Source organism: Daucus carota, chromosome 9 (assembly GCF_001625215.2).
Source record: "Daucus carota subsp. sativus chromosome 9, DH1 v3.0, whole genome shotgun sequence".
Taxonomy (NCBI): Eukaryota; Viridiplantae; Streptophyta; class Magnoliopsida; order Apiales; family Apiaceae; genus Daucus; species Daucus carota.
Genome location: NC_030389.2, coordinates 26,898,504 through 27,023,159, shown reverse-complemented (window position 1 = coordinate 27,023,159; position 124,656 = coordinate 26,898,504). Strand labels below are relative to the sequence as shown.

Below are 124,656 nucleotides of genomic sequence, written 5' to 3'. Positions count from 1 at the left end.
GTTCCTCCTTTTTGGGCAGGTAACACTTTAAATTCATTTAAAAATATTTACTTGAACAAACTTCTGATATTCTTACAAATAAATTATTCGCGCAATGGTTTATACAATTATAGAAACTGAGGAAGGAATCGCTCTTTCAATCATCAAGGGTCGAATAGATTTTAACAGGGAACCCTGGCCAAAGGTTTCCGAAGACGCCAAAGAACTTGTTAAAGGCATGCTTGATCCAAATCCCTCTAGTCGGATGACAGTCGAAGAAGTTCTAGGTATGTAGTATTTACTTTCAACATAATATCTCAAAAGTATACTCTAATATTTTTTAGCAGTCGGTTTTTCAATAATCTTATAACAATGTAGGTTCTTGTCAATTATACTCAAATAAAAGTTAAATTTTGAAAGTGGACCCTATTTATGGTGTGTATATAAGGAGTACAACCACTTATTGATATAACATGAGAAAGTAATGGATTTGTTCTTGTAAAATCCAGGACATAGATGGATCCAAAATGCCCATAAAGTTCCGGATATACCTTTGGGGGACAATGTCAAAACAAGAATCCAACAGTTCTCATTAATGAACAAATTCAAGAAAAAAGTTCTTGGAGTAAGCTTATCCTCATATAAGAAAGCTCTTGATAATAGGTTCGACTATTTTGTCACAACATTCATGAATTTAAAATTCATATAGATGGTAGCTGCAAGCTTGCCTGATGAAGAAATACATGGGATCAAAGAGATGTTCAATATGTGGGACATTGATAAGAATGGAAACCTAACACCTGAAGAACTAAAGCTTGGGTTAATCAATTACGGCAGTAAAGTTTCTGATCCTGATGTTCAGTTGTTCATGGAAGCAGTAAGTTAAAATATTGATAATTTTGTTTTATTTTTCTACTTTATTATGTCAGTTGTAGTGGATGACAAAGAATTGATTTTTTTTTTTTTGCATTTTACATGTAATGATATTATAAGGCTGATCTTGATGGAAATGGAACACTAAGTTGTGAGGAGTTTGTAACAATAGCGTTGCACTTAAAAAGAATCAGCAGTGACGAACAACTTAAACAAGCATTCAACTCTTTTGATAAGAACAAGAATGGATATATAGAGTTTGAGGAGTTGAGAGAAGCTTTGTTTGAGGAACATGAAGAACCCAACAATGAACAAGCTGTTCATGACATTATATTAGACAGTGACTTGGATAAGGTAATTTTCTTCACTTTGGTAATACTTAAACAAAAATGTAACTAAGGAATGTGGGGAAACTTAAATGAGTTGCGATTAATTTATAAAGTATGTTTAATTGTTGGCATGCCATAACTGTACAGGATGGTCGGATCAGCTATAAAGAATTTGCTGCAATGATGAAAGTGGGAATGGATTGGAAGATGGCATCTCGACAGTACTCGAGAGTAATGCTTAATGCACTTAGCATGAAAATATTCAAAGACAAAAGTATGCATATGAAAGCATGTAAAACAATGAAAAGGTGATCATAGTTATGCCCTAGAATCAAGAAAAAAAGAGAAACAAATCTTTACATCTTTGGCTCCTACTTGAAGAAGGAAATTAAAGTTAGAGATATTGAGTATGAACTATTATTTAATACATATCAATACTATAGCTTAGGATATCAATTGTGCGAATTGCCCTGCCACTTTTTTCCTCTCTTCCAAAGTACACAAGTCGGCAAAATTTTTGACAAGAATTTAATTATCTGCATGTCAATATTTTTAAGTAAAGTTTTGATATATATACAAGATTTGATGCATTTTTGAAACAATATAACAAAAGGGTTAATTATCTAGTTGGTCACTGAAGTGGGCTTAATGTATCAAATTGGTCAATGAACTCAAAACGGTATCAAGATGGTCACCGAAGTGGCCATAAATATCAAACAAGTACCTTGAAATATAAGTTCAAGCAGTAAAAATATTATTTATAAAATTTTACGCATTATTTTTTAATGTTACCAAAACCAAGTAAAAGATTATTACTTCTAATATTTATGATAATATATTTCGATTTTATCAAGTTTATTTATTATTTATTTTTAATTAAAACAAAGAAAATAACTATATAATAAAATATAAATAATAAATAAACTTGATTAAATATAAATATATTATTTTAAATACTAAAAGTCATAACCTTTTAGTTGGTTGTGGTAACATTTAAAAATAATGTATAAAACTTTATAAATAATATTTTTACTACTTGAACTCATATTTCAAGGTACTTGTTTGATATTTATGATGACTTTAGTGACCATCTTGATATCGTTTTGAGTTCAGTAACCAACTTGATACATTAAGCCCACTTCAGTGACCAACTTGATAATTAACCATATAACAAAACAGTTGTTAATGACATCAAAATTATAGGGCCTTGTACAAATGTCAATACATGGAAGACTATTCAAGCCTTTAAAATGTAAACACTACTCCGAAAGTTTGAGCAAAATTGTTTGTTGTAGATTCTTTTAATCATAATTGACTGAAACCTAATGAAAGAACCAAAAGAGACTAATAAAAAATGTAGTGGATGAGCTCAATGTTCGCATTGGAACAACAAAATTTAAATGCTTTTTGTGGAGTAATATGAAAACTTGGCGAGTTAAATTTTAGATTGAGCACCACCAAAGTGGTCAAAAAATTCCTTGCTACTCATAGATATAATCAATAATAAATTGGCTTTTGTTCAGGTTTGTAGTGATCTTCATATTTTCATTTGTTATGCTTTAGCAATGAGACGATCGATTTCGGGACATCTTCATCATCAGATTCATTTCCATCCAATCTGTGGTGTTGATGTTTACAAGAATGTGTGGCCTTTCCTAGTATTGTTACTGTAACTTGTTTCAAGGGACATGAGATGCATTTTCATTTTTACTTTCCGGTGAAAGTGTAACACCCCCATATTAAATTAAGACGAGAGGTTACCTACTGATCCAAAACTTGCGAACAGAGCACTAAATATATTCCAAACGATAATAACAATAATTCCTAAAATGATTTAAATCCTCAAAAATAATTAGATCCAAATAATTCGAATAAATAGAATCTCTAAACAATAAAATCTTAATAACACTAATGGTCCACAAATCTTAATCACTATAACTGAGGGTAGCTCTCCATCACACAGCCCCGAATCCTCCTAAGTACCTGCCAGAAGAAGAATACGGCATGAGCCAAATGCCCAGTACGGATTGGAAGCATTTACAAAACAAGAAACATTTAAAAATATTTTGACGATAATATAAAACAGTTATTTAAAATAATAGGCTGAAGCAACAAGGGGTTAGGATATTTCATACCGAGATCAAATCAGAACAGATACACACATCATAGGGTACCTAATGTGTGCAACAAATCGGATAACTTGTACGGCATATACAACGTCACCGCCAAATCACAAATCAATCAAAACTGAACTGGGTGCATCCACGTATCCTGAACAAATAATCAAAATGGCCAAAGCTCCTTCCAAGAGCTAACAGAAGGATACGCCGTGACCAATCACACTGCCACGGAAGTGTCATGTCAATGGTGCCGCAAAGACCTGGTTGTAGGACCCCTACAGCTGGGTAACTCGGTATACCCTATATCCTATATCTCTCTAAGGGTTCAAAACAAAATATTTTTCACAACTTAAATCACATGGTATAAATATTTCAAATAAACTGAACAAATCACAATTTTGTAAAATTTCTGAAAACCGCATAATAAATATTTGAATATCTCAAAACAGATTTTTAAAATATTTTTTTCGGAAATCAAAACAGTCAAATGAATAGCACAAAACAAACTTAGCAAATCGGACGAATTAAAATAGGACAGATCAAAATCATTTAATATCGAAAGGAGTAGCGCTGAATAAAAGGAATAGAATCCGTACCAAAACACCGGACATAAAGGATGAAAACAGATCAACAAATACACCTAACACTAATAGAAGCAGTGCTGAATAAAAGAGAAAAAAATCCGTACCTCGAAAATAGCAAACCCAAAGACTAACGAACCTCACAAAGGACCAACTAAACTCCCGAACCCCGCTTAATCTTAAACTCCAAATATCTCCATGGTTCCAATCTGCCCAGACCAATAACCAACTATTTTGACCCTCTAAACGATGTTTTATGGAAAAACTCAAACACGAAAGTCGTAGAGAACGAAAAGAGCTTTCTGAAAAGTTACGGCTCATCAAAAACGGACTTATAACGAATCGGGAATTAAATAAAACATCCGCTGATTCAGAACTCAAAGAGAAAACAGTATCTGATTAAGTTTTGTAATTTTGAGAATAGTTCGAAACATAATCTGAGAAAACATTGTGAACGAAAGTTGTAGGAGATTGAAGGAGCTTTCCGAAATATCAAGAATCATCAAATTCCGATAAGAATTGAATTTACTACGAATTTTACAAGACCGCTGATTTGTGAGAATAAAGCCCTGCGAATTTTTGTATAAAAACGAAGAAAAGGTTGGGTGGATGTAGAAGGATGAGGGAACACAATCAATATATAGAGTCTTAAAACCCTAATTTTAAATCTATCCATTATCCGAATACAAGTCTGATCCATATTCTAAGTCCACTATCCTAATTCAATTTTAAATTCTAATTATAATCCAATTTTAATCCCTTTTTTTTATTAATACTAATCTATTAATATTATTCTAAAATATACGTGATATTACCGAAAGTAATGTTCTTTCTCTGGTATTTGAATCTTCACACCTTCATCTTTTATTCTCATAATTGATTGTTTGATATTGTCACGTATGTTAAAAACATGTCTCTACCAATTGATATTTAACAATACAACCGTTGAAAATGATTGTAGAATAGGGGTTGAATACAATCTTTCACTTTTTAAAATTTTTCTTGATTGTATTCAAAATAAAAGACAAAAATAATTAAAATAAAAAGATTGAAACAAGAGTTTTTTTATAAAAAAGGTGGGTCTATTTTTCACCCGAGAGATTTTTATATTGAAGAACTCCTTTATGTTGAAGAACATAACTATTTGCAAAAAAAATAAGTAGCTAGTATTAATTTATAGAATATTTCCTCACACTACTAGGCACGGCTCTTTCTTCTTATTAGAATTGATACTTCAAAACAAGTTACAATACATGATTTTATATCCCAAGTTTACAAAAATTTTTTGATAAAAAATAAATCAACTTTCTATTTTTTAAAAATCCTGCAACACTGCTCATATTTACTTGCACGTTTTTGAAAATATTTGTCTTGTTGACAATTTTGTTTTGTTGAATACTCCCACGTCGTGTAATTAAAAATGGCAGACTTCAAATTTTTCAATATGAAACTAAGTCTATATTCATTAATACATGGTTGGAGATGCTCTACGATGTTCAGGTAGCATCTTTAATCATGTACAACTTTTTTTCAAAAATGATTATTACATATAAAAAATAGAAATTGTGAAATTATTTAGATAGAAATTAACTCTAATAATATATTATTATTGTCTATAGTTTTAGTTAACCTCGTAATATTGTATCTATGCTATCAACCTCTAAAAATCTGTAGCAAAAAATTCCATATCATCTATTACAATATGACATGAGAACATAATAACTTAAAAGTTAAAATTTATTTTTGATTTTTAAAATATAATCAGTACAATCAAAAAAAATGTCTTGGTTCAACAAATTTTACTCAAAATCTTATGTTACGGGTCCAATTTACCAACAATTTTCGACCATCAAATATCCCTCGGCCCTATTTCTTTAAATTCGAAATTTTTAGATAATATATTCTATGCCAGCAACTCGTTTGAGTACTCATTGGTAGATAGAGAATATGCACAATATTTTTTAGAAAAGCGTTCAACACCAATAAAAACTTTTTAATGTTATATTATAACAATAGCAATTAGCAACAGACATGCAGGACTTGCTCCTGCACTGAATTCTTTGATATAGTGTACTAGTTGACTATATTTTGAGGCTGTATACCACAAGTGAATGCTTGATACAGAAAAACAGACTTTCAGCAAACAATAATATTGAACTAAAGAGGTTATGTAAAGTCTAGCAAATAAATTATTGAATGCATATAATCATCCAATAACCGTGTAAATACCACTTCCACCAGATACTATGCAAAATCCCCAAACCCTTTAAACAGAACACAAACAAAACAAATAAAGCCAGTACATAGAACTGCATTCATTATATATAATTATCCTCAACGGCACAACATAAGGCGCATAGAAAGTCACAACAGTTCACATGACCCTTAAATTACAAATGAAAAGATAGATGTTATACACAAAAAGGACAAATACATCATATACAAAAGCCTTGCACCTGTTTCTTGTTTTTCTTTATTGACCCTTTCCCAAAACAAGCAGCGACCACAGATCAGATTACTATGATTCTTCTTCGCACAAGCTAATCTGACCATCAGACAAACTTTCTTGTACCCTTCCCTTTTACTCCATTGAAATTTTTGTTGAAGAGATATCTTTAAACCTGAAGTATCATATTGAACCAATCATCTGCGTTGGCTGCACATCTGACACACCGTTGCAGACCTGGAAACATTTAAATAAGTGCAATGATCACAAGCCCAGCTGCCTGAATCCTCAGTGCCTTTGCTTGATCCTCCCGTCCGAGAAGAACCTTTTCCTCTCCCACTTTTCGCTTTGCTACTCCCTGCAACAAATTTTGAGCTTGTTGTCTTGCTAGAGGCTCCTATGGAACTAACATCTGATAAGCCATTCTCCAGTGCTCTAACCAAGTTTTCAAAGTAATTTCGTGTGACACTGTTGCAGTTGTATTTACTACAGCATATTAGGTGATGTATCAAAAGAAATTTTTAAGAATATTATTTGCACATAAAACTAAATGAAACACATAAGAAACTAAACTTTTAATTTGAAACGAGAATAAAGACAAGTTACTGCAATATATTAATGGCGACTACACTGCAAAATCTAGCTCAAATTGGTGCATATTCATAAACAACTGAGTACTATGCTCTCGCAATGTAACTAGGTACCCATGTAGTATTTCTTGTATATTAGCTTGCAAATACAATGCTTAGTCACACATTCAGACAAATAAATAAAGTCAAGTACAATATAATGCAAAAGGCAACCGAAGCTATAATATCTGGGACAACTGCAAATACTTTTGATACACAAACTTGAAAAGAGAACTCCAGATTCGTCTAGTTTAAGGCTGTTCGGAGAATTATGCTTCATTGAGTTCAAAAGTTCACCTAAGAAATTAGTGCCTTGGGGCTTTCGCAGTTTAAAATTGTTCATAGCAGCCCAAAGTTATCCTGCTTATATCTACTACAAACTACAAAGACAACTATCATGTTCCAATTCTACCTCCACCCTCTTCTTTGTTTAAGTTTTGGCAAGACTGGCCATATAACTTTGATGTGCCATGGGTGCCTAAAGTAATACTCAAGCTCTTATATATAAACCCAAAAAAGGCATTAACAAAGTACCTAAACTTAATGCTTTCAGGTAATGACTGTACATGTGTTCCAGCATCTACTAATTTGAAAACAAACACTCGTCTCTGACCTAAATCAAATAGATCTACCCATTTCACTAGCCCACAAACCCTTTGCAGGATGGGCTCCGAATTTAAAGCTCGCCATGAAGAAACACAACTACTGTCCCATTTTACGCATTGCCAGTTTTACACATTGCCAAATTTCCACATATTTATTGGCATAAACTACTTGCAGACTGAGTTTGGTTTATATTGCTAAATAATTAACTTCTACAATTTACCAAGTCAATCCATAGAGTTCTGCACTCTTGTTGATAAACTCCTCTGTCGTCACATCACCTAGCAATTTTCGTACCGAAACTTCTAATACAGAAGCTCACTGTAGGGGGGCTAGATACCTACTAATTTTGAGCTTTTATGTTGATCATTACCATATTCATTGACCACTTATTCCAACAGTGAGCTTGCTGAACAGTTTGGGACTACTCAGCGATCTCCAGTTGACCATGTTATATAGCCTCAAAGCCCCTCTGCTCCTCGGTAACATGCATACAACAATCTCTTTTGCATTTTGCTTTGGTTTCAACATAAACAGCTTAACACATATTTAGACAAAATATACCTAGTCAATCCAGCCAGTTTTGTGCGAAAACCACTAAAATCTTCACATGCACCATCACCGAGATAATTCTGTAATTCCTTCTCTGCACACTGATGGAGCCTTTCTAAATTAGCCTCAGCTTCACCTGTTATACATTCGGAAACAGGAATCAGTAACCAAGCCAGACTTCCTGCTAAAATTACATGGCTAAATTTAAGGAATACCTTGCAAATACTCAAAAAACTGCCTTTTGGCAAGCTCGTGCTCTGGCAAGTAGAAACCATATGCATACGTCCATTTCAAAACTCGCCTACATTCGACAATCTGGAAGATCAAAAATATCAAGGTAAGTTCTAATCAGATTTATTCACAATGTAAAATGGTTCAAGGGACATCATATCTGCTGCTATGAAGTGTAGCTGTGTAGGAGAGATGTTCTTTATAGTTCAGTTCATACTCTAAGACTGACGTGTAAGTGGGAAACTCGCCCTGTTCAAATTAAGTTGAACCACGACTTTCAGACAGACATGTAAGCGGGAAACACGGCCTGTTCAAATTAAGTTGAACCACCCCACTTTCTGATCAGTATGTCTTTCGGCTTATGGCATTAACTAATGAAGTGAAACATTGTCAGTGACCGATTAAAAGTTAACTGGGATTAGTTCTAAACTTCCTGTAGGAAAAATATGATGATCAAAATAAAAAATTCATAAAATATTTCAAAAAAAATTACATAGGTGATCAAGAATTCCAAGACAATAAAGATTGAATATTTGGTAGTGTTTAGATGAATTAGTTCACCATAATTGCACGAGTGTTTAAGTTCACTAGCGATGCAAAGGTGACTAACTCCAGTTAATGTAACCAAAGCTTTATTTAAGAGGGCTTACGTAGCATCGTCAATTTCCCAACTATGTCTTCATTGTTTTCCTTTGTTACTCATCCATGGGCATATATTCTAATGACTATAATCTGAATCTTGTCATTTCAAAGTATATCATCAAGACTGAAAATTTATGTGGTCTAATAACCACAGTAACTTTTTAGTACCAAGTTGTGGACACTGAAAAGAGATGGGAATCAGACAAACACAGACAAGTTAACATCTTCCTAAAAGAGCTTCCCATCTGGAATAGTAAAAGTTATAAAATTAGCTTAACTTTAATAAGAAGCTTAAGACATACCTGTGACCATGCTTCCAACACAAACTTCAATTGGGACTCTGGTATCTTCTGTTTCTCGCTAAGTTTTTCAAGCTGGAGGAAAACAGAAAAACCACATGTGCATGAAGCAGGGGGGATATAAGTACTTGTAGATCAATAGAAGTTATTAATAGAGATACAACAGCCAAAAAACCAAGATAACTAGATTGACGCTTGGTTACTTATTGTTAAACAAAGGAAACAAGATCACTACACACACCAATTCAGTATAAAAAGATGCTTAACTTAACAAGAAAGCTTAGCCCAGCATACAATCCAATTCATATTATCATCATGTTGTAAGGAACCAATTTGACTGGATAAAAACTGAAGTTTTACAGTTGTATACTCACATTAATTTTCTTATTTATTTCCATTCTTCATTTTAAAAAATTAGAAGCATCATATTGCCTCAAATATAAATGTGAACTACATGCCAAATGGTAATACTGAGTAAACAGTTCTACAATTTTGCATAACAAGAATCAGATTAAATTTATACACCATAGCTTCAAATTCTATTTTATATTATACTCACAGAAACTCGATAACAAGTTACACCTGGGATACAAAAAATAAAAACTGAAACATTTTGTACTTACATGCACAGTTTGCATTTGATGTAAATCTGCAAGTGCTTTCTGCCTCGACTGCCATTGAAAAAGATGATTACTTGTAAGCAAATCATTGAAACAGATTGGCAAAAGAGCAGTACCCAAGAATAAACTAAGACATTGACAAGACTAGTCACAGTCCATTTTCTGTTTCTGAGGTACAAAAACACAAGGGAATTGAAAACTAATAAGCAACTTTATCCTGAACACACTTAGTTAAATAAGCACTAATTGACTCTTTAAATTATGAATATGAAGAATAAAAACAGCAGGTGCAGTTTAAAAGTTCTGATAAATTCGAAGTTCCATTATAAGTTTAACTGCTGTCATAGGAAAAGAACATTCTTCTCAATTAAAAAGCGACTCTCGACATAATGTTCACTCCACTAATCAACCTCCACCTCCACAAATTAACATCAAAACAGCATCTGAAAGGGTCCTCATTATTCTGGGCTAGTGGATACACCTCTTCTCTCGTTTGCAAGAGACTTGAGGGGTCAACCCTCAGTGGAGGGAGGGTAATTGACCACTATTGGAAAAATGTTTATCAAGACGGCATAACAGGAGAACTGAAGATTGAAGTGACAAACTTGACCATACCGACTGGTTGGTTGCCCACCGCTCATAATAATGAGTATATCTTTCTAAGGAGTTCTTAGCCATCTCCCTTCTCTTCTCAGATTCATCATACTGCACAAAAAGAAAATATAGGATGTTACTTATCATCCACATTTTCAGCACAAGTCCATGACAATAAAGCAATGAGCACTAGGGCACTACCACTCCCTCTTGTTTGGCTGATTCGTAACGATTACATGCATAAAAGCCACCAGTTCTCTCACCATGATCAGACCAGACACCAAGACACAGCCTGCTCGTCAAATGGTTAAGACTGTGAGATTGGCAGACTGCTAGATGCAAAATCAGTTATTTGCAGTGGAGGTTAAGAACAAGAAAAATATTAGTGGCGCAGATGCCAATTTTATGAACACTTTAAAGACCATAAGATAGCAGTGGTCGCTTGAACTGGCCATAAAAGAAAAGTATGCAATACATCTAACAAAATTTGATGCTTACCAGCAAAACTCAAATTTGCACGGTGGCGTGCAGGTCATGTGCATGCAACCTTGGTTTTTTTCGATTGGTCTCTTACATTTGGGACAGGGCTTCGAATTAGCAAGTATCCTGTGTGAAAATAATATAACAATTATCAAAGAATCATTTAAGGAATCCAAGTTCATAATCACTCCACCACAACAAAAGAAAATACTCTCAGTACAAAAAAAGAGAACTTAGTTAAGACAATTTTCATATAAGCATAGATCTTATGTGGCACAATGACTTCTCTTTATGAATGCACATATATTACCCGAGGAACCCAATATAAACTAGCTCTGCTTGAGTGCAAGAGTATGTATAAGTGAGTGAGTGAGCAAGTGTGTGTATGTGTGTGTGTGTGTGTTTGTGAGAGAGAGAGAGGGGGGGGGGGGGGGGGGTCCATAATAGTTAGTTTGTGTCCTTTTATCTGTGATATAAAACTATTGATATTCAAGATTAATTGCTTTCACAAGTTCACTTGTAAAATACAAACCAGTTATGAATCTTATAGTAAGAACTTCAGTAGATGAAGTAGAGGCCTATACACTCGAGAGAAGTATTAAGTCTAATCAGAAGAATTCCACAGAGAACAGAATCTTACACCTAAAATAGAACTGAGGATGACCATGATCGTCAATGCAGGGAAAAGGAATTGAAGAAAGACTTTAAAAAAAAAAGGAAAAAGAAACTATGCAAAAGTAGACTACCAATTCATATTTTCAGATTCTGCTGTATTTTTTAATATCCATTTGGCCACAGTCCCACAGTCCACTGGACGATGAGCTTCCTCTGTACACTGTAACATTAATTTGGAATTAAGCCTTGTGACTTGTTTCTAGTGGATGAATTAAAAAAAATAGTGAAGATACTAACATTCCAACAAAAGCTATATGAACAAAGACATGATACATCATGGCTTCCACTTCCAACATCAAATTCAACAGCACAATCACATCCTGGAGCAGGACACCACTTGAACTACACAAGAAACGATGGACCATCAGAATGCTACAATGTAATCTGAAACACCTGTGCTCATACTTACAAGGTTCAAACGTATGGCAAGTAAAAATCAATATTTTCACATAAGAGCTACAACAAATAAAACCTCTCGATTTGCAAAGGAATCATTAGTTACCTTTAGCAGCAAGCCAAAAGCCCTAACAAATAACCTTACTGGAGAAAATAGGTCAAAGCTGTTGTACTAGCATAAATTTGCTATTTGAGCAGGCATACAAGCACAAGTATATAGTCACACAGATGATGCCCAATGATGAAACAAATTTATGCTAGCAAACAAAGTAGAGTGAAGAGCAGCTCTTACTCGATCTTAGAAATCATGGATATAACTTATAAGTATATAACTGGTGAAAACAGTGATCCTAAACACCAAAGAACTTTGCTAAGCTTATTTCTCCAAGAGAATAGGTATATTCTTAAAAATAAGCACCTATTTTAAAGCAAATAGCTATGGAAAAGACCATCTAAATAATATATTAAACGATAAACAAGAAAAATGAAACACATTTCAACTGCAACTTTGTAAATTGAGTAATTAACATGAATTAAAAAGAAAAGAGGATGTAACAAAAACATAGGCTCTAAGGCGAAGAGAATCTTACCTTTCTGTTATCCTCAACATAAGAACGAAGTAGGTAACGATAATACCTCTCCTTAACTTCACCGGACACTAATGTATTGATCATATCCTGACTCACAGCAGTATCACAAGATGGGTCTGGACACCTTAGTGTTAAACAACCCGGGCCATCATTGATAGATGTGCTAATATATGCTAAAAAGATCAACACAAACATATTCAAATGCAATCAGATCCCATAGATGTACAAATGAGGCCACTTCAAGGAAACTACGTCAGTTAACAAATAATAGACTAGAAGTAGGAAAGATGAATAAATTCCACCAAGTATGTGACAAATCTAGTCGAACTAAAAGAAATATGCAGGCCAGTAATAAGGTGCTAACTTCAGAGACAAACTGAACTGTCATCAATCATCCCAACTTGGTCTTGCACTAGCATAACTTTCTAACTCCAAAATACACACACAAAAAAAAAAAAAAAATCACCAAAATCACCCAATAGTGGAGCAGGAGAGTAAATAAGATCTCCAAGATAAATTTCAGTTAAGCATGGCGTAGAAACTACCTGCCCAACATGTACGACAATAAGGATGGCCACAAGCAGCACCATTCATCTTACGAGTCGGATAGGATTCAAAACAGATTCCACATGTCAGCTGTCAAGGAAGGAAAGGCAACAAGAAAAATAAAAAACATATATATTTACAAAATAAGTACTCTTTTATATCTGAATGATGTACTTCTCTGTAATTTTGACATTTAACAGCTCGTTCGTCCACTAGACCAACAGCCTTGCGAACTCTATCTTCATCCGCAAACCATGCCTCATGTACATTATTAACATTCCTACATTGTCAACTTTTCTTATCAAATATTTGGACAATTTTTCTTTAAACAGACATTATAATCTTAGCATTTAGTCATATGTTCAAAATAAATGCATAAAAACACAAGGATATGTGTCACATTTCTGGAAGGTACATATCTGATATAAAAAACAAAAAATAAAAAAGCGTCAATAAATGGAAGGCAGTATTCTCTCGATCTAGTGAACTAATATTTTTAAAAAGATTCGCATAAAAGTTTAATATTTTATTTGTTGCAAGTTGCTGCTACCAAAAGTAAAATCACATGAAGTAAATGAAAAACAGAAGGGATTGACCATTTATAGTGGCGAAGTAGCATGCATGCAGAAACTCTTGGTATTGAAAGAACTGTGGATATTTTGGCAATATCATCTTCCTGACGTTGGCGTATGTCTTCTTCCTTCATAACAGTATAGTTTTTCTGCAACATAAATACAGTGCACTAGCTGAAAAAGGCAACAAATTACAATACTACCAAGGTGACGCCACACTGTAATCCTGACCAATGACAACAAAAGCTCATTGAAAAATCAGAATTACATAAAACCAACGAATGCAAGTCCGAATCCAAAAAATTTGTTTTTAGAAGAAACAGGACCAATCTAATATTAGAATATAATGATCCCGGCAAAAAATCTTCCCTAACACCTCGAATGGGCAACGTAATGTCTAAATGAGTAGTAACTTGACAGAGAGCTTAAAATTTAGTGAGCATTTATTCTTGTAAATATAATAATAATACATAATTAAACAAATGATAGAAGCGGTGACCGAGTTAGAAATAAAATTAAGATGAGCAATCAAAGAGAATAAGACAGGTGAAGAAATGAAAAAAAAATAAAAAGTATTAAATTAATAACAGAGTAGAAATAGAATATAAACCCTAACCAACAAAACGCAGTAGAAATGGAGCAAAAAGAACCTGGTGACGATTAGCAGAGAAGCTACGAGAATCATTGTCTTCATCGGCATCATCGGAATCGTTATCGAACACATAATCAGCAGCGTAGTCGTCGTCGTCGTCATCTTCACTGGTGTTACTGTACAAGGACTTGGCAGCATCGTGCATATCTTCTTCATCCCAGTCCATTCCTTTCAGTCCAAAGCTAAATTAGGGTTAGGTGTGGAGGCTTTTTGTTTGGGGGTTTTGATTAAGCCTAATACCACTGTACTGTGGAAATCAAATCAAATAATACTGGGTTTCAACACAAACAATTAGTCCAAATTTCTGCATATAAAAGGGCTAGTATGTCACAAACCCCGGAAGTAATGTCTAAAATAAACCTGAGTATTAGGGTATGATAATTCAGTATTTTGATTTTCACAAGAAAATATTAGATTGCGTTGAGTTTAGATCTGAAAAACCGTCTAAAACGCAATATGAGCCGATATTTTAAGAGCAAAATATTACATGACAAATACCAGTGTCGGAGAAGATGACCCCGATCTATGTTACTTTGCAATCTAAAAAGTTCGATCGTGCCGCGTTTGTCCACTTTTCCTTCTCAACGCTATATGATTTAGCGTTTTAAAATCCGAAACACTATTTTATGTTGCGTTTTACTGCAAAAACGTAAGATTGTGTTATGTTTTATAGGATTTTTCTGACCAAAACATTAATCGAATCAAAATCTTTAAAATTCAGCAAATCTAATATCCTTGACATTAAAATAGATAAAACATAAAGAAAAATACCAAACTCTAGCAAAAAGATGATAGACAAAACCTAAATACATTGAAAATTAAGAACATAACAAAATAATTTAACCGTTTTAGGGTTTTCAGGTAGGAAAAGAAGAAAGAAGCATAAAGATCTTTGGGTTTTATATCAAACATGCCACTCGTTACATCAAAATGTCTCACTTGACCCACCAATCTCACCAGGGACTCATTTAAGCCACTATAAATCAAATATATATCATTTTACCCACATTATTATTCATACTTCTTTGCTTAATCATTTATCAAAAAACAACTGTTTGTCTTTTTACTGTAAAACCACTTCGACTACTTTCACAATTGTCCTTAGTATTTATTAAAATAATTTGAGAATTTTTAAAGCAACATAGCTAGAGTGATCAAATAAATATATATTTATAGCTCAATTGTTTTTTAATATATAGCTATGTTGTTTTAGAAATTTCTAGATTATTTTGATAAATACTAGAAACAATAAAGTACTCGAAGTGGTTTTGTAGTAAAAAAATAAACGGTTGATTTTTGATAAATGATTAAGTAAAGAGATATAAATAGTGATGTGGGTAAAATGATATATATTTGATTTATAGTGGCTTAAATGAGTCGCCGATAAGATGGGTTGCGAACACTGGTAGTAATTTTTCTTAATGAAAATCAGATAAAAATTATTTGATAAATTTTTTAAAAAATTGAATAATAGTTTTGACTAAATAATACTCCCTCCGTCCCAAAATGAATGAGCTGCTTTGACTTTCACGGAGATTAAAAAAAACAGTAAGTTTAGTTGAAAAGTGTGTAAAGTGGTGGGACCTATCAATATTTAATAATAGATTTGAGATAGGGGAGGAAAGTAGTGGGTATAATAGTGTTTATATTATTATATAATGGAGATAGTGGAAGAAAGTAGTGGGTGTAATAGTGTAAAGTAGTGTTCAAAAATTGTAAATATGATAGGTTCATTCTTTTTGGGACGTCCCGAAAAAGAATAAGAGTCATATAAAATAGGACAGAGGGAGTACTTTTCAGGTCCATATTGTGGAAAATAAATAAAAAATTTCATAGATTTTCACATCAAATTTTACAAAAATATAAATATTTATATTATAACCAATGATCTGAATATCAGTTAACTCGACCGAGCACATATTTTTACTCCCGAACCACTCCTAATTCAGAATATTAAGATCCATAAACGATTTTGTAATAAATAATAGGCTTTATTATTGTTAAGTTTCAAGTTTAAATATGTGTATACCAAAATTTTATTGAAAGGATTATAAAATATGAACTAGAAAAAAATTAATATCTTAGTAGTTTTCCGAGTACATGTCCCGAGTATTCTCCGATTTCTGTGTACTCATTAATTTTTCGAAATTAAGTCGAATCGATTTTCTTTTTTTATAATCTTGATTATATCAAAAGAAATAGGAGAAAAGGGCCTAAATATGTTAATTTGTGATTAAAATGGTCTAAATATGTTAATTTGTGATTAAAATGGTCTAAATATGTTTATTTGTGATTAAAATGTCCTAAATATGTTAATTTGTGATTAAAATGTTCTAAATATGTTACTGTTTTTATAAAATTCCTAAATTTTAAATAATATACCATCTTTCTGATGTGTTTCGGGATACATAATAAACATCAACTCTCATGACCTTAGAGCATCTCCAACCATGAGAAGCCATTAGCTAAAAGTTTAGGTGGTTTTTCAAAATTAAAAATATTTAGCCAATGACCACAAAAAACACTACTCCAACTATAGCAAGCCATTGTCTATAATTGTAGCCATCCCCCTATGGATGGCTATATTTGTCGAACCACTACAGATCTGTAGTGAATTCTACGTCATCTTCCGCAATTTATTTTCTTCCTTCCCGCTGATTACATATAAATTATTACCATATTAAACAGATATATTATATTTATAACAATCTAAATATTAATAACATACTATTTTTAAATTATAGCCAGCCAATATAGCCAATACCATTGAAGCAGTCTTAGAGCATCTCCAACTCTCCCAAGCCCTTAGCTAAAAGTATAGGTGGCTTTCCAAAATTAAATTTTATAGCCAACTGTTATATGCAAAATTATACAGTCACTAAATGCGCTAGGCCCACCAAAGGAGGTCTGCTTAATCCAGAAAAAGATGAAGATCGACATAATTTTGAGGAAGCCCAGTTAAACGATAGGGCGCGCCCTATCTTTGGGCGCGCCAACTTGCTGAGGACAGTTCACTTAATCGTGGTTCAGAAGGACAGCAGGAGATGCTTCTTGTTTGAGGGGACGCCCTTAAGCATAAGTAGATCCTACTGTTAAAATAATGAAGGCCCTACCTTGTAGTCTGAGGGGTTATCCTCCTTGGGAGGTAGAGGATGAAAGAGAAGATACATTCTGGGAGGTCCTATCTCTGTAGTCTGGCGGGTTGTCCCTGTCGGGGAGTAGGGTAGTGCCCATGCATTTGGGGTAAGCTCTAGGGCTAGGCCTCATCGCATTGGGCCCCTTTCAGGAGGAAGATTCTAGAAGGAGAGGCCCAGCCCACATGGGTCTCTTGGGAGAAAGAACTGTGTACCGGCTTGATCCCCTATAAAAAGGGGTACGTAGGCAGATTGTAGGCATCGATCATTCTTGAGAGCTATTCCAGTTAGCAATCTTGAACCATTTGCTTACAATTGCAGCCGCCTCCATAACAAACGACCAACCACTTCCTGTTTTCTCGCCAACAAGAATCTTGATCCACGCCGCGAACCTCATCTTTGTTAACCTACCAGTTTTCTCCGTTAACAAATTGGCGCTAAAAGGAGGGGTAGTTCAAGATTTTCCATCAAGGAGAAGATGTCGAATCACGGCGAGACGACGCCCGGCGGGAACCAACCACCCGACCCTCGATCGGGAGGAGGCGATAACAACCCCATCGACAGTACACCGATGGGGAACACACCTCAAGACAGAGCGATCATCATAACAGATGGGGAACCCGTCGATATGCGACGCCCTTGCTTCGAGTGGGAACCGACTTTTGGAAGCACTTACAAGGCAATGATCCCAAGTCCTTGGCAGATCTTTATGCAAGGGCTGAAGCATACAAGAATGTTGAACAATCGTTGGCCGAAAGCAGGAAGAATGAGAGGAGCCCCAATAAGGCCCGACCAAAGAGAAGAGATTGATCCCCAAGCCCAGAACAAAGGGGGAGGCGACGCAGTCCCAATCGGGTCAACACCACTTACAGAAGGAACTACACGCCTCCCCGGGATTATGAAGAAAGAGGAGATCGCTGGACACCACTAGCCGCGCCAATTGAACACATCTTCGAGGTCAATCGTGACAAAGGACTTTTCCGTAGGCCGGCACCTTTGAATTCTTGGCAAGCCAAGAACAGGGACAAGTACTGTGAGTACCATGAATCAACTGGGCATGACACCCATGAATGTAGGCAGTTGAAAGAGGAAATTGAGTCATTAATCAAAGAGGGTCATCTTAACGAATGGATAGTTCGTGAAGCCCGATCCCGACGAGATAATCGAGCCAAGGACAAGAGAGGACTTGGATACACTGGTGAACAGGAAAGGGGGAAGCAAGAAGATATCCAGTTCGTTAAAGAGGGAAGCATCCATGTTATCTTTGGAGGACCACATTTGGCTGGCAATGGGGCAAAAGCTATGGAAAGATATGCAAAAGAGGCTAAAGGTAGGCCCCTTACTAATGTCCACAATTTGTCATCTAGACCTCCTAAAGTTTTTAAAGGAGAAGCTGTTGACATAACTTTTTCAGAAGAAGATGCAAGATGGGTCCATCACCCGCACAATGACGCACTAGTAATTGCTATTCGCATTGGTCCAATGAATGTTCACCGTGTACTTGTTGATAACGGAAGCTCTGTCAACATTCTCTATTATAGCACCTACCAGAAGCTTGGCCTCCCTGATAAGGATATGAAAGTTGAGGATGTGTATATCTATGGATTTGGAGGAGAGGCTGTGAAGGTAAAGGGAACAATCCGGCTCCCAGTAACTCTAGGAGAAGGAACATGCTCAGCCACTCAAGTTATGGACTTTATGATTGTGGATCACGACTCATCACACAATGCCATTGTTGGGCGACCACTACTGAAAGAGATGAGAGTGGTCACATCAATATATCACTTGTCTATGAAATTCCCAACACCTGGAGGAATTGGAGTTGTGAGAGGGTGCCAGTATGACTCCAGAGAGTGCTATCTTCAATCTCTTACAGGTTTCAAGAAGAATAGATCATTGAAGGAGCCTGTTGGAGTAAACAACAATGGGGTCGTCAACATGACTTACATTGTTCAGTTCCCTGATGAAGAAGATAATGTTAAGCGAATAAAAGGGAAGGAAATAATGGAGGAAGATTCAGATGCGGAACTTAAGCCTTGCTCTATATGGGAAAAAGGGGAGACATCCGGAACCAAGGAGGGATCTGATCTAGACCCGCGGCTACCCCTGGAGTTGGCCAAAACTGGCCCAGCTGAGGATACAATCGAGATCCAGGTTGGAAAAGCTGATGAAGCTAAGGTACTAAGGATAGGTTCCAAGCTGAAAGGAGAGTTAAAGATGAATCTTATACAGTTCTTAAGGAACAACTTGGATGTTTTTGCTTGGTGTCATGCAGACATGATAGGAATTGATCCAGAAGTAATGAGTCATCACTTAAATATTGATCCCACAAAGAAAGGGGTCAGGCTGAAGAGAAGGGCTATTAGTGGAGAGAGGGCCCAGGCATTAAAAGAAGAAGTCGATCGTTTGCTAGGCGCTAAGCTGATTAAAGAATCCTTCTACCCGACATGGCTGGCCAATCCGGTCCTTGTTAAGAAGCCTAATGGGAAATGGAGGACTTGTGTTGATTTCACTGATCTAAACAAAGCATGCCCGAAGGATAGCTTCCCCCTTCCAAGGATAGATCAGTTGGTAAATGCCACTGCCGGACACGCCTTGCTGAGTTTCATAGATGCCTATTCAGGATACAATCAGATACCCATGCATGAGCTAGATCAGGAACATACTTCATTTATAACAGACAGAGGGTTATATTGCTATATAGGAACTAGCATTAGTGCCCGTGCAAGGCACAGGCCTCGTATAAAAACTCAGATTATATTATTAAATTGTGATTATACTATTGTTTTAAAAATAATATAAATATGATTTTTTATAAAATTAATTAATTATAAAAATAATAGTTTTTTTATCAGTTCCTTACACAAATAGAAGTACAGTTCTAACTCCTTAAAAAAAAGTATAGTTCTTACTTGATAAATGATAATTTTGTTGTAATAGAAGAAGACATTTAAGGTGAGTTTTTCTTATCATCTCCACCTCTCTCAAACGACTCTGCCACTACAACTTCCATCTCTAATAGTACAAGCTTTCTTTAAAGTCGATAATGAACCAATGGTCCGTCTCGAATGGTTCTAGGGTGGCTGGTTTGAATGGATCCGCTCGCAGTTTAATGAGAATATTGTCCCAGCTTGTGATGATTTTTAAAAGAGAAAGTGGTGATGTAAACATAGACAGAAGCCTTATATCAATACAAATTGCAGCTAATTCTTTTCTTAAATGGAGGTATGTCCGTATAAGTGATGAACAAAACAAAATATTACAACGGCAGTCAGTAATCAATAATTCCTTCTTCAGATGTTATTAATCATTAATTACCCCAATTCAGACAATAATTTCCCCTCATCCGACACTTTAAAAAGACCAAAACCAGCAAGGTTTTCATATAACAAAAGCATTTTCTACGAACCCAATAAAAAAAATATTCAATATGCCTTAAAGTCAAAATTTTAATAAAACCCACGAACAATAAAGCTCTAAGACAGAACCCAAGACTCGGCAATAATAAAAAGAGCTTGAAATCAAATCAAAGAATCAACGTATAGTAGCAAATACACTTCCAATGATTTTGTTTTACTTGTTTTGCCTAACAGTTCAATTGGTTTTTATTATATTGATAAATCTGATAGACAGTCTCATTCACCCGAATATTCTTCCATTCCTCTACGGTGTATTCTAGGTAGTCGACTGCCCTTGTTGCGGAATCCAAATAATGTGTCCGTGGCAGTCCCGCCATTATTCCCCCATCTCATTTTGTGTACATCACGCCTTCCGGGACCAGCAAGGAACACCACTTCCTATAAATGCACAATCAATGTTTCAATATATAGATAAGCATGTGTAAATAAGTAAACATTAATTACAAACATATAATGATATATATATATATATATATATCATTGATATCTTAAAATATATCATAACATAAAAAATTAAGAACGAGGGATTATGTAGAGGATGACATCATTATAGTATCCACAAATTTTGAAAATGGATCAGGCAACACAATATCTTAATAGGCCGATGATTGTAACGCCAGGCCTGATACAAGGATAGGAAGGATACAAAGAAGTAGGTTTGGCGAGTAATATAATTTTCAATTTATTTGATTTGCTTACTTCAAAACCTATGTTCGGCGGAAAAAAAATATAGCCAAACACTTAAAAGAATGAATCATAGGTAAAGTTAAGGGGTGATAAATGGCGGGCAGACAATATGCTAAAGAATGCTAAAAAAGGGGCAAAACAATTATTGAAAAGAACGGATTTGCAAATAATACTTCACAAATTTCATTATTTAAATATACTTTCACTAACTAAATAAATTATGAAAATATATACCATTAATTAAATAACAGAAAGAGGGACGACATACATTACATTCATAATAGGTTGGATATTGATGATTATATATAAATGCAATTGCAAGGCACTCACCCAAACTTTCTGGTTAGCTAAAGATATTTGTATGACCAAGATCCACAAAATTTGTTCCACATATTATAGAGAATTCTTATGGACAAGAGACATTAAACTACATGGTAAACACTAATTTATTGTCACCTAACTCCACAACAAGCTCTGCTAGCATTGGATGCAGAGACGAGCCAAGAAAGCAAGAATTTTTTTTGAATCCCTGTATATGTACACTAACATAAAATTAATAAGCAACATTAAAAAATACAAAATTTGAACAAACCTTATGAAAAAAGATAAACTCAACTATAGCGCTACAGCAGCCTATAAGTAACATAAAGCAGCAATATCATATAACTATTAGAGTACCAGGTTATCATCCCCTGAATTTCCTTCACATCTTTCCTGTTAAAATTACCCAATTAGATGATATCAAATTAGCTATAATACAAGAAAATTTATGACAAAACCATTAGGGAAAAATGCTCTGACAATAGTGATGCTTATATAGATGTCAGACATAATCCTTTTCATGAAATCGCCGACTAAGATTGTGCATGAATGCACACACGGAGTAAAAGGAAAAAAAATGAAAGACATAAATGATAGAGCATATTTAACAAAAAAATTAGTATTTATTCTCCACAACCAATCAATCAATAAATTGCCAGACTTGCACAATATAATAAAATATATATAGATATTATCTGTAATAAAAAGGTGCACCTCTGAGATAACCAGAAAACCTGTTGGGTGAATTATGAAAAAAGGTGCTTGCAAGATCAACAGGTTGCTGCACGCTCAAAGTAGAATAACCATTGGCAGCACCACTGTGATAATAGTTTCCATTGTCCTTAAAACCTTTGTGAAAGAATGATTCCTAACAGTTTGCAAGAAGCAGAAGATGGCCCAAAATTGGATGCTTGATGTTCCTCTCTTGCAAATGAGAACCTAGACTGATTGCTGTTTTGTACTTTCTTCATATTCATTGCACCAAGCGGACCAAACTGTTTATCAGTTTCTCCTGGTAACTTAACCAAATTCTGCGGTGAAGGTAAAGCTTCATCCCACAAATCGAAGTCCATTGACAAAATATTTGATATGATGCTGCTCTCTCCCATTTCGTCTGCTAAAATACTGTCATGGCTTACTAACGCACCACCATGTCTTCCATCATGCAATTTCAGCTCATTTTGCAGTTGAAAATGCACTTTGTCAGACAAGCTCCGTAACCACCAACAAAATTGTCTGAAAGAAATTAGCATAACACTGATGTCTCCTCTTAATTTTTACTTGCAAAATTTCTTAACAAAATATGTCTTTTGTGCATTTGGTTTTTTTACAAATGTAATGCTTTGTAGAGGCTAGGTGCACGTTAATGTTCTCTTTCCATGTAAATTTGAATGTATCACAGTATCACTACAACAACCGTCTGCTGCTAATTTGTATGTGGCTTAGGTGCATCTGTGGGTGTTTCTCTAGAAGGAAACATTATAGCAAAAAGGCTGGACACTGATATACATTTCTATGGTGACCCTTACCTCACCACGGCCGACATTCTTTTTGGGTCAGTCGACAGACCAAAAGCTGCTGAACTCTTATATGCAGCTCCTGAAGACCTTAATTCTAAAATTGGGTGATAGGGTTGGCATAGGATAAGAATTGTTTTTACCCATTATCTTGAAGCATTTCGCAGGATCTGGAATATGATATGCCATGACAATGAAGTGCACCCTCAATTTAAAGGTTATAATTTCGTACTATATGGTAAATTGGGTTATGTGAATATTTTCCTACTGTGTATACAAGATATTTCCTAGGATATCATGTACAGATTCTTGCTGTTTACACATTATCACTGTCATAATGTGGTTATAGTAGAATTCAAGTAGACTTTAGTGCTTAAACTCTGTTAAAGCAAAAAGCCGTAATGTTATTAAAAGACAATGCTAAAATTAATCAATTTTTTAGAAAGAGGGAAAAAATGTAAAACTAAATACTGCCAATCTAGAGAGGCAAAAACAGATAAGAATTCATTAGGTTCTAATTCTCTTAAAGGTCGTGATGCCTTACCTGAATTCCTTTTGCATGTCTGAAGCTGTCAGATTCCAACAATTGCTGTAGAAATGGATGCAATATTACTTTCCTGGGAGCTTTATAATGGACAAAGGCTTTCCACATAAGCCTGGAGTACCTTCAAAGCTTCTAGTAAATGGTAAGTGTTTTAACTCAGTGAAGCAGGCCGAGTTTTGTAGGGAGCAAATCTGAGAGCTAATTTGTGGTTAGCTTAAACCTATTCAAGTACGAACAATTTTTACGAATCGTTAAGAGTTCTTACGGATAAGTTGTTATAATGGGGATCAAAGATATGTAAAAAGGGAGAAGTTAGAGATTTTTTTAGAACAGGGTCATTAAGTTCCTTATTTAAAGATATAGTTTAGTCACCGATTTATAATTTACAACACCACGCACAGACTCACCTCTAAACCCCATAATTGGAAGTATAATATTGAAGGCTGCGTTCTCAATTTCAGGCCTGAGCCCAATTCCATTAGATTTACATATGGAGTTGGGAGTTATTTCTCCTAAAATTTCAAGTATATATGCTGTTCAAAATATACGCTTAGACTACTTTACACATTCAAGCGCATAGAATAGTGGTATCTCATCAGAAAAAATTACAATGAATAGTTTCATAATCAGGCAACTTTCTGGAGCTGAACTCGTTGATGGACACAAAGCTGAGTTTGAATCTCATTAACAATCTATAAACTGCGCAATATATAAACAGGATGCACAACCCATATAGAATCACTAATTAATCAATGAAATATCTGCAGAAAGGCACACCTAGACAGGCGTCCACATTCAAGGAAAGAGAGATTGTCAGAAAAAATTAAAACAAGGAAATTCATAATTAGGTAGCTGACTAACATAAAGCAGACTTTCATTGTCATCCATTTACTTTAAGACTTTCAGGTATAAGCTGCTGATACATAAATAGCACACACAGACGCACAAAGAGGGCACAGAACTGTCCAGATATAACATTCATATATAGTAAATTTAAGTGATTCTACATGCGCAATGTTTGCAGTATAATATGACAATATTATTGTTTTTATTTGCTTAAGGTGTGTGTAATAAATATCATTTTCCATAGTAATGCATTTCAAGCTGGTAAATCGATTTGACACTTGTTTCCTAGCACATAGACATAGAATATACATAGACAGTAGATAGTTATAACACCAGGCTCATTGTCTCCTTTCCCGTTAAACTCAGCAGAAGGCTCATTATTTGCTAGTAAGATGGTTTCTACAAACGGCCTCATTGTCTGCTGGCACGGACTCTAACAACATCACAATAGTGTATTCTTCATCACCAATCCATGGAAAGATAGCTTAAGTTGCACCATAGGTTTTTGACTCTTTGTCCTAGTGCGATCGGCTCCTCTAAAAACTGCAGATATTAAGTGCACAAATTCCAAACAAAAAATTTATGATTTTCAACTAAAATTAGAAGGGGGTGCCTCATGATTCCAACATTTAGGTATATTAATTTACAGGACTTCATTCATATATGCAATCTATAACATGTGTAAATTGTGCAAATAAGTAATGATATTTACCAAAGAAGATTGTTCATTAGCAGAGATCCCTAATCAAATACATAAGTAGAAATAAGATTATTATAGTGCAAGGTAAGTACCAGTTTAAAAGGGTGATGTAAATGCTATCTAGTTAACTTTGAACTTTTATATATTATTATTAAAAGCAAACACCTGAATCCTCCCTTATGAGGAATTTGGTCCAAAAATAGGCCATATCAGATGTAATTAGACAATAGAAAAGTGATCATGTAGGATCAATGTGAACATGCAGCTATCACGCAAGACATTAGTCTTATTTGTTGGTGAAGGTGAGAGCCAAACAACAGAACATATAAAGCAAAAAATCACAGAAAATGAAGAATTAACAGATTCAAAATAATGAGATAGATACATATAGATATAGACATGGAAATGAGCGAGAAAAGGAAATTAGAATGTCGCATACTTGTATATCCTACAATAGGTCCCAACAATGCAAAAATTCTATTAGAACTAAAACCAAACAGTTTGAGTTGTCGAAAATACACTCACACTCACGCCCAAAGACAGAAGGCTGAAGTGGGTGGGAAGCACCAAACGCCCTTCCAACCAACACGATGAAGCTGGCGTGGATTCAGAACGAAGTGATGGAGCGAAAATGAAGTGGGGCACGGAGCAGGCAGTATTTATGATTGCCCCTCTGCATTCTCAACTTGGGACGGGGACGCGGCTGAAGTGGATGGGATGGGATTGCTCGTTGAAGAAAAATCCCCGATTTGAAGCTGTATTTTCAAATCTTGTATTTTGAAATCAAATAAATTCACTCCTCCTAATCATTCTGGAACCAGTGCTTCAGTGTGGGCGGAAGATGGAAGGAGCCGAGCATGAACTAACAGAGTTACAGAAATGATCGCTGATTGTGAAAGCTAAAGTCTGGAATCAGGCTGGAATCAGGTTGAGAAGGGTAAGATCGTAAAAGATATTGATTCGGTATTATATCAAGCAGTGTTTAAAAGGGTGAAATAGTCTTTTTGCACTGAATAAACTTGCTCAGGAAACGAACCTGTTCTCATATAATAGATATTGTAGATGCCATTTGGACTAATCAATGCTGGCGCAACTTACCAACGCCTTGTGAACATGATGTTTAAAGAACAGATTGGTAAGACTATGGAGGTTTATGTAGATGACATGCTGGTCAAGTCCAAGGAGGCGCAAGATCATATTCAACATTTAGCCGAAATGTTTGACATACTAAGGAAATATCGAATGAAGCTAAACCCTCAGAAGTGCGTGTTTGGAGTGGAGTCTGGTAAATTCTTGGGATTCATGGTAAACCATCGAGGGATCGAGGCCAACCCTACAAAATTCAAGGCGCTGCTTGATATGAAAGCTCCTCAGAATGTTAGGTAGGTTCAGAGCTTGACAGGAAGGATAGCGGCATTGAATAGATTTGTGTCCAAGTCCTCAGATAGATGCAATGAGTTCTTTAAGGTTATCAAGGATGCAGGGAAAACGTTCGTATGGACAGATGAATGTGAAGAGGCCTTCCAAAAGATAAAGGAGCAGTTGGGGAAGCCACCTCTCTTGGCCAAGCCGGTAGAAGGAGAAACATTGATCTTATATCTGGTTGTGTCAAGATACTCCATCAGTATTGTCCTTGTAAAGGAGGAAAAGGATGTTCAACTCCCGGTATACTATGTTAGCAAGAGGTTACAGGATGCTGAGACAAGGTACACCAGCATGGAAAAGTTGGTATATTCTTTGATCTTAGCAGCAAGGAAACTTCGTCCATACTTTCAGGCACACAAGATAGAGGTAAGAACCTCATATCCTCTACGTCAGATTATGCGTAAGCCTGAAGCCACGGGGAGACTCATGAAGTGGGCTGTTGAGCTAGGACAGTTTGACTTGGATTATAAGCCTAGAACTACTATCAAAGGCCAAGCCCTGGCTGATTTCTTGTTGGAATTTGAAGATGATGCTCAGGAGTGGGCAATAGTACCGTATAATCCAGTTGTTGAACCCATTAATGGTCTTGTGGTGGAAGATGACACATGGTGGAACTTGCATGTCGATGGGGCTATCAATTCTAACGCAGCTGGAGTTGGGATAGTTTTGGTTAGTCCTAGGGGGTGTCGGTTGTTAAGTGCCATCCACCTAGGGTTCCCCGCAACCAACAATGATGCAGAATATGAAGCTTTGATCAATGGTTTATCCTTAGCCATAGAGATGAAGGCCAAGAACCTTATTGTATACAGTGATTCTATGTTGGTGGTTCACCACGTAAACGGGGGGTTCTTGGCCCGGGGTTGGAGAACGAACTTATACATTACCCATACGCAAGAATTGATGAAGAATTTCAGAGAGGTACATTTGGAAAAGGTCCCGCGGGAGAAAAATGAGGGTGCTGATGCATTGGCCAAAGCCAGTTCCAGAAGGGACACCAAACTCTTGGGAACTATCCAATTCTGTGTTCAGGAGAGACCAAGTGTGTCAGAAGCACAGAAGGTAACCCTGTTTAAAGAGGACCTGATGGAAGTCGAGGATGAAGTGGCGGTTACGTGGATGACACTGATACTTAAGTTCATTCAGGATGGACAACTCCCAGAGAGTGTAAAGGAAGCCAGAAGCCTTAGATACAGAGCAGAAAGGTTTGTTATTTACGATGGAGTCTTATACAAGAGAGGGTTCAATCAACCGTTGCTGAAGTGCATTGCAGGGGATGATTGCAACTACATCTTAAGGGAGGTACATGAAGGAATATGTGGCAATCACTCGGGGGGTAGTTCACTTGCTTTAAAGATCCTTAGGCAAGGATACTACTGGCCGACTATGAGGAGTGAAGCAAGCAAGTTCGTGCAAGCGTGTGACAAGTGCCAGTGATTTGCCACATATTCATCTCGTCCTGCAGCAAGTCTGACTCCGTTACTTAGTCCATGGCCATTCGCCTTATGGGGGATAGATCTCATTGGAGAGCTTCCAAAAGCCAAAGGAGGAGTCGGGTATGCAGTAGTAGCAGTTGATTATTTTACAAAGTGGGCCGAGGCCATGCCACTAGCAACTATTACTGCTAAGAAGATAACAAGTTTTGTATTCAATTCAATTGTGTGTAGATTTGGTATCCCGTTCAAACTAATATCTGATAATGGGAAACAATTTGATAGCAGAGAATTGAAGAAGTTATGTGATGACTTGAATATAAGGAGGAATTTTGCAGCTGTATATCATCCACAAAGCAATGGACAGACTGAGGCAATCAACAAGATCATCAAGCACACGCTAAAGGCCAAGTTAGAAGAGAAGAAAGGTGATTGGCCGGAGGAACTTCCAATGGTATTGTGGTCATACAACACTACGCCAAGGACAACTACTGGGGAGTCGCCATTCATGTTGACCTATGGTTGTGAGGCAATGGTTCCGGTAGAGGTCGGAGCAGGTTCCTTTAGGAGAGACCACTTCCAGGAAGAGGACAATGCTGTCAACCAGAGGCTACATCTAGATATGTTGGAAGAGGTCAGAAGGGAGTCGCAAGTTAGGTTGGCAGCATATCAACAAAGGACAGCCCGGTTCTATAACAGTCGAGTCAAGCCTAGACCATTCAAAGTAGGGGACTTGGTGTTGCGCAAGATGATGCCAGGGATGAGGGTGCCAGGTCATGGAGTATTTGGCGCCAATTGGGAAGGTCCCTACCGCATTCGGGCTGAGATCTTTAGAGGAGCATACTACTTGGAAGATATGCAAGGTGAGCCTATTTCCAAAGCATGGAATGCTGAGCATTTGAAGAAGTATTATCAATAAGAGCCACATGACATCTGCCAAAAGGAACAACATGTAGTCAATAGATAATGACAAGGCTCTTTAGTTCATTTTACTGACTGCAAACACACGGCGCGCCCAAACATGGGGCGCGCCTACTCGCTAACGACTTGGCAGGTTATTAAGTTAAAAGATAATAGCTCCTCTTAAGAATTCTAATTGAGGATAAGTTCGCAGGAGGGGTAATCCAGCAAAACAATCAGCATCTAGCAAACCAACTGCTCTCTCTGGCTTAAAAAGCATCGAAACTGGGCGCGCCACATTTCCACTTATTAATATTTTATAACACAGCACATTAAGGAAGAGAAGATATACCAAATGAAGTACAAGGGAGAAAAGGAAACAAGCAAATCATAGAAGAAAGCACTTAGCAAAAGCAGAGAATAACTAAAGCATCAGTAGGAGAAGAGACGCGCCCTAATATCAAACGGACAAGTCGTCACATAAGTTATACAAGTTAAACCTAGAATTAAGTAGCGGTCAACACACAAACAAACAATAATAGGGCGCGCCCTCATATCAGAATCCAGGCTAATGTATCGAAATAATTCGTACAACTTGCAGGGTTGCAGGGACCCGCACCCTAAAATGTTCAAGGAAAACAAGCATAATGATCAAGGATCCTGAGAAGAGTCCAGGTTGCCTTGTTGAGAAAGAACGGCCTCAGAAACTGGGTTGGTCTGGAGAGGAGTTTCGTCTACAGCCTGTTCAAGTTGGAGAATTTCATCTTCATCGTCAGGGCGCGCCCTTTGTGGAGAAGGCTGTTGAAGAAACTTGCTAGCAGATGAACCTGCAGCCTCCAGCTCGATCTCAAGCCTCTTTTCTTCAATAGCTTTGGCCTCTTCAACCTTGAACTCTTCAATCCAAGCTCTGGTAGCAGGAAGAAACTTGCTCCAATCATACTCTGGGTCAACAGCCAGGAATCCAGTAACATAACTTCTAAAGCCTGAAGCAAAAGAAGAAGTCTCCACTGTCGCCAGTTGGCTCTGCAAATCAGCAACTTGACCCTCCAAGGAGACCACCTTCTCGCCAGACGAAGACAGTTCCTGAGCAGTTTGGTTAAGCTCTATCCTGAGATTGTCTGTATCTGTCTTCAGCCTGGAGATATCCTTCTCAGCCCTACTCTTAAACTTCTCCAGTTCAGTTTTTTCTTTCTCTGCTTCAGATAGTTGTTTTCTCAACTTGGTAGTCTCTTCATTAGCGGCGTCAAGGCGCGCCCTGAGCATCTCTGTATTAGGGGGATTACATGTTAAGTGGAAAAAGAGCTCAGCAGCGGCGCGCCTACATGCATCGGCCGCCTGGTCACCATTCCTTTGTTGCCAGCTGCTAAACTTGGACGGTTCAATGTAGCCATCAGCCACCTTGGCAAACCAATCGCCTGCTGCTGTTACTGGAGCCTCGTAGGGGAACCCAGATGATGATTCCTGCACCTTCAACTTCTTAGGGGTGTGCACATCAACCTCTTGGCTCTTCCTTTTTTCATGTCCCTTCTTCCTGGGAGAAGGGGGCTTAGGAACTTGTTGGCTAACAGAAACTTTATGTGCCTGCCTGGAACTGGACGCGCCGACATTTGTGGCGCGCCCACTCTTCACACCAAACCCGGCAGGAAGTGACATGTTTGAAAATACACAAAAGCAAAAAAAAAAAAGGGAGAAGTTATCAGTAACAGTATAATGTCAAGGAAATCAAATGTTATAAGCATGTTTGACAAGTAAGATAATTCTGGGAATCTATATGACAGAGAATGGGTAAGCATGTAAAGAAAAGAAGGGTCACCATAGTCAGGCGCGCCCTGATCCTCGGCATTGTCAGAATCTTCCTCCTCCTCATCTTCGATTACTATCTCTTCGACCTCTTTAGCCTTTCTTCTTATGGGGCGACCCCCATAGAAATCTTGATACGGGCATATGTCTCCCACTGCGTCACTTAAAAATCCATATTCCTTCAGACGCTCAGTAGTGACCAAATGGTTGATGATCTTAGCCTCGTAGGGAAGATTTATAATGTTTTCTGCACGCTTCTTGGCGCGCCCAGAAAGGGAAGATTGTTTTCTTTCACCTAAAGAAGCAAGAAGGAAGAATAACTAAGTACGTGAAAAAAAAACAAATGTAACAGGAGGCGCGCCTAGAAAAGATGAGATACACTTACTAGGTGTTGTGTTAAATTGGGTCCTGACTCTTTCATCTGGCCAAGTGTAGAAGAATGGTTCTTTCCATTTCTTCTCATTGCTTGTCTTGCCTTCAGACCATCCAGTAGAATTGTGAGTCTTCCACACCACCAGGTAGTAGTACCCGAGACTAGACGCGCCCAATCTAAAAAAGTAGCTAAGATCCTCCATTGTTGGCGCACGGTTATTATGGTCTCGATAGAGCATGTATAGGGCAATTGCTAGCTTCCAGCCATTAGGAGACAGTTGAATTGGGGCGATATCAAACCATTCAATTATCGATCTAAAATACGGATGAAGGGGAGGACCGATGCCAAGTTTCACTAGCTTTGGTGTAAGGACCATTCTAGGAATACGGAGTCTAGGATTATAATCAAAGATATGAGGCCGCATCCAAGGATGAGGGCGCGCCCAGATACATCCTTTGTCATAATATCTGAGGCACCATTCGATCTCTGCCTTAGAAGCAGTGGAGGACAGCCCAACGCAAGCTAATTTGCCTGCTTTCTTACGTCTTTTGGCTTTAAGTGCTTCACGGATCTCACCTTCCTCATCCCAATCAAAGTCCAACTCACTGTCCGTTATCTGAGGATGGGCATAGGGGTTAGGTGAAGGAGCTGGTGAAGGAGGGCGCGCCTCATCTAATGATTCATCTTCGTTCATGGCATGGTAGAAATCTCTGGCTTCCTCCTCAGCTGCAGCCTCCTCAGAATCTTCATCGGTATCGCTGGCATCATCTCCCAACTCTTCTTCACCAGAAGTACTAGGTTGGTTGTCGTCAGATTCAACCAAAGGATTCTTAGAGGAATTACGAAGATCTTGCTCGTCTTGATCCAAAAGTTCGTCTATATCAACCCGGTCGACCTCTTGTGGTTCAGGAGAAGAAGGCTCCCGTTCAGCCATTATTACAGACGGTCTAGAAGAAAATGATCGCAAGGGAGTAGGTGAAAGAATATCTGGCGCGCCCAGATTAGCCAGCTGCAAAAGCGAAACAGATAAAACTCAAACATTGGGCGCGCCAAGTATGTAAAGAAAAGAAGACAAAATAGAAAAGAAAATTAAATAGGAAGAAGACAAATTGAAGAAGAAAGGCGGATGGAGAAGACAATAGGACGGGGACGGATTCAGAAAATATAAGAATCACATTAACAGGTTCTAGATAACATGAAGAAGGAAAGGACATGGTATTCAGCCAGTGCGATAACGCCTTAGCAAAAAGTCAAATTCGTGAAGGCATTTAACAGAAAACCAAGGCCCCTTATCCTACGTTAGGAAAGAGGGCGCGCCACAAGATAGGGCGCGCCCAGGCGACAAGAGGGAGACGGCCCCCCAAAATGCAAGACAAAACGCAGATACCTAAATTACAATGATCGTATGAAGAAGGCAGGTCCAGAAAAGAGAAAAGAGGGCGGGCCTAGATATTTATGCTATCGAGTATCACAAACACAGATTCAAAATTAACTACCAAACTCAAAAGGATCAAACTCAGATATATACATATATACACACAGGCAAAATTCAAGAATAGCAAGGAAAGTGAAAAGTCACATGCATAGATCTAACAATATACTCGGTGAAACAGTGAGGAAATGTTAGGCCGAATAAACTCACTGTATAAGATAATATAGTGAACACAATCAATAACAAAACACAAGTATAAGAGAATAATCCACTAAACTCTTATTCACAAATCACAGTAGCTTACAAATAATCTCTTAGTGATTTATATTTTATCACTAAGAGCTGCTAGGTTACACGAATGATATTCAATTGATAACTCCTCTAGAGTAAACCCTAAGCTGTGTTTATATACACAGTTTCATGATATCTACTGATTGATTTACAATTATCTGCTTCCTAAAATAATCTAATCAGTAGCTATCCTTCTGCTATCCTGATCTGCACAATCTCTCTTGATCTTTATCTTCCTTATTTAGTCAGATATGCCCCTGAAAATCAGCCGCCTGCAAACTTTGATCATCGTTAAACTCTGATCCACCTGGCAGTCTTTAAACTCTGATTTCCAGTTAAACTCTGATATTTTCTTCTGCACACTAAACAAGTTAGATACCTGTGACATCATCAAATATGTAACAATCTCCCCCAACTTGTACATTAGACAGGATGAACAAGTTCCATATATTTACTGATGATGTCAAAAATAATCAAGGACAAATGCATGAAATAATTAATTCACAGAACTAATTACAACTTACAGAACCAGTAAAAGCTAACTATCCAATCAGTCTATATCCATAGCTTTCCTTGACAAACTGAGTGATCAGATCTTCTTCAATTTGTCTCAGAGTCTGTATCATCTGAGCTTTGACAGTCTTCAATTCTTCATTGTCTTCTCCTGTCTGGTATATAGCTGATCTCAAGGCCCTTGCCTTGCATCTTTTCATGGCTTCTCCCAGTTGAATGGCTCCTGGTCTGTCAGCTTCATTATTGTAACCCAAAATTCTGGTTCCAGCTATAGTTTCCATGACAGAACTATTTTTCTCCATATTAATCTCTGAACCATCTTCCTGAGTTATCTTAGGAACATACTCTGCATCAGAACTTATCCCATAAAATCTTCTTTTCTCTTGGATAGTTCTTTTCAACAGCTCATACCATCTCTTGGTTGCTTCATTCTTTATCTCAAGCATATAGTGAATATGCTCAAGCTCCCTCAGAGATTTTATCAATAGATCAGCTTCAGAAATTCTGTAAACTCTGCCAGATTCCAAAAATAAAGCAATTTTCTCTTTATCTTCAGGCCCATCATGAGTATCCATCAGAATTTGTACTGACTCTATTTTGTCAAGGTCTTTTTGTGTTACAACTTCTCCAGTCTTCTCAGTGAGAGGATATGGGTCTTTGAAGATAGTTGCAGCACTGGTCTGAATCTTCTCTTTCTTGTGACCTAGACCAGTTGTGTCCCTTGCTTCTTTTCCTCTTGTTCCTTTATCTCTGATTTGTGTGAACAAGGAGCTTTCCTTGTACTGTCCTGTACCAAGGCTTCCAAACAAGCTCTTCTTCTTTGATTCAGCTGTGTCAGCTTGAGCCTTGTCAGAGGTTGTCTTTATCCAGGTGGTTTTTACTTCAGCTGGATTCAGCTGAATTTCCTTCAAGTTTTCAGCTTGAGCAGTGTCAGAGGCTAAATTCTGATCAGTAAACTCAGAAATTGTTGCAAGAGTTTGTGTTGCTTCTGACTCATCCTTCTTTTTAGATGGAACACCATCTATAACATTCTTCCCTTTTCCACTGGAATCGGAATCAGACTTTTTCTGGTAAACTCTGGGCTTGTTGATGTCAGCATAATTTACTTCACTTATCACTATTCCTTTTCTTCTTGAAGATGGTAATTTCTTTGAGGAATCAGTGATTTGTTTCTTTTCATCAGATTTTGCTTTGCTGATTTTCTTCTTTTCTGCAGCCAACCTCTCTTCTTCTTTTCTAATATCTTCAATTGATACTCCAGGATTCTCTTCTTCAAATAAGTTCTTTGCAACTGCTTCATCAAAATCCAGTTGTGTAGGAGCTTTGTAGAATAATGTAGTTTCCTTTCCCTGAATCTTCACAGTATGGCTCAAGATCTTGGATTCAGGATCACCAATCTCAATCAATTGCTCAGAAAGAGCTCTTGATTCATTGTCAGCTAGAATCAGAGGTTGAGACTCAGACTGAGTAGTCTGAGTCTGTTTTGAGCTGCTTCCAACCTTTTCTCTTCTATTTTCTTCAGCTTGAGTATGCAACACTATTTCAGAGTTTGACTTTACAGAGTTTGACTTTGTGTTGCCATCTCTCTTCTTTTCTTCATCCTTTTCCTCATCATCTGACTTCTGTTGCTGATCCATTTTGCATTTGTCTTGTGGTACTTTCTCCCCCTTTTTGACATCAGCAGAGGTAAGAAATTTAACCAGCTGAGCTACTGAGGAGCTCAGATCAGCCAGAGTATGCTGCATTAAGCTCTGAGTAGCTTCAATGGATGATAATCTGTCTTCCACTGATGAAGATGGAGCTCTGTCCATTTTTCTTGAGTATGTCAGTGTGCAGACTTTGTTCTGTGCAGATATTGACTGAGGAATGGAAGAGGAAGGAGCTGGTGAGGGAATCTTGATAGGTGAAGATATTCTGACTGGAGAGATTTCTCTATCAGATGTAGTTTCTCTGAGTTGAGCAGAGATATCAGCTATCAGAGAAGCTAAGTCAGCATTTGGAACAGAGTTTATCTCTGTATCATCATCATCATCAGCTGCTATAATGCTGACTGTGTGAGAACACAAAGGAGCTGTAGCTGCTTCAGAGATTGTCTTGTCTGAGATCTCCTGAACAGGAGCTGCAACATGAGTCTCATCTGGAATCAGAGGTTCTTGATCAAACTCTGGAATTTCAGGTGCAGGTTGTTCTGGAGCTTCTTCTGATAATGGCATAGCAGTTGGTGGTGTTGTAGGAGGCAAGGTACCCTCTGACTGAACCAGAGTTTCAGGAATAGGTTCTGACATATGAATATCAGCTTCTGGAGAAGAAGTGGTCAGAGGAACTGTAGAGAGTGGTTCCACCATCACAGGATCAGAGACTGTGATCATTTCAAGAGGATTAACTGCTGACTGCAGAGGTGGATCTACAGTTAGATCAGTGATTGATGTAGGCTTAACCTTCTTTCTTGGTCTGGAGACAAGAGGTGTTGGTATAGTTTCATGATCAGAGTCAGAGTTTGAGATTTTCTGTAAGAATCTTCTCTTCCTGGGTGGAGGAGAAGACTTAGAAGGGGATTTAGAAGATCTCAACACTCTGGTTGGTGAAGAGGAAGGACCAGAGGATGGTTGGTGGTCAGTTTTTACAACTGGCCCTTTTTGGGAAGGACCAGAGGATGATACATCTTGTGGCTGGTGGGAAGAAGAAGGTATATTCTCATCAGAGAATATGGGATCATATTTATCTGGCATTACCAGCTTCAAGTTGTCCTGTACAGTTACAGGAATAGCAAAAACAGGGACTTGTGGTTTCTTACTGTCCTTTTTAATCAAATCAGTAAATGCACGCTTGGTAATTTTAAAAGGCAACTCATTACCAGCTTCAGGAATAGGAACAGTAGGGAAGCAATAAGAGAATATTAGCTGACAAAATCTAGCATAATAAACTATGTTCATATTCTCTGTTCTCCTATCACCTATAAATCTCAGAATAGAAGTAGCTAAATCAAACTTGAGATTGTGAATCAGAGAATACCCAATTTGTTGACTGAAGAGTGGTATAGCATCAAAATTGCTGCATTTGTTGGCAAATGCTCTGGTGATGCAGTCATAGAAGAAACTCCACTCCTTGCAGAGGTGTGGACGCTTGAGCTCTCCCATTTTGTCAGTGTTCCCGGAGTACCCAAAGAAAATCATCATATCTCTTAAAGTCTGAGTGGATACAGAGGAGTGAAACTTGTTGTGATTAGGAAGATGAAGAGCCTTCCTTACTGTTGCTGGGGACACAAAATATTCTTGACCTTCATATTCACAGGTCAGAGATGGTAAACCATGATCCCCTCCATCATCATATCTGGAAGTCCTCCAGAAAGTGAGCACTTGAGAAGGGCTGAAAGACTCAGGCTGAGTCAGAGCATACATGAGCTCACTATGAGCGAGGAAGTCCTGAATCAAGTGAAACTCTGATGGGGCTTCAGAGTTATCAAGAATTGCTGCATAATTGTTGGTCATGAACTTGGAACCATCGAATTCAAATGCAGTGGTCGACATTTTCTGAAAAAGGAGAGTGCGGGTAAGGTGTTTGACAAATGTCTGATGAGAAAATGAGATGAGAGTTTGAGAGAGAGAGAGAGAGTAGAAATCGTGTATAAAAAGTGAAAATAATTTTCAAGATCAATATATATGTGTGTATACACGACGTACTGACTCTCAGTGTTAGTGGGACACGTGGCAAACTCTGAACGGTAACAAAAACGGTAGTGGAGCAGTAATTATGAGCAAGCGTGTGAATCTGTATAACTGTGTAACATTTACCGAGAAAACACAATTATTCACCGTGTTTTTCTCCACTCAGGAATTCAAAAGGATTTTGTACCGTTTGACAATTAAATCTAATATTCACCTGACCAAAATTCATTTAATTTAAACTCCGACTTGAATCAGAAGTTTGACCATTGACCAGAGTTTAAATAAATGGCAGATTATGAGACAAAACAACGATTAGTCATAAAATTTTGCACTGATTAGAGATAAATATGGAAAATCTGGCAACCAATTTTTCCTCAGAGTTTGCAAACAATTATTTGAATTTAATCAAAAATCACTCAATGTCATAAATTTTTGTTAATCACAGATATGGAATGTGAGGTGTGTGTTGTCATGATTATTCTAATTGTACAGAGATTGACAAATTTCTTGAGTAAAATTAGAAAGAATCAGATGTACAGAAGATGTTTTAACCATCTCATAAGCCGAGTGTCTCACATATTAGATCAGAGTTTAAAGTTTCTCTCGTTTGTAAGACAAGTATCTTTTGAAATGAAACTTCTCAGGGTAAGTGAGTCATAACCTTCATCAGATTTTTGTTTCAGTGTATTTCTCCAGTAATCAGAGAATGTGAAAGGTCACCAAGAAAAATACAATTTTCTGATGCATTTTGCTTAATACCAGCAGTGCACATGGTTCTTTCCTTTCACAGAATTTCTAAGATCTCAAAGGAGTACCTGAATTTTCTTTCTTTTCTTTTCTTTTCTTTTCTCTTCTTGTCTTTTCTTTTCTTTTCTTTTCTTTTTCTTTTCTGAGAGGAAACAAATTTGTGATCCATATCTAAGACCTAATTACTCTTAGCTCATGAGGGGAGTAAAGCAAATTCTTCACTGAGTACTTATCTAATTTTCAAGAAGTAAGGCAGTCTAAGTAACAAATTTAATCATGTTTTGTGTAGCAAGGATTTCCACATATGTAATGTCTCAAAAATTAGACTCCAGAGTTTTTCATGATCTAATTCAGGTATTTGCAACATATTATACACAGGAATATCCTTCATCAGTGAAAATTCAAGTCATCAGAGTTTGTCGGGTCAGAGTTTAAATATCAGAGTTTGTCATATCAGTGCATAATCATCAGAATTTAGATCAGAGAATAACAGATGCAGTTGCAGATCAAGTTATCAACAATTACTAACAGATATATAATCATGCAATGTATCAGAGTTTAGAGAGGACCAGAGATCATCCCTAATTCGTTTACAAGCCTTGTAAATGTTGCTTCAGCCAAAGGTTTGGTGAAGATATCTGCCAACTGCTGATCTGTTGGGACAAAGTGAAGTTCTACTGTTCCTTCCATCACATGCTCTCTGATAAAATGATATCTTATGCTGATATGCTTGGTCATGGAATGATGTACTGGATTTCCTGTCATAGCAATAGCACTTTGGTTATCACAATAAATAGGAATTTGATTCAGAGTTAACCCATAGTCCAGTAATTGATTCTTCATCCATAAAATTTGAGCACAGCAGCTTCCTGCAGCAATATACTCTGCTTCTGCAGTGGATGTAGAAATTGATTTTTGTTTCTTACTGAACCAGGAAACCAGTCTTCCTCCAAGAAATTGACAGCTTCCACTTGTGCTTTTTCTGTCTATTTTGCACCCTGCAAAATCTGCATCAGAGTAACCAATCAATGTAAAGTCTGATTCTCTGGGATACCAGAGTCCCATCTCAACTGTTCCTTTGAGATATTTGAAAATTCTTTTGACTGCTACAAGATGTGGCACTCTTGAATCTGCTTGAAATCTTGCACAGAGACAGGTTGCAAACATGATATCAGGTCTACTAGCAGTCAGATATAGCAGTGAGCCTATCATACCTCTGTAGTTAGTAATTTCTACTGGTGATCCAGTATCTTTATCTAACTTAGTGGCTGTTGCCATTGGAGTGGTAGCAGCTGAGCTATCCTGCATGCCAAATTTCTTTAGCAAGTTTCTGGTATATTTAGACTGATTGATGAAAATACCCTCATCAGTCTGTTTGACTTGAAGTCCCAGAAAATAGCTCATCTCTCCCATCATGCTCATCTGATATCTGGACTGCATAAGCTTTGAGAATCTCTCACAGAGTTTAGGATTAGTAGATCCAAAAATAATATCATCTACATAAACTTGAACTAAAAGCAGATCATTACCATGGTTGAGATAGAATAAAGTTTTGTCAATAGTACCTCTGTTGAAACCACTGTCCAAAAGAAATTGAGCCAGAGTTTCATACCATGCTCTCGGTGCTTGCTTTAGTCCATACAGTGCTTTATCCAATCTGTAGACATGATCTGGAAATTTTGTGTCCACAAATCCTGGAGGTTGTTCAACATATACTTCTTCCTCCAGCTCCCCATTGAGAAAAGCACTTTTTACATCCATCTGATAAACTCTGAATTTCTTGTGTGCTGCATAAGCCAAGAAAATTCTGATTGCTTCCAATCTGGCAACTGGAGCAAAGGTCTCATCATAGTCAATTCATTCCTGTTGAGAATATCCCTTGGCTACCAGTCTGGCTTTATTTCTTGTGATTACTCCATCACTGTCTGTTTTGTTTCTGAATACCCATTTGGTACCAACTATTGATCTGTTCTTTGGTCTTGGTACAAGTGTCCAGACTTTATTTCTCTCAAATTCATTTAACTCCTCCTGCATTGCTGTTACCCAGTCTGCATCTTTTAAAGCTTCTTCCACTTTCTTTGGTTCTGTCTGAGATAGAAATGAATGGAATAAACACTCATTTGCTGTTGCAGTTCTGGTTTGTACTCCAGCATCTGGATCTCCAATTATCAGATCTGGTGTGTGAGACTTTGTCCATTTTCTTTCATGTGGCAGTTGACTTCTGGAACTAGATCCTCCCCCATAATCCATGCTAGTATGATTTTGATTCTCTGATGCCTCTCCCCCATTATTCATGCTATCTCCATGAGCATTCTGAGTTTCTGATGCTCCCCCTGAAGATATGTTCTCATGATTCTCTGATGTAGAATGATCAGAGTTTGAGGAGTCAGAATCAGAGTTTGAGTTTTCTGCCGAGTCTGCAACATTTTCATCCAGATTTTCATTGTGAAAGTGCTCCCCCTCAACATGTGCTTGAGGTTGATGAGTTGAAGTGACATGTTCTGATATTGTCTCAGAGTCAGAGTTTATGAAATCAGAGAATGCATCTTCATCTTCAAATCTCAGTTGCTCATGATCTTCAAAATCTTCTATTCCAGTAATTTTCTTATCATCAAAGGACACATGAATGGATTCCATGATTATCCTTGCTTCAGATTATAAACTCTGAAGGCTTTTGTTGATAAAGGATAACCAACAAAAATTCCTTCATCAGCTTTTAAATCAAATTTGGTTAACTGTTCAGGATGATTTTTCAGAACAAAACATTTACACCCAAATATGTGGAAGTATTTGAGATTTGGTTTTCTGCCTTTGACCATTTCAAATGGAGTTTTCCCATGCTTGTTTATCAGAGTTGCATTTTGTGCGAAACAAGCAGTTTGCACAGCTTCAGCCTAGAAGTAGGTTGGTAACTTTGCTTCCTCCAACATGGTTCTAGCAGCTTCAATCAGAGTTCTGTTCTTTCTTTCTACAACACCATTTTGCTGTGGTGTTCCAGGTGCTGAGAATTCTTGTTTAATGCCATTAGCTTTACAGATGTCTTCCATTTTTGAATTCTTGAACTCAGTGCCATTATCACTCCTGATGATCTTGACTGCATCTTTAGAACTTTTGTCCAGTTGTCTGACATGCTCAATTAGCAGAGTTGATGTCTCATCCTTGCTGTGTAGAAAATATACCCAAGTATATCTGGTAAATTCATCTACAATGACCAGAGTATATCTCTTCTTTGCAATGGACATTATATTTACTGGTCCAAAAAGATCAACATGAAGCAGATGATATGGCTCAAGAATTAAGGACTCAGTTTTACTTTTGAATGAAGACTTTCTCTGTTTTGCTTTCTGACAGGAGTCACAGAGTCCATCTGGAGTAAAAACTGATTTTGGAAGTCCTTTCACAAGATCTTTCTTCACTAGTTCATTTATATTGTTGAAGTTCAGGTGAGATAATTTCTTATGCCAGTTCCAACTTTCTTCAATACTGGCTCTGCCAAGTAAACAGATTGCAGAGCTTTCAGAGTTTAAAGAGAGCTTGGCTTCATAGATGTTACCATGTCTAAATCCTTTTAGAACAGTTTTTCCAGTGATTTTGCTAACTACTTCACAATGTTCTTCAAAGAAATCGACATGATATCCTCTGTCACAGATCTGACTTATGCTTAACAGATTATGCTTAAGTCCTGAGACCAGAGCTACAGATTGAATGATGACACTTCCAAGATTGATATTGCCATATCCCAAAGTCTTCCCTATGTTGCCATCTCCATAAGAAACATTTGGGCCAGCCTTCTCCACAAAGTCTGATAGCAGGGCTTTATTTCCTGTCATATGTCCTGAGCATCCACTGTCCAGAACTAGGATATTTTTCCTGTTGCCCTGCAATCACAAAACCACTAATGGTTAGTTTTAAGGACCCAGACTTGTTTGGATCCTTTGTTCTTGTTAAGTTTGTTAACACTAGCAGCGGAAGATTTATCAGAGTTTAAATCAGAGTTTGTGCTAACAGAGTTTAAACTAGGAGAATCAATCTTTTTCTTCAAGGAAGGTTTCAGTTCATAATAATCATAATATAAACTATGGTATTCCTTACAAGTGTAGATGGAATGCCATAAACTACCACAATGAAAACAAGGATTTTCTGGTCTAAATCTAGTATTCCTAATCTTAACTCCTGATTTGGGAGACATAATATTTATGTCCTTATTTTTCCTGCAAAAAGAAGCAAGATGATTAGGATTACCACAATTATGACAAGTTTTCCTAGGAGCATTTGGAACATGCATATAATTGTTGCTTTTGTTAATTCCTACCTTCCCATTTCTATTTTTCCTAGGTTCCTTAATCCTGTTTTCTTTCTTAACCTCCTTGAGCTTATGCTTAAGCTGTTTCTGAGTCATTAAACCAATATTGACCTGTTTAGGTATATCAGTCTTTGATTTGTCCTTTTCCTTAGATTCTGCAACAAATCTTACTGGTACTACCTTAGGTTTTTCAATTTTAATGGTTTCTTGTTTATATGACTCAGCTTCATTTTTATCAGTGTATCCTAAGCCTTTCTTCCAGTTTCCACTCTCTAAGATATTCTGAGTAGTCTTTCCTGATTTAGTCCAAGTTCTGATTATCTCTCTTTCCTTAACAAGTTCTGATTCAAGAGAAGCATTTTTCTTTAAGAGTTCATTTTTAACAAAAACAGAATCATCTCTTTCCTTCTGAACTTCTAGCATCTGAACTAGTTCTTTCTCAAGATAATCATTCCTTTTCTTAACTTCTAAGATTTCAGATTTTAATCTATCATTTTCTAAAGTCTGATCTCTATAACTGACATGCAAAGTTTTAAGGAACAGTCTTAACTCAGTTATATCTTCAGTATCAAAAGCAAGAGTGGAATGAGGTACCTTAATTTCAACAGTCTCAGTGCTGTTGTCCATATTTGCCATCAAGGCATAGTTGACTTCTTCCTCTGATTCTGATGAGTCTGCCCAGCTTCCCTTCTTTGTGATAAAGGCTTGTTCCTTTTCTTTCTTGGCTTTCTTACACTCAGTTGCAAAATGGCCTTTCTCTCCACAATTGAAGCAGGTGTATTTAGACTTATCAGTTTTTCCAGATTTTTCTTCTTTGCCTTCATTCCTTTTGAAAGCCTTCTTATCAGAGTTTCTGTCTTTCCTTGAGAACTTCTTCCCTTTGTTGAAATTCTTGTAAGCCATCTTCTTGAAGCTTTTCACCATCAGTGCTGCCAGCTGCATCATCTCAGTATCACTGTCATCAGAGTCTGAGAGTATATCAGAGTCTGAGTCATCATCAGAGTTTGATGACTCAGTATCAGACTTTTTGACATGAGCTTTTCCCTTGCTTTTCACAGCTGTTTCTTCTTGAATTTTGAGAGCAACTGGTTTGGGTTTTCCACCATGTCGTTTGTTCCTTTGCTCCATTTCAAGTTCATAAGTTTTCAGTCTTCCAAAGATATCATCCAAAGACATCTCTTCAAGATCATGATTGTCTCTTATAGTGGTTACCTTCAAATCCCACTTTTCAGGAAGAGCAAGCAGAAATTTGAGATTTGAATCTTCTAAATCATATTCTTTATCCACAAGAGATAAGTCATTCAGCAGCTTGACAAACCTGTCATAAAGATCAGTCAATGATTCACCAGATTTTGAATCAAAGTGTTCATACTCTTGAGTAAGTATGGATCTTCTGTTCTTTTTGATGGCTTTGGTTCCTTGACATCTGACTTCCAAAGCATCCCATATTTCTTTTGCAGTTTTGCATCCAATCACCCTGTTTGACATAGCATTATCAAGAGCACTATGCAACAAGTGTTTTACTTTTGCATCTTTACTGATTGAGGAGATGTCCTCAGGAGTATAGTCTTTCTTTTCTTTGGGAATCATCTTCTGATGTTCATCTCCAACTGCAACAGAGAGCTTTGTTGGCATATGTGGACCATCATAAATCCTGTCTAGATACTCTGGATCTGTAGATTCTAGAAACATAGCCATTCTAACTTTCCAGATAGGATATTCAGATGCCCTGAGGACCGGAACCCTAAGTGACTCATATCTACTGTTTGAAGTTTGTGATTTCTCAGACATGATTGTGTGAATAAGATCTCACTGTAGGTATATCAACAGAGCTCGCTCTGATACCACTTGTTAGGCCGAATAAACTCACTATATAAGATAATATAGTGAACACAATCAATAACAAAACACAAGTATAAGAGAATAATCCACTAAACTCTTATTCACAAATCACAGTAGCTTACAAATAATCTCTTAGTGATTTATATTTTATCACTAAGAGCTGCTAGGTTACACGAATGATATTCAATTGATAACTCCTCTAGAGTAAACCCTAAGCTGTGTTTATATACACAGTTTCATGATATCTACTGATTGATTTACAATTATCTGCTTCCTAAAATAATCTAATCAGTAGCTATCCTTCTGCTGTCCTGATCTGCACAATCTCTCTTGATCTTTATCTTCCTTACTTAGTCAGATATGCCCCTGAAAATCAGCCGCCTGCAAACTCTGATCATCGTTAAACTCTGATCCACCTGGCAGTCTTTAAACTCTGATTTCCAGTTAAACTATGATATTTTCTTCTGCACACTAAACAAGTTAGATACCTGTGACATCATCAAATATGTAACAAAGGTAGGAATATGTACCTTAAGCTGAGGAGAGTTGTGGGCTGGCTTTGGAATCGAAAACGGAGCAGTAACGCGGCCTGGAGAGCTCGAACAAAGAAACGGCGGCGAGAGGTTTTCCGGAGTAAAAAGAGATGAAAATGAAGAAGTAAAAAAAAAGAAAGATGAAACCCGTATTTATACTCAGGTAAAAGAAAGTGGGATTAAAATAAATAAATAATGCGTAGAAAATGGAGTACAGTTGTTCAAGATAAGGGTTTCAATGGTCAGCATAATACGGCGCGCCCACTTAGGCCGCAGACAGTTGGTAAGGAGAAGAAGTCGAAGAAGTGAAGATTTAAAGATCTCGCCAACATTTTTAATATTACCAAGATCTGGGGGGTAGTTGTTATATGCAAAATTATACAGTCACTAAATGGGCTAGGCCCACCAAAGGAGGTCTGCTTAATCCAGAAAAAGATGAAGATCGACATAATTTTGAGGAAGCCCAGTTAAACGATAGGGCGCGCCCTATCTTTGGGCGCGCTAACTTGCTGAGGACAGTTCACTTAATCGTGGTTCAGAAGGACAGCAGGAGATGCTTCTTGTTTGAGGGGACGCTCTTAAGCATAAGTAGATCCTACTGTTAAAATAATGAAGGCCCTACCTTGTAGTCTGAGGGGTTATCCTCCTTGGGAGGTAGAGGATGGAAGAGAAGATACATTCTGGGAGGTCCTATCTCTGTAGTCTGGCGGGAGGTCCCTGTCGGGGAGTAGGGTAGTGCCCATGCATTTGGGGTAAGCTCTAGGGCTAGGCCTCATCGCATTGGGCCCCTTTCAGGAGGAAGTATCTGGAAGGGGAGGCCCAGCCCACATGGGTCTCTTGGGAGAAAGAACTGCGTACCGGCTTGATCCCCTATAAAAAGGGGTACGTAGGCAGATTGTAGGCATCGATCATTCTTGAGAGCTATTCCAGTTAGCAATCTTGAACCCTTTGCTTACAATTGCAGCCGCCTCCATAACAAACGACCAACCACTTCCTGTTTTCTCGCCAACAAGAATCTTGATCCACGCCGCGAACCTCATCTTTGTTAACCTACCAGTTTTCTCCGTTAACACCAACGTTCACAAAAAATATAACTCCAACCATAACAAGCCCTTATGTATAATTATAGCCATCCTCCTGTGGATATCTATATTTGTCGATCCGCTACAGATCTGTAGCGAATTCCACGTCATCTCCCGCAATTTATTTTCCTCCTTCTTGCTGATTACATATAATTTATTACCATGTTAAACTGATATATTCTATTTATAACAATTTAAATATTAATAACAAACTATTTTTAAATTATAGCCAACCAATATAGCCAATACCATTGAAGCACAATGTCTTACAAGTTCAGCAAATTTTACATGATGTCTTACAGGTCCAATTTAGCCAACGATTATAGCCAACGCCATTGGAGATGCTATTACAGGTTCAACAAATTTTACATAATGTCTTAAAGGTCCAATTTAGCTAACGATTATAGCCAACGCCATTGGAGATACTCATCTCCAAGCATTGAAAACCATTAGTTAAAAGTTGAGTTGGCATACTAAAACTAAAAAATTTAGCCAAAAGCTCAAAAACTCATACTCCAACCATACTCAGCCGTTGTCTATAATTTTAGCCAACCTCCTATGGATGGCTAAATTTGTCGAACCTCTACAGGTCTGTAAAAAATCTGTAGAAAAATTGTACATCATTTATTACCATATTGAACTGATATATTCTATTGTAACAATATAAAATATTAATAACATATTATTTTTAAATTATAACCAACCGATATAGCCAATACCATTGAAGCAAAATGTCTTACGGGTTCAACAAATTTTATATAATGTTTTATAGGTCCCATTTAACCGACAATTATTATTTTTTTACCAATTAATCTCTGGGACACAACCCAAAAGATTCCAATAATACAGTATTATGACAAAGGAATCAAGTCAAGAAATAAAGGGATAAAGACAAGTGTCACGTGGGCCATAAAACATAAGCAAGTTTTGGTCTTGCCGGTGGACTTGTCCAAATTGAAAAGCATCTGATAGCATCCGTAATCGTTGACTAAATTAGACCTGTAAGACATTATGTAAAATTTGCTGAACTTGTAAGACATTTTGCTGAACCTGTAAGACATTTTGCTTCAATGGTAATGGGTATATTGGTTGGCTATAATTTAAAAATAGTATGTTATTAATATTTTAAATTGTTAAAATAGAATATATCAGTTCAATATGGTAATAAATGATGTACAATCTTCCTACAGATTTTCTTAGGATCTGTAGAGGTTTAGCCATCCATAAGAGGTTGGCCGTTGGAGTTGAGTTTTTGGAGCTGTTGGCTAAATTTTTTTTTTATTTTTTTATTTTAGGTATGTCAATTCACTTTTTAGCCAGGGTTTTAGATCGTCGGAGATGGTGTAAGGCTTTTGTTTCTTGACTTTATCCAAACAGTACTAATAAATGTATAAATGAACACGTTCTTTGTTGATTAAAAGTCTCAAGTAAATCCTTGGCAAAAAAAAAAAAAAAAAGTCTCAAGTAAAAGAGTTGTTAGAAGATGACAATTCTCAGTCTGGGTGGAGGAAGTTCAGAGTATTTAGGAGAGGGATCAGGTTATGGGTATGATGAAAGAAAGGTCATAACATATTTCAGTAATTCTTATGTTCTGGCTCTTACTCTTGTTGCTGGTTTTGGTGGCCTTCTTTTTGGTTATGATACTGGTATTATTATTATTATTCAAAATCTCTTTTCTTTGAGTTCTTGTGTTTATACATTGCTCAAATTAACCCTTTCTTGATAGGCGTTATCTCGGGTGCCATTCTTTATATCCGTGATGATTTTCAAGCTGTTGATCAAAGTAGTTTCCTGCAGGTATAATTTTATGTGCCATCAACTCTCTCGTTTATATCAACAGACGAGGAAGAGTGGTTTGTTTATAATGAATGGGTTGATTATCAATCAGGTCACTTGTTTCGTTCGAATATATGAACAAATTTTTGGTCTCGTTTGCCTTACTAATTAAAAATAAATTTTTGGTCTCGAATACATTGAAATGAAGCAGGTGACCTAATTGAGTATCTGAAATCATACATCGAATTGCCTTCTTTGAGGTGATGTTTGGCAGTTGATAAGTTGCTAATGTTCAAATGTTATCGGTCTAGTAAATTATAGAGAAATATGTCCAAGATCAAGATAACATGCTTCAATATTCTCTTATGTCATATCTGTGACTTCTTAAAGCATCCTAAAATATTTCGTATTAAACTTTTTGATGTTTTGTTAACTTTTTTTTTTTTTGGTCCTTAATGGGTATAGGAAACTATTGTCAGCATGGCTTTGGTTGGTGCAATTATTGGAGCTGCAGCTGGTGGCTGGATAAATGATGCCTATGGACGTAAAAAGGCTGCACTTCTTGCCGATGTTGTATTCATAGTAGGATCCCTCGGAATGGCAGCTGCTCCTGACCCATATGTTCTTATATTTGGACGATTCTTGGTTGGCCTTGGTATTGGTACGGCCTCTGTCACAGCTCCAATGTACATAGCAGAAGCATCACCATCTGAAATTAGAGGTGGTCTTGTCAGCACTAATGTTCTTATGATAACTGGTGGACAGTTTCTTTCCTACCTCGTAAATCTTGCTTTTACAGAGGTCAGATCTATCATTTAACTGCAGATTATCATGATATTGTCGCCTTTTAAGATTACTGCCGTGTTGTTTTATTTAAGTGAGGTCGTTTTGTGAAGTTTTTCATTTAAATATGCAGGCCTCCTTCTCTTGCTCAAGGGAGGCTGCCCCCTGAACAAACATTTTAGCATTTGACATGGCGAACATGTAGATAATATGTTTATATAAGAGCTAATAATTAGTATAAAGGGGATAATTTCAATATAAACATGCAACACTAAGTGAGGTCGTTTTGGATCTTCTTACCTTTTAATTAGATACATTTTCGCCCTTACTTGCTGGTAGAAAGTGCTTAATTCTATAAAGATATTTTTTTCTAAAAAATTTGTAAATTATGATTGCTATAACTCTGAAGCTGTAATCTAAACTTGGATGTAACTTCCAACATGCATCCAAGTCTGGAATCGGCACTTTTATAATTTTTTTGTGCATTTTTGGTCTAAAGTGAAGTGTCGGGTGCCATATTCATGTCCTAATTTTGTGTGCCCGACACAAGTAGTCGAGGTAAAATAAAGAGTTTGGTTAATATAGACTCTCATCTAGCATTCATTCCTCTTTTAAGGAGCTAATCGATGTTATGTGGATGTATATAGTGTCTCGCTGTCTTGAATATAGGAACTGCTCTTAATCATCAGACATTATTGTATCTGTAATTGCTTCAATAAGGTTGTATTCATAGGCGGAATGTTATTTTTAGTAATTTGAGGGGTTTGTCTTTTGTTTTATTGTCAACCGCAGGAAATATTATTAATATGAGGGTTTGTTTTACTTAGTAATCATCCCTTCCATCTCAATCACTTCTATTCACTCATAAAATTATACATATTTACTATTTTTCCAACCTACTTATTTAAATATACATAGTTGACCAACAATAAAGATTATTATATACCTAGTGCAACCATAAACAAATACATAATACAAGCATAATGCGGTACCTTAATGTTAAAAATCTCATATTTTGATTAAGAAATATGGTACTTAATTTTAGATATATATTCATCACACATTCTTTAATTATTTAAATTATAGTTTAGCATATCATATAGCTAATATCTTAGAGATGCTATAACATATAATCACCAAAAGAAAAATTCAAAATATTTTGAGATTGTGACGAACATACAGATACGCTATATGATGATTATGCTTGGCTCCTCATATGTTATTCACGGAGACGTTGATTTGTCAATGAGATCTGCAAATGGCATATAGCATCCGGGCATATTTAAATGCATATATCTCTAGCTACTTCACATACCTATGATGTGCGGATACTATATGAAAGATGTACAAAATTACCCTACTGGGGGATATCACTTTCAGCAAGATGGGAGTATGAAAGAGCTAGCTTAATCTAAACATGGATTATTTTGGGAGAGGGAGGGTTGAAAGGAGAGATTTAGAAAGGGGGAAAGGGTGGGGGGAGTTTTAATTACGTATGATGTTAGGACAGTCCGGAGTTTAATGCATGATAATCTGTATGCATGTGTCAGCTGAAATTTATAAAACAGAGATAAGTGTAGAGCTCCCTTCAATCCAAACAAGGAATTATAGTAGTAGCTGAAGAAGAAAATTGTGTTGTGACAGTTTCTCACTGCATTGAGAGCACATTTCCAGTTGGAAAACCAAAACACGTAACACACACACACATGCGCACACATCCCTCGGGCCTCGGCTACTACTTTAAGGTTAGACAGTAGAGTTGTGTGTACACCTGTATCTTTTTATGTTGTAGTTTGGTGGATACCATCATTGTTATTCCACGATATATTCAGGTTAAAGAATTTCAGTGTGCAGCTTAAATTTGCAGCATGAAGATTAATTCAAGCCCTGCATTTTAAGTTCCCACAAGGTGTACACTTCCTGTCTATTAAAATTGCATCATGATTTGTGTTATAGGCATCTTATAGTGACTGCTTTAGTCTAATATTTTTCGTATCTACTTTGGTCTAAGCACTGTTCTCAATTAGAAGGATCTTGATTTTATTCCAGTGTCAAGTCATATTGTAGATCCTTGTTCTGCTTCTTTTCCCTGTTTCTTTTCTTGGCATATGATTGCTAAGTGATGCTTAAACACAGGACATCTGGCAGTAGACTTCTTTGGCACTCCCAAACCTAAGCTTCTTAAGTAAATTTGTATGATTTCTATACTTAGCTCTGAACTATGCAGTAGATCTTTTATGTTCATGTTTATTTTCCTTTTTCATTAATTGTTTTCTTTATTCGATGATGATAATGATGAATTGATGGCAGACTCATATACAGCTCCTTTGTCAACCAAAGCATGATTTAATGGTCCCTGATAGGAGTTCTTTACTCGAATTGTTATTTTTCTGCATCTCAATCGAGCCCAGGACTGCCAGATTTAAACTACACAGGGATATCATTAAAGTTTTCTCTGAATACTAATTTCTAAATGTTTCTCACACAAAATTTACACGTGTTTGCCAAGCTTTTCTTTAAGTTTAAAATTGAGAGAACTCAATGGAACTGGTTGAAAGGAGACAACTGCTCCATCCATATAATATGTCCTGATTGAATTTTATACGTAAATAGGAGTCTTGGAATAATTTCATATGTTTCAGTCGATACTTGGGCTTGTAGCTCACACGATACATATGTTTGGAAAGGCAGGAGAGCTATATAACCTATCACATATACAGGGAGCTAGCTAAATTATGTATACAGAGGGGATACAGTAAGAATCTAACATGAATAGCAATCTCTTCTGAACTTCTAATTACAGTTAAACCTCTTTAAAGTAATAATGTTGGGACCAAGGAAGAATATTACTTTGTCAAATTTATTGCTTTATTGAGAGTAAAAATACAGTATCAATATTACTTCAGTGTGGTTATTACTTAATCGAGGTTCAACTGTAGTAGCATTGTTGGGGTACTGTTCCTAGAAGTTTAAGCTAGCTGCAATATTCTTTAGGTCTTTTAAAAGTCTCTTTGTACATATATGCCAGTCATAAATTTAGAGCCAGGAAGTTGCTCTAGCTCACCAAAGTTCCTGGCTTCAGCCCTCTACAGTCATCTTGCTGGTGGTACTTAATGTTTTTAATTATTCATGTTCTACAATCTCTCTCTCTCTCTCTCCATTCCTCCCTCCCTCCCTCCACACACACACATATATATATATAGTCACACTCCATAGAGAACCATCTTATATATAGTCCAATAGAGAACACCTCTATATATGCATAAATTACATGTATCAATCACATTATCCATCAAATATTTAATTAATAAATAAAAAAAAAAAGTTTCATCTTTTTATCCAAAAGAAATCGTTGAAAATTAAGTTTAATATCCCAACTGGTTCTACTGTAGAACCATATTTGTCTAAAGTGATTCTAGAGTAGTACCAAATTTAAAAATCAAAAACTTTTACTCAAGTTGTAAGTGTTAAATTGTGTGTACATGTCATGTATAATTAGTATTCTACAGTAGAATCAAATTTTATACATAAGTATGATTAATTTTAAAATTATTTAGGAGATTTTAAAGTAGAATCAAATGGTTCTCTACGGGATTCTGTATAATATGGTTCTCTATGGAACAATGGCGCGCGCGCGCACACACACATGATGTTTCAATGTTTAGTTGGAGACTTTTGGAAACCTAGATTCTTTGCATTTTTCCTTTTGGTGTTTCATTTTAATATGGGAAAATCACTCTCTCTCTTTGGTGACCCATGGAAGCCTAGATTCTTTGCATATTTCTAATTGGTGTTCCATTTTCATATGAGAAAATATTGTTTGATGTGATGAGTGATGTTTGAAATCCTTTTAAGGATGCTTTCTCAAAAAGTGGTTAGCAATTGTAAAAAGTCTCTAAAGCTGAATATATAATGGTCAAAAGATTATACAAACTTGCTTTTCTTCATCTACATGTCATATTTGGGAACAAAATCTGCTTTGATAACTTTACACAGCCTAAAATTGTTTTGAACCTGAAAATTCAATTTTTTTTTTCCTCATAAACAGACTTATAGTATACATTTAAGTGGTAATTTGATGACTGATCACACTCTATTTCAGACTCCATAAACCTTGAGCAGTTTATATTTCTTTTTAGAGTTAATTGCAATTGACACCCCTTTGGTTTCGGCTTATTGCACATTGCACCTAATAGTTTTGGAAAATACACTTTGCATCCCCAGACTTTTAACCCGTAGACACTTTGCACCCTTTCCGTTAAATTCTGCCGTTACCGTTAACTTTTGCAGGGGTATTTTGGGAAATTTAATTATATTTAATTAAAATCAGACCTTTATTTAAATTTTTTGACCATCTAAACGATATTTTTCGGAAAAACTTAAAGAACGAAAGTTGTAGAGAATAAAAAGATCTTCTTAGAACTATAAGGTTCAAAATTTTCGTAATTTTTTATATAATTATTTTTAAAAAATTCAAAAATTAGCAATCTTGTAAAAATGAACAATCGTTTTTAAATACTTATTTAAATTTTGAACCCTATTGTTCTAAAAAGATCTTTTTATTCTCTACAAATTTCGTTCTTTAAGTTTTTCCGAAAAATATCGTTTAGATGGTCACAAAATTTAAATAAAAGTCTGATTTTAATTAAATATAATTAAATTTCCCAAAATGCCCCTGCAAAAGTTAACGGTAATGGCAGAATTTAACGGAAAGGGTGCAAAGTGTCTACGGGTTAAAAGTCTGGGGCTGCAAAGTGTATTTTCCAAAAGTATTAGGTGCAATGTGCAATAAGCCGAAACCAAAGGGGTGCCAATTACAATTAACTCTTCTTTTTAACAATTTCCAAGTATTAACTGAAGTTGTTTTCATTATGTGGTCGGTCAGGTTCCTGGTACATGGCGATGGATGCTTGGAGTATCTGCTGTGCCAGCTATCATTCAGTTTGTACTCTTGTTATTTTTACCAGAATCCCCACGCTGGCTTTACATGAAGGTATAGGATACTACTTTTCTTGCTAAAGTAGTTTCTGTAGTTGTTCCTTGAAGATCTAACATGTTCCTTTAAGATCTAACATGAGATGTCTACTTAACATTCAGAAAAGCAAAGCTGAAGCTATTGTTGTGCTTTCTAAAATTTATGACCCCTTTCGACTAGAGGAGGAGATTGACCAACTTGCTTCTACATTGAAGGAAGAACAGCTAAGAAAGAGTGCTGTTAGCTACTGGGATGTTTTTGTAGTAAAAGAAGTTAGACTTGCATTTCTAGCTGGGGCTGGACTTCAGGTAGTAATGTGACTTATTGCAGATACCAAATATTATTAACCTTTAATGTGTAATTTAAGATTACATATTTATGTTTTTCCTCACTATTTCCAAGGTGGAAACTGTAATCTGTTAATAGTAGCTTTTATCTTCTATTATGAATTCCCCTGTGATAAGTAAAATTCTCTGAGTTTCAAAAGTGGCCACCCTACATATATCTTGTGTGAAAATGAGCTCAACAGTAATAGTAGGTTTATCGTGACAGTAGTTCTCCCAAACTGGTCCTTATGCCCTACTACATTCAGATTTATCAGCCTAGTCTGTCTTTGCTTTTGCAGTTCCATTGGAATTTCTAATCTGAGTGTTGAACAAACTTAAATGTGCAGGCATTTCAGCAATTCACCGGAATTAACACAGTCATGTACTACAGCCCAACCATTGTTCAGATGGCCGGCTTCAATTCCAATCAGTTAGCTCTTCTACTCTCTCTTATAATTGCGTTGATGAATGCTATTGGTACTATACTAGGTATATACCTGATTGACATGTACGGGCGTCGGAAGTTGGCACTGAGTAGTTTGTCTGGTGTAACCGTGTCCCTTATCCTCATCTCAGTGGCTTTTATAATGGGATCATCCGGTCCTAGTGAAGGATACTACGGCTGGATTGCAGTTTTTGGTTTAGCCCTCTACATTGCATTTTTTGCACCTGGAATGGGACCTGTGCCGTGGACTGTGAACTCAGAAATATATTCCCAATCTTACCGAGGAATCTGTGGAGGGCTATCGGCTACTGTAAACTGGGTATCAAATTTAATAGTGGCACAAAGCTTTTTGTCCATTGCTGATGCTGTTGGAACTGGTCCAACTTTTCTGATACTCGCAGGCATCTCAGTGGCTGCCTTTTTGTTTGTGATGCTTTACGTCCCAGAAACGAAGGGGTTAAGCTTCGAGGAAGTGGAGAATATATGGAAGACAAGGGCTCGAAGCAGCAACACTGACAAAGAGCCCCTGCTTGAACAAGGGAGATAGTGTTAAACCTTGTATCACCAACTTTCATGGTTTTATTTTTATTGGAACCATGTAAACTTTGATGGACAGTGAAACTCTTATGTAAATTTGGTATTTATAATAAATGAGAGATCAACATGGAATACATTCTTCCATGCGCTCTTATTGTTTTATATATTTTTGTAAAATCATATATCTGGGCTTGAAATTTCCTTGGAAACAAATCTAAAACAACATTAATAAACTTTTGATTGGTTAGGATTTTTAAAATTTTACATTCTCAGTTATAAATCTAACTTAAATATTTCTATACAAACTGTATAAATCAGGTGTGGTGAGTGAGCCAAACAAGCGGAATATATCAAGATAATATCGTTATATGTACAAAATTTTGTATAAATATTTCATAAAATGACATGATAACTGAGAACCGGTACTATTAATCGATATACATGAATCATTCTAATTAGAAGTTGGGGTACTAGACGATCACCGCATCAACACCGTGTTGGCATTTTGTGAAAGATTTTATAGCGTAAGTAATCAATTTTATTTTTTCATGTTGAGGATGGAAGAAGACAAATCCTACTGTGCATGAAGACATGGGTGGACCTGGTTGAAGCCTGGAATGTGGATCCAATAATGAGCATGACCAATAATAATAAAACTTGGCATTTGATGAGCCCCACAATGAGCAATTATTAAGTATACCAAACAAAATTTCTTGATCAACACAACCACCATGTTCCTCCTTTGCCACTCCACATCACATTCACAATCATCATCTTCTCATTCCAGCTGTCTCCTTTTATTACATCTCTTATTCTACTGCATAATACACCACATGCACCACTTGGGTTTGGGTATATCCTTTTAAAAGCTGACACTTACTTTCTCTCTGTCACACACACACACACACAAAAGAAACTAAAAAAGATTAGGAAAAATGGGGAGCTTAGGTTTTTCATCTGAGTTGAGTTTAAGCCCAGTTGCTGAATTTGATTCTTACCCAGAAACAGAGTTGGATGAGTTTGTGCCTGAAAACAGAGTTCCCAAGAAGAAAAGCCAGGTGTTTCTGGAAGGTTATGTTGAAACAAAGGATCAGGATGAATTGGGAAGAAGTAAGTCCTTGACAGATGAAGATCTTGAGGAGTTAAAGGGGTGCTTGGATTTGGGTTTTGGGTTTAGTTATGAGGAAATCCCTGAGCTCTGTAATACTCTGCCAGCTCTTGAGCTTTGTTATTCTTTGAGCCAGAAGTTTCTTGATGACCAACAACAGCAGCAGCAGGATTCTTTGCCACCACCTGAGTCTCCCACGCCGCCTTGTGGACCTCTGGCTAGTTGGAAGATCTCCAGTCCTGGTGAGTTTCTATCTACATTGTTTGCACTTCTAATTTCTCAATGTGGTTTTCTTCCTAGCTTCTGGACTTATAAGTTAGAATCAGCTTATCCGTAAAGAATTTATAAATCAACTTCCGATTTATAAGCCAGAATTTACTTGTTTTTGGGCATGTTTTAATTTTAGTGGAATATGTGTTAATCAAACTAGTTTAGCTGAATTTGCATTCTTATTTTCTTGCTGCAGGTGATCATCCAGAAGATGTTAAAGCAAGGCTTAAATTTTGGGCTCAAGCTGTAGCATGTACTGTTAAACTATGCAACTAATTTGTGCTATTGCTATGCAACAAGAGATGAAAATCTTAGCATGGATCTTCTTTACCTGGAGATAGACTTCTCTGTCCATGACAGGTGATTACAAAATACAAGATCAGAGAAATGTAATTGTTATCGGAGATTAACCACCAATACCAGATTCAGGTCTGACTCAAAATATATATATTTCTTCTTCTTACTTGTAACTTGACTAGTTTTGGTTCAACTTTGTTTTGGAATAATGAGAGTGTTTGACACGAAAAATGTTTGGATCAGTTACATGTGATTGTCTGGTTCATGTTGCCTCTGATGGCGATGGTACTTGGAAATTTTGTTACCATAAGGGCAAATATATGAAACAACTTATTGCTCGCTTTAATTCTATTTTACCAGTTCAAATGCTTGAAATGAATTCAGAGATGTTGTTATCAGAGCTTCCGTCTTGATCTATAGCAACCCTGGCAAGTTCCTTAAACTTCAAAGCATTGACTTTGAGTTGGTTTCTTTTCTCTCCTTCCATCATCACTTCCTTCAAACACACCTCTATAGATTCCCTTGTAGCAACTTGTTTTTTCTCATCAACTTCAACTCGAACCCCTACTTGCCAAACATCCGCTATAAATTTGGCGTTTGTAGTTTGATCAGTCCATTGAGGCATTGCCACTATGGGAACTCCTAAGCTCAACGCCTCAAGCATTGAGTTCCATCCACAATGAGACATAAAACACCCCACGGCTTGATGAGATAAAACCTCAAGCTGTGAGCACCAGTTCACTATCAAGCACCGGCTTTGTAATCCTGCAGACAGGAAATCCATGGGAAGTTTAGTCTCTTCCGAAGCCCTGATCACCCATAAGAAGGAAAGGTTGCTGTTTGAGAGGCCAAATGCTAGTTCTGTCATTTGCTCTTCTTTCAGATTGGCAATGCTACCAAAAGATACATACACTACTGAGCCTGCCTTGTTTGAGTCCAGCCAGTTGTTGCAAGTGTGTTGATTTGATGTGAAGAGATTAAGGTCATACTCTTTGTCATTGCTTATTCTTTTGTCTGTGTACATTGAGGGAATGGCTGGTCCTATAGTCTTGATACTCCATTGCTCTGCCATCCACTTTACAACCTGATCAGATGTAACAAATATATGAGATGATAGCAGAATCCATAAAATCTTAGATTCTTATCCCTCCGTTTTAAATTTGATGTCCGCCACTTGTACATATACACAAGTTTTAAATTTAAAGAAAATAAAAATAACAAACACATACACAAACAACCATTGTTCATATCTGAATTGTGAACCAAGATTGTCACATGAATTAATTGCTTTGAGAAAATTTAAGGGGCTGGTATTGTATCATGATTTTCAATGATTTTTATTGATTTTTAAAATCTAGGTGTATTCAATCAAGATTTTTAAATACTCTTTGAAAGTAAAGAGGTATTGTATCAGGATTTCTAAAAAGTCTTTCAAAGTTTGAGGTATTGAATTACAACTTTTAAAGAGTTATTAAAAGTCAGTTGTTATTCAATATATCAATGACTTTGGTGGAAATATATAATTGATAGACTTTTAATGACTTTCTATGGAAAATTGCATATATTTTTTCAAAAAATTGTCAGGCCATTTTTGAAAAGATTTGACATGACTTTTATCTTCCCTCAATTAACCGGTCGCTCCAACCTAGGGTTCATCCTCTGCAAAAAGTCTCTCCAATTCATCCTCTGTGAAAAAAGTTCCTTTTTTTCTCTATTATGATTTTCTATTATCATTCTATGTTTTTACATACATATAGATCTATTTGCTTCTACTCATGATTTTTAATTTATACAGATTGTCGAAAATCTCAATCTTGTTAGAGCATCTCCAACTATTGAAAGCCCTTGGCTAAAAGGTGAGTTGGCATACTTAAAATAAAAAAATTTAGCCAACAACTCGAAAAACTCAATTCCAACCATGCTCAGCTGTTGTCTACAAATTTAGCCAACCTCCTATGGATGGCTAAATTTGTCGAACCTCTACAGGCCTGTAAGGAAATCTGTAGGAAGATTGCACATAATTTATTAACATATTAAACTGATATATTCTATTTTAATAATCTAAAATATTAATAACATACTATTTTTAAATTATAGCCAGCTAATATAGCCAATACCATTGAAGCAAAATGTCTTACAGGTTCAGCAAATTTTACATAATGTCTTACAGGTTCTATTTAGCCAACGATTATAGCCAACGCCGTTGGAGATGCTCTTATAAGCATACAACGAAAATTCAGCTACATTCAGAGCCTACCAGGCATATATGCCATGCAAAGGCCATACCTACCAATTAAACATCCGTACACTTTCAAGCCTAACAATCCACATATAATGATTGAATCAAGTGAAGCAGAATTCTGTATCGACGAGAAGCACTACTTAAGTAGACCAAAAATGTTGCAGTATTAAAGGCAACATGATCAGTCTTCCAACAACTCTACGTACTTGAGCTATATCAGTTCGTTTATGATATCAAAACACATCATTATTAAATATGAAGAGTAAAAACATATAATTCTCGAACTCTAAAATCCGTAAATTTATAGTAGCAAAACTGAATACGAAAATCTGATACAAGGTCACAATTAACATTATATTTATAAATATGATTCAGTAAACAGTATTATAGTATATACACCCAACTTGGGTATAGCAGAAGATCGAGAAGGTATAGCAAAAGGTCTAGAGGGTTTCAGAGAGGCTATTTATGATTTTAATAAAAGTTTATTAAAGTATTTCAAAGTTATGAATTTGTAAAAAAAAAAGTCCGTTAAAGTTTTTAAAAGTCATTGTCTCGGGAGTCATGGATTGTTTTTGAAATCTTAAGAAGTCAACGAGAGTCATTAAAAGTCTATAAAATCCATTAAAATCGTTCTCCCAAAATTTGTCATTAAAAGTCACGATACAATACCAGCCCCTAAGGTTCATTGCTGAATTGGGAATCAGGGTTGTGTCATCTTAATTAATTTGACAAATAGGGTTCGTTGCAGAATTTTTCTTGATTATCCGTATAGTTTCATTTGTTTCTTCTTTTTTTTCCCCGCAAAATGCTTAAGCTGCTGATGTTTAAAACTTGTGACAACATCACAATCTTTAGAATGGAAGGACCTGAATGAAAACTAACAAAAAACCCAAATAATCTGAAGAACAATATTTTTTGTCCGGGATGGTGATAATAAAACCGGAATTTTTTAGTACATACTAGATAATTTTTTGTGTAACTGTTTAAAAGAAGGGGTATAATTTTATAGTATTTAGATCTGATTCTGGTTGAAGTTTGCTCAACACAAATTTCGTGTGCTCACGTCCTTGGGATTTTTAACCGGTGTTCTTGACTACTCTCCCTCTCAATTTTTTCTTTACAATTTTTCATTGCTTGATGCATATAAAATATAGTTTCATAACTTATTTTTAAAAATATTTTGTTATATATAACTACATAAATATTAAACTTTTATTCAGAAGAAAGAAAGATTTAAAATAATTTGTGAAAGAACTCCGTTTTTACGGGTATTGTATTTCGGTACAATTCATCCACGTGAAAGTGATTATGACCAAAAATAATAATAATAATAATTTGTGAAAGAACCTACGGGCGTAGAGGGAGCAGTGGTTTAGTCAATCTGCAAACTTAAACTTTTAACAATCTAACAGATTAAACTTAAACAATGACAAGTGCATGTTTAGCTAGCAAGAAACTTACTTGATCCTCCAACTTGTCAAAAGTATTAAAAAGAAGCCAATCAGCTCGCTTAAAATTCGAAAACTGATCAGTCACAGTTTTCACAATGGCAGGATTTGCGCCGGTGTCGTAGATAAACGATGGCAAATCCCGAACCTCAAGCGGAACCGACAGTTGAGGCACTGAAACCACTGTTCCATCAGACGGAAGCTGCAAAGTCCCCACATGTGCATGATGATAGAGCAAAGAAACAGTACCAGATTGAGTGAAAAACGAAGCTCCTTTAAGCCCCAGTCGATGCGCTATGTCCAGACACCACGGCATCATTGAATCATATATCAGAACTCTGAATTGGTTGCATGGTGATTCCTTGTTGTGTCTCTCAATCAGCTCAATCAGACCCTGTGAAACAGCAGGCTGGTAACGAGCCCATCTCGCTGCTGGTGAGTCGTCGTCTGATGCTTCTTTCGATTCAGCTAATGAACTATCCCATTGTTGGGTAGATAAACCTTGTGAGCCATCAGGAATCGACACCATTTTCACGGGTCCGTCGTGTTCTGCAATAAGCGACTTGCTTATGGTGCTAGTGGCCGCTAGAGTGACCATGAGGCCTTTGGAAGCTAGGCGCTTGGAGAATTGTAACATGGGATTTATGTGGCCTTGCACTGGGAATGAAATGACCAAGACATGAGGTTTACTTGCCATTTCACTAAATCTTTCCTCAGATTGAGAATATGGATGTTGTATGGTAGCCAATTTAACAAATTTATCAATACAAGTCCTTCAATCGCATCCACTGTAGGTATTTCTCGGTACCACCTGACAACTGGAAATAAGTAGCTTGGTAATCTCCCCCATATCGGCTGCAGGCTATCAGACACAACTAGGCAGTCTCCGCATTGGAAATAACTAAGCAGTTCAGAAAAAGTTAATAGAACTTGAAATCATCATAGTATTTATACATGACCGCCACACCGAAGCAGCTTCCCCTCTTCTGTTTTTACGTACTGTCTCGGTGTGCCTCACTGTCTAGGGGAGCATACTAAAAGCCTATTCTGAGAAATCATACCTTTCTGGGCCGACTTGCGTATATATCTCTTGTCATTTCGTCCAGGTATCATCTGCTTTCATATATACTACTACTCTTCCCATGGACAGATTCTGCTAAATCATTGTCCAACTAGACCCACTTTCCTCAACCAGGTAGACATCATTCTCTTCCATGAATCCCCATAGTTACAACAAAGTATGAAACGTTGTAAGCCCAATATGCTTGGCCAACAATTAAGTAAGCAAATTTAATTTGCAAAATAATAAACAGATATATCCCAAACTGTAATATATGATCATTAAGTAGACAAATCTATTTGACTCTCAAGTTCAAGATTCGTCGGTAAGTTGTAATAAGCCACATGTTCATAGATATCAATACTTAGTAAAGAGATGCCAGTGTCAGTCTTTTTTAAACATCATCCTGTTTAAATGCAGAAACTTGTACTTAACCAGGACAACTATGTCAACATATAAACTACTTTAGTCAACCTCTAACTAATTGGAGACAGCAACCTCACAGTTTTCTGCTTCAAAATCCTTCCCTTTTGCATCATTAGAAAAATCTGGAGCTTTCGGAATAAGTCCAAGAAGCTTGAACATTTGTTGATCAGCATCAAAGTCATTATTTGGTGTTGTTAATAGCTTATCGCCTGTGAAAATTGAATTTGCACCAGCAAGAAAGCACAGAGCCTGTTCAGGAATAGTGAATTTAACCCTGCCAGCAGACAGCCTAACCATTGCTTTCGGCATTGTGATACGAGCCGATGCAATCATACGAATCATTTCCCACACTTCAACCGGCTGTAGCAAAGGGAAGCAATATAACCAATGAGTACAAAATAATTGACAATTAAAGGGAGGAGGGAAGGCCTTAATCTTAAAGGCCATTCTTAGGACATTCGATAAGTGATGCCGGTTTACATTAAAGAGACTTGGCGATTGCGACGACACTAGAAAGCTACACAAGGCAAATAAAAAATGTTTCTACGTGACGTCATAATCAACAACTAATACTAGTCCATATTAATACTACGGAGTAATCATATCATCACGACTACATTATTAACCCGTAGGATGAGTAAAAATGTTTGTTCATGTCCTGATCAGTTTAAAAACAAGAGCAACATATCGATGCAAACAGAATACAAGAATTTGCCTTTTACCAATTGCATTATATTGACATGTTTATGTTTGATTGAAATTCTTTTATCGAGATACATAAATTTGTCAAATATGCAGTTCTCTGACGAGCAAGAGCATAGAGAGCAAAGACAATAAAAAATGCAGAAAAAACACTTTTAGTAAGCAGATACATGCATATGGATAAGGTGTTCACCTTTTGTTCTTCTAAAGGCGTGCCTTTCATTGCAAGCAGTGCATTAATGGGAACACTCTCTGGGTGAGTAGGGAGGGTTGCCAGAGTGTGCAATAAACCAACTCGGTCATCCTCTGCTTCTCCAAGTCCAATAATACCTCCTATTAACAGAAAGCAACAAAGTAGATTAACCTTTCATGATCACATTAAAATTTTATTAAGGTTATTACTAGTGGGCAAAACATATAATGTTTTGTCTAAATAATGAGAACATATTAGTTCAGAACAATGCTAAAGATACAAACAGTCAAAATAATGTACTCAAAACAAATCAAAGCGAGAAAATGGGAAGGGATCCAATTCCCCCCACTCTGCTCCATTCCCCAACCCTGCCCTAAAAAGTTTAATATATCTATTTGCTACAATCATAGCCATTTGAATTTAAAATGGAAGAATGTTATACTCCTCTATATAAAACAGGTAAGCTTTGATCACTGGAAGACTTTGATTGATTACTGAATTGAGATTGTACTCTCTTTTGTTATGGCTTGCAATCCTAACAAGTTTATCTCTTACGGAGTTGAGAAATCCTAGGGTAGTGGTTCTTCTGTGGTAGGATTACCTCAGGGACGGCTAATCAACTAATATCTAAACTTTTATTAGTTTTCCACTATCATCCTGCAACATATCATTTTGTAAATGTAGGGATGGAAAAATAATCCGATCCAATGAATACCTGTCCCGATTGCATAGTACAGAACCTAATATTTTGGATTTTATGGGTACCGAAATCCGAGACCCGCTCCAAACCTGTAACCCAATAAATTTATATATACCCTTATATAAATCTATTTGAACCTTAGTGGTTCTAAGGTTCTATTTCAAGGATGGGTTATCTCTTGAGCGTGGCCCTATATATATATATATATGTCCATTTATTTCATTATTACTCTCATTGGGATTTGGATTTAGCTAACCCGGCCCGCTGTCATCTCTATGTAGATGAGGAATGTACTTTTGTGCGACTTATACGAAAATTGCTTATATTGAGAAACATTTTTTCATTCAACATTGAATGAAATCTTTCTAAGAAGATCGGCATGGCCAATAAAAATGCACATTTTATACACAGTAATTATACCAATTCTAGTACAAGTGAGACAAAGCTGAATAACATTCAATTTAGGTTACTCAAAAGAATATAATAGAGTTCACTCACAGGTCACAGCACTAATTTCTTAACAGATTTTGCAATAACTTAATGAGATTACCTGAACAGACATTGATCCCAGCTTCCCGAACATGCTTAAGAGTCTCTAGGCGTTCATCATATGATCTTGTGGTTATAATATTGGGGTAATACTCTCTTGAGGTATCAAGATTATGGTTGTAAGCTGTAAGCCCTGCCTCTTTCAGCTCTTCAGCTTGCTGCTTTTCAATCATCCCTAGGGTGCAGCAGACCTCCATCCCCATACCTCTTTAGATAACACATATATATATATAATAAAGGTTAACATGCTAAACTACATTGCGAAATTCACCATATTTCAGTGTAAAGCAGTAGAAAATCGAATTATATTGTATTTGTCAATAAAAAAAACCATACAAAATGGGCACCTAGCAAGAAAAGCCCATATGCAACAAGTAATAGGTAGTGTGTGAGTGGGTTAGCAGGAACCAGGAAGGTACTATGAGGATTTAGCGTGAAGTAACCAGTTAGGGAGATATACATTAAATACATAATCCTATTGCAACGCATTCTGATAGAGCAGACTACTACTACAACATCAACCAACATCACAGCCCACTTGGCCAACAGTTTTAATGATCTAGTTCCATCATAATAACATTTTCAAGGGAAATTCTGCCTTACACAAGAGCACCAAACCTTATTACTTCTGACTAAACATGAGACCAAGAAGCAATAAAACCCTTTCAGATGATCTTAGTACACGATAATCATCCACATATAATAAAAAATTTGCCACATTAATTCGATGCAATCCAATTAAGTAACCTTATATGAGGTTATCTTTTTAAATACCAGCTTTCATAGTGAATATAAATATGGAAGAATTTTGCTGTTTTTTCTTGCTATTACTATAACTATCTTGATTACTAAAATAGTTGATACAGGTCAGGAAAGCTTGTTAGCCAGGGTCTTGATCACCAAAGTTTCTTTTTCCGGTCAGAACATATATAATTACAATCACGCAACAGCATAACTAGTTGCATCCTGATGAATAAGCATATGTTGTTTGACCACGCAAATTACCTTATTTCTTTCACATATTCAAGGATCTGCTTGAAGTTAGTCTTCCTTCCCACTGTGTCTCTCCATGCAGCACCCATACAAAAACGAGTACTGCCAGCTTCTTTTGCCTGTAAATGTATGTGAAAATCCAATTTTCACAAAAGAATTAAGAATATTATTAGATCAAAATAATACCTTTGCTTTTTCCTCCAAACTAGTTTATGAGAGTGAAGGTAAACTAATAAGATCATTGCTAAATGTTGGAAATGTAAACAGATCAGGATCCTCGAGCATAATAAATTCAGAATATTCTGGATATGTTTTAGAATGAATTGATGCATATATCACTTCTGTTCTAGGAGTTGTTTGTGATTGTATTTCTATATAAGCTTATGCGTAAACTAATTGATCAAGAAAAGTAAAATATTCATAAATTCAAACTGTCATGGAATCAGAGCCACAATAATCTTTCCATAACACCTCTTTTTCTTCAATTTCTAAAACACTTTCATGGATACAGGCACAGGACAAAAGAGAGATTCATAGCCAAGTCACGCTGATATACATAGTGCTTATTCCAGCCATTCTTCTGGTGCGACCAGAGGGAATCAACAGTATTGAAGCATGATTGCAATCAACAGTGAGTTATTTGGTTCAAATGTGCCGTTTCAGCTAACAAGTCAGAAACTGAATGGGCATGATTAGCAATTGGTGGAAGAGGAAAGCCTGGACCTCTAAATGGTGAAACCACTAAACCGACAGAAGGTAATAAAGTGAAAATGTAATATTGGACAACTTATGATTTAAGTCACTTTGTGACTTAATGTATGACTTATTAGTTATTACACACAAAGATAAATTTCAACTTAAAGTAAAATATAGAGGCTCAACATGTCCATTGAAACGGAAAAAATTCTACTACGAATAATAACAATAATGCAGAGAAAACGGAAAGCACGTAGGGAAATTAGGTAAAAAGAAAAAGACCTTAAGTGCTGCCTCAAGAACAGCATCCTTGCTGAGAAGCTTCTGTGACTTGACTCCGGTGTTGTACCGTGAAGACTGAGGACAATAAGCACAATCCTCGCTGCAACCGCCGGTCTTCACCGAAAGAAGCGTACATTGCTGCACCTCCCTGAAGTTATGAGCATGTCTATGCACTTGAGCCTATAATAAAGCAGCAATTTAGAATTTAGAAATAGAATTAAATTTTAATTAGATACAGGGAACGAGTACGTACGGCGTGAAAGAGGAGATCGAGAATCGGAGAATCGTAGACGGACTTGATTTCATCGCGGCTCCAATTGTTTCTACCGCCTTCTTTTATACTTCTCTCTGCTTCAATCGCCGCCGCCGACGCCGACGCCGATGCCGATGAAGTGCTGAATGTTCTTGCGGTTGTGGACAACAAGAAGCAGGAGCTTGTGTTTGCACGGATTAATCTCATCATACTCATTCTCCACACTGTTAAGATTTCTTGTTGGGAGAGGAGAGTAATGAAACACGCACTTCACACCCACTGCACCGTAATATCCGCCCCCGGGTCCCCAGCGTTTCTCTTTTCCGTCGGTCTTTGCCTTTTTTATCCGTATATTGATTTTACTGGTAAGAGCATCTCCAACGGCGTTGACTATAATCGTTGGCTAAATTGGACCTGTAAGACATTATGTAAAATTTACTGAACCTGTAAGACATTTTGCTTTAATGGTATTGGCTATATTGATTGGCTATAATTTAAAAATAGTATGTTATTAATATTTAGATTGTTATAAATAGAATATATCAGTTTAACATGGTAATAAATAATATGTAATCAGCGGGAAGTAGGAAAATAAATTGCGGGAGATGACGTGGAATTCGCTACAGATCTGTAGCGGATCGACAAATATAGCCATCCATAGGAGGATGGCTATAATTATACCTAAGGGCTTGTTGTGGTTGGAGTTACTTTTTTTGTGAATATTGGCTATAAAATTTAATTTTAGAAAGCCACGTAGACTTTTAGCTAAGGGCTTGGGAGGGTTGGAGATGCTCTAATAGTAACTTTTAATGGAAATAACTAGAAAAAGAAATTTTTATTAAACGATTATAAGTTATTTGTAGTTGATTTACTTTTATGCCATAGAATTTAATCACCAATCTATCCACTTTATAAAGAAGAAAATTGAGACGGATATTGTTTTGAGTCGAATCTCGTAATTCGTCAACTCCTTATCGATTAAGGCATATTTTCTCTCTATTTGGGATGTTAATGTGTTTTGTCTCGATATTTTTCTATGTCTTGATATGGGTTTTAGTAATTTGTATGTGAGAGATTTACAACACTCCGTCGATTAGAGATTTACAACACTCCGTCGATTTTGTGACGGTGATAGATATTGCAAGACCTCTCCTCATAATAAAAAATTGTTCATACTTATGTGAGTCAATTGCTTATTTATATGGTACTTATTTACATGTATTATATAATTGAAGAAAATAATAAAAGTTATATCATTAAAATATATATTTTGTCGATTCTAATATATAACCTTCAGATTTTAAAAAAATGAATCGACAATTTATAATGTTTAATCAAAAATCGGTCAATTTGAATCTTTGAAAATCAAAATGCACATTCAAAACAGAACGGAAGGAGTATTACATTTAGGAGATAAGTTAAAAGACTCTCGAAGAAGCTCCAAAACTTCTTCTGAACTTTTACTTAAATAGCTCCTTTGAATAACATGATAAAGAAGATGTATCCCGTAAACATAACAGATTTTAATAAAGCTGCCATTAGAAATCTAATTCAGACTCACCCTACATCATCTTAAATTTATGATCTTTCTCCCATTTCTACATTTATATATTCAAAATCTCAATTTGCCGTGATTCGTGAATTTATCCTACAACATGAAATACTAAATCAGTATTCATATGTTTATTTACTTAACTAGTTCTACAATATTTTGCATTTCAATTCAATTCAAATTGTCGAGAGGAATCCCTGCAATTTGATTACTTCATGTAGAATCTGCTGGTTTAAACCAAACTAATATTTACATTGCTGTAAAAATTACATGAAACCCAGAAGAACAACTAAAGCTTGGGCACCACTAGCAAAACAGAGAGTTTGCATATACATAGTTCAACTTGAAAACAGAGCTCTTTGGTTGTTTCAGAAATAGAAACTAATAATAAATTCTATGACAAGTCAACAACAAAGACTGTCCAAAATTAAATACTCCAAGGAGAGTGAAGCATCCTCATTTTATAAAGAATACGCCCTCTCATATGCTCTCATATGTAAGACTACTAGAAAGGAGAAAAAAAAGGACGGAGAGGTCAATAGGTGGAGTCAACAATGATAGGAACTTTTTATTTAGGTCTCACTTACAAAAATGCCTTCAGGTCACTGCACCCTAACCCAGCCAAGACTAAACACATCTGTATATCATTTCTATAAGCAGTATAGTAGCGGTGCTAGGAAAAAACTATATATTTTAACTACATTAATTGTAAACAAGCAATGAACCTGGATCCTAGGACTATAGTATTTTTGATGCAGATCACCGTCATCTTGCTGCATGTTGTTAACTAGTTTTGCAGTAGACCGTGGGAGAAATCACTGAATCTTCAATCTCAATGTTATAAATATATAATCTGTGGTATGAAGGCTTTTCAGAGGACTTGACGAATTAACAGACTATGCACAGGGGCATAGCCTCCTCGTATGCATGTGTGAACCATCACAAGATAGTATTGATTGCTTGTTAGTGTACAAGCATGCTCCTGGATTCTGAAACAAGATATATAACAATCAATATTAAATTGGCACAGAACTGCAAACAATCGAATATTAGCAAATACTGTTTTAAATTTCAAACATGAAAAAAAGTAAAGAACAGAAGTTATGAATGACATTAAAAGATTGAGTTTTAAGAAGACCCAATGGGTTAAAATGCAGATGTTTTCAATACATAACTTGCAAGATCCTTTCTTTCATTTACCCATTAGCGTTACACTGTTATCAAAGACTAAATAATTGCAAAAATATTGCTGCACATGTTTGCAAAAGTTGAGCACACATACCAAGTTTTTAGGGGCATCATGAACAACTTCAGCAGGCTGGTCTGCTCCGATGCTAGCTAAACAACCTCCTCTACAGTTCATATATTTCTGCAACCTATTTAGAAGAAAGAAAAACAAATGGTCACAACAATAAACAATAAAAGAACTATATGGGAAAAACAGAGTGCAACAGTCAACTTTTTACTGAATCATTTACACTACCACACAGAAAATTGATGTCCAGTATCCAGCCATGTCATACAAGTAAAGAAGGTGTCATTGCAAAGATGGTAGACTCCAAAAGGACCACGTACATCACAATAAAATTAGGGGTCAAATCTATTTCTTTGTACTTTCTTTCTTTGCTAAATTATTTCTTTGTACTTTGACACACATGTAAAGAAGATAAAAAAAAGATTGACACTGTTTCAGGGTTCAAATTTAAATGCAAACAATACCAAACTCTGGCTCTTACTCCAAACAACGGTAACAAAGGATGAAAAAGGAGTAACAGACTTGGCCAGGAAGGGAAACCTACAAACTCTCTGAGAATGGTTGATAAGAAAAATCTAAATTGTAAAAAGTCTTATAAATAGTAAGTATTCAATATACTAACTGGTCATATATATCACACGCCATGCTTACAAAATGTTGATAATAATTCATACTTCTTTATTAGATTTTTAATAATTAATTTCTTTCAAGAATAGATTGGCCCCTTGGCTTTGTTATGATTAATTTGAAGAAGTGGATAAGAATGTTTTTCTAAAATTATTATTCATTTCCATTAAATTTCCCACCCAGGTAACCAACCAGTGGGTAATGTAGAATACTATGAAAAAGGTCCCATTTGAATTCTCTTGGGGCCGTAAAAGAGTGAGCTAAGCTTGTCCTCGTGAAAGTTGTCTTGGCTTGACCTATTTGCAAGAGCTCTAGCTTAATTTTATCAAGTTGAGAAATGCTTAAACTATAAGGTGCATACTTAAATGACAGAAGCTCAAGTTGAGGCTAAATATGTCAAGGTTCAGCTTTAAAAATACATACAGAAAATATTTTTTACAACTCTTGGAACATAGAAGGGTTAAAAGGTGTCTAAATTAGGCATGAAAATGTTTCCTGAACCAATTTTCTTAAGCGCAATATAAGTATATGGTTTTAAGTAACATGCATCCACTACAGAGAAAACTGAGATTAGTGAGACAATGGCATAAACAATGAGTAATATATAAATGCTTACATTTCGCATTGACTGAGAAGGACAAGTTTGTTTGGTACACATGAATGCCCGTTTGATTTGCAAGCAGTATCACATGATTCCCCTTGCCTTTAAACCATGTAATGCATAAAAGGAAATTTTTAATTAGCCTATGTTTGATATAATAAATAAGGAAGACAACATGAAAAGAAACACTCACTTTCCAACAATAACATTTATGCCACTAAGCTTTACTTCTGAGGATAAATTTGTGCCACCTGGTTTACGGAATATATTGTATTTTAGTTACTTTAGGAGAAATGCACTAGAACTCTTAGGATGAGTACTAGATGAAAATCGATATCAAATTGACAATATAAACAAATCATTAAAGAGTTGTCAAGGTGCCCAAGAGTAAAGACAAGTAGCTCAATGTAGGCATTGAGCCATAAGGGAAGATTTAACATAATAAAATATATATATTTCCTAATTATGTTATGGAGGGTAGCAGGAACATTAGTTAACAGGGTAACTGTAATCCTGAAATACTGACTAATACAGATAAAATTATAAGGGTTACTGCATTAGGAAAATATGAGAGGAAGGATGAAGTAACCTGTACTCACTCAGAATGCTCATAATATGGACAGAGTTCAAATCAACAGTTTTGATTTTTACTTTATACCAAAATTAAACATAAACACATAATACTAACTGATGTGGCCTCTCGGTAATAAGTATTCAAGGATTCACATTTCGGGGCATGTGTGTTCGAGCAGTCGACCAAGAAGCCAAAAAAACAAGAGATAAAAAGCTCTAGTAAGAATATCCTACATGCAGTTGGTAAAAATAACCAAAGAAAGGGCTTAGAAACAATAACAAAAACACAAATGTATATTTTCTTAAGCTCGATGAAACTTGTCTAATATAAAAGCAGCAAAATTAACTGACCTGAAGAATTTGAAGGCAGGCCAAAACAATGATGAAAGTCACTGTAATATGTGTTTTCATGAATCTGAAAAGATAGAAACTTATATATAAATGTATGATTGAACATGTGATGCTAAAATAGTACTATGTTTATATGTTCGTGAATATTCATGTTGGTGTGGACTTCTGTGGCCCTAAAAATAGTCTCTTCTGGAAAATTTGTGTATGAGTGTTTCAATTAATGTTGCACATGACAAGTTAGCATAATTGTTGAGTTGGTAACTCGGTCGACTAAGCGATAGTTTGACATCAACTTATTACAACTAGCTGAACGTAAGCATTTTGGGTGACTAGGCAACTAAATCAATAGGTAAGATCTTATATTCAAATCCTAATCAGCAGCCAACAACCCGATTCTTAGGTAAGATCTTCATACTTCTCATTTCTTTCTTTCATAATACACACACAGTCACACACAAATACACAAACATAGGCAAATGATCAAATTGAAAAAGCTTAAATAGAAACTAAATGGAAACCAAGAGACCCCCCCCCCCCCCCCCCAAAACCCATATGACATCACCCACCCCTCGTATCTTAATCCACCCCGGCCCCAATAGACCCCATCAAGGCCAACCTCGGGTCCATCTCCAGTCCTCGGGTCCGACCTCGGGTTTATTTATGTTTCGGTGATATAACATGTATAATATATAATATATTTTATAAAGAATATTAATTGGTCGACAGTGTAGTAGATTAGTCCACGCTCAATCATAACAATGTATGTGAGAACAGTTTAAAATGAACCAATGCTCTTTGTTTGCCTTACTACAACAACCCACGAGTATAGTTATCAATAGACAAAATTAAGGTATTTGGCGCTCAAAATACATATACTTAATTTCTGTGCAATGTTATTCACATTTTATGCCTATTAGAAAACTTCATTACACGTCCAGGTCTTTTGCAATCCGCATTCCCTGTGGAGAACATATTCTACAGATTTAATAAATTTACGATCCTCACTTGCTACAGGACATATTTATAAGGTAGACATGAGAATCTCAATAATCATCTCCGTAATTTTAACCCATTATAGGATTTTCACTTACGTATATGTTCGAGAACCAGAGAGCAGATCAAGAGAAGTGGTGATTGTCACAAAATATTCCCATGTTAAACAGTTAATTTTGCACTGACCAACATCTTGCATGAGAATAAAAAGGAGAAACTTGAAGATTATTACATACCACACTCTCAGAACTATGACGACACCTTCCAGTACAATAATCAAAAACACTTGAATAAGTCCCTGCAGATAAAGTGACAAAAAAACCATGCTCACAATATAAATTCTAATTCAGGAAGGTTTGTACAATGTCAACTGCTAAGTCTAGGTTTATCCATTAGCAAACACACACACATGTGTGTGTGTGTAACAGATCATTTGTACTCGCACAGAGGACTCATTAAGATGTTGGAAGATAAGTGAATGCAACTCATTTGAACATAAATCTCGAACGAATCAGACTTTTACCAGCAGTTATTGGCTTTGCTATCTTTGTCTTTATTGCCACATCCTCCTGCGTCTGTAATTGAATATTATGATATTAGTTTGCTCCATTTGGTATATTCGCTAGCTACATAGTTTAGTATAACAACTAGCTACATAATTCAATAGTGAATTTAAAATCGTTTTGACAAGTACCTTGGTGGGATTCAGGCAGCAAGAAACACAATATTCGTATGAGTTGCAGCAGTTTAACCCGAGATTGCATCCACTGCAAGCATAGATATTTGTTAGTAATATTAACCGTCTTCATATAACTAAGAAGTTATGATACAACTTGAGATAACTCACTGACAAGAGTACTGCTCTGATTTTCCATGACAGCAGCGTGATTGTGGATCCAATGATAGTGCATCACATACATATCCTATAATTGGGCAACATTAGTACGGTACCACGCAATAAATGCACACTATAAAAACAACTTTAAGTCCACAGAGGGTCTAGCTCACTGCCCCCTCCGCAACCCACATGGCCACAACTTTTGACGCCCCGCAGCTGGTCTGGTTTTTTTTTAATGTGTCACAAAATTTAGATCATTTTTATGGTTTTCTATGGGTACTATGGATTTTTCAGGAAGCACAGCAACCAACAAATGTCACTTTTTATCGAAAATTTCACATTTTACTAGCTGATGCAGTTTACCAATGCAAGCAGTAATGTCAATATGCATAAAGGGCCAAACTAGCTCCTAATAATATATCCGAAGCTCAAATCAAATTAACCGATAAAAGCATCACAAACTAATATTTTCACAACAGTTAGTGAACACAAAAAAAGAAAAAAGAAAGAAGCTTTACCTTTGTCATCGGAGAGTAAATAACGTCCCTGAACTGTAGTTCTGCAAATTTGCTTGGGTTGAAAGCTGACATCCAGCCTAAAACAGAGAAGCGATTACTCAGAGCCAATCCAAGAATTTAGGCATATATATATAACTACTTCTACTTCCGATTTAGCATGAATTAGCCTAAATAAAAAACTAAAAAAATACTAGTAATATATTAAAATTGAGCATGGGGCCTTGATGAGTAGCATTCAGATCCAGTATTATATAGGAGGATGATGCGAGATAAAATACACAATACATATACATTGAAGAATCATCCTGTGTATCTCTAAACTTGAACCCTAACAAAATGAGGAGATTGTAAAATACCTGATACTTGAAATTGGATTTATAATCAACAACTGCAGCATTAGAAATCGGAAAGCAAGCATTGTCACGGAATTGGTTTTAGCGGTGGAGTCGTATCCGTTCATTTCTTCTCCTCATGGGTCGGGTTTTCTGTCCACTTTCTGCTTTTTATAACTCAACTGCGAGGTCCCCGTCCCTCTGCTTTATATCGTATTTTAAATGATACTAGCGTAAAAACCCGTGCAAAACATGGGCCGCTAATTTATATTGTATTTTATATCATATTTTTGTATAATTATCTTATTTGGAACATGCGTATTATTTATCTGTTTTTTTATAAAATATATGTAAATTTGATTCCTTTGTTTAAGCAAGTTAAAATATAATATTTACTATTTAGCAATCATAATATCAATCATCATACTTTTAAAATTTATTATGGATCATAAACATATTTAGACTGATTGACTAGTGTTGTCAAATCACGGATAAGTTTCAAGATATTACAAGAATTCTTGTAATGCATATATAATTTTCGATATTTTGATTGTGATTAGAGGACAATGTATCACTGCCACTATCTCACGCTCCTATTTTCTTTTTATTATAAACTGTCTTTATGTTGTCATCATGTACGTATGACGTATTCGAATATTTTGATAATACTTAAGATATATCCGGACTCAATGTATAATTTTTACTCCTCCTGTTTTTTATTATTTGATGCTTTGATTTTTGGCACACATTTTTAAGTCTTTTGACCGGGTAATTAAAAATGTTATTTTTAAAATTTTTTTTTTCTGAATAAAAATATATAATCAAAATTTTAATCAATACTATGGATTTTTGACTTTGATGAGTATGATCCTGTTCCTCAAAAGTTTACCGGGTGACAATAAAATATGTTGCAATAAAATTTCATAGTTGCTAGATACACTTCAAATTTACTTTGTGCAGTTTAGAAGATTACAAGTAGATTACAGATATATCCTTCCTAAACTTTTGTGCATCTGGAACATAAAAATAGTGTCAACCCTAGTTTTTTGTGCAGGTGAACATGATTAATGCAGGTAATCAATACATCCATCCACCAACTGACTAATATATTTAAGTATTTTTTTTCCAATCAATACATTCTCTAAGTTTTTACTAATCAACACATCCATCCACCAACTAACTAATATATTCGATCAATATATTCTCTAAGTTTTTACTAATCATTTACTAATATCCATTGATGATATTCTTATTGATGTTTGTTAAAACATTGTTTATTCATTCTCAACTTTAAAAAAAATAACTTAAAAGTTTGAGACTATATTACGCAATATTTGATTTCTTTTTATATTATAATTTTTAACTGGCCTAGAACCTTTAATATGTATTAAGAATTTAGAAAGATGATTTATATATATAATATTTATTCGTATAATTTTATTTGATTTTATATATAATTTTATCACTAAAATATTTGACTTTATATATAATTTTATCACTATAATATTTGACTTTATTGTTAGGTCCAAAGTATCGTAGAAGGGGGGGTTGAATACGATACTCACTACAATTTAAAATTCTTTCGAATCTTGCGGATAAATAAATTGCAGTCCTGTAATGGGTTTCGTGTTCCGGATATTTATTGGGTCGGTTTCTGAGGATATGAAAATATTAAACCAACACACAATATTTTCCAAGGTATATCTGTATATTGATAAATACCTCGAAGGTGCTATAAATCCAAACCCGAAGGTTGGCTGCAGAGACTACAATACACTCTACACACAAACGCCTATCAAAACAGATGTTCTATCTAAGCTCTCGTATGTGTGTAGTGTGTGCCCTTTACAAAGTGTGTAATGTGGGTAGTTGTAGTTGTGTGTTCAAAATGAAACACAAAGCCTCTATTTATAGACTTTGGGGGACAAACTCAGCTGGTGCTTGTTCTTGGCGCAAGGAAGCTTTCAACCAATCAGAACAAAGCTTCCTCGTTCCTTGTATTAGCTTCCTTGCTCCAATCTACCTTGCTCCTCCTTCAACTTGCGCCAAAACAATTCAGAAGAAATGTTTACATGATTTAAATGGCGCAAGGAAGAAATAAGAATTGGAAATTCCTTCCTCGTTCCAGTTAAATCAACTGGCGCAAGCAAACCAATATCTTCCTTGTTCCAATTGGCGCAAGGAAGACAATTCCTTCCTTGTTCCAATTGGCGCAAGGAAGAAGTGGCTGGATGATGAATTTGGCGCAAGGAAGAATTATAATTAATAATTCTTTCCTTGTTCCATTCTTGGCGCAAGGAGGAATTAAAATAATTAATTCCTTCCTTGTTCCATTACTTCCTTGTTCTTTTCTAGCTTGCTCCATTTCTTCCTTGTTCCTCTCTAGCTTGCTCCATTTCTTCCTTGTTCCTCCTTCAACTTGCGCCAAAACAATTGCTGAATTTGTTTTAGTGGCGCAAGGAAAGAATAAAAGTCAGAGGTTCCTTCCTTGTTCCAACCAAAACAATTCAACAGAATTGTTTAAGTTGATTTTAATATATTTTGGCGCAAGGAAGTCTTTTGAATAAATCAAAAGCTTCCTTGTTACTCCTTTAATATCATGTGGCGCCAGGAAGATAATTGGCTCCATTTCTTCCTTGTTCTAACTTAGAACAATCTAGCACACTTATATATATACATATATGTTACACATATATACATATAAGTGTTTACTAGTTAATTTGGAGGTCGCTTTGCCTTGACTTGATTAAGTTATTCTTGATTGAATCGAATCCAATTCACACGTACTGACGTCCTGTGCACTGGTCTGGTTCACGAACGACTAATACAGAATTGATTCTCCGTCTTCTTTTCTTGACAACGTACTTAATCAGTCACACCAGACTTGAGTATTGCTTCAATTTGTTGATTATAAATAACCAACCAAGATATCCTGAAATATCTTGCTTCAGGGGTTGCACTGAAATCTTTCGAGTACTTAAACAACATCTTCATTGCTTCCACAATCTTGAATACTTCAATCTTTGTTCTTCACTGAGGCATGAACATATTAATGAACTTCTTCCAGTGAACTTATTCCTACAAGACTGTAGATGGCTTCTTCAACCTTTGTCTTTGTATCTTCCGATTTCGGTGCAGGCGTAGTGTTATTTACTTGTCCTGTTCTATTGTTGAGTTATCATCCCTATGTAACAGATAGGGTTGTCTTTACATTTAGACTTACAATCTCCCCCTATTTGTTTGTTAATCATAACAAGCAAATCCTCTGGAGGATAACTCAACTAACACTAGAAAAAGTAAAGTCCTGGACTAGTAAATAATGCTACAATGTTTCTGGATTATATAATATATTTCCAGATTTCATGAATAGAAATAACAGATGTGCATATCACCTTTATTTCTCTGGTCCTTTCTTACCTGCCAGATAATCCTCATGATTTGTCTTGAAGAGAATTCAAAACATTCCATTATGCAAAGAACAATCTGCAGCTTCTTTAAATTCTTCAGTGGTGATGAATAAGTTCCTGTGTACCACTTTCTGAAGAATAAATGTATCACCATGATTCCTCAAAAGTAAAGAAACAAGTCTTTGCTTATGCTTCTCCCTCTGACAAAGATAGTGGTGAACCAATACCACTACTTCCTAGGAATCATACCACGTACCACCTGAATAAGAATACAACACAGTGGTGAGGTGTACATGAGTTGTTATTACTTCTCCTCCCATTACCTTGATCAAGTACCCCTTGGTGATAAATAGCTATCTCCCCTTAGATGAAAGATCAATCTCCTCCTCCGTATTACACAGCTAAAGAGTGGTTTACTCCCCCTTAGTTGTAGACAGCAGAAGAAAGCTAACTTACTTTTTCTTCCCCCTTTCATATATTCTCCCCCTAAATATATTCTCCCCCTTAGTTGTGGAATCCTCCGAGGATATATGGTATCAAATAGGTTAAGGAATGTGTACAATACTTCCTGTACCAAAAGATAATCTCCCCATAGAGAACTAAACAACGCTAAAGCTGGGGTCGAAGAAAGAGTTCAGAAGAAGGGTTTACTTTGATTGAGTTGGTCCCTATGCTGAAAGAATAGGTTCCAAATGGAAAAGTAATGAGTAAAATCTGACAACCGTGTCCCTTTAGCGTTACCAAATGATAAAGCTTCCCGATATTTTTAGGTTGCAATACCAATTGTTAGATCCCTGATAAGGTTTCGATAACATCTTTAACAAGACTCCAACGGCAGTCAGTCGAACATTTCAGTGATAGTATCCACTTTGCCTTTAGGTATGAATTTGGTATTCAGTGGGTGTCTCACAAAAACATTCTGCAGGTGTATCACTCAACACTGAAATTTCTCTCGGTTTTTGGGTAAGGGTGTCACTCACGAGTTCTGTAAGTGTATCCCACCACACAAATACTGAGCTTCCAAAATGCTGAGTACCTGCAAGAAAATCACCTTAGCCACCCTTAAAGGGGGTCACCGGTGGTGCAATGGGAGTTCGTAATTCCCAGTCCCTGCAGACTCATCAGATAAATCCGAATCATGGTCCACAAGTTGCCAACCACTAAGTGGCTTATCCAATTAAGGATCCAGAGTTGTTTGCTCTGGGAGGTTAGACAAAGGCTTAATTATGGCAAAGGCCTAAGTCCTCCTCAATGTCTGTGAAGACACTTGATTCAAGAGAATCATCAACCATAAGTTCACACCATGAAATGGAATGAACCGTAGTTGCTTCCGTCAATTCTTTCAACAACTTGTGAGCTTTCAATACTAATTATTATATGTACCTCACAAGTGTTTCACTCTTCTCAAAATCCTATGTGTTTGCACTCACTCATGCTCACATATTTCTCATTCTGATGTCTCACTAGTTCTTCTCAGAATCTCACCAAGTGTTTAACTCTCAGTGTTTGGCTCACAGTGTTTCTCTCAGCACTCAAAGTATGGTCTTCTGTACCTGCATGAGAAAATCACCATAGCCCGTTCAAGAGAGGTCACTGGCGGTGCAATGGGGTTTCGTAAATCCCCGATCCTCAACCGACTCATCAATATATTGACTCATAGTCAGAGAGTTGCCGATCTCCTATAAATAGGAAATCCATTCCGATTGGATCCAAATCTGTTCTTATCTGGGAAGGGAGACGAGAATCCTGAAGATTTGGCAATTGAGATCCTCGTTTCCTCCTTACACCTGTAAAGGCATCAACCATCTTATTTATCGTAAAATGATAAATGAAGAAGTTGCTTCTGGAACAAAACCTTTAACCTTACTGTGCACTCTCTTGTATTGTGTCCATAAGATTTTTGTTTAGTCTCTTCATCAGAGTGATTACTGATGATGTGCTTGACTCAATACAAGATGCTCTGGCTGACGAGCGAATTTCAATGGACTCACCCTGTTGAGAGAATGATTCCAGAGACTGTTTTATTGCCTTTTCAGCTCTATATTCTTTTGAGAGAATACAGATGAGCAACAGTTACCTCAAGTTCAAAACACCTTTTCTTCTTGAGAGGTAGAGCTGTGGGTACACTATCCCTCACATCCTTATTTGCTGCAACAAGTACAGTTTCTCCCTCATTGACTTTTTTTTTGAAAAGTTCCTTATTACTCCAGGGGGAAAGTTGAGATGTGTTCTGAATTTGGTTTTATAGTCTGGGATAAAGATTGTTGGTTTTCAACCTTATGACTATCCAGGAAAGCCAAGAGGCTGATTAAGTTCCGCAGAACAGAAAGAGATATAAATGCATTTTATGATTTTGAATGAAAGCAATTGCATTTAATCTTTTTAGGAAAAATGAATCAGTTGTGATTGTAAAAATGATTTTCATAAAGAATGACAATCACAACTGATGAAAGAATCAAAGTTTTCCATTAAAAACTGGTTTGAGTACAAGAGTCTGAATCTATGCATAAAAGGTTTAAATGAACTTGTCTTTTGAAAAAGACACAGACTCCTGTTTCTCACTACAATTTAAAAAGGAAACAAGAAAATTTATGCGCTACAGTGTATGAAGCACTCGCCACACTAATTAGTGAAAAGGCCTCATACTAGCACATCGTCAAAACAGACGCTACAAGTGACAAAGATCACCAAGTACACAAATACAAGATAATCAATGTCTCGTCCTATGACGCTACATGTATAGATGCAAAATATTCTAAGAAATTTTATGATATAGAGTAGTGGATACCAATTGTTGAAATCAATTGATATGAAAATTTCTTTAAAGAAACACACCACTCTAGAACATAAATATGAGACAGAATAAAGATTATGTTGTCTCCCTTGTACTCAGAATATTAAACACCTAAAATATATTAGCACCAGTGGTTTTAAGAAATATGCAACAATATTTCACCAGTGCCAATACATCACAATCAATTCACAAATAAAACATCAATAAAGCATCAAAAGTAGATACCAATTAAATATTTCAAAAAAGAATTAATCATGCTTCTATTATTCTATCAAAGTCAAACATGAAACAAATAAGCATATAATTGTGGATCACAATTTAACTAAGATAAAATAATAATTACCTACGTAATATCATATAATTATCATATCAACATATAACAACTAAAATCATGACAATCATACAAAGATATACGCAAGCCCGAGGGAAGGTTGAAGAAAAGTTCACGAGTCTTACACAGATAATCATTAAACACAAGTGAACTCACACAACTCCTCGCAGAAAATATTAACACTTAATATTAGTGATCTACATATAAGCATGCAAAAATATCACTAACACTAAAAGTATCACAACTATATGTAGTTAGACATGAAATAAAATATCAATTAATAAATCATCGAATATCCAACACAAATAGTTATGCTTCAAATATATACACTAATATAAATGGATTCAGCCTAGAGAGAATCTAAGTAACTCCACAAATACTAGTATATCATGACTAAATTCTAACTAGATTCTAACCACATACCAATTACTGATACAAGTCATAAGTCTAGAAACAAATAAGTCATGCTACAGATTATATACCAATATAAATGAATTCAACCTAGAAAATAATCCTAAGTATGTTCACAAATACAGATATATCACGACTAGATTATGACAAAGTTCTCTACTAGATACCAATTGTTGAAGAGGTATAGATCAAGAAAAATAACATAATTAAGTCATGCTTCATGTCATCCCTAATTATTTAAATCATGAACAAATAAGTCACTTAATTGTCATGCAACACAATTTAAATAATTGAAATAACAAACACACATGCTAAACCATATAATCACCATCTAAGCATGCAAGGCAATAAACATGGAAATCACATAGAATAGCAAAAAGCACGAGGTACTGGATTTTAAATAAATTCACAAGTCCTATGTATAGACAATTTAATACTCATGAATTCATTCAAGAAATACGATAAACATGCTCATGAAAGAAGTAATACCTTATGTCAACGAGCACTAGATTGAGCAGTAGGTCCTTAGGTTCCAATAGCAAGATCCTTAGGTTCCAGGGAGTAGAGAGTGCTTCACAGAGTTGCTGGAAATGGAGTTATTTTCTTGTTCTTGGCATCTTCTTATTATAACAAGAAATCAACCTCCTTCCACGAATGACAGCTTCATGAGAGAATAAATCCTCTGTCTTTCTGAAAATCTGTAAAACAATATCTCTATAGTTGTACAGGTTAAGCACGGTATCTTTAAGGTACCATTCCAATAGATTAGGCAATCCCCAAAAATAACTATAAACCTCTTAACAACTAATTGGATAGGTTCTCCAAAATCCACTTAGAACCATGAACATTGACATAAAGAAAATATAACACGCGATCATTTTGCAGTTAAGTAAAGTGATGAGTTGAATACCTCTAAGACTTGACATTTCAGTTGATGTACCTTTCTTGTACTGATCAAGTTCAGTGGTTGTTGGCTTAAGTCTTGGCAGGTCTAGAATCTTCCAAAATGCGCATATTCAAAAGATCCCTGACTTCCTTTTATTGCCATCATTCTTTAGGCTAACTAGTAGACCATAAAGAATTGCAACTTTCCAACAAACTCATCATATCACTAATCTGCATTCACTTAGCAATTATCTTGCATAAGTGACGTTAGTCCACATATAATATAATCATGGTATCACAGCACAAATAGTTGTATTGTGTGTGCCTTGTATCATGAGAGGTAATAATTTGGATACCAAATATGACTCTAGCAAACAGATATTTAAAATAATATGCTAGTCAGAAGTCATACCATGTTCATGACGATCATCAGGTCTTGGAGAGTAACTCATAGAGAGCTGATGAGGAAAGAGATATACAAATTCCGTTGGATCCACAACTGCAAAGTCCTTGAAATGTTGTATGAAGCTTCATCTTCTAGCTCACTGTAATATCCTGAACCCGAGTCTCGTTAATGGTGCTTTAGTTCAATCATGAAGGTCATTGAGTTCCCTAAGATGTAGAGTCCTGAACTTGAAGATTCTATTTCTATCATCTTCATAACCTTCTCCTTTGAAGTAACTCTAAGCAACCAAATTTGGCTTGTCCCTCGTAACAGAGCCAAAATTATCCAGTTGGAATCTGAATACCTGACAAGTACTAAGTACTGAATTGTCTTTAGGTCAGGGTATCAGAGTCCGCACAATCTGCTTTACAACTTGATTGAGATCATATTGTTGTGCAATCACTCAATCTGGATCCCTTTAAGAGCTTCTGAATCTTCCTCAAGTTTCACTCCAGATTGAAACCCAAAGAAACAACATCCTTTCACAATAGCTCTCCTAGTCTTCACTTCACCATTCAGAACATTTAAGAACTAGAACCCGGGAATGATATTGACTCCAAAGTCCAAACCCTTTGTCTAAGCAGATACGTTCTTCATATGTCCTATTCATCTTCAATGTGGTGTTGAGTTTGACTAGTGGATCCACCAAATGCTCCCCCTAAGCTGTTGCTGGGATTTCTTTAATAATCCTTATCCTTGCAAAGAGATTCTGCTTGGATCTGAATCATTATTATACCAATAATATCACCTTTAACAGCTTGGAGCAAAGTGTCGTTCAATGTCCTGTCCAGACTTACAATCACCTTCTATTGATTAATCACAATCACCCTGTAGACTGTAGACTCCATAGAGTAGCCGAGGAAAGTATTCTTTGATCTTCAAATGCAAGACTTTCAAAGAGGCATTTTCCTCCAAACACATACCACGAGTTAGTGTTTGCTTCTGATTGGCCACTGGCAAGAATGGTGTCTTTCTGGATTTATCAATGATCAGGGTTCATCTCGATCAACCTTCATTTGTGATGTCTCGTCCTTCGAACACATACGAACAACACGAATGCATCTAGAGTAGTCAATGATCATCGCAAAAAGATATCTGGCTTTGTTGTAGACATGACATTAACTGATCCGTAGAAATCCATACGTATCATCTCAAGCGGCTCAGTAATGTTGATCATATCTTTGCTTCTATGCGATGCTCCTTCGACTTCCCTATTAACATACCTCATAATCTTCATCCATAATGAATTTCAGATGAGGTAGCCCTCTCACCAATTCTCTTCTTACGAATAGAAAGAGCTCCTTGTTTTGACATACAAGTGTGAGAGCTTCAGATGCTATAGCTAACACTTATCTGATGAAGCTTTACTATCGAAACAGCTCACTCCATCTTTAGTTGAAGTTACATATTAGCTACGAGCAAATTCACATCCTTCCTGATTTGAGATAAAACACTATTCCTTGAACTGACATAATGTCCTTTGTCAGAGAACAGTCTGATACTAGGAATGTGTGTTTTGACTTCTTGCAAGAAAGATATACTTCCATGATGACATTCCAGGAAAACAGGCATGTCCCGCAAGAGAATCTTTGTTGTCATCTTTCAAAGATTATTGACGGAACTGCTCACATGATCACATTTGCTAACAGGGTACTTTTGGTGAATCATATGATTTCAGCTACTCAGCAAACAGAGTGCACCAAAAATCATATGGATCATATGTAACCTGCAAAACAAATGGAAAGTGTTCTATGGTTCCCAATCATAACTGGGTTCGGATGGATTAGAGATTTTTCTTCAAGAGTGGTAACAACAGAAGCAACCTTATCATGCTAATTCTTATCTAGACATTGCCATAACGTGATTCTCAAACATGTTTTTCTGAAATCAATGCAAGTACAAAGACATACATTCATGATTTGAAAATAAGCAGACATGATGTTGAACACACATGGCAAACAATCAAAGATAAGACAAGATCAAGACAGGCAGTTATGCAATTCAGAAGATTCAGTACTCTCTACTTAAACCAATTAACACAAGTGCAATAGGTATAAAGTAAAATTACATATATTCAATAATCTTCTAAGAGCATAAGGATCTGATTCCAATCTGTTGTTATATGGCATTATACTATCTCTATTACCTAAGTCAGTTTTAGATCTAACAGGAAGTTCTAATAGTTCTATTGACATAAGGTAGACATTCCATCATAGAACAAATAAATTCCTTAACAAACAATTCAGGTTAGATAAGCAAATCTAATTGTACTAGGGAATCTGAAAGTAAGTGTTTTAACAAAGTTATACATGCTAGGATCATAACCCCTAAAACTAAGAGTCGTGTTCCAAAGGAAAGCTTCTAATCTCACCATTGCAAATAATCAAATCCTAAATATTCATACACATGTTAAGAATCTGCTAAAGACACATGCACAAGATTATCATCAATCCTAGTTACCAGAATAGTGATCTAGCATACTAGTCCAATCATTATCTATTGTGATGCTATCATGCTTGTGCTTGTGTGTTAAACAATTCTACTCAGAGATTTATAACATGCTTTGAATATAAAAAAATATGTATTGCATAGTTAGAAAGAATTCGTACCTGAGATGTGCGAGTTGAGTCATCTTCAGAGAATGCTAGGATAGCCAGATAACCATAATCATCCTTCTCATCAGCAACTGATCCAGCTCACACCTTTCCTAAAATAGCATAAGAACTTGTTGTGATGTTTCTTTCAAAACATCCACTTGAAATTCAGACAAGCCCTATCATCCTTGTTTGTCGAGGCTTCAATATATATAGCAACCGTTCTTTGCTAAAGATACCAATCAATATTGTGTGCGCTGACCAACTCAGTTTTCAAACAACCTGTCGAACTGAACCCTGAAGAGTCTCCACTTGAAACCAATGGATTCCATCTGAATCTGCCATGACTAAACCTCTCAGATAGTGTTATACTAATCCTTGAAGTTCTGTCCTCACATTCTTCAAAAGTGTTAACTTTCGTCGACTTGAGCTTCCTCAAATTCAGCAGTTACAAACTCTTCTGTTCAATCCTAAGGTTCTTACATAAATGCACGAAACTGATTTGGTGCGGTAGTAACTCGATAACTATATCCTTAAACCTCCACAGTTCTCTATCTTTGATCTCAGCTGATTCCAGATAAATTTAGCATTGGTACAATCCACTGTGTAATTGTATATCCCTGAATCACTAAGTTAGATTGAAATCCCTTGAAGATTCGTCCGTAAAAACTTCTCTTTTCCTACTACCAGTGGTGCCATTCAAAGTTGACATTCTGAGCCCTGGAAAGATGCTGCATTGCAGATGTAGCAAATTCCCATCCTGATCTGGTGATCTGATAATCAAGTCGGAGTAATTACTCAGATCAAGGCCTGAAGTACTTTCTTCAAAATCCACTTTTAGTAGTACCAAATTAGTCTTCATTAGAATCTTCATCGAATCACAATCAGCTTTGTCGAACATTGAAGACTGCTTCTAATAATTCTTTGAGAAATCAATTGGATTGGGTCATCAATGTACTTCCATTACCGGTTCTGAGAATCTGGTATTTGAAAAGCCTGGTGTTTGTCTTGTAATCTGTCATCCTGATCTGTCTCAACTAAATGTCAATCTGATTTGTCTTGGATTGAAAATAATTGAAAAGGTTACGGGACACTTGATTATTTAAACTAAGTTTAAATTATAAAGAAAATAAATTTAAAAAAAATTTTAAAAAATGAAAGAAAATAAAGTATAAAATAAACTTAGTTAAATCTATAAAGTAAATTTAATTATATTAAAAAAAATAAATTCAAATAAATTCATAATAAACTGAACAAGTTTAGAACAAATTTATTACAAATTCATTTAGTAAATATATTAAAATTTATTAGATAAATTTAATTTTTGAAAATATTCAAGTGTCTCATCTCCAATTAAATCATAGCTTCCAGAACAAATTAAATTGAACCCTTGAACTTGAACTTATATCCATAATCAATAAAATCCTGTAACATTTATATTCTAGATTTTAACTTAAATTTAAATCATAAACTATACAAATTTAAATAATAAATTTATAAAAATTTATGATAAACTTGATAAAGTCTAAGAGTAAACTTTACAAGTCTGAAATAAATTTAAGCAAATTTATTAAATGAATTTAGTAAAGTTTATAAAGTAAATTTAATTAAGTTTATAAGATAAATTTAATTAATTCATAATAAACTCAATTAATAAGTTTAAAATAAATTAAGTAAAATTTATAAAATAAACTTTTTTAAAATTTAAAGTATATATTTATAAGTCCCGGTCCAAAGTTCAGTATCCAACAGATAATCCTTGCTTAGGCCTACGGACAAATTCAGCAACACAAACCGGAAGAACATTTCCCCTAATCAAATATCAAAAGCTAGGTTCTTGATTTTCAGTACGATAAGGATCCTGATTTGTATATCAATCAGCCTGGCTCTGATGCCAATTGTTAGGTCCAAAGTATCGTAGAAGGGGGGTTGAATACGATACTCACTACAATTTAAAATTCTTTCGAATCTTGCGGATAAATAAATTGCAGTCCTGTAATGGGTTTCGTGTTCCGGATATTTATTGGGTCGGTTTCTGAGGATATGAAAATATTAAACCAACACACAATATTTTCCAAGGTATATCTGTATATTGATAAATACCTCGAAGGTGCTATAAATCCAAACCCGAAGGTTGGCTGCAGAGACTACAATACACTCTACACACAAACGCCTATCAAAACAGATGTTCTATCTAAGCTCTCGTATGTGTGTAGTGTGTGCCCCTTACAAAGTGTGTAATGTGGGTAGTTGTAGTTGTGTGTTCAAAATGAAACACAAAGCCTCTATTTATAGACTTTGGGGGACAAACTCAGCTGGTGCTTGTTCTTGGCGCAAGGAAGCTTTCAACCAATCAGAACAAAGCTTCCTCGTTCCTTGTATTAGCTTCCTTGCTCCAATCTACCTTGCTCCTCCTTCAACTTGCGCCAAAACAATTCAGAAGAAATGTTTACATGATTTAAATGGCGCAAGGAAGAAATAAGAATTGGAAATTCCTTCCTCGTTCCAGTTAAATCAACTGGCGCAAGCAAACCAATATCTTCCTTGTTCCAATTGGCGCAAGGAAGACAATTCCTTCCTTGTTCCAATTGGCGCAAGGAAGAAGTGGCTGGATGATGAATTTGGCGCAAGGAAGAATTATAATTAATAATTCTTTCCTTGTTCCATTCTTGGCGCAAGGAGGAATTAAAATAATTAATTCCTTCCTTGTTCCATTCCTTCCTTGTTCTTTTCTAGCTTGCTCCATTTCTTCCTTGTTCCTCTCTAGCTTGCTCCATTTCTTCCTTGTTCCTCCTTCAACTTGCGCCAAAACAATTGCTGAATTTGTTTTAGTGGCGCAAGGAAAGAATAAAAGTCAGAGGTTCCTTCCTTGTTCCAACCAAAACAATTCAACAGAATTGTTTAAGTTGATTTTAATATATTTTGGCGCAAGGAAGTCTTTTGAATAAATCAAAAGCTTCCTTGTTCCTCCTTTAATATCATGTGGCGCCAGGAAGATAATTGGCTCCATTTCTTCCTTGCTCTAACTTAGAACAATCTAGCACACTTATATATATACATATATGTTACACATATATACATATAAGTGTTTACTAGTTAATTTGGAGGTCGCTTTGCCTTGACTTGATTAAGTTATTCTTGATTGAATCCTTTGAATCCAATTCACACGTACTGACGTCCTGTGCACTGGTCTGGTTCACGAACGACTAATACAGAATTGATTCTCCGTCTTCTTTTCTTGACAACGTACTTAATCAGTCACACCAGACTTGAGTATTGCTTCAATTTGTTGATTATAAATAACCAACCAAGATATCCTGAAATATCTTGCTTCAGGGGTTGCACTGAAATCTTTCGAGTACTTAAACAACATCTTCATTGCTTCCACAATCTTGAATACTTCAATCTTTGTTCTTCACTGAGGCATGAACATATTAATGAACTTCTTCCAGTGAACTTATTCCTACAAGACTGTAGATGGCTTCTTCAACCTTTGTCTTTGTATCTTCCGATTTCGGTGCAGGCGTAGTGTTATTTACTTGTCCTGTTCTATTGTTGAGTTATCATCCCTATGTAACAGATAGGGTTGTCTTTACATTTAGACTTACATTTATATATAATTTTATCCACCTCTTTAATTTTTTATCGATGTGTTTAGTTTTTTTCACTTTGTTAATTCTCATTTAATCGAAACATCTTAAAATTTTTAGATTTTACTATGGGACGGGTAAAAAATCATTAGGGTTGGAATGGCTAAAATTCTAATACATAAAAAAATTTAAAACTTAACATTAATGTTTGATATAATATTTTAGTCAAATAGAAATTACTTGATTTTTAATATTAAAAAGGTGTTTAATATAACACCGGTGTATGATATAATATTTTAGTCAAAATAAAAAATACTTTATTTTTTCATAAATATAATCTTCAAATCACCTAGAATCTTTAATGCGTATTGAAAATTTATAAAGATAATTTTTATATATAATATTTATTCATATAATTTTTGTTTGAATTTATATATTGATTTTATTGTTAAAATATTTGACTTTATTTATAATTTTATCCACTTCTTTAATTTTTTATCGATGTGTGTGATTTTTTATTTTGATCATTCTCGTTTAATCAAAACAATTTAAAATTTTAAGTCTACTATCCGGGCCATTAGGGTTGGAATGGGCTAAAATCCCAATAATATAAAATATTAAAAAATTAACTATAATGTTTGATATAATATATTAGTCAAAATAAAAAATACTCGAATTTTTTATAATATAACCTTTAGGTGACATAGAATTTTTAATATGTATTAAGAATCTTCACAATTTTAAAATATATTTAAAATTACTGCTGAGACAATTTTAAAATGTATATAATATTTATAAATGTGAATGATTCTTTAATAGTCAATAATTATATTAATTCATAGTATTAAATATGCCAACCTAATAGATTATTAAAACGTTATAATCATATTTATAACATATTTTTGAAAAGAATATATGTTTCAGAATTAAAATTTAAATATTTTAAAATTTAAAATTAAGAATTAAAAAAAGTAAGAAACTATTTCAAGTTTACACATCAATGCTGTAGCAGGTGTTATACATGTGCAAATATACACATACCGATATTAATACGTGAGAGCACAAACACATTGTAATCCGCAGAAGGTATTTATCATGACTCCACACATTTAATAGCTTAAAGGGTTATATCTGTAATCTCTGCGAACTGCACAAAGTAAAAATCAACTGTATTTAGCAACACCCTAAAATTTTGTTAATTACTATTGAGGAATGTTGATATCTACGGTGAAGTTTATCAGAATTGGCAACAATGACGTGTTGTCTTGCGACTTAATTGTGAACTTTATTACAAACTTCCCAGTTGACATGCTGAAATAAAATCAAATTCTAGCAATTCACTCGATACTCATTCTGATATTATTTGTAGCAAATATCCATCATTATAAAGGAGGTTCTTGGATGCTGACATGGCAAACTTGAGGAGCCTCTATTAGAATTCCTCTGCTTCAATTGTCAAGGAAGGATCGGTTCTCCTGAAACCAAAAGCTGTTAGGGAATTTTTTTTTTACTAGGATTATTATATTCTAACAACAATCAACACCAGATAAAGTGCAGTAACCTAGGACGGATATCAGATTTCGTATGCGACTTCTAATTATTATCATAATTTAGGAATTGATCTTTGCCATGCATTTCTTTGTTTTAAATGAAAGCAGCACGTACTGCAGAGAGAAATAAACTTTGAACATATTATGAAAAAGAAAGCTGCACACAAGGAAGTGCATGTTCCTTCATTGTGAATCTCTTGAACAAATAATATTTGCCACTGATTCATTAATGTAAACACACACATATAATTATGTGGCAAGCCCTCATGGGTGATAATGAGAGAATTCTGTGAGAGCTACTTTAATCATTTAATACATCTATAGTACTGGTTAGTGCACATTGCACGGTGTTATAACTGCACCAAAATCCAAAAACCTTTGGCATTAAGTAGATCATTTGTAATGGATATGCATAGTTTGATATCACCCATATCATCCTAATCCACATATAGCAATAAGCACAAGAAAAGTAGAGGGAAAGTACTGACCTTCTCAAACACACACATTGATCATTCATCCATGCCTGAAAGGTAAAAATAGGCCATCGTTGCATTTAAATATAAAGGCCTAGAATGATTTAGCCACAACTATGCTGCACAAAACCACAGCTAAGCTAAAAAGACATTATCTCGGAGCGGATTAATATATAAGAACTTTGCTAAGCAGTTGATGGGTCTTCAGCTACCTGAATGGGTGTAATTGCAAAGACCTCTAAAGTTCTCAGTCTAGTAACTCTAGGAATAACCAAAATCAATGAGAATAAATAAATAGTATATATAAATAACAAAAATATAAATTATGTGGAGAAAAAATGTGAATTATGTGGAAGTAAAAAATTTCTAATAGAGACCTATAAATTGCCCTCCAGCACTTTCTTTTCCCCCCTCCGGAACTTCCTGCATAGAAAGGGACAAAATGTGTAATTGTAATGCATCATAGCAAAATAGAAGTTATTTCATTTTTAGAAATATTTGGGATTGTAAAATCTAAAAGAACAACAACTTACCTGGTATGCTACCACAAGTGACCGCAAACCCCGATTAGCTAACCTATTGAGCCAAAAACAAAAATAACTGCATAAAAAAACTGAATACCTCTTTGAACCTATGTGCAGCCACATCCTTCCCATTAGTCCATAAAGTAACATACAAATGATCGGAATGGCAGATCTGATTTATTATGAGCAAGATTTAAAATCTACCACCTTATTGAAAGAAAAAGCTCATGTTAATTGATTGTCACATAAGATACGGTATCGCAAAATGTTATGCATTGGTACCTGCTCTGGAGCAACTTTGCTAACTCGATGCATTTTACCATCTCTATCAAGATAAGTTAAAGCATTACGCTTATCAGTTGGATTGAAAGGAAGGAAGTGTAGTTCCAAGGATCTGAACAAAGGATAATAAAGAGATAAGTGCTACTGTTTCGCTTGTATAAAGAAACTAATTAAACGGCAGAAATTTACTTTGCCAAACTACCTCAATAAGGTTTTTGTCCACGGTGAGCTTGTTTAATATCAAAGTAACCACTGCAAAGTACATCCATGCCAGCCATCTTTTCTGTTGCTGCCATTCTTTTGTTATCCACTCCTTTTGCAAATAGCTAAAGGATCTGAACAAAAGACAATAAAGATAATTGCTACTGTCTCGCTTGCATGAAGAAACCAATTAAACAGCAGGGATTTACTTTGCCAAACTATCTCGATAAGGTTTTCGTCAACGGTGAGCTTGTTTAACATCAAAGTTCCAATTTTGTCACTGCAAAGCACATCCATACAGCCATCTTTTCTGCTGCTGCCATTCTTTTGTCATGGCTCCCTAAAAATATGAAGATGTCATTTCACGCATCGCATTACAAACTGCATAAATCAAAGAGGAAAACATAGCTAACCTATTGAGCCAAAAACAAAAATAACTGCATAAAAAAACTGAATACCTCTTTAAACCTATGTGCAGCCACATCCTTCCCATTATTCCATGAAGTAACATACAAATGATCAGAATGGCAGATCGCAATTTCTTAATAATCTGCAAGTCATCGTCCAATTATCAGAGCAATAAAGAGATGGATTATCAGAGAACACGCTTGATGATATATAAAATTTATAATGAAGACAAATGAGACCAAATAACACATAAATAGAATTAAAAAAACACCATAGAAGTTGAGAACACCATGACATTGGTAAGACAATATTGTGTTCCCATTGAAGAATTGTAGGATTGAATTGCTATAGTGGCGAGATGATACAAATTAGCAACCCCCTCAGGCCCGAGGTTGAAAACCCGGGGGCAGTAGTGTCTAACAATTTGACCAGAAAAAACAGCTCGACCACAGAAAAGGATAGAATCCCACATCAAAACCACCACTAGCAACATCTCTTCGGTATTCCCTTTCTTCTAAAATACAAAATCTTTCTTTGGCCCTATTATATACTTATATATAATAAGCGTAAGGGAGATAATTTGGTCGCATGGTCCTCTGGTCCAAAAGCTTATCATCCGTTGGATCTTATATTGAACACAAATAAGCACCGTTAGATTGGAACAAAATTAAATTCTGTTCTAGAAGACAACTGATATCTACTTGCATGTTTATAATTTCTTTTTAGAATCCAAAACAAATTCTGTCTTTCACATGTATATGTTTTTTTTAAATTCTAAATAAATATTTCCTACATAAATATTTCCTACCAGTTTTATTCGTAGAATCATATAAATCTCACCGTCACAATTTTTTTATAATATATTTTAAAATTAATAAGCCGGATTTATGTGAGGAACAAATACAAAAACTTTTTCTTAATCCAAAATAGATTCTACCTTCTTATTGCATATTTATGATTCCTTTTCTTAATTCAAAACAAATTATGTTGTGCCTTCAAAAAAACAAAAACAAATTATGCTTATCAATTTTAATTTAGAACCATATAAATTTTATGAAAAATATTTAAATCACATTATAATAATTTTAATATAAAATACATGTATTAATATAATCTAATAGGAGTTGGCATAACGTATTCCACTCAAAATATATTAAAATTTGATAGATAGAATTTAATACTTTGGCATGATACATACGAGGAAAGGAATTGCTTGATTAAAATAATTTATTTGAAACCATTAATGGCTGTGATGATGTATTTACCAAAGTTCTAACTTACAAACAAATCATAATTTTGAATTTTATTTCATTGAAAATTTTAATTTATTATTTATAAATTAAATTTTTTCACACCATTTAAAATATATTTAAAAAGTTTATAAATAATTAAAAAGTTCCCGTGCCTTGCACGGGCTATAAGCTAGTAATAATCAGTAGGGCGAACATAGTGTTCCATTGTCCGTTGAAGCTGTTGTTTGAGCCTATCATCGTCATATTCAGGATCGGTGGTGGTGTAAATATGCCTCCTCCCTTTGCTCATTCCTTCCCTCACCAGATCTTCAATAGTAGGTGTAGGAGGTAATCTAATGTCGTTCCTCTTCTTCGTCTCTTCCAGACGCTCTAACATTTCCTTAGTCACCTCCGGCGACTTCCGATATACTTTCTCCGCCATCCGGTTTCTCCGCTCCGCAGCATCAAGCTCTCTCGGATTCCGATTTTCACGACTCCGATTCAGTACCGACCGCATCGGCTGTTCAGATGTAACACCCCAAACAATTAAACGATTCTAAATTCATTCAGAAATACTAATGATTTAACAAACCAAAAATCATAATGGATAATAAAGTCTGAAACTCTAAAATGATAAATCAAACAAAGTCTTAAATCAACATGAATATAAGTTCTAAAGTCTTATTAGCCCCTAACAAAGAAAGCAACTAGAGTGGATGTCACTCATCACTCTCCCCACTATCCCTGATTACCTGCGGAAAGGAAACAAACGAGAGTGAGCCAATGCCCAGTACGAATATAAAAATGATGTAGGTGCAAGGAGTATCAATAATCTCGAACAATGATTACAATAAATTGGTACAAATAAGTATCTCAAGCCACAACAATCGAGATAAACAATGAACTATAAATAAGACTCAATGATGAATAAATGACACAATGTGGGTCTCTTACACAAAACTGTACTTGCTCAACTCCAATCACCGAGCAAATACAAAACAATGATTTCTTCTTCGGATATCCACAAGAAGAAATAAGGAATGTATAAAACATTCCACAAAACAATAACGATCATGATCTTCTCACGTCTCATACCCCAGAAACGTGCTCGTATGCTTAAATCACCGATACGAGTTGGTGTCTAGTTCACCTTTACTTCGAACTCCATGTGAACATTGTCCGTGATTTACCCATATGGATAAGTTTAACAGCCCAAACAATTACAAAAGTTGCCGACTCAATGAACAAAATATATACAGTGATACAATAATATAATGAAAGGAAACAATAGGAGTCAAGGCAACAATAATTCTAATATATATGAAGGCCAAATGAAAAGAGTAGTGTGCCATAACAAAAGAGATTCTAAGGATGTCACAATAATAAATATACTAAATATTTATTATTTAAATAAAAGGAGAGAAATAAATAGAATCCGTACCTGATAGGAATACTAAACTAACTCGGAAGTATCCACAACCAGATTTGCCTACTCCTTGTTAAAATCTAAAAGAATCAGATTTATTAACATTTCCTCTGTTGTCCCAGGTCATGGGTTCGACTCTGGCTCATCTCGAGAATATCTTAGAACAGATACTCACTTTGTAAGGCTATAAGCCATATTAGTCAAAAAACATTAACCAGTGAAGAGAACTCACAGTGAAGAGAACTCAACATATTTTATACTAATAATATAATAATAACAATAACAAGAATAGATGTATCAATTCGGCACACACCGGATATCATTATCACAACCTTAAAATATATACGCTACTGAAAGTTAAATAGCTAGCTCAACGTGCGACTATCACGCTTCTACACAACACAGTGGTTTGCTCTTAATAGAAATCAAAGACATATATTCAAAATAAATAACTAATAACTTGATAATCGAGGAAATCAAGTAAACATGTAAACATATGCCTTAGTAATATAACAAACTTATATATTAAATAAATATTACTAACTAACATGCTACACATATCAATAAAATTATTTAGTAAAAAGTCACTTAACAACTTTAAAAGGCATGAGATCGGATATATAAATAAATATTATACATCTAACATTTAATTCAATGATAATAATAATAATAATAACAGACTAATTACTATTATTACCAGAATTACAAAAATACACTGCGAATAAGTAACACGTATATATAATAATCACACACTTATAAAATCAGACCAAAGCAAAATTCAATACTTTAAATAGCATTTTAAATAAATCAAATAAACGATAAACCAAGTAAAGTTGGACCGAACGTTTTAGTAGCACTTGACGAAAATAGGCTACTGACTTTCTAACATATATGGTATAATTAACTGATAAAACTTATAGTCTATAATATGCAAATATAATCACTACATTATAATAGTAATATATTTCAGAAATAAAATAAATATAAACTATTCAAGTTCTTTGTGAAACCAGGAAAATAAATTTAACTATAATGACAATGATAATTTAATGAATTTAAAATAATACAGTGCCACAATAATGTACACAACAAATAAAGTAAAGCAGTCATTAAAATTAACTTAATTCGATACCACGATACCAGAAGATATATAATATGTTGCTACAAAATAGATTTGTAATTACACTAAATTTTAAAATATGCACGTATATACAAGATTAAAAATACAAACGAGCACATAAGTTATTATCCACAAATGTACATACTGTAGTCAATTCTGGAAAAATATAGATTCTCATGAGTCGTAAAATAAATCAGAAGTTTAACAAATATTAGAGCAACTCCAATGCAATGCTATACTTGGTTCTATTGCTACTATTGCTATATTATAGCATCAAAAGTAAAAAAACTTAACTCCAAAGGGATGCTATATTTGGATGCATCCATGCATAGATGCATCCTTGGTTCTATATTTGAAACCAAGGATGGATCCATCCATGTTGCCACATCAACTCCAAAGGAAAATTTTGTTGAGATATTTAATAAAATTTATAGAAGGTAGGTAAAAGTCAATGAGATGGTTAAATTTGAAATTAGTTATAGAACTTAGCATTGGAGTGCAAGTTTTATTTTAGCACCAAAAAACACTTTTTGGTGCTATATTATAGCAATGGCAATAGATATATAACATCTAGCATTGGACTTGCTGTTATGCTTGCATATCACAAAATCATTATATTAAATAAAATAAAATCATGTTATATCAAATCAAGTCTACAAGATAGTTTGCTTACCTCAGCCAAGACTCAAGAGTCTCAAAAGAAAGTGTGGCCGCACGAATTACTATAAACCTGAGATTTAAAAATAATAAATAAATAAAATTAGTATAACATATAATATTTACACCACCAATATAAATAGACAAATAACATAAACCAAATTTCTCCAAAGATTATATACTCTATTTAAGACGTTCTAACATGATCGCCAGAATTTCTTCGAAACAGAGCATTTACTACTTCCCGATTGCTTTAGTACATGCAAAACCCACTTGACAACTACCCCTGAATAACCCAAACCTTGTTTCTTTACTGCTCCAAACTCATGGCTCTCCCTCTGCTTTTTCTTTCTTCTTCGTATCGGTACACTATATAATTTTTTATCACCGGCTAATGGGTCGCACACCAGCTCTCTCACTTAATATCTACTTCTATATATTAAAAGGCGACGAGGGGCAAAATGAGCCAAAAAAATACCAGCGAAATTACCTTCTTGCCCTCAATATTCTTTGAATTACAAATTACCCTGGGCTGTAACCGCCGTTAGCTCGATCCATATCCCTCTCAATTGATTTAGCAGGTGAGGGCTTGTGCATCTATAGTCGTTCTATCATGGACTAGTGGCGGAATCTTCCTGCGTTATTTTTCAGCCAAATGTACAATTAGTTCAAGTATATATTTATATTATAATTGCGGTAGCGAGGAAGGTAAATTCCGGTCAACCTCATCTTCCTCCACCACATTCAACCACGGCATCGCCACCGCGATACTCTTAACATGAAAACCCTAAGTCAAGCCTTTGCCAAGACCTCCGCACCGTACAGACCACCGTGCAAGACGTCATCGGTCCCAAGCCTCTCCACGACTATGATCTCCTGGACCAGATCGGTTCGGCCGGTCCAGGTCTGGCCTGGCAGCTTTATTCAGGGAAAACGAGGAATGAATTCGATATCGCAGCAGTATCCAACGGTGTGTGTTTGGTTGCTTGATAAGCGTGCGTTGGCGGAGGCGAGAGTGCGTGTCGGTTTGTCGAAAGCCGCGGAGGACTCGTTTTTGGATGTCATTAGAGCGGGACTCTGCGAGGTTGATTAGGCTGAGGCATCCTGGCGTGCTTCATGTTGTGGAGGCGTTGGATGATAGTAAGAATGCTTTGGTTATGGCTACGGAACTGTTGTTTGTGTCGGTGGCCAATGTGCTTGGGAATGTCGATAATATTACTAAGGTTAGAAATTTCCAACTGTAGAGTAGAAATCGGACTGGTTATTTGTTTTTTTGTTGTGCATTGTTTTCAAATCTTCACATTGGGAAAAAAAAAATTGCTTCTGTTTGGGCAATTCGTTCTGGTTATTTTCATTAACTGTGGGCTATATTGTTGGCAAGCTATCACATTGGCTAAGATTTTGCTCTCTACGGAGATGTCATAACCTCCGTGCTTTGCATCATCAAGGCACATGTGAGGGACTAAAATAGGAACGCCCATTCCCAGGCTAGAGTGTCTTTGATCACTGGTGGAAGGTAAGGGAGTTTGGCAGTAACAGATAAAAATTTATGTGAATTGTTATATCAAATAATATATGAAAGTCTATTCATCAGTACAATAATGCTGAGTTATTATTGATTCATGATGACTAATGTGTTGACTTTAGAAGTACCATGACCACTGATGAGTAGGTGTTGCAATTATGATTTTTCATGTATACATATTCAAGTGCACTTGTCTTGAGCTTGCTTTATGGTTATACAACTCTTCTGGTTGATTTGCCTTTTTAGGCAGTTCAGACTAGAGCAAATGATTTTATTTTCCTAAACAAAGGGGCTCCAAAGAGCAGTCATACTGTCGCTATTCTAAAACTTTATTTGATAAATTAAGTCAAATGAGCCCTGAAATAAGCGCAAGAAGAAGATCAAACCTGACCGATTCTATAGCAGTGTCAATATTACATTGCATTTTTCAGTCTCGAGGTCATTTGACTCTTTGTATTGCAATTTTTAAAAATATATGCAAGAAAACAATAATGCACTCTCTAATATGTTACATGTTCTGGACGAATGCTTTGTTTAGGACAATGAAATCAGACTCTGGAAAAGAGATGAAGACCAAGACTATTTGTCACTAAAGAGATGGAGGAACGAAAATTGGTGATTCCTACAAAATAATTCTCTCCAGCAATTGTGAGGTATTTCTTTTGAATATCGTGATATATACTTTGAATAGGTTATCTTTGTCTCTTATATTATTTCATGTATTCTTAAGAAAATATTCACTACGACAACTCCAATGGAGCGAATTCTTCATCAGCTTGAATATCACAAGCTCACTGCTTGCGCGCTGTGATCTTTCTTCCAATACTTTTTGTGACCTTTTCTCCTGATTTTAAAAAAAATGATCTGCAAGGTTAGGCCTTGCTCAAATAAGTGGCGTGCAAGAAGTGAAGTGTATACTATGAAACATGATCAGGAGATATGATAGGGATTCCAATCTTCTTCGTTGTGTTGAATAATACAGGACGATGTTGAGACTTTAATCAGATACCTTAAGATTTTTACACGAGTTGGTTGCTTGACACGTTGGATTGATAGAATTGCATTTGCTCATTGTATTCGACTCTCTTAGGTGTTAAATTGTTCATCTGTGTTTTAAATATGGACTCTGTTGTTTTTAATAGGATCCCTTCCATTGTGATTCCGCAGCTTACTTGTAACATATAAATGCACCTAACGGTGGGGTCGACAATTTTTTAAAAAGTGTATTAAGATGAAAATGTATTAGTTCGGGTTTTACAGTGGAGTAATATGGGGTTTAATTAACCAACATTTTGTTTTCCTGTTGATATAAAACCTATATTATTAGGCTGATTTATTATGAGTGTAACAATGGAAAATTCTGTATTTAAATTGAAAGCTTTCCAAAGAAATACGCTATTAATATATACTGACACATGAAATCAAAGCGGTGGAATCGCTAAGAGAAGTGGAGCAATGTGTGTTGGAGGTGCTTCCAAAAGAGCCTTGGGAAGAGGAATTATGTGTAGCTCTTCGCGCCTCATCCGCTGCAACGTCCTCGAAAAAGATCAATCATGGGTTGCTCTCAAGGTACTCTACTACCTCATCACTTCATGATTTCATACATATGCTTATATACATGGACAGACACATTTAACTTTTACATTTTAAGTAAATAGATAGTTGAAACTACAGTAATCAGTATTTGACGCAACAAAGGGTGCGGCACAGTCTGCAATTCAATATTTTGAGAATATGAGGACTGTTTTGGTGGTTGTTGGAGGCATGACACTAAAAAATTAGAAGCTTCCGATTTAGAGATGATTATTCTTTTCTATTAATATCTCATGTATTTGCTTCAGTTTCTCTCTGTCAATTTAGAGCTCAAATTAGTTTTGTAGCTTCATTTCACTTGTGATATACAACATATTTGTCCTTTGTCAATGAATTGAAAGACTTGTTTATTGCAGAGAGGCTGGTCGAATAAATTTGCGGATTGCATTCTTTGTTTAGAAGGTTATTATGAGTGGACGTGAGCGGGTGGAATTGGAGTATGGAGGTATGGTGGAACAGGGGCGGATCCAGAATCCGTCATCCACCCGGGCTAGCCAAATTTTCACTTGGTAAGTAGTTTTAATTTTACAAATTATATGTTTATATGTAATTAGTTTATAACCCGTATGATGATTTATAATATTATTATTTTATTATATATATTTTAATATTTAACTAATTTCATTATAAAAATAAAATTCTGTTAAAATAATAATACACTTTTTAAATAATTAATAAACTCATTTGAGCTAATAATATATTTTTATTAGATGCATTAAATAATTTATTTAGCATGTTCTTAATAATGAACTCAGTCAAAAACTAATTAAAAATTATGTTAAAGAGATATGTTTTATAGAGAATGTTATTATATATTTTCATTGTAATAGAAATGCTCATTAAAACATGTTATAGTTAAATAGGCCTATAAAACCCTGACCAAATTTTTAATATTTTCTTTTTAATAATATTGTACAGATATATTATTATAATATACACGTATAAAATACAATAATATATGTATTCATAATAAAATCAGTTTTGATGTTCTCAACTTTTTTATGAATCTCTTACTAGATTTTTTTCTATAATATAATATATAATTTTTCTGTTTCTTTATAATGTAGATTATATACGCGGTTGTTATGTAATATTGTATTTTTTTTAAGATTTAAATAAAAGTTTTGTTATAATACAACTCGCAAGTACAACAAAATATTTACATTTTATTATGAATATACATTCTTATTTACATTATTAATACGATTCATAAAAAAAATCGTAATTAAACTATTTATAGTTTATTCATTTCAATTATATACGTTTCTGCACAAAAACGAATTACTAAAAAATAATAGTTAATTTAATAATAAAATTAAATGCTTTTTATAAATAAAAATACCTTGATAAACGGAAGCTATAATAAATATGACAAAAATGAATAAAAATGCACAATTTCATTCACAATGCTCACGCATGTAGAAGAGTCCTGGTGTTTATATTGAAAATAATACAAGAAAAACAAGTTTTACACTCGGGCTATACTAACAGAAAAATCAAAATTTTGAAACATTTACAGAACAAAACCAGGAGAGGACTCTGGCTTGAGCCAACTCCGGTCCAAGTTTGGGTCTGCCCCTGGTGGAGCTATAAGGATCACATCTTTACAAAAGGAGATTCACTTTTGAAGTTTAGTAGTGAGAGTGCTGATGATTCTTCTGATGAATTTGGATCATTATTATGAAGATCTATTCTTCTTCAGATATTTGGCGATGGGTCACATGAGAAATCCAAAATGACCAATGATTTGAGTTTCATTTTTGAGCATTTTGCCCTGGCACTTTTACAACAAGCTTATGTTACAGATAGACGGATTTCAACCTCCATTAAATTCAATGGTAGGTAAGATTCAGATTAAATTGTACGAGGTTTAATAGAAGTACAATTTGAAACCTGGATGGCGTGGTTAATATGAGATATCAAGACATTAGCTGAATCCATCAGTCCCTGAGAAAAGTTGTTAAGATTGAATTAGGTAACTACCAGAGCCTCACATATCTTCCGAGAAGCATCTGCAATCTCAGCATAATGGAATGTCTTGAACTTGGTGGTTGTTCAACTCTTGAAGGGCATCTGACACTTAAGAGGAGGGTAGGAGGTGGGGGATTTTAGAAGCCTAACTTATCAGCCATACAGCGGTAAATTCAAGTAACATGAACTGGGTTTCCTTAATAAAATGCGTTTTAGCAGAGGATTAAGAAATGATATGAGGATTGTAGCAATGAACTACAGGACAGAAGCTTTGCCTCCAACATAGGTACTCATATGAGTTGTATGTATAGTTGTAGAGTATCCATTAACATCTTTTATACATAGGTTGCACACTTGTGTGTCCTTCCTTCGAGAAACAGACGCATATCATATTGAAATCCCCTCATGTGGATAGGAAAACTATTTAGAAAATTTCTATCAGCAATTAATACTCCCTCCGTCCCTTTTTAGTTGTCACATTTTTATTTTTGCTGGTCAAATTGACTAATTTTTTACCAAAGAGTATGAGCCAGTCTTCCATTATTTTAAAAAACTGAAAATTACATCTTAAAATAGATTAAAAATTATTTCCGGTGACATATTTTTTTTTATTTTTTCAATTGATAAATATTAATAAATTCCAGTCAAACTTTGGTCACTAAAAAGAGACGGAGGGAGTATTTATATCTTCTTTGTACAACGAATATACAATGCGTCTATATATATATACACTTATCCGAGGCCACTTGAACCATAAACATGCAAGGTATCATAGAAATCCCCGTTCAATTAGAACATAAGGTGCAGTGTTCATTAGGAACAAATTTTTTTTGATAAAAATTACCTAAGAGTCATAAATTCTTCAAAATTCATTTTAATTTTTAGTATTATATTTTCAATTATTTATAAGTCATTAATAAGTTAAAATTATTCAAACTAACATTTTAAACTCCCATACGATCATGTTTGGAGAGTGTGCTTTTCTTTTTGATAATTTTATAACTTAATTTTTAAAAAGAAGATGTATATTTTTATAATTTATTTAGATATAAATGTTAAAGAGGCGTTTTATATTCGTTTTTTAACAAGAAAATAAGAGTTTATTTCAGAAACAAAATAAAGTTGTACGTAATTTTCTGAAATAACCTCTAAAAAATAAGTTCAGCCAAAATGACTACTATGTTAGGTTAAATCATAAGTCACAAATTTAAACACAAGCAAACATACTCAACATACTCTTACGATTAGCTCCTACACATGCAATTCACACTCAAAAATTTACAAAATCCTTTTTTAATAAATTGATAGAACACAAAATAACATGAAAATCAACATAAATTTATAACCAAACAAAAATTTGTCTTTATAAGAATGCCCGTGCCTTGCACGGGCTTCTACGCTAGTTATTTATAATGTTGTGACGATACGTATAGTTAGAAGAGATAACTCTATTTTAAAAAAAATCATCACTTATCCTCTGTTTAGTTACAAGTAGTGGTTACACCTCACCTATAATATAGGGTCAAGTGTGTTTATCCGATTAAGATAGTAATATATCTTCCAAACATTAAACAATTAAAATGATTAAAATAAAATTAATGAATTTAATAAAATAATCAGTGGGGCTATTATATCCGAAGCCTCCACCTCCCGCTGCAGCTTCTTCTTCTCTTCCTTCTCTCTCTCTTTTTGGGGGTTTGGATGTTTAATGTGTACACCCTACCTTGTATTATATCCCTCATTATATACTTATTATATTATATACTTATACTTATTATATAATAAGCATAAGGGAGATAATTTAGTCGTATGGTCACATAGTCCAAAAGCTTATTATCCGTTGGATCGTATATTGAACAAATAAATACCGTTAGATTGGAACAAAACTAACTTCTAATTTTATAAAGCAACTGATATCTACTTGCAGCATGTTTATAATTTCTTTTCTGAATCCAAAACAAATTTTGTCTTTCACATGTTTATGATTTTTTTAATCCAAAATAAATATTGTATACCAGCTTTAATTGTAGAATCATATAAATCGCACCGTCACAAAATTGTTTTTATCTAATATATTTTAAAATTAATAAGCCGGATATTATAATCCAAAATAAATATTTCCAACCAGTTTTAATTGTGGAATCATATAAATCACACTGTCACAAATTTATTTTTATCTAATATATTTTAAAATTAGTAAGCCAAATTTAAATCATATTATAATAATTTTAATATAAAATACATTTATAAATATAATATAATGGAAGTTGACGTCACATATTCTACTCAATATATATTAAAATTTGATAGAAAAAATTTAATACTTTGGCATGATACATAAGAGAAAAGGAATGACTTGATTACAATACTTTATTTGAAGTCATTAACGACGGTGTATTTTATACTGCATCGCCACTGTCGGATGATCGAATATATGTAACCAGTTTTTTTTTAGGGAAAATAGATTTTTTTATCATCCAACTTATTATTTATTTAGAAACCTACCACTGAACTATAATCTTTTTCTTTTTTGTCATTAATGTTAGGTTTGGATTTTTTTTGTCACTAACGTTAGGTTCGAATTTGATTATTAACACTATATTATTCATTTTAGCATTATTAAAATATAGTGGTATTCTGCAATATAATGGTGGTCTGATATGTGTCGATATCTTTATATGTGGTACTCCATTTGTGTCCTAGGTAGTTTATCTTGGAGGACGAGAGTTTGAATTCAAACGTTAAATTTTGTTCAGAATGAATAAAATAAAATAAAATAATTTTTGAAACCAAATTTTTTAGGAGTCTCAAAATGCATGTCTAACTCTCGTCCTCCATAGTAAACTACCTAGGACACATATGTAGTAATACATACTCCCTTCGTCCCTCTCAATAGTTTACGTACACTGTTTGCACGCATTTTGAGACTTCTATAAAGTATAGTTTCGTAACTTTTTTTAAAATTTTTCTTTTTTTGAGTAAAAGTTTAAACATCAAACTTTTATTCAGAAAAAAAATTAAAAAAATATATTATGGAACTATAATTTAAATAAGCATGGAAAAACGTGTAACGTAAAGAAATGAGGGGGACATGAAAGGCATATGTTAAGCCTATTTGTATTTAAGAGTGTCAACTCAACTCTGATAAGAAAAAAAAAGTAAATTAGCAAGCACTATTGAAGGAATCCGTACGAAGAACGTCAAGTGATTTGTTAAAATCATATGTCTGAAGAATTTCAGGATGCTGCTGCACACCACTGGAAGAAGTTCATTAATATGTTCAAGCCTCAGTGTACAAATAATATTTTGTAGCACGTCCAGAAGTCCAGAAGGTATAAAGTTTTAATACTTTATTTATTCAGAAGATTCCAAACTATTTCTACTTATGAAGAAGAACTACGAAGACAAAGACTCGACGATCAAGCCACTTCTCAAATGTTTAATTGTTAAGGAATATTTGATTCAGCTAGATACAGATGAACCAGACAGTACATTTGTGTGTCAGCTACTCAGATTAAATATTCAGCATCAACTATAGGTGGTCGTTCAAACAAAACAAAGAATCAGATCTTTTAAAGGAAGTCAGAAGACCTGCTGCTGAAGGCTGTGCTCAATATAATTATTCTTTTAATTTATTCACATCTCAAAAATTATATAAGTTATGTAATTTATTTATTAAATTGATTCACACTTGAATTAATTTAATTTATGAATTTATATGACTAATATAATTAAGTGAATAATTATTGAATTAATTATATTAAAGAAAATCAATTTATATTGATTTTGGGCACGGTATGACAATCATATGGAATGTCATACCGCCCCTGGAAGGTTCTGTTTTCAGGTGGCATGACAATATCTTGTTATGTCATACCGAAATTGCATTGGCATGACAATGTCTTGTTATGTCATACCGAAATTGCATTGGCATGACAATGTCTTGTTATGTCATACCGAAATTGCATTGTCATACTGAATCAAACTTAACCTCCAAGTCACATGTCATGCTATGGATTGTCATACCGAAATTTGCAGCATGACAATGTCCTGATATGTCATACCGATTTCTATTTCAGCATGACATAAGCTCACATTGTCATACTGATTCTATTTCAGCATGACATTAGCTCACATTGTCATACTGATCTTTGTAGCATGGTCATACCAACTTTGTCATACAAGTTCAAGGTGTTGCCTATAAATATGGCCTCACCTCCTTCATTTGTTCTTGTTCATTGCCTTGTAAACTTTCAAGTTGTTTGTAACTTGCTATTCGTTAAATCCACAGTTTCCTGTGCTTTGATCATTCGGTTGTTTTAATCACTAAACTAGAATACATCCTGTCGAATTTATTCTACGAATTTTAGTGGACATTAAAACGAACCTTATTAATTATATAACGACTTAAAACATTGTTATATTAATTAATTAAAATCTGATTAACAAGTTTATTTTAAATCAGATTATTCCGCCGCGATTTTTTAGTGACGATTGTATTCAACCCCCCCTTCTACAATCGTTTCAGGACCTAACAATTGGCATCAGAGCGGTTGATACCATTTTTCCGTATCAGATCCTATACACACTCTGTAACGTCCAAATATTTTTTATTCGAATTAATTTTATTCCAAAAATTAATTTTGATTTAAAATATTTTTCTTTCAAAAATCCAAATCTCATCCAAACACTATTCACTTCAAATCCTTAAACATGAGTACACAAAAGATCAGTAGCATCAAAATCCCACCGTTCAGCCAGGAACACTTTGGCCTATGGAAGAGGCACATGTTCCTATTCCTCCGCACTGCGAACAGAAAATACATCGGGATTTTGGACAAAGGTGTTACTACTCCGATGAAGGTCATATTAGCACACGAGGAGGATGGTGTGTTGATACCTCATCAGGTCATTCCGAAAGAACTTTCTGAGTACACCGATGAAGAGAGTGATCAGATGAACTTAGATGATGCTCTTCAACTAATCTTGGTTGAATCTCTAAATCCAGTGATGTACAACGCTGTTGTAAATTGTACGAACGCCAAGCAAATCTGGGATACATTAGAGATTATCAATGAAGGCTCAGAGGAAGTTAGGGAAAACAAGAAAGAGATACTGATGGCTCAGTATGAACAGTTTGGTTCCCATCCCGGTGAAGGGATTTCAGAAGTATTTATCAGACTTAATAATTTGATAAATAATTTAAATCTGAATGGGAAATTCTACGACAAGAAAGAGGTCAACATGAAGTTTCTCTTAACCCTTCCTGAACATCTGGAACACAGAATCACTGCCATCAGGGAAAGCAGAGATCTGAATGAGATTTCTCTGGAAAGACTCTACGGAGTTTTGAAAACTTATGAACTGGAGCAAGTTCAGAGTAAACAGAGATATGGCTGGGGTAAAACACAGAACCAGTCAAGAGCTCTAGTTGTTGAGTCACCGGTGCTGGAAGAAAAGAAGAAGGATGTTGTTGTTCCTTCTGAGACTACTCAGGAATTTGTTGTACCTGAGATGGGTCAGACTGCTTCTACCAGTGGTGACGAAGAGTTCTATACAATGGAAGAGCTTGAACAGTTAGAAGATCAATCTCTATCACTGTTTGCCAAGAAGTTTGGAAACATGAGATTCCGGAAGAACCCTTCCTATAAATACAAACCTACTGTTAGTAAGTTTCAGAAGGGAGGCTATTCATCTTCTACAAGCAAAGGAGGATACAAGACTGGGATGGTGGACAGAAGCAAGTTCAAATGCTTCAATTGTGGTGAACCTGGACACTTTGCAACTGAATGCAAACAGCCCAAGGTTCAAGGAAAAAGAAAAGATTCGTATGATGAGCTGAAGCAGAAGTATGATGCACTGGTTAGAAAGCATCATGGTACTTCTGGAAGTCAAAGCTTCAAGAGCAAATCATATCTAGCAGAAGGGAAAAGCTGGGATGATACAGACAGTGATGAAGAAGAGCAGATTGGGAATGTTGCTCTCATGGCTAATGCTGGATCATCTTCACCTCCTCCTGCTGGAAGCTTTCAGGTAGATCCTACATGCCCTAAACTGTTTATGCAATTAGGACTCGAAAGAGATGATGCTATTAAAAGGTTGAAAGCTGCCAATCTTAAAATTGATACTTTAGTCTTAGATATTCATGCTTATAAAATGAATGAGATGAAAGTATTGAAACCTAAAATAGAACAATTGACTATGGACTTAGGATTACAATGTGCTAAAGTCAAAGTTCTAGAGAAAGGTGAGATTGCTTTAAGACTTCAGCTAGACGAAGAGAAAGTGAAATGTAAAGCCTTTAAGGATGCCTCCTTGATAGTCAAAGAACTTAATGATAAACAAGAGATCAAGAGAACTGTTGGAATAGGCTTTGACTATAACAAATCTGTAGGTAAGGCTAGTAACATTACTCCTTTTAAGAAGAGTGCTGAAGAGAGAGGGATTCCTTTTGTTTTGAAAGATTCCCTTAAACCTTTGTTTAAAACCTCAGAAGCTGAACCTCTTTTAGAGACTCCTGTTGTCATTAGATATGAACTAAAACAGGAAGACCTTAAAATGAAAGAGAGTAATGAGATGAGAGATGAGATTTTGACAAACCTGAAACCAATTAAAGTGAAAGGCAATGTTAGGTTGCCTAAAGCTGGTTTAGGTGTCAACTCTGAGAGAACTAAATTCAACAAGCCCAATAATTTTGTTAATAGTAAGAACAAGAACAATAGGTGTCATTCTACTGAGAACTTTAAATCTGATAACAAGGTTAGAGTAGAATCTATTGATGTTCCTACTACTATGACTGATACTTCTGTTGTTCCTGCTTTTGATGCTTGTCATAAATCTTGTAGTGTTGATAATTGTATGACTTGTGCTTTCAATTTGATGTCTGCTTATTTTAAAAATTTGCATGCCAAAAATGAAAACACATCACCTAGACAACACACAAACAACAAGCATGCCAGATCAAAGACTGCTAGTCCTACTCATGTTAGGAAGGAGACTTATGTTCCAAAGCCTAAAACTAAGGTTTATAAGGCTGTTGTTAAGGAAGTAAGTTCAGTCAAGTCTGAACCAAGTATCAGTCCAAGAGGCTCTGTTGTATTACCTAATAGAAATCAGTTCTTTAAGACTGCCGGACCCAATCAAGTGTGGGTCCCAAAGACTGTCTAATCAAGTTGTCTTTTGCAGGGTGCCAGTGGAGTTGTTCGTGTTACCTGGGTGCTTGACAGTGGAGCGTCAATGCACATGACTGGCAATAAATCCCTGCTGGAGGACATAAGAGAAGGAGCTGGCCCTACAGTCAGTTTTGCTGATAATAGCAAAGGTCGTACTGTGGGATATGGCAAGTACAAAATTGGAAGGATCATCATAGAAGATATTGCAATAGTTGAAGGACTTCAACATAATCTCCTGAGTGTCAGTCAATTCTGTGACAAAGGATATTATGTTCATTTTGAAAAGGAGATATGTATCATCAAACATATCAAGGATAAGCGTCCTTCACTATGTGGCATAAGGAAGGGCAATATATTCGTAGCTGATTTATCTTCAGGACCAGGAAACGAAGTTCACTGTTTCTATGCTAAAGCATCTGCTGAAGATAGTTGGTTATGGCATAAGAAGCTCTCACATCTCAACTTCAAAACCATGAACTCTCTAGTCAAGAGAGATCTAGTGAGAGGGTTGCCTTCCCTGGAATTCTCAACTGATGATCTTTGTGAAGCTTGTCAGAAAGGAAAAGCGAAGAGAGCATCTCACAAAGGCAAAACCATCAATACCATTACAGATCCACTTCATTTGTTGCATATGGATCTGTTTGGCCCTGTGAATGTTGCATCCATTGATGGAGGAAGATATGCCTTGGTTATTGTGGATGACTTCTCAAAATTTACTTGGGTTTACTTCCTGGCTTCTAAGGATGAAACCCCGTTGACAGTGATTGATCATATAAAGTTAGTTGAATTGGATAAAGGTGTGCCAGTCAAAGCTGTAAGGTCAGACAATGGCACAGAGTTCAAGAATCAAACTCTAATTAACTTTTACTCTGAAAAGGGAATTAGAAGGCAGTATTCAGCACCAAGGACTCCTCAGCAGAATGGAGTCGTAGAAAGAAAGAATCGTACACTGATCGAAGCTGCAAGGACTATGATTGCTGAAGCAAAGCTTCCTCTGTACTTTTGGGCTGAAGCTGTGTCTACTGCCTGCTATACCCAGAATAGAACTTTGATCAACAAGGATCATATGAAAACTCCATTTCATCTGTATAACAACAAGAAGCCTTATGTCAAACATCTTCATGTCTTTGGTGCCAAGTGTTATGTTCTCAAGGATGGTGAAGAGAACTTGAACAAGTTTGAGCCAAAGGCATCTGAAGCAATTTTTGTTGGTTATACAAACAATGCTTATAGAGTTTTTGTAATTGATACTCTGTCAGTGAAAGTTAGTGTCAATGTAACATTTGATGACACTAAACTACCAAGTTTACAATCTGCTGATCCATCTGAATCTCTGAGGTTTGACAACTATCCAGATTGTGATTCAGATGATGATGTGCCACCTGAGGTTGCAACAAGTAATGACAACAATGATAATGATCCAGGCAATGGTGGAGGAAATGGCAATAATGCTGGAGATTCCACTAATGCTAGTGGTGGATCATCAAGTCAACCTGGCAACAGCTCAGGGGGAGCTGGTGGATCAACTAGTCATACACATCAGCCTAATGATGATACTGCTGAATCATCAAGGACACAACTTCCAAGGGAAAGGATTTGGAGCAGAGATCATCCCTTTGATCTGATTATTGGTGATCCTGATGTTGGTGTTAGGACTAGAAGTGCTACGACTAATGAATGTCTATTCTCTGGTTTTCTTTCACAATTAGAACCAAAGAAAATAGATGAAGCACTTGCTGATCCTGATTGGGTTCTTGCCATGCAAGAAGAACTCAATCAATTTGAGAGACAAGAAGTCTGGGCCCTAGTTCCAAGACCAAAAGGAAAGTCTACAATTGGATCTAGATGGGTCTTCCGTAACAAGTTAGATGGTGATGGCATTGTTGTGAGAAACAAAGCCAGACTGGTTGCAAAAGGTTATTCTCAAGAAGAAGGAATTGATTATGATGAAACCTATGCTCCAGTTGCTCGTCTTGAAGCCATCAGAATATTTCTTGCATTTGCTGCACACTCCAACTTCAGAGTTTATCAGATGGATGTGAAAAGTGCATTTCTGAATGGAAAGCTGGAAGAAGAAGTATATCTGGAACAGCCCCCTGGCTTTGAAAATCCAGAATTTGCTGATTTTGTGTACTTCCTATTCAAAGCTGTCTATGGGCTTAAGCAATCACCAAGGACATGGTATGACACCCTCTCTGAATTTTTAATTGAAAATAAATTTACTAGAGGTGTCATAGACAAAACTCTCTTTTACAAATTGCATGATAATGATATGATATTTGTTCAAATATATGTTGATGATATTATATTTGGTTATACTAACGATAACTTGTGCAAGAGATTTGCTAAGTTAATGCAGAGTAATTATGAGATGAGTATGATGGGTGAACTATCCTACTTCCTTGGTCTTCAAGTAAGCCAAAAGGAAGATGGTATATTCATTTGCCAGTCAAAGTATGTCAGAGATCTTCTAAGGAAGTACAATCTAGAAGACTCTTCTCCGGCAAAGACACCCATGGCCACTGCCACAAAGCTTGACCAGGATAAATCTGGTAAGAAAGTTGATATCACAAGCTATCGAGGTATGATTGGCTCATTACTTTATCTTACTGCAAGTAGACCAGATATCATGTTTGCAACATGTTTATGTGCTAGGTTTCAAGCTGATCCTAAGGAATCACATCTTATAGCCGTCAAAAGAATCTTTAGATATCTTAAGGGTACACCTGGTTTAGGTATTTGGTACCCTAAGAATACTGGTTTTGACTTAACCGGCTATACAGATTCTGATTATGCAGGTTGCAGGATTGATAGAAAGAGTACGTCTGGAAGCTGTCAATTTCTAGGACGTCGGTTGGTTTCCTGGTACAGCAAGAAGCAACACTCTGTGTCCACTTCTACTGCTGAAGCTGAGTACATTGCGGCTGGCAGTTGCTGTGCTCAGATTCTCTGGATCAGAAATCAATTAAATGATTATGGTATTTCTGTCGACAAAATTCCTATATTTTGTGACAACACCAGTGCCATAGCCATTTCAAACAATCCAGTGCAACACTCCAGGACCAAGCACATAGATATCAGGTATCATTTCATTCGAGAACATGTCATGAATGGTACTGTGGTGTTACATTTCGTACCCACAGCTGATCAGATTGCAGACATCTTCACTAAACCACTTGATGAATCCACTTTCTCTAAGTTGGTTTGTGAGCTAGGGATGTTAAATATGCCATGATTCTCTTTGTATATTTTATATATTTGTTTTATATATATTATTATATATTTTTGTGAATTTTCTGTGTAATTATATGTATTTTATTAGATTTTATATAATTGTTTGTACATTATCTGATACTTTTCTGAGTAATTATGCATGTTCATATATGTTTTTGTTAATTTTCTAAGTGCTGCATACTCCCCTGTATTATTGTTCAAGCATTTAGATAATTAGTTGTGTCTATTTTGTATTTTTCAAAATTAATTAAACATAAATATTAGTTTTTAAGTTAATTCATTTTAATGAATTAAAGTTAAATTCATAAATATTTATATTTAATTAAAGTTGAATTTTACAAATTATATGTGTAATATATTATATATTATTTGTATTAGATTTTTGATTTTATGTGTAAAAGGTTTTATTTCAAAAGAAAATCAAAAAATCATAATATATGTATATATTTCTGTTTTTATTTTTAATTAACTCGGCATGACAATCTAAAAGATTGTCATACCGAGTCTGTTTAGTCGGTTTCAAGTATTTCGGTATGACATGTTGTGGTTTGTCATACAAGCTTCTGTGAAACTCGGCATGACAATATCTATTATTGTCATACCGAGTTATACACCTACCTCGTTCAAAACCTCGGTATGACAATTCGTTATATTGTCATACCGAAGTGTAACCTGTATGACATAACACTCCTTTGTCATACTGACGCTTTAACAAACCCGTATGACATATTTAAACATTGTCATACTGGTTACTTCATCTTCCCCATTCATCACACACACATACACGCACTGTTTCCAACTCGGTTTTCAAGTTTCTTCCATAAAAACTTGCTGGTTACTCATTTTCAAGCACGATTTTGCTTGCTGGTTACTATTTAATCACGATTTAAGCTGTTACTCTGCCCGATTTTGCTTTGTTTTCACTGAGTTCAACCGAGTCGACCGGGTCAGGACGAGTTTGACCGAGTTTAAGCGTTTTGTTACCGGTTCTGTGATTATTTGGCTGTGGAGTACCAGTACAGATCGATTTGCACTTGTTTAAATTCAACTGATTTTGAAACCCTAGGTTTGAGTTCGAATTTTGGGGGTTTTTGACATAAATAAGGGCGTGTTTGGCTAATTAAAGGATTTTAGGACTTTGTGGAATTTAATTGGGCCATTTTCAATTTAATTAATTTTTAATTCGAGTTTATTCAATTAATTCGAATTATTAATTAATTTGTTAATTGTTATTTAATTATTAATTGAAATTTGCGAGATATTTGAGAATTAACCTTTTATTTGAAAAATTCTCGCTTAATTCAATTCTTAATTATAAAAATGGCTGGCCAATTTGTGATCGGGGAGACAAACTACAATGGGTACTTAGACCCTGATATCAGTTTAGTGAGATTCCGACCGTGGGTGAGATTCCTGAATAGTCAAAGTTTAGTCAGCACGGCGATCACCTCTCATGCTGATTTACAGATTCGACCACTCCAGGACTTTTACTCTTCTGCCATCAACACGACATTGCTGGAGAGCTTCCGAGTCTCGGGAAATATTGGTGCTGGACGAAGTATCACTATATCTGTGGATGATGTAAATAGGATTCTTGGATTTCCACGCGACAACTTTGCTGAGATTCCTACAGATGCTGAGATTGTCCAATTCTTTCAGACCATTCACTATCAAGGAGAGATTCATCTACCGAGAATGCTGAAAGGGAATCTTAAACCAGAGTGGGACTTGTTCTTCGACACGCTGGCAAAAGTCTTTTCACCTACCACTCGAAGCAACTACAACATCATATCTTCCCTTGTTCAGATCATTGGGTTCTGTATTGTTCACAATCGACGAATCAACTTTGGCAAGTTGCTTCTTAGTCGATTTTAAAGAAGTTGGGACCACTCAGCAGCCGATCAGTTGCACAGAATGCCAAAGTGATATGCTTTTTCCCTCGGTTCTTGATGCTCTTTCTGAATGACAAGATGACAGACGCGGAGAAGAATTCATACTTCAATTCTCCAATTGCACCAACTCCGCGTGCCTGTACAAAACTGATGAAGTCTCTGACCAACAAGAGAAAACATGAAAATGTTCCCCTTGTCATAACTCCATACCTGTTGGAACAGTTCAATGCTCAACAACAACTGCATCAGTTTCAAGTGGCTCAGGAACATCAACAGCAACAACCTCAACCACAACCAGAACACCTACAACCTGAACCCCACCAATCACCTCATCAATCTCCACATCAGTCACCACACCAATCACCACATCATTCCCCTCTCCATCAAACTCACACAGTTGAAGACGAACGTCAGGAATACAACTTCTTCGAAACCCAACCGTCTTCATCTGAACCACTACCACAACAACAACACACCCACTTTTACCCTCAAACACAATCAACCTCACAACCACTACCTGCTGACTCTACCTCAAATCCAGAGTTACAGTCCTTTCGTCAGGACCTACAGGTAGCTCAGGTACTTTCTAACTTATCATCTAATTTTAATGTTGATACGTCAGATTATGGTTGTGATTTTGTTTGTGACCTTGATTTTGTTTTCCAGCCTACCAGCAATGAACCTGACAACACACAGGTTCATAACCTAGCTGAAGATTCTCTTCAACAAATATTCGTTTCTCCAAACACATCAACCAACACTTCAATGCAACCTGTTCGTAAAGTTGCGAGGAAACGGAGTTCGAGTAGTTTATTGAATCAACCCGCAGCTCTGTCTTCCATAAAGAAGCCTAGGTTGGAAGCCCTGGAGACATCTGCAGCCTCATCCTTGCCTTCCCAAAAAGGCTTGGACTTGGAACAGGCAATGAAACAGTCTCTGGACTCATTCTCTCAACAGAATGATGCCATTGAAGTTGACCGTCCTGCCACGGTACCCTGTACAGAGTCAAGCACTGCGCTAGCACTCACGCTAGTGCAAGACCAAACAGATACACAGGTTACTATGTTTACTGATTGCACAGATTTTCAAAATCCAATAAATATGTATGAAAACTTTACTGATCGCACTTTCTTTGATGATCAGGAGGAACTTGGCAGCTTGCAAGTAAATCTGCCCTCGCAGGCATTCGGAGGACAATTTGTTCCTCCACTACCTTTGAACCCATCTCAGGGGACATTGGTAGTTTACACAGGTACAGCTGGAAGAGTAAATACTATGAGTGAAGAAAGGCAAACACCGAGCGATACACATGCACGTGAGGCTAGTGAAACAGCTTTGAGTGTACGTGAGGTGAGTGCACACACTGACCCGGCTCTGTTTGAGGAACAAATGTCTAAACTTAGAGCTGAATTAGCCCGAATGATTGCTGAAAATGAGAGGCTAAAGGGTGCACAGTTGGTGACCCTAGAGAAGAAAGCTGATGAAAGGCCATCCAGTTCTTCCAGGGATGAGCTTAAAGGAGAAATTCATGAGTTGACTGTCGAGATGAGATCTAATCATGCACTGTATATGTCAAAGTTTGATGATATCGACAGGAAACTGGATCAACTCCTCAGGAACTCAAAGTCAGATGCTGATACCTCCAGAGAGGATCCCTCAACTAAGGGGGAGAATAGAAGAGATAGAGGAGGAGATGGAGACAAAGGTGACAGGGGCAATAGTTCGAATCAAAGTAACAAAGGGAATACTTCTGAATCTGCTCCTGACAATTCTGGAAAGTCTAAAGGCAAAGAGCCGGCACATCAATCTGAGAATGTCTTTAATTCTGATAACTATGATGATTTTCCACAAGACATGGATGATGATGACGTCTTCGATGCTACCTACCGTCAAGCAGAGGAAGAAGGCAAATTTGAGGAGAGCTATCTGTTTCAGGATGAAGAACCTGTTGACCCTGAACATGAAGAGAATGTCCGGAAGTTTAAAGCTGAGAATGAAGCTAGGAAGCGTAAGCTTCGTGATTACCAGAAACTTCTAGAGGACAAGTTAATAACTGAAGAGCAAATCAAGATAGAGAAGCAGAAAATCTATGATGCTGCGTGCAAGCAGAAGAATCTTGATATAAGAAGGAAAGAAGGAAAAAGCTGGGACATTGCAAGAAGAATCTTTAATGGACCTCAAAGGGAGCCTTTCGACGACAACAAGTTCTTATCTCTGATCTATGATCTTAGAGAGGTAAACTCTGACGAGGATGTCTTTATGCATGCCTTTGCTTTGGAATTAAATTATGTAACTGTGGGGGTCAACAATTTGCTAGAGCAATGGGAGCTAATTGTCTATACACAGAGGAATGGTTCTTTCAGACTATCTGTCGAATCTCTGAAATCATTCTCTGTATCTGAGCTCTGGGTACTTCGAAACAAGGTTAGGCGAAGCTCCAACCTGAATGAACTTCTTCGTGACAAACTGCTGGAACAAGCAGTATTCAACAGTCCTCAGGTTGTCAGGAATCCTTACTGTGTTAAGTTCGTTCACAAGGAGATCTTCAGCACTGTCTATCTCAACGAAGAAGCCTTGTCAAAGTATCCAGCTAAACAACTTGCTCTTGCCTCCACTCTTTTAAGAACCAAGGGCTTTGCTTCTAAAGCTAAGTCTGATGCTGATGATGTGATTCTTGCTTATTGCACTCGAAAGAATGTTGCTCAGTACTTTCGAAAGATGAAACATGTTACTAAATCTCAGCCATCAGACTTCCGCGAAGACCCTGTGGATTTGGAAGTACTTCATCAACTGGCTCTGGCAAAGGAACGAAAGAAGCGTGGTGAATCCACTACATCTGAAGTGCCAACCAGAGAAGAACCGTCAACTCCTGTCCTTCACAGTTCAGATATCGAAGAAGGAGAAGTTGATCTTTAGATTTGTTAAGGAACTTGTAATATATGTTCAGTAAGAACATCCTTATGTAATCTAATGTACTTATTTGAATTCTGGTGAATGTCTAATGAAATACCAGAAACTTTTTGCTATTTACAATTCATGTTTAATCCTTTGTCTTATCAGTTAGTTGAGTTATCCTCTCGATAATTTGCATGTTATGTTAACAAACAAATAGGGGGAGATTGAAAGGCATATGTTAAGCCTATTTGTATTTAAGAGTGTCAACTCAACTCTGATAAGAAAAAAAAAGTAAATTAGCAAGCACTATTGAAGGAATCCGTACGAAGAACGTCAAGTGATTTGTTAAAATCATATGTCTGAAGAATTTCAGGATGCTGCTGCACACCACTGGAAGAAGTTCATTAATATGTTCAAGCCTCAGTGTACAAATAATATTTTGTAGCACGTCCAGAAGTCCAGAAGGTATAAAGTTTTAATACTTTATTTATTCAGAAGATTCCAAACTATTTCTACTTATGAAGAAGAACTACGAAGACAAAGACTCGACGATCAAGCCACTTCTCAAATGTTTAATTGTTAAGGAATATTTGATTCAGCTAGATACAGATGAACCAGACAGTACATTTGTGTGTCAGCTACTCAGATTAAATATTCAGCATCAACTATAGGTGGTCGTTCAAACAAAACAAAGAATCAGATCTTTTAAAGGAAGTCAGAAGACCTGCTGCTGAAGGCTGTGCTCAATATAATTATTCTTTTAATTTATTCACATCTCAAAAATTATATAAGTTATGTAATTTATTTATTAAATTGATTCACACTTGAATTAATTTAATTTATGAATTTATATGACTAATATAATTAAGTGAATAATTATTGAATTAATTATATTAAAGAAAATCAATTTATATTGATTTTGGGCACGGTATGACAATCATATGGAATGTCATACCGCCCCTGGAAGGTTCTGTTTTCAGGTGGCATGACAATATCTTGTTATGTCATACCGAAATTGCATTGGCATGACAATGTCTTGTTATGTCATACCGAAATTGCATTGGCATGACAATGTCTTGTTATGTCATACCGAAATTGCATTGTCATACTGAATCAAACTTAACCTCCAAGTCACATGTCATGCTATGGATTGTCATACCGAAATTTGCAGCATGACAATGTCCTGATATGTCATACCGATTTCTATTTCAGCATGACATAAGCTCACATTGTCATACTGATTCTATTTCAGCATGACATTAGCTCACATTGTCATACTGATCTTTGTAGCATGGTCATACCAACTTTGTCATACAAGTTCAAGGTGTTGCCTATAAATATGGCCTCACCTCCTTCATTTGTTCTTGTTCATTGCCTTGTAAACTTTCAAGTTGTTTGTAACTTGCTATTCGTTAAATCCACAGTTTCCTGTGCTTTGATCATTCGGTTGTTTTAATCACTAAACTAGAATACATCCTGTCGAATTTATTCTACGAATTTTAGTGGACATTAAAACGAACCTTATTAATTATATAACGACTTAAAACATTGTTATATTAATTAATTAAAATCTGATTAACAAGTTTATTTTAAATCAGATTATTCCGCCGCGATTTTTTAGTGACGATTGTATTCAACCCCCCCTTCTACAATCGTTTCAGGACCTAACAGGACAGAGTAAGTACAGATATAAACACATATTGCATACTAACACTATATTTTAATAATACTAAAAAGAATAACATAGTGTTAATAATCAAATCCGAACTTAACGTTAGTGATAAAAAAAATCTGAACCTAACATTAGTGACAAAAAAAGAAAAAATTATAGTTCAGTGGTAGGTTTCTAAATAAATAATAAGTTGGGTGGCAAAAAGATCTATTTTCCCTTTTTTTTTACAGAAACATGTCTGAAAAGTAGAACTTATATATTTTTATAATATTTCTGACTTACAAACAAATCATAATTTCAAATTTTATTTAATTGAAAATTTTAATTTATTATTTATAAATTAAATTTTTTCACACCACTTACAATATTTTAAAAAATTTATATATAATTAAAAAGCTCTCGTGCCTTGCACGGGCTATAAGCTAGTCTTGATAATTCGGTTCGTCGACTCCGTTGGAGTGTACAGCCTAGTGTAGAGATTTGTCATCATAATTAAGTGACACATGATGGCTCACAATCATTAACACAATCTTTTTTAGCATACATCGCATACACTTTATATAAATAAAGATTGAATTATATTTTGTTATAAAAAAAATTAATATCTTAATTTGTTATAAAAGTATCAATTGAACTACTAATTTTATAAGTGTGTCCAAAAAGAATTTGACAACTTGATGTGGCTACCCTTAATAATTTTCATATCAACTTTATATTACTTCAATGTCTTAGATTTTTTTTATTATTAATTTCCAATATCAAAGGATCAATACTTTGATCGTATATTATAATATTGACTCGCTATAAAATTCTAATTTTTTCTCACTAGGTTTTTTCTAAAAAGAAGAATTAATTCAATAATGCAAAATTATACGACTCTACAAGACAATCGAATCGAACAAATATAATCGATGATTAATCTATTCTATAATAATAAAATACTAAATATATAGTAAGATGAAAGAAACTTTTTTTCCTTTGGACAAATATGTCTTATAACCTTACAAATGAGTATCTATTCTAAGATGTTCTCGGGGTGAGCCAGAATTGAATTTTAATAATAAAATATTAAATGTATAGAGAGGATAAGGCATATTAGTTGAAGAAGTTAGTTAAATAGGTCCTAAATTACTAGGGCATAATTTTTATATCTATTATCTATCTATCAGTTGTATTAATAATAGCCCAACATGGGGCATGTGAGCAAGTAAATTATGAGACTTTTTATTCATGCAAAAAGACAGATTTATCCTTTTGGCTAATATTTGTTAAAAAAAATTGTAATTTTGTGGAATGCATCCACTAGCATCCACTTCTTTCATACCACTATGCTAGCTTGTCATTTGCATTTTAACATCATACATATAATATGTGCGTGTCGTGCGAACAAAAGAATATTTGATATTTTTATTTTTCATGTTTAGCTTTTAATAATATACTCACCTATAACATGTGCGATGCACGTGTGTATTATAATAGTTAATAATTTTCTTAAATGTGTTTGAATTAATAATTTATTGTGATATGTTTTTGTCGGCATTCAAAACTTAAACCTTTTTTAGCATGGATGGAGAACTATAGAAATTCAAGCCAAATAAAATTGTTCAAACGAGTAAAATTCTTAAAAGTGATGTAAAAAATAGCATGCATGTTATGTTAAGAACACGGTAACATTAGAAAGTTAGAGCGATAGTCATGACTATAAATTAACTAAATATTTATTAAATATATATGTCAACAATCATTTTAAATTTTATAATATTAAACTGGTCGCATCAAATAATAGCCGAACATGGGGCATATGAGCAAGTAAATTCATGAGACTTTTTATTCGTTTGAAGAGACAGATTTATCCTTTTGTCTGATATTTGTTAAAAAGTTTGTGGTTTTGTAGAATCGAACTTGAGTGCATCCACTAACATCCATTTCTTTCTTATCACTACGTTAACCTGTCATTTGCATTTTAATATCATACATATAATATGCATGTGTCGTGTGAACAAAAGAATATTTGATATTTTATCTTTTCTTATTATAGTTTAGCTTTAATAATATACTCGCCTATAACTCGTGCTATACACGTGTGTATTATAATAGTTAATAATTTTCTTAAATGTGTTTGAATTAATAGTTTATTGTGATATGCTGTTGATGGGATTTAAAACTTGAACCTTTTGTAGCATGAATGGAGAAATATAGAAAATTCAAATCAAATAAAATTGTTCAAACGAGTAAAATTCTTAAAATTAGTGTAAAAAATAGCATGCATTTTATGGTTAGAATATTAGAAATTTAAAGCGATAATCATGACGATAAATTAACTAAATATTCATAAAACATATATATATCAACAATCATTTTAAATTTTATAATATTAAACTGGTCGCATCAAATTCTTAAGAAAAATTAATCTATTTATAAATCGAAATACTAGAAACTGTACCCGTGCCTTGCACGGGTTTTAGGGCTAGTTATTATATTAATAATAGCCCAACATGGGGTGTGAGCAAGTAAATTATGAGACTTTTTATCTTTTGGCTAATATTTGTTAAAAAATTTGTAATTTTGTGGAATCGAACTTGAGTGCATCTACTAGATGCCACTTCTTTCATACCACTATACTAGCTTGTCATTTGCATTTTAATATCATACATATAATATGTGTGTGTCATGCGAACAAAAGGATATTTGATATTTTTATTTTTCATGTTTAGCTTTAATAATATACCCGCCTATAACATGTGCGTTGCACGTGTGTATTATAATAGTTAATAATTTTCTTAAATGTGTTTGAATTAATAATTTATTGTGATATGTTGTTGTCGGGATTCAAAACTTGAACCTTTTTTTTTATATAGCATGGATGGAGAACTATAGAAATTCAAGCCAAATAAAATTGTTCAAACGAGTAAAATTCTTAAAACTGATGTAAAAAATAGCATACATGTTATGTTAAGAACACAATAATATTAGAAAGTTAGAGCGATAGTCATGACGATAAATTAACTAAATATTTATAAAATATATATGTCAACAATCATTTTAAATTTTATATTATTAAACTGGTCGCATCAAATAATAGCCTAACATGGGGCATATGAGCAAGTAAATTCAAGAGACTTTTTATTCGTGTGAAAAGACAGATTTATCTTTTTGTCTAGTATTTGTTAAAAAGTTTGTGGTTTTGCAGTGCATCCACTAACATCCACTTCTTTCATACCACTACGCCAACCAGTCATTTGCATTTTAATATCATACATATAATATGCATGTGTCGTGTGAACAAAAGAATATTTGATATTTTATCTTTTCATATTATAGTTTAGCTTTAATAATATACTCGCCTATAATCCGTGCTATACACGTGTGTATTATAATAGTTAATAATTTTCTTAAATGTGTTTGAATTAATAGTTTATTGTGATGGATTCAAAACTTGAACCTTTGTAATATGAATGGAGAAATATAGAAAATTCAAGTCAAATAAAATCGTTCAAACGAGTAAAATTCTTAAAATTAATATAAAAAATAGCATGCATTTTATGGTTAAAATTTTAGAAAGTTAGAGCGTTTGTCATTACGATAAATTAACTAAATATTCAATATATATATATATATAGAGAGAGAGAGAGAGAGTAGTACTCTACTAGAAACCAAATTAAAATAGAAACTAGAAACCACAGGCCCAGCCCAATTTTTAACACTCCCAGTCCAGTAGCATTGAACCCAACCCAGCATTATACAAAACCACGACTGTTAAAAATTAAAACTCATCCGATACAAACGACTCACTGATACACACGATACACACGTTTCGCGCACAACGGTCCATCACCTCCACTACTCCACTGTTCATCATCGCGCTGCTCCACCGAGCTTCAGGTACGTCTCCAATGGCGGTTTCTTCGACTTTTTCCCTCTTTTTTTGTTCTAATTAGGTATATTACAGCTTCTACGAAGAAATTCGAGGCGAATTTTGGATCTCGCAACCGCAGCTCAAGCACCGAGCAAAATCACTTAAACATTTGTTTGAATAGGTACTTTTCTGTAGTGTAGTAGTATTTATAGTTAGTTAATCATCTTAATCAACTCGTATTTTTAGTGCATGTCGGTTTTTTTGAATTTTAAGGGTTTTGTTGTATATTATTGTGAAAACTGACTTCAATCTACTAATGTTCTTTCATAACAGCTGTTAATTAGCTTATTTCACTCTGAAAGCTACTAAAATATGGCTAGAACTAGAGGAGGTATGTTAAATTAGGGTTTTATCACTATTTTTTTTAATTATTTGTGATTTCAAGCATTTACTTGTCTGAATATGTTGATTTATTGAATAATATGTTGATGAATATGTTGCTGATTTGTTTAATTAATGAATATGAATATGTTGTTGATGAATAAGATGTTGATTTAGTGCATATTACTCATCTTAATGCATATTACTAATCTCAGTTTGTAGAGTACGTAGAGTACTGATCTTAGTGTGTAGTGTGTAGAGTACGTAGAGTACTTAGTGCATATTAATCATCTTAGTGTAGAGTACTTAGTACACAACCAGGCTGAGACATATGATTTTATAACACATCTTGATGTTAATCTAGATCAGTAATCCAAAAGCCTAATTGACAGATTTTATAACACTAAGTTGAATCATGATTAAGCTCCCAAAGTAGAAACAAATGCCGTGGAAAAGTACTCTTTATCTTATGTTACATATTTGATGATGTCACAGGTATTTAACTTGTTTAGAGTGCAGATTCAAAGATCAGAGTTTATCTGGAGATCAGAGTTTGACGACTGCCAGCTGGACCAGAGTTTATATGAAGGTCAGAGTTTGCAGGCGGCTGATTTCTAGGAGAGGATCTGGATAAACAAGAAAGGAGAATATTAAGGAAGATATGCAAATCAGAACAAGAAAAGGATAGCTACTGATTAGATTATTTTAGGAAGCAGATAATTGTAAATCAATCAGTAGATATCATGAAACTGTGTATATAATCACAGCTTAGGGTTTACTCTAGATGAGTTATGAATTGAATATCATTCGTGTAACCTAGCAGCTCTTAGTGATAAAATATAAATCACTAAGAGATTATTTGTAAGCTACTGTGATTAGTGAATAAGAGTTTAGTGATTTATTCTCTTATACTTGTGTTTTGTTATTGATTACAATCAATAACAAAACACAAGTATAAGAGAATAAATCACTAAACTCTTATTCACTAATCACAGTAGCTTACAAATAATCTCTTAGTGATTTATAATAAGAGTTTAGTGATTTATTCTCTTATACTTGTGTTTTGTTATTGATTACAATCAATAACAAAACACAAGTATAAGAGAATAAATCACTAAACTCTTATTCACTAATCACAGTAGCTTACAAATAATCTCTTAGTGATTTATATTTTATCACTAAGAGCTGCTAGGTTACACGAATGATATTCAATTCATAACTCATCTAGAGTAAACCCTAAGCTGTGATTATATACACAGTTTCATGATATCTACTGATTGATTTACAATTATCTGCTTCCTAAAATAATCTAATCAGTAGCTATCCTTTTCTTGTTCTAATTTGCATATCTTCCTTAATATTCTCCTTTCTTGTTTATCCAGATCCTCTCCTAGAAATCAGCCGCCTGCAAACTCTGACCTTCATATAAACTCTGGTCCAGCTGGCAGTCGTCAAACTCTGATCTCCAGATAAACTCTGATCTTTGAATCTGCACTCTAAACAAGTTAAATACCTGTGACATCATCAAATATGTAACAATCTCCCCCAACTTGTACATTAGACAGAATGAACAAGTTCTATATATTTACTGATGATGTCAAAAATAATCAAGGACAAATGCATGAAATAATTAATTCACAGAACTAATTACAACTTACAGAACCAGCAAAAGCTAACTATCCAATCAGTCTATATCCATAGCTTTCCTTGACAAACTGAGTCATCAGATCTTCTTCAATTTGTCTCAGAGTCTGTATCATCTGAGCTTTGACAGTCTTCAATTCTTCATTGTCTTCTCCTGTCTGGTATATAGCTGATCTCAAGGCCCTTGCCTTGCATCTTTTCATGGCTTCTCCCAGTTGAATAGCTCCTGGTCTGTCAGCTTCATTATTGTAACCCAAAATTCTAGTTCCAGCTATAGTTTCTATGACAGAACTATTTTTCTCCATATTAATCTCTGAACCATCTTCTTGAGTTATCTTAGGAACATACTCTGCATCAGAACTTATCCCATAAAATCTTCTTTTCTCTCGGATAGTTCTTTTCAACAGCTCAGACCATCTTCATTCTTTATCTCAAGCATATAGTGAATATGCTCAAGTTCCCTCAGAGATTTTACCAATAGATCAGCTTCAGAAATTCTGTAAACTCTGCCAGATTCCAAAAATATAGCAATTTTCTCTTTATCTTCTGGCCCATCATGAGTATCCATCAGAATTTGTACTGATTCTATTTTGTCAAGGTCTTTTTGTGTTACAACTTCTCCAGTCTTCTCAGTGAGAGGATATGGATCTTTGAAGACAGTTGCTGCACTGGTCTGAATCTTCTCTTTCTTGTGACCTAGACCAGTTGTGTCCCTTGCTTCCTTTCCTCTTGTTCTTTTATCTCTGATCTGTGTGAACAAAGAGCTTTCCTTGTACTGTCCTGTACCAAGGCTTCCAAACAAGCTCTTCTTCTTTGATTCAGCTGTGTCAACTTGAGCCTTGTCAGAGGTTGTCTTTATCCAGGTGGTTTTTAC

The 124,656-nt window shown here is 35.3% G+C and overlaps 9 protein-coding genes and 2 long non-coding RNA genes across 11 annotated transcripts in view; 5 read left to right on the top strand and 6 right to left on the bottom strand.

Annotated features, from left to right (window-relative positions):
• Positions 1–1,670, top strand: part of LOC108202594 (calcium-dependent protein kinase 24) — a 3,172-nt gene extending 1,502 nt beyond the window's left edge. The window contains exons 3-8 of the mRNA XM_017371066.2: positions 1–19; positions 114–266; positions 489–604; positions 689–856; positions 973–1,206; positions 1,329–1,670. The exon at positions 1–19 is cut by the window's left edge and continues 125 nt beyond it. Of these exons, the coding sequence (XP_017226555.1) occupies positions 1–19; positions 114–266; positions 489–604; positions 689–856; positions 973–1,206; positions 1,329–1,493 (855 nt within the window). The 3' untranslated portion in view covers positions 1,494–1,670. The remainder of the gene's footprint in view (positions 20–113; positions 267–488; positions 605–688; positions 857–972; positions 1,207–1,328) is intronic.
• A 4,503-nt stretch (positions 1,671–6,173) lies between these two features.
• On the bottom strand, positions 6,174–14,862 carry LOC108202593 (probable E3 ubiquitin-protein ligase ARI7). The gene is made up of 15 exons (XM_017371065.2): positions 14,408–14,862; positions 13,782–13,906; positions 13,360–13,465; positions 13,185–13,275; positions 12,640–12,812; positions 11,891–11,995; positions 11,725–11,813; positions 10,997–11,104; positions 10,700–10,790; positions 10,520–10,609; positions 9,908–9,955; positions 9,288–9,359; positions 8,328–8,427; positions 8,125–8,248; positions 6,174–6,796 (listed from the first exon to the last, which is right to left on the bottom strand). The coding sequence occupies exons 1-15, from the start codon at positions 14,573–14,575 to the stop codon at positions 6,526–6,528; spliced, it is 1,761 nt and encodes a 586-aa protein (XP_017226554.1). The 5' UTR covers positions 14,576–14,862; the 3' UTR covers positions 6,174–6,525.
• Positions 14,863–21,975: 7,113 nt separating this feature from the next.
• On the bottom strand, positions 21,976–23,666 carry LOC135149164 (uncharacterized). The gene is made up of 2 exons (XR_010287336.1): positions 22,705–23,666; positions 21,976–22,363 (listed from the first exon to the last, which is right to left on the bottom strand). It is a non-coding gene; the product is annotated as an uncharacterized LOC135149164 (long non-coding RNA).
• Positions 23,667–26,639: 2,973 nt separating this feature from the next.
• On the top strand, positions 26,640–29,351 carry LOC108201357 (uncharacterized). The gene is made up of 3 exons (XM_064085285.1): positions 26,640–26,959; positions 27,002–28,419; positions 28,465–29,351. The coding sequence occupies exons 1-3, from the start codon at positions 26,640–26,642 to the stop codon at positions 29,349–29,351; spliced, it is 2,625 nt and encodes an 874-aa protein (XP_063941355.1).
• A 4,419-nt stretch (positions 29,352–33,770) lies between these two features.
• LOC135149542 (uncharacterized) lies at positions 33,771–37,268 on the bottom strand. The gene is made up of 2 exons (XM_064085284.1): positions 34,254–37,268; positions 33,771–34,172 (listed from the first exon to the last, which is right to left on the bottom strand). The coding sequence occupies exons 1-2, from the start codon at positions 37,266–37,268 to the stop codon at positions 33,771–33,773; spliced, it is 3,417 nt and encodes a 1,138-aa protein (XP_063941354.1).
• A 10,075-nt stretch (positions 37,269–47,343) lies between these two features.
• On the top strand, positions 47,344–54,917 carry LOC108202507 (inositol transporter 1). The gene is made up of 6 exons (XM_017370939.2): positions 47,344–47,559; positions 47,640–47,710; positions 48,155–48,490; positions 53,358–53,465; positions 53,570–53,755; positions 54,121–54,917. The coding sequence occupies exons 1-6, from the start codon at positions 47,397–47,399 to the stop codon at positions 54,763–54,765; spliced, it is 1,509 nt and encodes a 502-aa protein (XP_017226428.1). The 5' UTR covers positions 47,344–47,396; the 3' UTR covers positions 54,766–54,917.
• A 593-nt stretch (positions 54,918–55,510) lies between these two features.
• Positions 55,511–56,776, top strand: LOC108202638 (uncharacterized). Its single transcript, XM_017371131.2, has 2 exons — positions 55,511–56,105; positions 56,330–56,776. The coding sequence occupies exons 1-2, from the start codon at positions 55,691–55,693 to the stop codon at positions 56,407–56,409; spliced, it is 495 nt and encodes a 164-aa protein (XP_017226620.1). The 5' UTR covers positions 55,511–55,690; the 3' UTR covers positions 56,410–56,776.
• LOC108202636 (mogroside IE synthase-like) lies at positions 56,625–61,065 on the bottom strand. Its single transcript, XM_017371129.2, has 2 exons — positions 60,137–61,065; positions 56,625–57,514 (listed from the first exon to the last, which is right to left on the bottom strand). Exons 1-2 carry the CDS (start codon positions 60,818–60,820, stop codon positions 56,792–56,794), a joined length of 1,407 nt encoding a protein of 468 aa, XP_017226618.1. The 5' UTR covers positions 60,821–61,065; the 3' UTR covers positions 56,625–56,791.
• Positions 61,066–61,439: 374 nt separating this feature from the next.
• Positions 61,440–66,370, bottom strand: LOC108202637 (biotin synthase, mitochondrial). Its single transcript, XM_017371130.2, has 6 exons — positions 65,978–66,370; positions 65,725–65,904; positions 64,759–64,865; positions 63,755–63,960; positions 62,505–62,644; positions 61,440–61,969 (listed from the first exon to the last, which is right to left on the bottom strand). Exons 1-6 carry the CDS (start codon positions 66,191–66,193, stop codon positions 61,664–61,666), a joined length of 1,155 nt encoding a protein of 384 aa, XP_017226619.1. The 5' UTR covers positions 66,194–66,370; the 3' UTR covers positions 61,440–61,663.
• Positions 66,371–68,072: 1,702 nt separating this feature from the next.
• On the bottom strand, positions 68,073–73,816 carry LOC108200463 (uncharacterized). Its single transcript, XM_017368622.2, has 11 exons — positions 73,642–73,816; positions 73,286–73,362; positions 72,777–72,852; positions 72,624–72,696; positions 72,453–72,504; positions 72,166–72,227; positions 70,937–71,000; positions 70,206–70,263; positions 70,028–70,114; positions 68,812–68,905; positions 68,073–68,518 (listed from the first exon to the last, which is right to left on the bottom strand). The coding sequence occupies exons 1-11, from the start codon at positions 73,743–73,745 to the stop codon at positions 68,426–68,428; spliced, it is 840 nt and encodes a 279-aa protein (XP_017224111.1). The 5' UTR covers positions 73,746–73,816; the 3' UTR covers positions 68,073–68,425.
• A 23,365-nt stretch (positions 73,817–97,181) lies between these two features.
• On the top strand, positions 97,182–98,855 carry LOC135149729 (uncharacterized). The gene is made up of 3 exons (XR_010287911.1): positions 97,182–97,463; positions 98,011–98,125; positions 98,203–98,855. It is a non-coding gene; the product is annotated as an uncharacterized LOC135149729 (long non-coding RNA).
• Positions 98,856–124,656: the final 25,801 nt, after the last annotated feature.

Coding starts and splice junctions, on each gene's coding strand:
- LOC108202593 (XM_017371065.2), bottom strand. CDS start 14,575: ATGGACTGGGATGAAGAAGATATGCACGATGCTGCCAAGTCCTTGTAC. Junction 13,276..13,359: donor AATGTCAAAATTACAGAGAA/GTACATCATTCA, acceptor CTTCCTTGACAG/CTGACATGTGGAATCTGTTT. Junction 11,105..11,724: donor GAATCTGAAAATATGAATTG/GTAGTCTACTTT, acceptor ATTTTCACACAG/GATACTTGCTAATTCGAAGC.
- LOC108201357 (XM_064085285.1), top strand. CDS start 26,640: ATGCCATTTGGACTAATCAATGCTGGCGCAACTTACCAACGCCTTGTG. Junction 26,960..27,001: donor AAAGCTCCTCAGAATGTTAG/GTAGGTTCAGAG, acceptor GGCATTGAATAG/ATTTGTGTCCAAGTCCTCAG. Junction 28,420..28,464: donor AAGCAAGTTCGTGCAAGCGT/GTGACAAGTGCC, acceptor CTCGTCCTGCAG/CAAGTCTGACTCCGTTACTT.
- LOC135149542 (XM_064085284.1), bottom strand. CDS start 37,268: ATGTCGACCACTGCATTTGAATTCGATGGTTCCAAGTTCATGACCAAC. Junction 34,173..34,253: donor TATTTTTGGAATCTGGCAGA/GTTTACAGAATT, acceptor CTTGAGATAAAG/AATGAAGCAACCAAGAGATG.
- LOC108202507 (XM_017370939.2), top strand. CDS start 47,397: ATGACAATTCTCAGTCTGGGTGGAGGAAGTTCAGAGTATTTAGGAGAG. Junction 47,711..48,154: donor ATCAAAGTAGTTTCCTGCAG/GTATAATTTTAT, acceptor TAATGGGTATAG/GAAACTATTGTCAGCATGGC. Junction 53,756..54,120: donor TAGCTGGGGCTGGACTTCAG/GTAGTAATGTGA, acceptor TTAAATGTGCAG/GCATTTCAGCAATTCACCGG.
- LOC108202638 (XM_017371131.2), top strand. CDS start 55,691: ATGGGGAGCTTAGGTTTTTCATCTGAGTTGAGTTTAAGCCCAGTTGCT. Junction 56,106..56,329: donor TTGGAAGATCTCCAGTCCTG/GTGAGTTTCTAT, acceptor TTCTTGCTGCAG/GTGATCATCCAGAAGATGTT.
- LOC108202636 (XM_017371129.2), bottom strand. CDS start 60,820: ATGGCAAGTAAACCTCATGTCTTGGTCATTTCATTCCCAGTGCAAGGC. Junction 57,515..60,136: donor TTGACAAGTTGGAGGATCAA/GTAAGTTTCTTG, acceptor ACATCTGATCAG/GTTGTAAAGTGGATGGCAGA.
- LOC108202637 (XM_017371130.2), bottom strand. CDS start 66,193: ATGAGTATGATGAGATTAATCCGTGCAAACACAAGCTCCTGCTTCTTG. Junction 65,905..65,977: donor TCGATCTCCTCTTTCACGCC/GTACGTACTCGT, acceptor GCTTTATTATAG/GCTCAAGTGCATAGACATGC. Junction 62,645..63,754: donor TGGGATCAATGTCTGTTCAG/GTAATCTCATTA, acceptor TTCTGTTAATAG/GAGGTATTATTGGACTTGGA.
- LOC108200463 (XM_017368622.2), bottom strand. CDS start 73,745: ATGAACGGATACGACTCCACCGCTAAAACCAATTCCGTGACAATGCTT. Junction 73,363..73,641: donor AATCCAATTTCAAGTATCAG/GTATTTTACAAT, acceptor TCTCTGTTTTAG/GCTGGATGTCAGCTTTCAAC. Junction 72,853..73,285: donor TTTACTCTCCGATGACAAAG/GTAAAGCTTCTT, acceptor GCCCAATTATAG/GATATGTATGTGATGCACTA.